Source organism: Callospermophilus lateralis, unplaced genomic scaffold (assembly GCF_048772815.1).
Source record: "Callospermophilus lateralis isolate mCalLat2 unplaced genomic scaffold, mCalLat2.hap1 Scaffold_139, whole genome shotgun sequence".
NCBI classification, from domain to species: domain Eukaryota; kingdom Metazoa; phylum Chordata; class Mammalia; order Rodentia; family Sciuridae; genus Callospermophilus; species Callospermophilus lateralis.
In genome coordinates, this window is record NW_027512543.1 from 1904259 (window position 1) to 2033526 (window position 129268).

Sequence of the window (129268 nt, forward strand, 5' to 3'; positions counted from 1 at the left end):
GAAATACAATAGGTTTTTGTTTCTTGATCTTGTATCCTGCCACATTGATAAGCTCATTTATTTATTCTAATTGTGTGTGTGTGTGTTTGGGGGGTGTATTCCTTAGGACTTTCCAAATACAGAGTCATGCAAATGGACACTGTTTTACGTCATCCTTTATGATCTTAACCGTCCTGGCTAGAACCTATGTTGACTGTAACGTGGGAAGGAACATCTGTCTTTGCTCCTGTCTCGAGAGGGAAATTTTCAGTCTTTCTCCATGAAGCATAATGGTAGCTCTGGGTCTTGTGTAGATGCCACCACTCAGACTGGACCCACATGGCCATCTGTCCTGGATTCCACACTCTCACGGCTGGGCCTGGCAGTCCTACTCCTCATCCTGCACCCAGCTCTGCCACCGCTCACACGCACCCCCCACCCCGCCATTGCTTGGTCCCTGCGGTCCCCCAGCCCCACCCCACCCCCACCCCGGCAGAGCAGCACCAGCTGGGGGAGGGCTGAGGAGAGTGCCCTGAACACACTACACATGCTCAGGTGACGCCCCACCAATCCCTTTCCACAGCTTCATTTCCTTATAGAACAATTGCAGAAAATGATACCTATTTTTTCAGAACCTTTTTGAAAATTTCGAGAACACATTTGACCTTGGCTGGCACACATCCAGTAAATGTAGGTTGGGTCTGAATCTGGGAAGGGCTCCTGGGGCCCCTTAGGAGGTGTCTAAAAATGGCTTCAGCACAGCAGAGAAACCCAAGGTCCATATTAGATATGGACCTTCTCTCCACGAGCTGACCACCAGGAATCAGTCCCCGGGGCAAAAAGAGCCGGGAATGAGGAGGTCGGGGGCTCCTGGGGTTCAGATCCCCCTGCAGACCAAGATGCCCAGTGGGGAAGGTACATCTGCGGAGGTCTAGAAGTCCAGGAAAGGGAAGGTCCATGAGCAGAGGACCAACCCTGACCTGCTAAACACAGGACTTTGGGAAGTTAGCACAGTGGGGTGGGGAGGGGAGGCTGGTGACCAAGGCCAGTAGGAGGCCAGATCAACAGACCAGAAGTGAAACAGACCCAGACTAGGGAAAGAACATAGGAGCTGGCATAGAGAGAACATGCGAGAGAGACTCACTCATTCATTTAAGTACGTGTCAAACTCGTCCCGTGCTGTCCTTGTGGAATTTATCATAAGGTAGATGTGAAATATTTGCACACATATGGATGTAAAATTGTAACAGAAGTGCCAGGAAGGAGAGGCAGCTGGTGGTGGGAGCTCCACCTCTACTTGGAGTACCACAAGGGCCTCCCATCTGGATTGAGATGTGACCCGAAGGAAGAGCAGGAAGTGTCCAGGTAAAGAGGCAGAAAAAGAGCAGCCCTGGCGGAGAGGGCAGCACGTGCAAAGGTCCAGGGGTGAGAAGAGTGTGGTGAGCACACAGCCTGGAACTTCACGGAAGGCCACGGAAGCTGGGTTGGAGCGAGCATGGATCCCGACGAGGCCAACAGGATATGCCAGGCCAGACCAGGCACGTACATTTGGGATGCATCTAGGAGTTTTGTCCTTCCGCCAAGAGTGGCAGGAAGATGTTTGAAAGACTAGAGGATGGGGGTGGGGTTACACGTACAAACTTCTGTTTTGAAATTTCCACTTTGGCTTAGTGAGTGAGGAAGACTATGAAGCCTGACCCAGAGGGAAGGGAGAAAAGGGGAGACAATCAGCAACGAAGTTCTGTCAGCCCGAGCTCTTATGAGACATGAGGCTACGTTCCTGGAGATGCCCCCAGAGGGAAATGACTTACTGCTGCCAAGGGGGGGGGTCCATTAACGGAGCAGCAGAGGTGGACAGGTGGCTTTTCCAGGGCCCAGAGCCTGGACCACCTTTAATCCCCTCACTAAAAAACTCCATGGGGTTGGAGCTGCCCAGAGAGTGAGAGAGTCATGAGATGCTCGCAAAGGTGACACATTTGACCCTGGATAAAGGGCAGGTATGGGGCAGCACGTCCTAAGAGGTGGAATAGATTCTGCTTAGTCAGACCTCCAGGAAATGCCACCAGGTGCTCAGACCCACAGCCTTGGGGTCACCCCTCCTGTCCAGATGGGGCCATCCCAACATCCTGCCATGTGCTGACTGGACAGCCCAACTCAGTGTTTTCCAAACCTAGCCACCTCCTACCCCTCCATCTGGAGTACCACAAGGGCCTCCCTTCTGGAAGCCTCCATTTCCCAAGCTCAGTCTCATCTCCACCCTGAAGCCAGACTGATTTACCTGAAACCACCCACGGCTTCTTGTCACGCTGCAACCAAGAGCCCTGCTTGGCCTGGTTGGCTCTCAAGTGCATTTCTTGTCCCCATAGCACCCTGTCACTCACCCTCCCAACAGACCCTATCTCAGCCTCTGCACCTGCTCCCTCAGGCTCAGACTCATGTGGTCTTCTGTGGAAGTCTCTTTGGGGCTACCATGAGCCCCTCCTATCTTCGTTTCCCCCTGTAATTATGTGACCTTCCCCCAATCCCCTACACTCCCTTGGCTGCTCTGTTCATGTCACTCAGCTGACAAGATGCCAGCCCTGGAGAAATGCTGCCATCAGCTTCTCCAGCTCCAGGGTTTCCCTGGGCACTGAGCACCACAGGGCAGAGCCCGGGCAGCACCGAGGCTGAACCCCAGCACCACCCTCCACAGCCACCTCCCCAGCTTGCCCTGCCTCCTTCACAGGGGATCCCCAAGGTCCCCACCTCGGTGGCCTGCAGCTCACACACCCTCCCCTCCCTCTCTCCCTCTCTCTCTCTCATCTGCTATTACAAGAAAAAAATTGGAAGCCATTGGAGAGAAATCTCCCCAAATACCCCCTCCACAGCCCAAAGCACAGACATATGTACTCATGAGCTGTCATGGGCAGCTTTTTCACTGCTGGGACTAAAAGACCCGACCAGAACCATTATAAAGGAGGAGAAGTTTATTGAGGGCTGCAGTTTCAGAGTCTCAGTCCACAGAAGGCCGGCTCCATTCCTTGGGGCTCAAGGTGAGGCAGGACATCATGGCGGGAGAGTGTGGCAGAGGGAAGCAGCTCACATGGTGGTCAGAAAGCAGAGAGACTCCACTTGCCAGAGACAAGTGTAGACCCCAAAGTCACGCCCCCAATGACTCGCTTGCCTCCAGTTACCACCTAGCTACTCCCATCAGGGGATCAAGTCACTGGATGGGTCAAGGTTCTTATAAGCCAGTCATTTCTGCTCTGAACCTTCTTGCATTTTCTCACACGTGAGCTTTTGGGGGACACCTCACACACATCCAAACCACACCATGGGCCACCCTTTCTCCAGACCCCGTGGCACTGGGGGGCTTCTCCTCCTGCTTGAGGCCAGTCCCTGTGCCTGTGCAGGTGGCCTGACCAGATCAGGAAGCCTTCCCAGTCCCCAGTGGTCTAATGCCCCAGTACACCCCCCAAAAAAAAAGTGAAAAATAAGATTAAAAAAAGCAAAATGCCGCAGTCCAGCTGGGCAAAATAACCGGGAGGTGACAAGCAACTTGAAGGTTGAAGCGGGAACTGCTTTATTGCAGGGAAACTCAGTGGGAACTGAGTGGGAACTCAAAGTAGCGGGCACCCAAGCAGGAGCCGCCTTATTGCGGAACAGCAGAGGTATATATACCTAACTGATTACACACAGCTTGACTCAATTAGCATCATCTAGCTACAGCAGTCAGCCAATAAGGAATCCCCATCATCTTAATGGCTCGGTGGCGTTGCCTCACAAACCACTCTTCCTGGCAAACTGCCAGGCACCATCTTGACTTGATTTGCTGTCCCCAACAGCAAAACATGATTTTGTTCTAATTATTTCAACCATGAACATTATCCATCAAACTTGGACTTGGTGATATAGATCAAATTTTTTTTATATTTTAAAATCTCAATCATAATTACTGATTTTTTTCCTGTCCAATGAGGGTGGGTCTTAGTTCTGTGTGTCTTTTAAGCATCGGTGTGGATCATCAAAAGTGGAGTTCTGATTTATAGAGCAGGAATCATAGATAGCACCAACTCATTTTATTTTTTATTTTTTGACAGAGTGTCCCTCTATTGCTCAGGCTGGTCTTGAATTCCTGGGCTCAAGCAATCCTCCCGCCTCATCCAACTGAGTAGCTGGGACTATAGACAGGTGTGCACCACCCCACTCAGCATAACTCATGTTCTTTCTCTTCAGAAAGAATCAGAATGACCCACTAATTTTTTTTTTAGTTGTATTGGATACAATTCCCTTATTTATTTTATGTGGTGCTGAAGATTGAACCCAGTGCTTCATATGGACTAGGCAAAAGCTCTACCACTGAGCTGCAACCCCAGGACCTAATGTTCATTTTTGCCTAACAACATGGCCTTAGAGAAATCACTTTCCTAAATATTCTTTGGATTATCTATAAATAAGCTCTAATTTGCTAATTAAATCACTAGTAGTATCTGCCTGATTTAAGGATTTTCTGAAGGTTAATGAATGAAATGTGTAATGCTCTTTAAGCCCATCAGGGATTAATTTCAGTATACATAAGCCTTCATTGATTGCACCTGCTATGCTAGGCACCATGCTTGATGCTGTGTATACAAACATTGAATAAAATATAGGTCCTTTTAAGCTCAGTCCTAGTTGAAGAGACTAAATGCAAATAGTTGTGCATCATGTTGCATACAGTGATAGAGGTGTGTTCAAAGTGCAAAGAGAAGGCAAAAGAAGGGAACAATTGATTGAGGTTCGATGTTCACTGAATTAGGAACACACATCTTTTTTTTAATATTTATTTATTTATTTTTAGTTTTCGGTGGACACAACATCTTTGTATGTGGTGCTGAGGATTGAACCTGGGCCGCAAGCATGCCAGGCGAGCGTGCTACCGCTTGAGCCACATCCCCAGCCCCAGGAACACACATCTTAAGTGTAATTAGCTTCTCAGAGCTAAAAATATGGAGCATATCTTTCCAATGCTGTTTTTACTGGCATTAGAATGAACAAAATAGGAGGTTCAGATAGGAGGATGGAGTGCTTGAGACAACCCTGAACAATGTAGCCAGATTCTGCCATAAAATTAAAAAAATAAAATAAAATAGGGGCTGAGGATTAGCTGGGGATGCGAGGGGGCAGAATATTTGACATAATGTCCGAGGCCTTGGGTTTCTTCCTCAGTAGCATACAAACACAAAAGGTGTTTGGTTATTGCTTATATTTTTAACTGCTCTATTTAGGTTTTATAAAAGACAAAATTTTAAAGCTTTTTACTTTTGTCTAATTTTTTAGATTCACTCTATGTTGCCTAGGCTGGTGCTATTATTCTGGATCAAGTGATGTGCTTCCCTCAGCCTCCTGAGAGCTGGGCCTGTGGGTGAAAGCCACCATGCCCTGCTGAAGACAATATAAGATTTTGAGTTACCTTCCCACTATTTTAAAATTACTATGTGTTTGATTATTGGGCACTAGGATGGGATGCAGGACTTTGTACATGCCAGGCAAGATCTCTACCACTCAGCTACTCCCCAGCCCCCTGAAATAATTTCTTAGGATATTTGGGCCTATGTTCTCTACAAGGCAAGAATAAGGAAGAAGTATGATATTAATTGGCTACTTGCTGCTTTATTTTCCCAGCTATTGAACACTGGTCTAAAGTAGTTAGGCCAAGTGAATTTTCTGGATAATGATAAATACATTTTCCATTGACTTATCTAGATGGCATCTTTGCTATTTGCTGAGTAATAGGATGTCAGTGCCCCTATTCTTTCCTTAATTTCTGATCCTCCTCCTCTAGCAGCTGCATGAATAGCCTAATGAGGACTGTTTCTTACCACAGTCCCTGTTTTTTGCTACTGTGTTTTAAACAAATTTATTTCTCAAATCCCCTTTCTCTTTTTTGGGGTGCTGATTGTAGAAGCCACTTCTTCTTGTCCCTTGTCTTAGATGATATCCAGGTCCAAGCTAAAGGAAAATTAAGAATACATTCAACTTTTTAAAAGGTTTTTTTTAATTGTAGATGGAAGCAATACCTTTATTTTATTTATTTATTTTACTTGGTGCTGAGGATCGAACCCAGTGCCTCACACATGTGAGGCAAGTGCTCTACTACTGACCCATAACCCCAGCCCCTACATCCAACTTATTTAGGGGACACAAATGTCAGAATTAAATGTATTACCCTGTTTGTCATCCCTTGTTCTTTGTGAACTATAGAGGAAAAGTTTTTGTTAGTTCTGTAAAACTTTTTTTTTTTTTTGCTACCCCAGTGCAGGGGATAGAACCCAGGTCCTTGAGCACACTGGACAAATGCTGTCCCACTGTGCTATGTCCTCAACCTTTTGCAAAACTCCATCGCCCCTCACCACCCGCCGTACTGGGGGATTGAACCCAGGGCCTTGTGCATGCTCTGTGTAGAGCTCTTAACTGCTCTGTTCATGATTTCAGATCAGTTAACCAAAAGCCAGGGGAGGGTTTCCTGAGAAAAATACTAGAATTAAAGAATGCCAACTTACCTCTCTGTTCTAACGTGCTAATTCTAAGCCCACAGGAATCAGTAATCACCTTGTGCCTTAGGAGGACTCTTATGATCAGTATGAACCAGACTGAAGTTAAGGACAATTTCCTGATAATGTTTTCTGCATCCCAAATTTGCTCATAGTGAGAGTAGACGCTGAAGGTCTGTACCCACCTGCAGCCTCGTGGACAACAAGGAAGCTGGGAGTGCAGATTACCCTCTGCCCCCACCTGTCTAGCACAGGCTCACTTCGTGTGTGTATCATGTGGCTTTTGTTTCTATAAATTGTAAGAGTTTCTGTGGGACCAGCAGGGGAAGCATTGAAATGGTTTCTCCTCATTTTCACTAAACTTTATAAAGTTCATTTTTGCATCCTTTGCCTATTTCTTATGGTGGAATCCAATTCACTGGGATCCAGACAGGGTCCTTGGGGTAGGCTTCGAATAGTAATAGTAATAAAATTACAGAATATTTTAGATAAAGAAATGCCACTGCTGACCTGATTCATGTATTCCCCACCCAAAGGCATCCTGATTCCTCCTCTTGCCTGTGTTTCTGTCACATCTCTCATGGGTTTGTTGTAGAAAACAATGAACCCAGTGACACATTTGAACCACAACAGCCATTAATTTTTCTCAGTCTTTGTGCTAATTCCCTCAATACTATAAAAGCAATGCCTGATCCTTGCCCTTTTCCCTAAAGGTGTGCTATGTAGACATTTGACTTTTCTCATTTTAAGAGCTGTTATAGAGAAATAAAAGGCTTTATAGGTTAAGAAACTTCATCCCTTCTCTTTCAATTTGTCTTTTCACACAACTTCACTTTCACAGAAATTGAGGTGGTAGTCATCAGCCAGAGGGCCAGAGGCCATCTGATCACTAAGAGGTTCAACTTTCAGCCCATGAATAAACCCTCACCCAACAGTATCCATGTGAAGTCTCAGCAAAACACTCCATGCCAGAACCAAGACCTGACATCACTTATAACCTCCAAACTGGGGTGCATTAGGAGGTGTGTTTTCCATATTAGAATCTCCACTTTCTAAGGAGTTAAAAAAAAGTTTAGCCGTAATTTTTGCAAATATTAGTTGAGCTTTGCAACATGTCCCCTTGTTCCAGTGCCCTCACACACTGTCACAGTTCTGATACCTATTCATACGCCTAGCTTCCCATGTTACTGATTGTGGAAACCTTATCAGAAACTGTAATTTTCCTAAAACCTTTTGTATGAAGGGCAAAGCAATAATTTGAATTACTCTGACTTAAAGTCCAGTGTTTTTTGTTTTTGTTAAAAAAAAAACACTTATGACCCTCCAAAGCAGTATTGACAGACAGTTGTACCAGTTGCTTACTGTACAAGGGCAGCTGGGGCAGGAGGCTGCAAATGTCAGAGTGCCATCTGTGCCCTGCTCACCACAGCCTTTTTCTAATTTCTGTAAGATACTGTGTAGGCTCTTCCAAGTACATAGCATATTCCACTACAGCAAAAAATGGAAGGTAATTTCCAGGGATTCTAATCGCAGCTGATCTTTGCTTTAGATGCTGAATGAGATGCCTTGTGGGTGCAGAAGAGCTGACTGTGCTGGTGACTTCTCTTGCTTTCATGGTTAATGTGTTGAGTGGTTTTGCTTGTAAGCAAGGCTAGGCATCCTGACACAGAATCATCCTCAAGTGTTAAGGGAACCAGGTGCAGGTGGCACCACGGCACATTTTTCTCTCTTTCCCTTCCCCTAGTCCTTGATCCTCTGTTCCTCCTCCCTGGCTGATGCCATAGACCTGTAGTGTGGATGTGGAGCAAGGTGGAGAATACCTGTAGGCTTTACTCCCTACATTCAGAGGTCACGACCAGGAGAACTGACCACACACATGTTGACCCATGACCTCCCAGTGAAAACCCTTCCTCTATAATCCACAACACAATGTCACATCAATTCTTGCCTTGCTAATAGAGTCTGACTCTATATCAGGGAAGAGTGAAATTCATACACTGTGTTGTAGTTACCTCCTTTATCAAGAGGACTCCATGGAGAGTCGACAACTGTCCTGTTACTAAAATATAAATACATCCCATCTTCCCTTTAGCCCCCACCTGGCTTTCTTGTTTCCTGGTCCTCCATATGTTGATGTTTATTCCACAGGACCCCAAGCAGAAAGTGGCCTCATTGTAGCTCACATGGGAGTTGTTCTCAGGGATATTTACAAGGCCTTGTCATAAGCTCACAGTAGCCACTACTGAGTCTTACCCTGCTCCCATCTTTTCTGAGGGAACCTCTTATAGTGATATTGTTAACCTCAGTGAGTGATCTCTACACCGCCAGAAGAAACAATGTTCAATTTAAACCAAGTTTTTGACATTTTAAAAAAATATTTTATAGTTATACACGGACACAATATCTTTATTTTTTTAAATTTATTTTTATGTGGTGCTGAGGATTGAACCCAGTGTGCCTGACATATGTGAGGCAAGCACTCTACCACTGAACTACAACCCCAGCACTGGTTTTTGACATTTTTACTGATTTGCTACCCCATGAAAAGGGAGTTGAAGTACATGTTCCCTGTTGAGTCTGTAATGGGTCTGCTCCTTCCTGATTTCTAGTAAGAGAATTGTACTGTGAGCTGTTGGCAAGCATCAAATGATTTTGCCTAGTCATATTTTCCCTGATGTTGTAGTCTTCTACTTTTCTCTTCAGATTAAAAGTGTCCATTAATACCTCATTTCTTTTTCTGAACTCAAGTGCACTTGACCACTAAACCACATCCCCAGCCCTATTTTTAACCTTGCTCTATACTCAAGAAAGCGTATCAGACACAGAATGAAAAAAACTGACACCAAGACCTGTGTGAGCTGTATTAAATGGTGGCCAAGGATATTAATATAAGTGAAACAGCAGAAGGTCAAGATTTTATGAATCATCAGTGTGATAGAAAATAGTCTGAAATTACTTGCTGTTCAGATTTCTTTTCCATCAGTTTAAATTTGATTATTTTTTTCAAATGGCTTCTTTTGGATGAAAATCTCTCTCCTAATGAGCCTAATTGTAATGACTGGTGCATGTATGAGTGTGTATGGAGGCATCTGTGTGATTCACCCTATTTCTACTGTGATATAAATCTTTATTTTAAAAAAAAGCCCACTCAAAATATTCAAAATAATAGTGTCACTTAAAGATTTATTTCAAATGGTGGCCTTCATACTGCAGGCAGCATCTATTGCTTTGAGTATTTGTAACCTTTTGGTCACACTGGATACCCAGCCCTGGGGTGGTGTGTGCTGAATGCTGACCAAAGTAGGAGATTTTTCTTTTCTGATGAATTCAAACTCATTTTTTTAAACACTAAGAACAGCTTTTATTGGTTGCAACGGTGAATGGGAGAGCACATGATGGCTCTTGCTCCTGAGGTATCATTCACAAACAAGATAGTTTCCAAAAGCAAATTTAAACTCTTAAGGAACAGAAAAAAATGTTTCTGGTTAAGAAGAAACTGTGTATTAGTCCCTCTGTGCTCTTGTCCATAAGTTTCCCCTAAGTAATCACATTGTTTTGTTTGTTCATTTTTTTTTGTTGTTTTTGTTTTTTTTCCAGGTTGTGGGGATTGAAGCCAGGGGTGCTGTACTACTGAGCTGCAATCTCAGTCCTATTCATCTATTTTGAGACAGGGTCTCACTAAGTCGCATAGGCTGATCTTAAACTTCTGATCCTCCTGTTTCACCCTCCAGAAGAGCTGGATTCCAGGTGTGCACCACCACATCCAGACCAAAGCATTACATTTGCAGACACAGAACTTTACTGTTGAAGGTGACACAAGTGATGTGGGTTCAACGCACATCGGCACCCTTCCAGACTGAATCCTAGACCGTGGCTTCCAGGTGTGAAAGGCCTATTCTGAACCACTGCTAACCTAAAGCTTTTCCTTCCATAAAGGAAAGGTTCTACCTGAGTGAGTTGGAGTTACCTGTATTTATTTGTACCCTGTCTCTCAGAAGGGGAAGCACTTCACCTGCATAACTGATAAATCTAACAGTGTTTGTCTTTTATGCCTAGAGGCCTGTTCTGTCCTGAGGCAGATTCCATGCTTTGATGAACTCAGTGGGGGTTTGGGCTGCAAACAATTATGATAAGGCTATTAATAGGACATCTGGCATTCCATGAGCTTCCAAATGTTACCAAAGCCTTGACTTCTTGGAAAGAGGAAAAATATATTTAGCTACTTGATTTTGGACACAGTGGTTTACATGGGCCCTCATATTGCCATGACACCTTTTAAATAATTCTCTTGACTCAAACACAAGGAAATTGGGCTGGGGTTGTGGCTCAGTAGTAGAGCGCTTGCCTAGCATGTGTCAGGCACTGAGTTCAAATTGCCACACCACATAAAAAAATAAAGATATTGTGTCCATCTACAGATAAAAATATTAAAAACAAAAACAAAACAAACAAACAAACAACAACAACAACAACAAAAAAACCCCAAATCCACAAGGAAATCAAACTAAACATCTGTGTTGAGGCCAGAGTTTGCCATCGTCTGGGAACAGCACCTTGGACCAGAACCTCTGAGCCATTTGGCCAGGATTTCACACAGATTATATTTTTTACTCTCTTGGAAACATAATGTCCCCTGCTTTTAGCAGAAATTTTAATATGTGTGGGGTATGTGCAGTTCTCCTCCTTAATAAACAGCAATTTAAAAAAATCAAAAATCACTGAGTATGTTTTCCCTTCTGCCTTACAACTTACTTTTCAATGTAATTTACAAATGGGAGCCTGTAAGCTGTTGAGATAAAGGCACAAGGTACACATGTAGGAGATGGCAAATGTGTGCAAGTTGACTTTTTCGTCCAAAATACATCAATGTAGAAATTTCTAAATGGGTCACCAGCTGAAAATATCCTGAAATCAGGGAGAAAGAGCTCTTCTTCGGGCCTCTCTTTTCTAAGATGTCTATTTACGTGGCCATGGCTCCTCTCTGGAGGCAGCTACACTGCTGTCACAACGTCAACTTTAGCCTGGTGTGCTTCTGCAGTCATCTATTCAGTCCATCTCCTAAGCAAGAAAAGAACACCAGTCAGAATAGCCAGTTTAATTCACAACCAGGATTTAGTACTTAAGACATTTACTAGTGTCTTAACAGGAGGGAAGCTGGGGTACAGAGCCTCCAGATCCTGTTAATCCTATATCCCTGCACCCTCCCTTTTGTTTCACAAGGGCAAGTACAAAACCACAGGCTTTCCAAAGGCTCAGAGGTAAATTCAAGCCTCTCCATAATCACTTCAGTTGTTAAGACATGTTAGGAGGTCAGAGGAATCACTATTCCCTTTAAGCTGTATCTATTTGGTACCCATCAGTACAAATGTTAACATTTTGCCTCTTATTACTCAAAATGGTTGTTGGTTGGGGGGAGACCTGTTCAGAGGCTTTCTCTGGCTTCTTTCAAGAGTTCAGCATGTTTTACCCCCTATTTTGTAGATGCCTTTATAACTGAATAGCATGCAGCAGAGGCATTTAAAGCCTATCAATAAGTATTCACAGGGTTAGGTGCTATTTTATTTAAAAAGTAAGCCTGAATAATGCTCTGACATATTGAAAAAATTCAGACACTGATGTTTTAAAATTTGAAATAAGAAACATCCACCTATCTTCCACTGGGGTTTATGAAACTGAAGCATCAGTCTTCAAGGATGTCTTGCTTACCCTTCTTAGGCAGTGTCATGAAGACTGACTTTTAATGTCTTGGTTATGTGACAGATATGCTCTCTGTGTATAGGAAAATGCACATCATCTCTGCCCCCAGACCCTTTTTGACTATTCCTTTTGGTATCTCTCCCCATTCTCCTCTGTAACCATATATTCTGAGAATCTGCACTTATGTTTGTGACAAGGTGAAGCTGAGGGCAGACTGAGGAAGCTCAGCCAAGGTCCCTCTGGACACTTTCTTTTATGCCCACCATGCTGCTATGATTCTATCCATGGTGTGAGGAAGGCTTCAAGTCCCTCCTGACAGCAACATGTCTTGTCACTGCTTTCCTTGCGCTTTCATTATCGGGGAGATCAGAGTGAGGAGGGCTGAGAGAGGCCCCATAGCAGAGGGCTCTGCTGGGTTCTAGGGTTCTTTGAGGAAAAAGGTATGGGAAGCAGGCAGAGACCAGGGGACTCCAGGAAATAGAAAGGAGCTGGCATCAGTGATTCTTACATTTCTGACTAAGTCCCGCACGTAGGCGAATAGGTTCTGGTTAATAAAGTTGACTGTTGAATGAAACACATCATGGAGTAAGGATGGTGTATGATTGGCCACCTTTTTGGCCAATAGCATGGTCATAATAAGCATGGTCTTCTCGTTCTCCATGTCTTTAGGATAAGTCTGCATTGCTGCTTTCAGGGTGGTGTCCAGGCAGTTGCTTCTGTCCTATACAGAGATAAAGACAGTTTACTAATAGTCTTTCCTCTTACAGTTCCTGGTGGTAAGTACAAAGGGGCATCTCAGAAGGAAGTATTGATGGAATAGCTAAGGCTACAGGACAGAGAGAAGGATAGACAATTTAGTTTTGAGGCAATGCAAAGGGAATAGGAGACTACTTCCTGCAGGGAATGCTCATTAACCTAATACACATTTACTGAACACTGTATGTTATTTAATGGAACACAAGGAGCTGAAGCCATTCCCTTTCATAACCTCAAAAGACTGATAACTATCTCCAGCAACTTAGGCCCATCTTACTATTGTGCACCCTAGCTTAATGGGACAAGCAGAACCTACTCACCAAAGGTGAGAGGCAAATACTAGACCATTGGACTTGAGAGACCTTAGGCTCAATGACTTACATGCACAATTACCCTTGTGGGAGGTGTCCCCAGGCAGTGCATAGCCAGATGCTTCTGTATTCTTAGACAGCTGCTAGAGAATAGCAGATGGGGAGAGAATGCCAGACTGAAGACCAGCTGTCATGGAAGGGGGCGCCCAACAAGGTAGTGAGGTTATCAGCCTTCTCAGTTGGTAGAAGTCAAAAGAATTAAACTTTCTCTCCTCTCACCTCCTACAGCTACAAGTATTTATTTGAAGGCTTTAGGGTGTGGCCTGCACCAATCTTTGGATGCCCCCAGAGGTTCATGTGAGCAGCAATATCTATGTAACTAAACACAGCCATGAAGTTGGGAAGAGGAGAAGGCTAAACTATCACTGTTTTTGTTATACCTGGGAAAGTAACTGAAAATTCTGTGTTGGGATCTTTACTCTCCAAATCAGAAAAAAAAAAGTTATTTTGGTAAGAGTCAGATATATTTTGCTGGGGCTGGGGATATAGCTCTATTGGTAGAGTGCTTGTCTCTCATGAACAAGGCCCTGGGTTTTATCCCCAGCACCACAAAAAAAAAAAAAAAATATATATATATATATATATATATATATATATATATATATATATATATATATATATATATACACACACACACACACACACTTTATTCATCTTTCTTGAGTCTTCTATCCCTCTCACTTATAAAGGTTCAGGTTTTCTAAATCTCCACTAAATTCTCCTGAAAGACAATCATGTTCTAACTCCATTCCCAATTCTCTTGTCAAAGTTCCAGATAGACAGTCATGGAGCTATCTCAGGGGACACTGGTCTTCTGATGAGAGACAGAACAGGCCCTGGCTCCAGTGACAATCATAAAAGCCCATCTTGGGGCTGGGGATGTGGCTCATACAGTAGCGAGCTCACCTGGCATGCGTGCGGCCCGGGTTCAATCCTCAGCACCACATACAAACAAAGATGTTGTGTCTGCCAAGAACTAAAAAAAAAATAAATAATAAAAATCTCTCTCTCTAAAAAAATAAAATAAAATAAAATCCCATCTTACTCAGAAGTAGCAATAGTGTATTCCCTCACTTACTTCCTCTGACAGTCCAGTATTCATAAAACGTGCCACCAGTTCATTCACCAGTTCTGGCTGGATGCTACGGTCCATTTCATCCCCGACTTGGGCAAGATGCCGGGCAATGTTCTGTATAACTTCTTCTTGACTTTCAGAATCTGAAAGGCAGAGGGCAATAAGGACAAAGACGATTCAGACAATGGCCCCATTAGATACTCTCATCCCCCTCCACCCCACCCAACACAGGAAAGGAGTCTGCTTTGGAAGAAGGACAGCTCCTGCCTCCACAGCACGTGCTCACAGTCCTCACTGACATTGGCTCCACTCAGCTTGAGCCCCTGTGTGACTTCTGGACTGGCTGTCAGACCAGGGAAAGGCCTGAGTGAACAGCAGACCAGCTCCAGAAGCAGGCCTCTCCCTGAACACAGACTCAAGAACTGTCCCCAAAGAGGGTCAGTCATGTTCTAGCAGTCTTCACCATGGGCCTCAAAGAAGAACCTGGCAGCAATCTTCAGGGCTATCACCTGTTAAGTGTTGATGTATAACACTTAACAGGTATTAATCTTAGAAGCTTTTAGGAAGGAAGATTTACAGTCAGACCAGGTTTGAGTCCCCCCCCCCCGCCCCCTTCCTGGCCATGAGAATTTGAAGCATATGTCCTACATCCTTACAGGGAAGAGGTGGAGCTGACTCCCCTCCCCAATCTTACCTCATTAAGTAAAACTCCAGGTTTTCTCTATCAATTTCCAGGCCCTATATAATCTGCCCCACCTGGCCAACTAAGATTCTGCTACCTGACGTTAGTCCCTCCACAGTATTCCTGGCCTCCACACATGCTGCCCCTTCTGCCTAAACGCCACTCCCCAACAGAACACAGCTCCTTCCTCACCTCCTTTATTCTGTCCCAGTCTTCTCCTCTTTCTTTTTCTTCCTTGACACGTTTACACATTACCCTAATCATAACTCTATGATTTGTTTGACACCCCTCAACCAGAATATAAACTCCCTAAAAGCTGTAATTTTTTTTTTTTGCAGGGGGAGGGGTCTAGTACTGAGGATTGAACCCAGGGCCTCATATATACTAGGCAAGTAATACGCTATATTCCCAGCCATTTTTAAATTTTATTTTGAGACAGGGTCTCACTAACTTGCCCAAGCTAGCCTCAAATTTACTATCCTCCTGCCTTAGCCTTGTGAGTTGCTGAAATTATAGGCATGTGATACCATGCCCAGCAAACCTATAATTCTGAAAATCAGTTTGGTTTACTGTTAAATATTCAGCACTTAAACTGACACAGGCGCACAGCAGGTGCTCAATACACAACTGTCTGGAAGCTGGGCATTATGGCACATGCCTATAATCCCAACAACTCAAGAGGCCGAGGCAGGAGGATCACAAGTTGGAGGGCAATCTCAGCAATTTAGCGAGGTCCTAAGCCCTGTTTCAAAATAAAAAGTAAAAAGGGGCTGAGGATGCAGCTCTATGGTAAAGCACCCCTAGGTTTAATTCCTGCAAACATAACAAAAACCAACTACATGGGGCTGGGGGTGTGGCTCAGTGGTAGAATGTATGCTTAGCTTCAATCCCCAGCACAGCAAAATAAATCAAAGCAAATAAACCAAAAACCAAATAAGTGCATAAATGAATGAACAGATCCTGTATCTAGCTTCTGATATCAATAAATGACAACTATTGTTATCTCTCTCATTAAGTCCTGCATTTCTCCTGTATTTGCAACTCCCCTCTGGCTCCTATTTATCCAGGACGGAAACCTGGCTTACCTGAGGTCTCTGCTATTCCCACTGCACCCTTTCTCAGTGCGTTGTCAGGTCTGATCTTAGAACTCCTATCTGCTGCTGCCACCCTTGTCAGGGTTTTCTCTGAGCTCTCATCTTGATAACATTGTCCTTCAGTCTATTTTCCTCAGAAACAGGAGGGCATAACAAGCACTTGGGCAGGACTGAAGGAAGCAGTAAGAAGTCTAATATGCTTACCAACCTCAGGGGTAAGAGCTTTCTTAAATTCTGCACTCTAGGGATTTCATCTGCCCCTCCTTCAGTCTTCTTTCTTTCTTTGTCCTATTAGGCCTCTAAGGATGGAATCCAGGGCCATAGACACACCAGGCAAGTATTCCGGTCCACCACTGAGTCACACCCTTAGCCTCTCACCACAACAAGATACGACACTGCTTCTCTACTCAGGACCTTCCCCATGCTCACTTCTACTTAAGTGGTTAAGTCATCTTCTAGCTTCCAATTCCCTTTAATTCTTTCTACTCTTGTAATGTTCTATGCAAATCCAAACATTTTCTGTGTTTCATAGGCTTTGGGCTTTCCCATCTTCAGGCTTTTGCTTAATCAATGGCTATTTCTTCTTTCCTATTTCCAAAGAATTACATTGTACCATCTTTCTAGACCTAGCTCAACCTCACTTGAGTCATGAATTCCTTCCTGATTCCCTTCAGAGCAAAGGGTCCCCACTTCTCCTTATAGTTCCCTCAGAAATGATGTGTGCCTCACTTACTTGCCAAAGCCTTTCCACCTTATTTTTGTGAATCATGTACACATCTCTCTTCCCTCTATCCACCAGATCAGCAACATCAGAAATTATATCTGATTTTGTTTTGAGGTTTTCAGAGTCTCTATTTTGTTCCTTGCCTCCAAAACTTGTCAGGTACTTAATTCATAGGCCAATGTTCTCTCAGAGCACTAGTAAGGTCAGTATACAGCCCCATTAATCTACTTTTCAAATGCCATTTGGGTCAAGTCAGGATTTGCTGTCTAAAGGTAAGGGACAGTGTAGAGAGCAGCAAGAGAAAAGCGCAGGAGACAGACTCTGGTTGTAGTTACTGCTGTATCACCTTCTGACAGTGAAGCCATTCGGGCCCATGCCTGTCCTCAGTCCTTCCTACAACTTTCCAAGAGATTAAATGCTTTTATTCAGTTTAGGACTGTCAGAATACATACTGGTTAGGCTCAAAGAAAGTTTCTGGCATACCTGGACTAGTGGGAAACACTAAGCCACATTTCCTTTCACCAGATTTAAGATGAGATTGGGCAAAAGGCAGAATCAATTGTTGGTCTCCCCCAGAGCCACCAGAGGGCACTGGAATCTCGGTGACAGGAAATTTCAGAGTAGACAACCAGGTTGTGCAGGACAGGTTGGAACGTCTGGGTCACTGTGGAATTTCAGGGCAGGGATTTTTTTTCTTTTGCAGTGCTAGTGGTGGAACCCAGGGCCTTGAGCAATAGGGCAAATGCTCCACCCCTGAGCTACACCCTCAGTCCCAGGGCAGTGATTCTAATCAAGGTCAGAATCACCTGGAAGTCTTCCACTCTAACAGCTGACCTGGGTTGGTGGAATAGACTCAAGGCCTGCACATTTTGAAAAAGTTCCTCATGTAAAGTCTGTGTGCACACTACTGAGAACCAACGCCCTGAGCTCCTCAGCTTGCTCTTTCTCCAGAAGCAGCACTAGTGGCTCAGTGGTAGAGTGCTTGCCTAGTGGCACTGGGTTTAATTTTCAGCACCGCATATAAATAAATGAATAAAACTGAGGTCCATCAACATCTAAAAATATATATACTAGTAAGAATAGAGGCAAGAAAGAGAGCACAGGGATTAAAGTTCAGAATGGTAAAATGTGGAAACAGGTAACAGGAGGCAGCACTGATTATGATGGGAGGCAACCCAAGAAGTTCAAGAGGGGTCTGGCTCAAGTACTGCCTTGGACATACCCATCAGTTGACTGGGTCTAGTCATTTATATGTCCCTGGGCCTGAGTTTCCTCATCTGGAAATGAGGTTCATAATACTTCAATTATTCCCTTCCCTCCCTTTGTGCCAGGGATCCAACCCAGGGCCTCATGTATGCCAGACAACCACTTGAGATCCCCTAGCTCAGTTTTCTTATATTTACAAAAAGGGAAAATGTGAAGTTCTATATGGGATACAAAAATTCCTTTAAATACATGGATTGGGACCTGCTCAAGATGGTGTGGAGCTGTGTAAGAATCACCTGTGGGGCTTTTACTCACACCAATGATGCCCCAGATCTATCAAATCAGATTGCCTAAAGATGGGACCCCAGCACCACTGTTTTAAAGCTTTCTGGTTCTTGAAACTACATAAACCCAAACTGGGGAGTCCTTCAGGTTATTTAATACAGCTCAGTGGTTTCCAGAATTACTTGGGAAAACACTTTTCATATTGGTAGATGAACATAAGAAGGTAGATGCTGCACCTAAAATAAGTTCAGCACCACTAGAGGCAATCAAACACAGATCAAACCATATAATATGAACATATATAGTAGCCTAAAACTCCATGGGTCAAGACTGAGCCCAAATGTCCCTTCTAGCCCATGGATTGTGGGAGGCCAACCTTACGGGTGACTGAGTTACACTCTCCAGCTAGGTGCTGAGGCGCTCAGTCACAGAAATGGGTGTGTCTTGCTACAGCCTCATGGGTGAAGCTATGCTCACCTGTTCCTTTGTAATATAAACCCTTGCCCTGTTTTGGATAGAATCTTCCATGGAAGTGCCTTGTGTGTGTCCCCTCCTCTTACTGTGCCCTTGGGTGTGGCCTACCCAAGTGTCAGTCAACCTGCTGACAGTGGACATCATGAAGATAGACTCAGCCCCCTGAAACCTGACCCCTTGCCTCATTTGAATAGCTTCTCCTCAATAAAAGGGGTCAGCATGTGCTCTCGCTCTCTCTCTCTCTTTCTGTGGACCCTTAAGGTCAGAGGAGCCGGTCACAGCAACCCCAAAGAAAAAGGTATTTGTGTCTCTTGTGTGGTTATTTCATGCAGCCCAGTTAGCCCAGTTTAACTAGAGTGACCCCTTAGCCTTTTAGTCGCGAGAACAGAAACCCAGCAATGGATATCCCCAGATGTTACTAGTAACAACAAAGCCCAGGATTGGCACAAAGGAGATGGGGTCAGGTGCCTACCTGCTTCTATTCTTCCCATGAAGAGACTGGCACGGTTGCCATCAGTCTGCAGCTCATCTTCACGTTCCCCCTCCAGGTAAGTTCGCACAGGTAGTTCCTGGCCCAGAGTTCTCAGCTCTTGGTGAAACTTACAGTCAGAGATGCTTTGGAGGAAGTCAAGCACCAGCAAGTTTGTGATGTATTCATCCCTGAGGCCTGAACCATTGCTGACCTAAGATAAAAGAGGAATTAGGAAGGCTCTTGGGAACCCAGGCCAGGGCCAGAAGCCCTCCCTGTACCTGAGCAGACAGTTCTATGGGGTACAGATGGTCTTGAAAGAACCTTACTGGCCTAAGAGGTGAATCTCATGTAGATTCAAGATCCCTGCAGCAATGCCTCCTGTAGATGCCAAAGAGAGAGCTTCAATTCTACAAGTGATTCATCCACCATTTGCTTTACCTGAAATCTGTGGCTGGGGTGAGTTTCCTATGCTACAGTCTGATTCAGGGAATTCAGGCAAATATCATTTAGATGCCATCCATGTATTTACATTATTTTTTTAAAAGTACCAGGGATACTTCACCAAATAAAATCCAGCTTTCCTGGCTATTCTTCTAGAAGTTAGCAGCTCTTTCTTTTCCATAATCTCTTTTGTAGGCCTAGGATGATACTGGGCCAACAGAAGACTCTCAATACATACTGGGGGTGGTACCCACAGGTCAACATTGCCTTTGGCCCAGCTTGGTCTACTTCTAGAGGCTTAATTAATGAAAACCCCAGAGTGCTCTGACCAGGAGGGGCTGGAGCACACAGTCCCCACTCACTGTCCATCTCTACTGGTAACACTTAAGCCGCATGCAGCTCCTGCAAATGCCTGCACTATGGGAGCCAGGAGGGGCCTTTCTAGCATGCTGACTGCATGTGAGGATGTTTTTTGAAAATAAAGATGAGTACCTATAGCATCAGTGGCACCATGTGCCCAGAGCAACCATAGCTCTAAAATAAAGAGGGAATAAGTAGTCTGGAAGGCTCAGGATTCCAAGACCTGTCTAGATGTATGCCAAATATTCACAGGGGCTGTAAGAACAAAGGAAGATAAAAGTGCTGGTGAAAAGATATTGTAATCCTCTAAGTCCTTAATAATTTGCATCAGAAAAACAAAACAACTTTTTATTTGTTTATTTATTTATTTATGTGGTGCTGAGGATCGACCCTAGCAACTCACATGTGCTAGGCGGCCGCTCTACCATTGAGCCACAACCCCAGCCCCACAAAAAAAGTATTTATTAGAAAAGTAAAAAAAAACTCCCAGGACAGTTTTTTTTTTTTTTTTTTTTTTTTTTTGGTGGTGCTGGGGATTGAACCCAGGGCCTTGTGCATGTGAGGTAAGCTCTCTACCAATTAAGTTATATCCCCAGCCCTGAGAAAAGTTTTTTAATAAGACAAAATAAATAAAACTGCTGATACAGCAAGTACTTAGCATGCAATGAGCCCTGGGTTCAATCCTCAACACCACCAAAAAAAAAAAAAAAAAGGTTAAATAAAATATGGTACTTGAGGGGCTGGGGTTGTGGCTCAGTAGCAGAGCACTTTCCTAGCATATGTGAGGCACTGGGTTTGAGCCTCAGCACCACATATAAATAAATAAAAAATAAGGTACATCAACAACTAAAAAAATATTTTAAAAAAATATGGTACTTGTGTATTATTGCTCTTTGGCTGTTACTTCTTCAGGATTACTTTCAAATAAAAGCAAAACTTTATGTAAAAGTTCTACTGAATCTAATTCTTACAATTCCTGTACTATGAGGCCAAGAGGGTACAAAACAGCTTAGAAACTCAAAAAACATGGCCATTTCTGTCACAAGGAGATGTCCTGATTAGAAGAGAAGAAAGGAACCCGGGGGCAGTATCATGGGTTAAGTGTGTCTCCACTAAAAAAATGTTCAAGTCCTAACCCCAAGTACCCATAAATAGGATCTTATCTGGACATAATCAAGTTAAGAAACTTCATCAGAGTGAGCCCTAAGTCCAATGACTGGTGTCTTTGTAGGAGTAAAATATATATACTATGACATGCAGGGAAATGCCACCTGAAGATAGAGGCCAGAATTGAAGTGATGCATGTCCAAGCTAAGAAACATCAAGGATCACTGGTAATTCCAGAAGCTGGGACAGAATCTCCCTCAGAAAGAGGGAGCAACCACAATGATGACCTGATTTTAGGCTGCTGGTCACTAGAATTGTGAGGGAATAAACTCCTGGGTTTTTGTGTTTGTTTTTGGTGGTACTGGGGACTGAACTTAGACACTGAGCTACATCATATCCCTTTTTGTTTTATTATTATTTTTTTTGGTACTGGGAATTGAACTCAGGGGCACTCAATCACTGAGCCACATTCCCATTCCTATTTTGTATTTTATTTAGAGAAAGGGTCCCACTGAGTTGCTTAGGGCCTTGCTAAATTGCTGAGGCTGGCTTTGAACTCGAGATCCTCCTTTCTCAGCCTTCCGAGCCTCTGGGATTATAGGCGTGAGCCACCGCAACCAGCCCTAGCCCTTTTTATTTTTTGACACAGGGCCTTGCTTTTGTGGTGGAAGCTGGCCTGGAACTGATGATCCTCTTGCCTCAACTCCCAAAGTTACTGGAATTATAGGTGTGTGCCACCACGCCCAGCTTAAACTCTTGTCCTTAAAAGCCACCCAGTTTGTTTCAGCAGCCCAAGGAAATTAATAAAGGTGGTCTTTGCCCAAGGACCACCTTTTGATCCAGAGTTGGTAAACAAGAATCTGAAGCCTGAATGTGGAGATACAGCAGCTGCCAGCCATGCTAGATCAGGTTATCCAATACATTCTATAATCTTTATTACATAAAATAAAAAGAGATGGCTGGCAAAGGAAAGGGAAGTATTTCATGTTAGAGAATGAGGGATCTGGAAATGTTTAGTTGCAGTGAGCTGAAAAGCCAAGAGGACAGGCAAGTGCCATGAAAAAGGAAGTGGTTTGGGAAACAGAATTTATTTCATTCCATGAACAAACAGAGCGTGTGACATGCCAAGTATGGAACTATACTTCTTTTAAATCTTCCAGTAATAAAAGCTGAAGAAGAAATTTAATATTTATCTTTTTAGATCATAGGAAAAAATATATTGAGAGAAATGAGGAACACTTAAGAAATTCTGCTATATATTTTACATAACTGATGCAATGAAGTAAAAATAATTCTTATGCTATAGAATCAGTTCTGATGCAGAGAAAGATGAAAACCTCCAATGCATTTGATAAATTAGAATAAATCTGGTGTTCAAACCTAGCAAAAAGAACACTAGATAAGAGTAACAAAAAGTGAAACCAGTCTCATTTGTTTTTACAAACATATATATCTCAAGCCAGATATGGTGGTGCATGCCTATAGTCCCAGTTACTCAGAAGCCTGAGGCAGGAAATTGCCAGCCTCAGCAACTTAGACTCTGTCTCAAAATAAAAGATTAAAAGAGAGATGTAGCTCAGTGGTAGAATACTTGCCTAGAATGAGTGAGGGCCTGAGTTTGATTTCTAGTACTGCAAATAAATTCAAAGAAGAATGCTGAGTGAAATAAGCCAGTCACAAAAAGATAAAAACTGTATGATTTCACTTATATGAGGTCCTTGAACATAGACAGAAAGTAGAATGGTAGCTATTGGGGGCTGCTGTTGGGGAGGAGTTAAGTTAGTGTTTGATGGGGACAGTTTCAGTTGAGCGAGATGAAAATGTTCTGGAGCTGGATGGTAGCAATGGTTGTAAAACAACAATGCATGTAATGACCCTGAACCACACACTTAAAAATAGTGAAGACAGGCCAGGCATGATGGCACACACCTGTAATCCTTGTGGCTCAGGAGGGTGAAGCAAGGGGATCGCAAGTTCAAAGCCAGCCTCAGCAAAAGCAAGGCACTAAGCGACTCAGTGAGACTTGTCTCTAAATAAAAATACAAAATAGGGTTGGAGATGTGGCTCAGTGGTCGAGTGCCCTAAGTTCGATCCCCATTGCCAAAAAAAAAAAAAAAAGAAAAAAAAAGTGAAAATGGCAAATTTTATATTATGGGATCTTACCATATTTTTTAAAATTCCAGAGTGGGGGAAAATATCTGAGAAAGTCAAAGTATCTACAATAGGATGAAAGTTCTGATAGGGACAGAAAGACCAAACCCCAAAATGTAAGAGAAAATTTTTGCTCAGTGGTTCAGTGAGAATCCCAACTCTGTAAAACACTGGGTAACCTTCAGTGTCTCAGCTTTTTCACCCTGAAGGTAAAGAAAAAAACAACAGTAGGAGTAATGACATTCACGCTTCCTATCCTGAAAGGGTGTCAGGAAAAGTGGGACCTTATGAGAGGAAAGATTGTCTAGGGTGCTATGCAAGGAGAATGTGGCAGTTGTTTTAACCTGAAGACATCTCAAGAATATGGGAGAGAAGGCAACACTTATTGGGGTCCTTTCTTGTCCCTGCCAGAGTTCTGTTTCTATTCTTTATACCTGGATAAATTCTACTCCTTGCACTCTGGGGAAGGAAAAAAAAAATATGGGAGAGGAAGTAAATGTGGTGGACTGGAAGAAACAATGGGCAAGTTCACCTGGCACCAACATAGAATACTATCCACACTGATAACTGGTCCTTATGGGGACAAGTGGGAGCTCTAAAATTTCTTCTGTCTATGCAACTAACATCTCTCCAGAGCCCACTAGGTAGTGGGCTCTCCAGTTATCAACCTGAAAAATCCCACAATTCCCATTCTTCTGAAAGGATATTCAACAAGTACATACTGAGACCTGCTATGGTTTTGATTTAGAATGCCCCCCAAAAGTTCTGTGTTGTCCTTGTGTTGAAGGCTTAGTTCCCAAAGCACAAGTATTCAGAGGTGGGGCCTATGGGAGGTGGTTGGATCATGGTGGCTCTGAGCTCATCAGTGGATTAATCCATTAATGGATTCATAACTTAATGTGCTTTTTTGAGAGATAGTAGAAACTTTAGGAGGTAGGGCCTAGTTTGGGGAAGCAGCCACTCGAAGATGTATCTTTGAAGGGTATATCCTGTCTCTGCTCCCTTCTCTCTCTCTTTCCCAGCTGCAAAGAGGTAAGCAGATTTGCTGTATCACACTCTCTCTGCCATGATGTTCTACCTCATCACAAGCCCAGAAACAACAGCGCCAAGTTACTACGGAATCAAACTTTGAAACCATGAGTCAAAATAAATCTTACTCTTAAGTTGAATTTTTCAGATATTTTGTCACAGTGACAGAAAGCCAACTAACACAAGACTTTTCAGGCACCAAGGGTAGTGTCCATAGGCTCAGGGATGTTGAAATGGTAATTCTGTTGTAGATTTGTGGTTCCTCTTAGCAGAGCTTTCAGATGGGAACTGGGAACTGGGGTCAGGCTAGATCAGCACCCACAGGCAAATGCATGAAGAACAAGCCTACACTCAACCCTCTAACGTCCCCTTTCCAAGAATTCCTCCAAAAGAATTCAGGAGTCTGACCTCAGAGTCCATGGCACAGACAGCACCTGGTAGCTCCAACTCAGTTTTGGTTCACGGAGGTCCAAGATCACCACCTAGAAAAAGGACACACATAGAGGGTGGGTGGCTGTATCCTGAAGGGATGCCCCACAGGGTAGAATGGAGAAGATGGGCCTCAGCTCTGGCTCAGGAACTTTGGCCACTGCAACCGAGCAGCTGAGGACACTGTTGCCAGCAGATGGTATTCAGTCAGGTTCCTTTCTTTCCCCTTGGCACAGAATTGTGGGCCACAACCTACTGAGCAAACTGAAGTTTTCCTGGATCTTCCCTGAGACTTGCCAGACCCCTTAGAACTCCCCAGGGCCAGTCCTCCATCCAAGAGTAAACTCTCCTATTCCATTCTCAGGAAGACCTCATGGATCAGGCCAATGGGCTGATCTGGCTTACAAACTATTTTAAAGTAAATATTTACATTAGTAAGTTTCCTATAAGAATATACTCAGTAAATAAAGTATATCTGTCGCAGTCTGTCTGGGCACAAATAACCAAGCTGCCACAAAGCCTTGTAGGTTCAAACAGCAACTCTTTATTCCCGAACTCTACACACACTTCCCAGGAATACACTCCCTCCACAGGGCTCCACGTGCCAATTCTCCCAGAACCCCTCGAGAACTCCACGGGAACTCCAAAGTAGCAGGTGCCTGAGGCAGCAAGAGCCGCCCTATTACTGGTGTAAAGGTCTAATATACAATTGAATCAATCCAGCATCATCTTAATGGCTTGCCTCTCAACCATTACTTCTGGCAAAATGCCAGGGGCCATTCAGACTCGCTGTGGCTCTCAACATATATCTAAAAATTTCCAGGAAATCTATCTCCTCAGGATGACAACTATCACAGCAATTCCTTCCAATAACAAAGATACCAACCCATATCTTTGACAAGTTTTATGATCTTGCATTCCACACAATGTTGCTGTGCAGGCAGCATTGATCCTGACTTAAAAGGGAGAAAATATAGTTTTAGGAAGAATTTTTTTTGAGGCCACAGAACTAGTAAGTGACAGGAGGGGGCAGATCAGTTCCTTCGATCAGGTCATATGGCTTCAATTGTTCATATTATGAAGAAAAAATTTCCAATAAAAATGATGAAAAAAGAGACTGCATTTGACATACAAAAGATTAAGTCTTACATTGGACACACATGACAAACTAAATGACCCACTACTAACTAGACAAATGCCAACTGGGAACTGAGGTCAAAAAATATGTCCTGGCCAGACAAGTGGTACATATTTAAAATCTCAGCTATTTGCACAGCTGAAGCAAGAGGATCACAAGTTCAAGGTCAGCCCATGCAACTAAGCAAGACTCTCAAAAGTGAAAAGGTTGGGGATTTCATGCAGTGGTAGAACAACTCCAATACCAGGAAAAACAAACAAACATAACTATTATAGACTGTTGGGGATGAACATATACTTAGAAGAACAGTATAAATATTCCTCAAAATAATAAAAATAGAATTACCATATGATCCAGCTATCCACTCCCAGGTATATATCCAGAGGAAATGAAATTGGCACACAAAAGATACATCTAGCTGGGTGTGTTGGCACACATCTGTAATCCCAGCAGCTCCGGAGGTTAAGGCAAGAGGATAGCAAATTCAAAGCTAGCCTTAGCAACTTAGTGAAACCTTGTCTCAAAATAAAAAATAAAGAGGGCTGGGGATATGGCTCAGTGGTTGAGTGCCCCTGAGTTCAATCTCCAGTACCAAAAAAAAAAAATCTACCTACCTACCTACATATTTATTGCTATACCATTCACAATAACTACTAAATGTAATCGGCCTAGGGACCCATTGATGGCTCAATGGATAAAGAAAAGTGGTGTGTGTGTGTATAAATATATATACATATACAGACACACACACACACACACATATATCATACATACATACGAACACACACACACACACACATAAATGGAATAATGTTCAGCCATAAAAATGAATGGTAGCCTATCATTTGCAGCAAAATGGATAGAACTAAAGAACATTATGTTAACTGAAATAATTCAAATGGAGAAAGATGCATGTTGTAGATCAATGGTAGAGCACCTGCCTGGAATGTATGAGGCACTGGGTTCAATCCTCAGCAACACATTTAATTAATTAGTTAGTTAGTTAATTAACGGTTAAAAAAATGCCCTATCTTAAAAAAAGAAAAGAAAAGAGTTGATGCAGGCTAGAAGTGTGGTTCAGTACAAGCACTTTACTAGCGTGAGTGAGGCCCTCTGGGTTCAACCTCCAGCACTACAAAAAAAAAAAAAGCAAATGTTGACCTGAATGTAAAACAGTGATTACTAGAGGCTGGAAAGGTGGGAAGGATAGAGGAAGATTGGATAACAAAACAAAACAAAACAAAACAAAACAAAACAAAACAAAAAAACCATAAGAAATAAGTCCCAGTGTTCCATAGATCAGTGAGGAAACTATAATTCATAAAAACCTATTATATATTTTATGAATAACTAGAAGAGAAGAATTCTAAGGCTTCAAACACAAAGCAATAAGAAAAAAATCTTAATTACCCTGATTTGATCAGTATACATTGTACACATGTATGAAAATTTCACACTGTTCCTCATACTTATATACACTATGTATTAATCAAATAATTTTTAGATGTTTATAAGAAATGTCAATGACCCTGATTTTTTTGTGTGTGTGAGAGGGGTACTGGGGATATACACAGGGCCATACACATGCTAGGTAGATGCTCTACTGCTGAGCTCTACCTCCTGTCCAACTACCCTGATTAGATCACTACCCACTGTATACATGTATTAAATTATCACACTGTACCCCATATATTTGTACAATTAAAACAAAAATAAAAATATATCTATACAATTGAATACACATAAAATCATTAAACAGAATAAGTGTTTTGTTGCGTATCAGTATTAAGATGTCCAAGAGGGCTAGGGATGTGCTCAAGTGGTAACGCGCTCGCCTGGTATGGGCAGGGTGCTGGGTTCGATCCTCAGCACCACATAAAAATAAAATAAAGATGTTATGTCCACCGAAAACTAAAAAATAAATATTAAAAAATTCTCTCTGTCTCTGTGTCTCTCTCTCTTAAAAAAAAAAAAAAAAGATGTCCAAGAGAATAAACAAAAACGTCTATGCAATAGTTGGAATAGGGTAATTCTATTTAGCAAGTAATTGTATATGTGAGTTTACACAAAATATCAGGTTAAGCCAAATAAAATTTTTATTTTGTAGGGCAAAATCAATATTGGCAATTTCATAGGGTTCCTACATGCATAGGAAATAAAAAATAAGCAGGAGAATGAATAACCAACTTGTCCTGGGGAAGAAAGGAAGAGGCCAGGAAGGAAGCTGGCTATAACAGGGATACTCAGCCTTCAAAACCAGGCATGGACTACCCCACTCTCAGCACTTGCATTTCCTGTCTCAGATGCTCACTGACCTCAGGCACCCTGCACAGCTGGAGGCTGTGCTGGCTCTCCCACTGGGATATATTTTTATTTTTGTCTTAATTGTACAAATTTATTGGGTACTGTGTGATTATTTAATATATGTATACAGTGTGTAATGATCAAATCAGGGTGGTTGGACTCGGGGTGTAGTTCAGTGGTAGAGCATCTGTCTAGCTCTAACCCTGGTGGGTGGGTATGGTACTTGTTTGACAGAAAAAGGTCCAGAAGCAAATGATAGAAGTGTATATGGACGAATGGAAGGATGGCAGCTCGAGGGCAAGGGGAAAACTCAGAATCATTACCAGCATCAAGTCAAAGATTAAACAGAACCTACTCCTCAGGAAAGAGGCCACAGAGATCAAGCCATTTTCCCAGTCACTGCCCAAGTAGTGGAACAACGGACAATAACCCAGGCCTCTACCTCAAGGTCTGAGCTCTTTGTCTTGTTCTACTACATCTTTTCGAGACATCTGTCATGGCAGGGATGTAGTTCAGTGGTGCAGAACGTGCCCAGCAAGTGTGAAGCCCTGGGTTCTATCTCCAGTGGGGTTCAATCCCTAGCACTAAAAGACAGAAGCGGGGTGGGCAGCTGGGGGAGGATTAATGCAAACATTGATCAACTTCCTTCTAGATTTTAATACTCAAGCTCCTATATCTACATGGAAACTTTCATATCTTGCTATTTTCACTCATTTTTGGTCATTTTCTCACTTAAATAGTCTTTTGGGGCTGGGGGTATAGCTCAGTAGCAGAAAGCATTCACAAAGACCTTGGTTCGATCCCCAGGACCACTAAATAAACAATCTTCAAAAATATTCTAATGCCTACAACTTAATGTACTAGTTCTCAATCAGGGATGATTTTGATCTTCAAAAGCCATCTAGCAGGGCTGGGGCTGTAGCTCAGTGGCAGAGTGCTTGCCTAGCACATGTGAGGCACTGGGTTTGATCCTTAGCACCACATAAAAATAAACAAATAAAGGCATGCTGTCCATTTATAACAACAACAACGACGAAAGCCATCTAGCAGTGTCTGGAGGTAGTTTTGATTGTCAGAATGGGGAGAAGGGGCTCCTAGCATCTAGTAGGCAGGGGTCAGGGAAGCTGTGGAATATTCTACAGTGTCATAGCAGCCCTTCACAACTTATCCAGCCCAAAAATGTCAACAGTGCCCCAAACTGAAACCCCTATTTGTGTGTGTGTGAGTGTATCACACACAACAAAATATAATACATCTCCATCTCCTGTTATTGGACATTTAAATAATTTGAGTATTTTCACCACTGAAAAATAGAGCTAAGTCAGCTGGGAGCCAGAGTACACTCCTGTGGTTCCAAGTACTTGGAGGCTGAAGTAGGAGAACTGCTTGATCCCAGGAGTTCCAGGCCACTCTGGGAAAGACCCCCCATCTCAAAAACAAACAAAATAATCATGATAAATACCCTGCTGTGGCATTTTCCTATTAAGTCCAGAATCAAATGATGCCAGATGTGAAAGTAAAATATACCTTGTGTACAGGTCTCATGGTAGTCAGGGGACTGTGACTATGGCTCAACTTGGGCTGTGAGGACATAGGCAGGCTCCTCTAGGACAAAACCTAGAAAGAATTGGGGGGTGGGGATGCTGTATTCCCTAGGTCAGCTGGGGCTTTGGAGAATGTGTAAACTTTCTGAGCAGATGCCCTGCATCTGGCTTCATTCATGATTTAGGAAGAAATTCAATGAATCAACTGTCTGCTATGACTGGGCCCAGGAGGATAGGGACAATGAAGCCCACCAAAAACCAAAGACTTCTGAGTCAACGATAATTCTATCTCAACCCCCCAACTCCTGACCTAAGTCACCAGCAAGAAGAAAAGCTCAAGTAGCCACCAGTATATCTCCTCCCTTCTGAGAACCAGTGGGAAACTGGCTAGGTGGGCAGGAAACAGGAAATAGTAACCTGCCAACTTACCATTGATAATGGATGAAAACATGCTTAGGAACCAGAAAGCCTTATATAAAGTGGCCCCATGCAACATGCAGACTGAGAACTAGGAGGCCTTTTATGCCTTATCTCTGTAGTACCAAGATAGCAAACACAGTCACCCCTCACCATCCTTGGAGATTTGTTCCAGAACCTCCTTATATACCAAAACTCAATGCCATATAAAATGATGTAGTATTTTCATGTAACTTAAACACATTCTCTTATATACTTTAACTCTCTAGATTACTTATATAATATCTAATAATGTAAGTGCTATGTAAATAGTTCTTATACTATTTTATTTAGAAAAGATAAAAAATATCTCTATGTGTTAAGTACATATATGATTAAAAAAAATAAAATAAACCCATGCTTCCATACCTTGCAGATATGGAAGGTCAACTGTATTATTACTGATAACAAGGAGCCCATGCCCAGGCTAGGTACATTTGTGAGGGCCTATAGTCCCAGCTCTCAGGAGGCTGAGGCAGGAGGAACGCCTGAGCCCAGAGGTTTGAGGCCTGGGCAAAACAGCAAGACCTTGTTTCAATCACAAAACAAAACAGGGAAACAGTACCTACCATTTAACAGTGCCTGAATGCAACAGGCCTGGTACCAGGTGGGCCTCTGCCTGTGGATGCCCAGCAAGGATACTGAACGCCTTGGCAGCTGCAAAGTCACCCAAGCTGGGGGTGTGAGCCACATGAACACTCACCTCAGAGCCAGTTTTTCAAGAAAGATAAACAGACAACAGATGTAAACCTTTTTTAGAGGCCTCAGGAACCTCACTCACATCTGGGAAGCTAAATGTCCCTGAATTCACTGAAACCCCCAAAGTTCTCAAAAGGCCTAGCCCTGTACCATCACACATGGTCAAAGCAAAAGACTGGGCCTTACTGGGGCAGGAGCAAGCGCACGTAAGGGTCAATGGAAATAAAAAGGTATTTCCTTTTGCCTTTTTGTTATACTGGGAATTGAACCCAGAGGTGCTTTATCACTGTACTACATCCCCAGCCCCGCCCCCCTTTTTTAAAAAAACATTTTTTTTTAGTTGTAGTTGACACAACACCTTTTATTTATTTATTTATATGTGATGCTGAGGATAGAATCCAGGGCCTTGCATGTGCTAGGCAAGCACTCTACTGCTGAGCCACAACCCCAGCTCTCCCAGCCCTTTTTATTTTGAGACACGGTTTTGCTAAGTTGCCGAGACTGCTCTCAAACTTGTGATCCTCCTGTCTCAGCCTCCCAAGTAGCTGGTATTACAGGTGTGCACTACTGCAGCTACCCAGTGTCCCAAACCTGGGCAGGGCAGCATCTCCTTGGCTAATATATGGTCACTCTGTCCTCATAGTCCTATTCAAAGATGATAGCTGACTCCCAGAATTTCTTACAGAACAAATGAATATTAACTGTGTGCACCTACCTCTCATATCCCCCCACCACCCACAGACCTTGAGATCACTCAAATATGGCACTGCAGAACACATGAAACAGAAGTCAGGAGAACCCAATTCTGCTCCAGGTCCATCACTTAGCTAGCTATGTGTCAATGTGTGCCACATCCACCATTAGCCAGCATGGACACATTTCCAAGGTACAGCACTATGAACAGAAGAGGCACACAAAGGCAAATATGACCTATAAAGGGTTTATGTACAAAATACATAATTATAAAAAAACTATGAAAAAAGTGTGTTCTACTTTAAGAATATAGTCATTAATTCATCCATCAACTATCCAAGTGTCCACTATATGCCAGGTGCCAGGAAAAGCTTAAACTGTATGATATAAAATAAGGCATGGAAAAAAAATGAGGCATAAAATTCCACCTACATTCGGAATCTGGAGAAGAAAAAGTGCCACCTAGATTTAGGGCTGATAAGTATGAATTAACTAGAAAAAGGAAAAGAAAAGGCACCACTAACACTTTGCTTTTCTGTTCCTTGTTGCCTTCATCAAAAAAATAATGTTCTAGGTGCAGTGGCACTGCCTATAATTCTAGCTTGAAGGCCAAGGTAGGAGGCTGGAGTTGTAGCTGAAGGTAGAGCGCTTGTCTTGTACATGTGCAAAGTCCTGGGTTCAATTCCTAGTACCACCAAAAAAGGAGAGAGGAAAAGGGGCGGCAGGGAGAATGGGCTTGGAGAAGAGAATTCCCCCTGCCCCATCGTCTTAAATGAACACCTGTTGAACATTTTATTTAGCTCATTATTTAATGGGGAAAACAATAAAATGTTAAAATTATTCAAAAGAGCCACATGTATAAGCAATGGGAAATCAGAAAAAAAATAGAGATGCAAAACTGGCCAATATCCAAAAGGTGATAATCAATTGCATTCAACTGGGCAAAGTTCATTTGCACTTTTTTTTTTTGAGAAAGAGATTTTTTTTAATATTTATTTTTTAGTTTTCGGTGGACACAACATCATTATTTTTATATGGTGTTGAGAATCAAACCCAGCATCCTACACATGCCAGGTGAGCACGTTACCGCTTGAGCCACATCCCCAGCCCATCATTTGCACTTCTATGAACAAAATCATTAGTCCGATCATTTGTATTGTCAGTTTTCTATAATCTGACAACAATAAAATAGCTCAAAGGCTGTGAAAGTATATGGAAAAGACCCAGTTGCAGGGCTAGGGATGTAGTCCAGTGGTCAAGTGGTGCTTAGCATGCTCAAGGCCTTGGGTTTAGTCCCCAACACCAAAAAAATAAAAATAAAAATTCTAAAAAAGGTCTAGACTTGTTAGATGGACATAATTCTTTCTTTCCTTCTTTCCTTTTTAGTGTGTGTGGGGTGCGAAGGCATTCTACCACTAAGCTATATCTCCAGCCATATATATAGTTTGTTTAAAGACAGAGTTTCACTAAGTTGCAGAGGCTGGTATTGAACTTTTGATCCTCTTGCCTCAGAAGTAGTTGGCATTACAGGTTTTGCCACCTGCCGGGCTTACCTGATAATTTCCATAGGTGCAGCAAGAGGGCTAACAAGCTAAACCTCCTTATATTTCTTTTGCAAATATAAAATCATAATACAGTATAGAATAAATGCTAAAGCCATAAAGGCAACTTCTGTCTGGAAATTTTCATAACGTATCTCTCAGATTGGACTTTTTTTGGGGGGGAAACTAAACTAGCTACACCCTTATCCCTTTTTATTCTGACACAGGATCTCAATAAATTGCCCAGGCTGGCCTGGAACTTGTAATCCTCCTACCTCACCCTCTAAACTAGCCAGGATTACAGCAGCCAGCACAGACTGGAATTTTAAAAGCTTCTAGTATTTGCTATTCTGAGGGAAGAATACCATATCTAAGAAACTGTACCTAGTTTCACCCACAAAATCTGTAAATGTTCTGGAATTCCTGTGTGGGATAAATGAAGGCCAACCAAATGAGAGGTACAAAGGCAATTTATTCAGAGCTTGCTATAGCAGGGAGTCAGTCCCCATCCCAAGAGGTAGAAAAAAGGAAGGCTTTGATGTACCTTGGCTAGAGGCTGCTGGCATGGGGAAGCTGGAAGTAGAAGCTGGGCATCCCACTGACTGATTAGGAGGCATGTGTGGCTTTTTCAGTTTGGTCCCAAGTTGGAGACAGGAACAAAAATTCGGAAAGCTGTCAGTTCTTTATCATATCCTGGCCAATTGAGGCTGGCAGAAGTCATTGTTTGGTTTGATGAATTGTTACTAAAGATAGCAATCAGGCTTCCCACAGGTTGCCTTATACAGCAGGCTGGCATGAGGGCAGTTTGTAGTAGATAAGGGGCTGTTTTCCCAGGCTGGCTTTTGCAGACTTTATGTCAGAATTCTGGGTGGGTTTTGTTTTGTTTGTTTGTGTTTGTTCTTTTGAGGTAGGGTCTTGCTATGTTGACCAGGCTGGTCTTGAACTCTGGAGCTCAAGTGATCTTCCTGCCTCAGCCTCCTAAGAACTACAGACATGTGGCATGACATCTGACTGCAGCTCTATTTTTATATATGGTCTGGTCCTTGTCTGTATATTCAGCCTTTTATCTTCCTTATTCAAGTCTCCCAAATATCTTAAATTTCTGGGCCTACTAGGAAGTGACCTTCCTTACTTCCCTATAAGCCAGGGACTAGGCCAATTTTCCTGGAGGGAGGCTTTGTAGGTATTTGTTTACAAAACATCAGTCTCAATTCCTTTAAAAATGGCTTGTCATCGCTGGGCATGCCAATAATCCCAGCAACACAGGAGGCTGAACATAGTAAGACCCAGTCTCAAATTAAGAAAAATAAAAAGGGCGCAGTGATAAAAACACCCATTACATTTTATACTCAATACCAAAAAACAAATAAATAAAAATGGGTCATCATTGCTGATTACTTGAGCATCATTAAAAAATATGCTATTCCAAGTAAGGTTCTGTTTACACTATCAATTCATCCAATTATATCCTAGTTTTTAAAAATATGGGCACAGATGACAGTTCCTTAAGAAAATCAGCCAGGCATGGAAGTGCACACCTGTAATCAGAACAGAAGAATGGATAGTCAAATTCTGAGAGTATGACCAGTACCTAACTATCATAACAAATTTGATCAATGCTTTCGCTAAGAATAAAAATGTATTATGGGATTGAGGGTGCAGCTTAGTGGTGGATGTTGCCCAACATGCAAAAGGCACTAGGTATGATCCTTAGCACTGCAGTAAAAGAAAGAAAAAAAAGATTAAAAACACACACACATTGGGGCTGGGATTGTGGCTCAGCAGTAGAGCGCTCACCTAGCACGAGTGGGACCCGGGTTCAATCCTCAGCACTACATAAAAATAAAGGCATTGTGTTGTGTCCATCTACAACTAAAAAATAAATATTTAAAACACACACACACACACACACACACACACACACACACATGCACACATACACAGAGCTGCACCGCGGGTACAGTTATTTTTCTTTTTCATAATACAAATGACCAAATATTTGAGATTTTCCAATGATACTAATTTAGAGTCTTTTTCTGTTTTGTTTTGTTTTTTGATACTGGAAAACCTGGGTGTTTTACCACTGGGCTCCATCCTCAGCTCTTTTTGTTTTTTATCTTGAGACAGGGTTTCACTAAATTGCTTAGGGCCTCAATAAGTTGCTAGGGCTTGTCGTCATCCTCCTGTCTCAGTGTCCCATGCTATCCTAAAAGGGTTGGGATACAGGTCAGTGGTACAGTGTAAAACAAAACCAAACAAAAATCTCACACACACACACAAAATAATTCTTCTAAATTCAGGGTATTATCTTTGGAAGGCAAGGTCAAAGTGTTGCCAGGTGTCTTGATAAGACACTATCAAGGAAGGATCATACATGCCTAAGAGAGGAGACTTGGTTATCCATTAATGAAATTCACAAACCTTGGCTCTTTCATAAGTGATGAACCTTTGTTCTTTGGTTTTCCCCTTAAAAAAAAAAATCAAGAACATAACAAAGTCAACATTCGGTCATACAGAGTCTCTGTTATCCCGGTGGATTATGGATAAAGGAAGGAATAATCTTTCATTTTGAAGTGAAGGCATTAATGAGTAAAATAAAAAAGTAAACACCAAAGCAAGCAAGTGATGACGTATTTCATAGCTTCTTTTCAGACTCAGGTGTAATAAGCTATCATGATAATCACTTTTCAGGTTCTGGCCTCTACTTTTGTCCCCCTGTATTATGGTATACACTGGGAAATCACTTTAGGAGAGGGTATCTGTGGCCCTTTTCAGAGAATCTATCAGGTCAAAAGTATTCCGTAATAAACTGAGTGCAGGGACGTCTGTAGTCCAAGCTAACGAAGAGGCTAAAGCAGGAAGATCCTTTGAGCCCAGAAGTTTGAGACTAATGTGGGCAACATACCGAGACCCCCATCTCTAAAATAAATAAATAAATAAATAAATAAATAATTCACAACAATATTAACAGTATTTCTCTCACAAAGGCATAGTAGAGTTTTCTAGAGGCTGGAAGATATGGATATTACAACAGTCTGAGAAGTTAGATGTCTTGCGTTCACCCAGATATTTAAGAAATTTGCAAAATAACATGAAACCATGTTGTTCTTCTCAATAAAAATGTTGTTTTGTAAAATACAATTACTGTTTAAAATATTTATGCTAACAAGCAATTTCATACATTTCAAATGACTTAATAAGCATTTAAAATTTTTGTTTTAATTTTAACATAGAAAATATTAATAGATAAAACCCATTTAATTAAAAGGCTTTTGGTTCCTAATTTTTATGTGTAAAGAGATCTGGAAACCAAGCAATTGGAAGAAATATACTACCCCATTTCTTTGAAAAATAAAAGCATATCCACAACTGCTTTTGTATTCCATACTAGTTATAACTAATTATTATACGTAAAAAATAGATATATTAGTTCTAACGAACTGGGAGGTGACATTTGGAGAGCTATCTGTCACATACAAACATTTTAGCAAATGTTTATAAACACAACTTTTTATAGCTACACGTCCCTTTTATGCCTTTTTTAGTACCAGGGATTGAACTTGGGGGTGTTTAACCACTGAGCCACATCCCTAACCCTTCTTGTGTTTTGTTTTGAGACAGGGTCTAAGTTACTGAGGCTGGCCTTGATCTTGTGATCCTCCTGTCTCAGCCTCCAGAGTCACTGAGTACAACACCATGATGACTTCTTTTATGCTTTCTTTCTTAAGTATTATTTTTGGACACAATACCTTTATTTATTTTTTATGTGGTGCTCAGGATCGAACCCAGGGTGTGCACATGCTAGGCAAGTGCTCTACCGCTGAGCCACAACCCCAGCTCCTTTTTTTATGTTTTCTTGAAGTGAAAAGTACATTCATTAACACCAGCCAGAGATATAACCTGTTTAGAAACTTTAAAAAGTTTAAAAGTGCGGGGTGTGGTGGCACATGCCTGTGATCTCAGTGACTCAGGAAGCTCAGACAAGAGGATCACAAGTTCAAGGCTAGCCTAAGCAACTCAGGGAGGCCCTGTCTCAAAATAAAAAATATAAAAAGGGCTGGGGATGTAGTGGTAAAGTGCCCCTGCATTCGATCCCTAGTGCCAAAAGAAACAAACAAAACCCAAAGTCTAAAAGTTATGCCTGATAATCAATGTTTTGATATTCTGTATTATAAATTATGTGGATATAAAATGACAACTCATTAATTATCTCAATTCAGTTTTTAAGTTATCTAAAGCTTTACCTTCCAATACCATTAAAATAGAAACAATTGTCAAGGTGGGGGATGCAGCCTGTGACACAGCATGGTGCTTGGCATGCATGAGTTCCAGTATTTGATTCCCAGAACCAAAATAATTAAAGTCAAAGCATGAATGATTTAATTTAACTAAATGCAAATTTACAATTTTTACAATTTTTTTATTTTTTAGTTGTAAATGGACACAATACCTTTGTTTATTTTTATGTGGTGCTGGTATCAAACCCAGTGCCTCATGCATGCTAGGCAAGCGCTCTACCACTGAGTCACAATCCCAGGCCCAATTTTACAATTTTTATAATGTTAAGCATTGAGTAATGTTAGCTGGCCATGGTGGTACATGCCCATAATCCCAGTGATTTGGAAGGCTGAGGCAGGAGGATCTTGAGTTCAAAGCCAGCCTCAGCAATTTAGCAAGGCCCTAAGCAACTTAGTAAAACCCTGTCTCAAAATAAAAAGCAAGGGCTAGGGATATGGCTCAGTTGTTAAGCATCCCTGGGTTCAATCACCAGGTCCCCAAAAAGGAGTAATGTTAGCGGATTTAAGTAAACCTGTATAAGTTTAAGGTAGAGGGAAAGCAAGTAGAATAAAATAAAATGTATACTTGTGGATTGTATCCCCACTACTGGAAAGGGAGAGAGGGAGGGGGAGGGAGAGAAAGAGGGGGAAGGAGGGGGGAAGGAGGGGGAGAGGAAGGAAGGAGGAGTGGGAGGGAGTGGGAGAGAGAGGGAGTAGAGGGAGGGGGAAGGAGGGGGAAGGAGGGGAGGAGATGCCATGTATAAACAAAAACCAAGAGGAAACACAAATTGAAGGGTGGGGCCCCAAGAGAAACTTAGTCAATAAACTTCTTAGTCAACAAAGTTCTTCTGTTGCTTGGAATTCACCTAGGACCAGGTGGATCCACTGAGTAAGCTTTTCAGTGGCTGATCTTCAAAACTGCCAAAGGGTAGTTTAAAATAAAGTGGGCTGGGGCTGTGACTCAGTGATAGAGCTCTTACCTAGCATGTATGAGGCCCTGGGTTCAATCCTCAGCGTCACATAAAAATAAATAAATAAAATAAAGGCATTGTATCTATCTACAACTAAAAAAAAAAAGGTGAAACCTTGACTTTGATACAAATATAAAATGACAAAATGATATGTGTCAGAGATTTCATCTAGCTAATTAATTAATGAAGGAATCAATAGGATGCTTCAACCATTCTAGGATTACTAGGTGCCTGCTAGTTCTAGTACACACTTCCATGGATATAAAACTAACAGTACAGAGCTTCAAGAAGACAACCTCTGCCCTTTGTGGGGGTGACACTCAAGCCTTTGGGTGCTCACAGACCTAGACTTCTCCTTCCCATGGTCTCTAGGACCACAGTTTGCCTAACTGGCTGACTTATTCCTTTGGGTATTGACACTTATCAGTTTGGTCAGGGGTTTTTGCTGACACTCTCACTCCAGAAAAACACATGAGGCAGGCCACACTTCCAATCACTCAGCCAAACTGAAATTTACAGGAAAGAAGAAGCTGGCATTTAGAGCAATGGTCCAGTCCAACTCCTTTGTTCCTAGGCTAGTCTGAGCTCCCAGGCCCTGGAGTCTTTTCTGCAGACACTAGTGACATTCCTTAGAAATGCAAATGATCTCTTTTTACTCTGTCTCACCACCCCTACTTCATTTTCAAGGGCATGGGAACTACTTATCTAATCACCCTCTGGTTTTCAACTCTGGCTGCAACTGGAACCAATGGGGAAGCTGTTAAACATACTAATTCAGCATGAGTTTATATACAGAAAAGCCCAAAGAATCCACCAAAAATTATTGGGACTAAAACATGAGTAAAGAAAAGTTGTAGGATATAAGCATTTTCAGAATCCATTGTATTTCTATACACTAACAATAAACAATCCAGAAATTAAGAAAACAATTAATTTGTGCCAGGCATAGTGAACATGCCCATAATTCCAGCAATTTGGGAGGCTGAGGCAGGAGGATTGCAAGTTCAAGACAAGCCTCAGCAATTCAGTGAAGACCTTAAGCAACTTAGAGAGACCCTGTCTCCAAAAAAAAAAAAAAGGCTGTGGATGTGGCTCAGAGGTTTAGCACCCTGGGTTCAATCCTCAGTAACAAAAGAAGTAAAAACAAAGAAAGAAAACAGAGCTGAGGGTATAGGTCACAGAGCTCATGGTAGAACGCTTGCTTAGCCATGTACAAGGCCCTCGGTTCAATCCTCAAAACTGCAATACATACATACATATAGCAGCTGAGGGAGGGTAGCATAAGGAAGGAGGGGCCTCTTTATCAGATAATTTGGAACATCCCTTCATGAGTGTCTCTGGCACCACCAGGCCCACAGAAGTCAGGCATTCTGTATGTTAAAGCCCTCCGACACCTAATCTCCTGCTTCCAGGCCCTGAGTTTTCTAAAAGGCCTGTAGACACTGAGTGGGGCAAGATAGGCCAGCAAGGAGGGAGACAGATGTCCCAGAGGCCATTCTAAAATGTCTACATGAGCTTTTGTCCTACTACCCTGTTCCTGAACTCTCTTTTTCTTCTTTTTAGAGCTTAATTATGGAGAAAAATGGGATATTGCCAGGGATAAAGCACAGCACAGAACCTAAAACAGACAGGGGGCTGCTACCCACACTGTGCTTAGTCAGAGCTGGCAAGGAACAAGGGAGTCTACTGGCTAGACAGAAGGGCCTGCATGGGTATCAGCAGTCCTCCTGCCTCCCAAGCTCTGGCAGAAAAATTTCTTTCCTCCGCTGTGAAAGGGGTCAAAGACCTACATCAGGGTGCAGGGGTGTGGGGGGTGGGGGGGCAGATTACTAGAACATAAAAAGATGCAGCTTTCACAGTCATCTCACAGATGTCTCTGGAGATGGTCACCATGGGCCCCAAACTCAGCTCCCTAGTCGACCAGGTAAGGATTTTGGAGGTAAGAGATCTCCAAGGTTCCTAACGGATACCCAGGAGAGAAAATAAGGCATTTCAGAGGTTGCACACCCTTTGGGGCCAAGTGGTCTTAGAGCCTGCTAGAATTTCTAGAGAAGTTTCGGTCAAGACTGCTCTATCTTGCCAGGTGTGGTGGTGCACACCTGTAATCCCAGTGGCTTGGGAGGCTGAGACAGGAGGACCTCGAGATTAAAGCCAGCCTCAGCAAAAGCAAGGTGCTAAGTAATTCAGTAAGACCCTGTTTTCTCTAAATAAAATACAAAATAGGGCTGGGGATGTGTTTCAATGGCCAAGTGCCCCTGAGTTCAATCCCCAGTACAAAAAAAAAAAGAAAGAAAGATTTTTCTATCTCCTCCACTATACCAGGGCTTGCCTTGATGGACTCCAGAGTCCCCAGATGGTGCTTAGCCTGGCTGTGTTCCCTCTACTTCCTACACACACATGTAGAGGCAGTTGAGTCTGGAAGAAGAGAGATAGTCCTAATGCAGTGACTTTCCTAGAACTCAAAGCTTAGGGTTCACCCACTGAACCCCACAGTGACTTCCTGTTCCTTGTCTCCAAAGAGATGAATGCCCAAGGCAGGAGCCTCTCCAGTCCCCTCTGATGCCAAATCTTATGTTAATAACACACTGGCTGAGCTGAGGCTGTGGGTGGGGAGTGACTCATTCACCCAGCTGGCTTATGTGCTGAATTGAGGTACATAGATTTTTGAGACATCTATGTTCAAAGGATCAGAGTTCCTCAGCCCTAGTTCACTCTCCCAGACTGTCTACCAGGAAGGACACATGCCTACCACCTCACCTTCATGCCACAGCCCCAAATGCCCCTGGACCCTGCTTCCCTTCCTGGCTCTGAGTCCCTAGTCTTATCCAGTACTCCTGCTGCTCTCAAATTTTAATGGATCTTCAGTCCTCCCACTCTGACCTCAGCCAGCTCCCCCTACAGAAACAGCTGAACCTCACTGAGATCATATGCATGTTAAGAGGCTCAGATCTTTCAAGCCCAGAACAGAATTTCTAAAGGTAAACAGGTCCTATTTGGTTTGAACTTGCAATGTAATCTCACTTTCCCCATGTGCAAAAAGGACCACCTCCTGCCTTGTGGGGACCAAATGGAAAAACAGAAAGGTCCCCAAATGCCACTTGAAGAAGGTCTTCCCCTTCTCTTTGGCTCTGGAGGACAGAGACTCAAGTAGGAGCTCTTGGGACATGTTCTGGGCTCAGGACTACAGTCACCTCAACGCTTATCCATGTGGGATGCACATTACCATTAATGGTCACAACTGTAGAACTTCACAGAATTAATGTAAGAATTAAAATACAGACTGTCCCAACTTTTATTTTTCCACTTTCTGATGGTTGGTGTAAAAGTGTACTCCTACAACTATTACACTTTTCACTTTCTGTATAAAGTGAAATTACATGAGAGAGTCAATACTTTTTTATAAAACAGGCTTTGTGCTAAGTGATCTTGCCCAACAGTGGGCTAACATGAGTGTTCTGAGCACATGTAAGGTTGACTAGGCTAAGCTAGGATGTTTGGTAGGTCAAGTAAATTAAATGCCTTTATAACTTAACAACCATTTTTTAATTTATGATCATATAACAATGATTTGGGGAGTCTTTTTTTTTAAGGTACTGGGGATTGAACCCAGAATTACCACTGGACTAACCCTTTTTATTTTCTACTTGGAGACTCAATAAGTTGCCCAGGCTCACCTTGAACTTGAATCCTACCTCAGCCTCCTGAATCACTGGGATTACAGGTATGCATCACCAGCCAGGCAGGCTCCAAAAGTTCCCTTGGATGTGATAAGGAGGCAACTCCAAGAATCCAAGAACCCAAGTTAAGGAGATGATGATGCTCTTGAAAGAGGGAGCCCCATGGATTTTCTGCTTTTTGTCCCACTGAACTCCCTTTTTCTTCTCATAAATGCTGTCTATGCCCTTAAGCCCTAATGAACATAGAGATTTGACACGAAAAGATTATCTTTGTCTTTCTCAATGCTAGCTTTGAAGGTTGTCTTCTTCCAGCAACTTCTGTCTCCAGAGCTTTAGTAGAGTGATGTGCAGTAGAACCTTCTACCCCAATAATAATGGGTTTAGTGGAACACAGCCCCATTGTAAGATGAGGAGTATCTGTATATATTCATGCAAATTAAATGAAATATGGATGCAGAGATGCCTAATAACAAAAATACAAGAATATTATTGTAGCCAGGTGTGCTATCACACCTGTATTGCCAGCAACTTGTGAAGCTGAGACAAGAGGATCTCAAGTTCAAAGCCAACCTCAGCAACTTAGCAAAGAACTACTCAACTTAGCAAGACCCTGTCTTAAAATAAACAATGAAAAAGGATGGGGATAGAGCTCAGTGATAAAGCCTCTCTAGGTTCAATCCCCAGTACCCCCCCTACACACAAAAGAACATTATTGCTGGCCATGTAATAAAGACTTAAGACTCTTCATTTTTGCCTGTAAATATTCAGTGGGTAACTAGTAACTAAAAATAGGATTAAAAACTTGGCAACTCTGCCTCCATTTTGCATGTGTCTTCTCTGCTCTGAGTTACCTTGGATTCTAGGAATAGGTCTGATTGGTAAATATCTTGTGATGAGTAGAACCCCTCTACCCCTTCCTAGTAAAAAACAGTAACTTTCTTTTTGCTGACAAGACCCTCACTGACCAATCCAAATGTAATGGACCAGATCATTCCTGTCCAAGATTATAAGAGGAACTTAGGCAATGATTCTTTACTTAGACCTGCAGATGCTCAACCAGTAACTAAAAGTAGGGTAAAGTTGGGCATCTCTGCATTTATTTCATATCTGTCTCCTTTATCACCTTCAATTTTGTGATCTGCTCAGCTCTTCATAATCATTTAAGGAATGTTCATATAAAAACTAGTAATAGTCCTAAATTTACCTAATCTATCTCATCCCCCTTCAAGACTGAGGTAAGATTTGTGGGGATACCCTCTTTTAGGACCCTAGAGGAGTGCCTAGAAGCTTCCAGTCATTTCCCTACACTTTCCATGTAAAGTAGATCCCTACAGGCAAGTCACCCTATAATGCAACTGCCCTCCCCCAAGCAGGAACAATTGTCTCATGGGAACCAAATTGCTTCCTTCCAGGATCACTTAATAGATAAATATCCTGAGCAGCAAATGGAGATGGCTTCCTCAAGTGACAAGGACTTAGTCGAAGCCACCTCATAGAACCAGAAATAAAATAACCAGACCATAGTTTAACTAAGGCTGCTTGAATATGTGTAACTCTTCCCCTTGCCCCAATTCTTCCTCTGTTTAAACCTAAAGTTCCTGTGAGCATCAGGAAGCATGTGACTCTGCCTTCCCAATATGGTCATTTGATTAAAGTTTCTTTCTTTCTTTTTTTTTTTATCATTACCTTTTCTGTTTGGTTTTTGGATCTTGGAATTCCTGGAGTCAGCTATCTCTCCTAGGGCTCTGGTAATAAGATGAACCTTCTTTGTCAGATGTGCGAACCCTCTAGCTATACAAATCCCACTTTCTTGCCCTTTTTTTTTCTTTTTTTGTTACTAGGGTGCCATACCACTGAGCTACACCCCCAGCACTTTTTATTTTTTGAGACAGAGTCTTACAACATTTGCCCAGGCTGGCCTAGAACTTGTGATCCTCTTGCCTTGGTCTACTGAATCATTGGGATTATAGGCATGAGCCACCACATCTGGCCTTTGTTCCCCTTTCTATAAAACCCTGAATTAACTGTCATCCCCTTAAAGGTAGGGCTAAGGATGTAGGTCCTCTTGTCTTCCCAGTGCACTTACACTGATTCAAGTTCCTCTCCACTGTTTGGTTGGTGGGGAAGGTGGCTAAACCTGATTTGCTGGGACCCTCAACCCTCTAGCCTAGGACTCCAGTAGCAGTCTCAGATAAAGGCTCATGGTCAAGGGTCCATATCAGACAAATTGGATTGTTCCAGCTCATCTACCCATACATTGCATTTGGAACCTCAAAGGCCAGCCTACCCCCACCCACCCACCCAGAGCACAGTACTGACTTCCTTCCTCTAAAGAAAGAAGACTGGTAAGCAAATAAGGAAGGAACCCAATCCTATGGTAGATGGCAACCTGCTCTGCTGGTCACCAGTATAGCCATCAGCATGGATGATTAACTGCAAGCTGGGGGATCCCATCTAGATGAACAAGTCCAGGCAGGAAGCTCTGCAGAAAGTTCCATGATGATCTGGACATCAAAGCAGATTGAGCACTAGTCCCAGACGACAGGGATCTCCCCAGCAGCAGCTGCCACACTGCTATGCTGCCCACTCCTGAGCCACAGCTGCCATGAGAACCCACACCCTTTCACTAGGGCAGAATGTCTTTCCAGTTATTCTGCATACCTAAGAGCAACCAACCCCCTCTTTAAGTCTGGTCTATGTCCAGATGTAGTATTTTACCCTTCAAAACTCCTCCTCCCTACAGGAGCCTATGATCCCAGTTACTCAGGAGAGGATTGCCAGTTCAAGAAAAGTCTGGGCAACTTGGCGAGACCCTGACTCAAAAAAAAAAAAAAACAAAACAAAAAAAAAAAAGAAAAAGAAAAAGAAAAAAAATTAAAAGAGCTAAAAAGGCTGGGATGTAGCTCAGTGATAGAACATCCCAGTTTCAATCCCCAGTACAGAACAAACAAACAACAAAAGAATAACAAAAAACTCTCTCCCTCCAAAGCTCACAAAATTCAAGGAAGTCCATTTGTAATACTGATAGTGGAGGGTTACTTAAACAAAACACTTCTTCCTTTTCTTTGGCCCCCTCCATTTCCTTCTTTCTTTATTTCTGCAGTGCTAAGGGTGGAACCCAGGGCCTCAGGCATGCCAGGCAGGCTGGTGCTCTACCACTGAGACATACCCTAGCTCTTCCTCTTTTTCTTAGTTGGTGTGTCTTTTCCAGGCACTGGGTTCAATCCTCAGCACCACATAAAAATAAAGGTATTGTGTCCACCTATAACTAAAAAATAAATATTAAAAAAAGAGCCCAACTTTATGGCTTAAATTTATGAAAGTCTTTTCCCCCCACAAACAGGGCCTCACACATGATAGACAAACGGCGCTACCACTGAGCCACATGCCTATCCCCCCCTTTTTTTTTAGAGAGAGAGAGAGAGAATTTTTTAATATTTATTTTTTAGTTTTTGGTGGACACACATCTTTATTTTATTTTTATGTGGTGCTGAGGATCGAACCCAGCACCCCGCGCATGCCAGGCGAATGTGCTACCGCTTGAGCCACATCCCCAGCCCTATCCCTTTTTATCACTTAACTTTAATGAAGCTTCTGGATTTTGTGTGCAGTTTTAATTGACTGAAGTGTCAAAGAGACAATCTAGGAATGTTGAATAAAAGCAGGTTTATTCAAATACATTCATTTCCTCCCCAGGTGCTGGTGTGAAGGGATAATACTCATTAGGATGTCTGAACTCACAGAACAAATGATTTTATTAATGATCCCAGCTCAACACTGTGTCCTCAAAAGAAGAAAGGTAGAGTGACAGTCACCTTTGTTCTGCACCTGGTATACCCGTACACATAAGCTAAAAATGACTTCTGGCCCAAGGTCTAGGCCTGTAAGTACATTACTAATACCATATGTGGACCACCCAGACTGAATTATGCTCCAGTAGTTGTCCTCGGGCCTTCACTGCATACTCTTGTTAGAAGTTTAATTTCTAACAAATGCATATAACTAGTAATTCTTGCAGTCTCAATACTATTCAACTCTCCTCTTATTCCTCTCATCACTTCCAGTTGTTGAACTTTGAATGATAAATTGCATACTCCTCTGCCCTCTAAAATAGGGCTCTGGGGCTGGAGTTGTAGCTCAGTGGTAAAGCATTTGCCTTGCATGTGTGAGGCACTGGTTTGATCCTCAGCACCACATAAAAATAAATAAAATAAAGGTATTGTGTCCATCTACAACTAAAAATATATATTTTTTTAAAATGGGGGGTTAGGCTGAGACTATAGCTCATTTAGTACAGTGCTCACCTCCTGTGCACAAGGCCCTGGGTTCAATCCCCAGTACCACACACACACACAAAAATAGGGCTCAGAATGTAATTTCTCTCTCTCTCCCCCTCTCTCCCCACCACCCTTTGGTACTGGGACTTGAACCCAGGGGTGCTTAACCACTGAGCCACATCCCCCAGCCCATTTTAATTAATTAATTAATTAAAATATTTTTAAAAATTGTTGATGGACTTTTATTTTCACTTATTTGCATGTGGTGCTGAGAATCGAACCCAGTGCCTCAAGCGCGCTACTGCTGAGCCACAACCCCAACCCCATTATTTTATTTTTTGAGACAACGTATCACTAAGTTGCTTAGGGCCTTGCTAAGTTGCTGAAGCTGGCTTTGAACTCAAGATCTTCCTACCCCAGCCTCCCCAGTTGCTGGGATTACAAGTGTACATTATGGCACCTAACAGAATTTCTTTTTTTTTTTTCATAATTTTTAATATTTATTTTTTAGGTGCAGATGGACACAACACAATGCCTTTATTTTTATGTAGTGCTGAGGATCAAACCTGGGTCCCGCCAGCGCTAGGCGAACGAACGCTTGACCGCTGAGCCACAATCCCAGCCCCCTAACATAATTTATTTTTGTTTAGAGATTGAGGGCCATCATGACAAACATGACCTCCTGTACTGTGAAATACAGCTCCAGGCTATTGTGGAAAGTCTCCATAAGAACATGCTGCTCACCAACCCTAATGTTCCCAGATATAGTTGGTATGGCTAGCACTACCGCGATCACTCTGTACAAATTCTTTTTGTGAACATAGGCTTTCACTTGTCTTGAGTAAGACACCTAGGAGTTGGAACTGCTGGGTCATAGAGCTGGGAGATATTTAATTTATTTCAGTACAGGGAATTGAACCCAGGGGTGCTCTACTGTTAGACAAGGACACAAGAAAAGACCACTGACTCCAATTAAAATCAAATTAAAGCAAGTTTATTATTTTGATGGGCCGAGCTGCCTCTCCCTCCCAAAACCGGGAACAAGGCAGCACCCACAGCTTTCCTGCAGCCCAGCTTTATAGACCAGAAAGTTATACAAAGGGGGGTTACAGATAACAGAACTCTGACTAGCGTAACACAAATGGTAGTTTGCATTTTTGCTGGCCCCAACATCAGAATTTATGAAGGTCATTAGAGCCTCAGAGAGGGTAGTTATCTGGCCAGGAAAGGCCAAGATTTGTGAGGCATCACTAAAGTTTCAGAGAGGGCTGTTATCTGGTCAGAGAGCCAGGCATGGGTGAGTTCAAGGCACTGGCAGGCATTCAAAGCAGGTTCAGAAGTTGCAGTAATTTATAGTAAAGCCAAAATTAGCTTTTCATGGCTTTGTGGCGAGATGGATCCCAATTTTAAGAAAAGATCAGGTTGGGTCTATCACTACCACTGAGTAACATCCCCAGCCCTTTTTATTTCTTATTTTGAAATAAGCTTTCACAAAATTACCCATGCTGGCCTCAAATTTCCTTTACAACTGCTTCAGCCTTCACAGCAGCTGGAGTTACAGGCATATACCATCATGCCTGACTGGGATATTTTCATTAAACAGTGCTGGTTTCCCAAAATGGTGATGCCATTTTGTGCTCCTACCAGTATATGGACCAAGTTGCTCCATAGCCTCCTTTTGGCACACCTGCTATGTTACCTCTGCCACCAAGCCACCATCCTCTCTCTCCCTCCTGGATTGTTGCAATGACTTCCTAATAGGTACCCCCACCCTCTCTCTCTCTCTCTCTCTCTCTCTCTCTCTCTCTCTCTCTCTCTTTGGTACTAGGGATTGAACTTAGTATTTTTTATTTAGAGACAGGGTCTCACTGAGTTGCTTAGTGCCTTACTTTTGTTAAGGCTGGCTTTGAACTTGTATCCTCCTGCCTCAGCCTCCCTAGCTACTAGGATTACAGCTGTGTGCCACCACGCCTGGCCAGGTCTCCTTATATTTTTGTTCCCTACATTCTTTCTCTTTTTCTTTTTTTTTAAAAATATTTATTTTTCAGTTTTCGGCGGACACAACATCTTTGTATGTGGTGCTGAGGATCGAACCCGGGCCGCACACATGCCAGGTGAGCGTGCTACTGCTTGAGCCACATCCCCAGCCCCCATTCTTTCTCTTTTTATAAGAGGTCAGATTATGTTGCTTTATGTTTTTTGTTTGTTTGGGGGTTATTGGGAATTGAACTCAGGGCATTCGACCAGTGAGCCATATCCCCAGCCCTGTTTTGTATTTTATTTAGGGACAAAGTCTCAATGAGTTGCTTAGCACCTCACTGTTGTTAAGGCTGGCTTTGAACTCGTGATCCTCCTGACTCAGCCTCCTGAGCCGCTGGGAGTACAGGTTTGTGCCACCAGCGCTTTATGTTTTTTTTTGTTTGTTTGTTTTGTTTTGCTGTTCTGAGGATCAACCCAGGGCCTTGCATATGGTAGGCAAGAGTTCTATCATTGAGTTTCACTATCACCCAGCTCCTGTCACTCCACTTTTTAACGCTTTTAAATTTTTGTTCTTGGAGTATTGGGGATTGAACCCACGACCTTGCTGTATATTCTTGTTTCATTTTTGCATATTCTGGACAAGCACTCTACCCCTGAGTTATATTTTCCTAGCCCATTTTTAATTTTTGAAATAATGTCTTGCTAATTTGTCCAGGCTGGCATCAAACTTGTGGTCCTTCTGCTCAGCCTCAGCTGGAATTGTAGGCATTCACCATGCCTGACTTGTCACTCCACTTTTTAAATTCTCTATGATAGAATAAAAGTCATTGTCTTTTCAGTAGCCTGCAAAGTCCTATGTGGTGTGCACCGTCTCTAAGGTCAAATCCTACCCCTGTGCCCTATGATGTTGTGAAATACTGTGTACATTTGGTCTTTGCCCTTTTCCTGACATTGAACTCTTAAAATCCTTGGAATCTCCAAACTGATAAGTATCTTGTATGCTAATGAGATGCCTGCCTATAGGCTGTAGTCCCTAGGTGATTTCAGGGTGGAGGTGGTCACCAGAAAGACTCAAGGCAGTATTAGAGGTTTGGGGCTTTCAGTCCCATCTCCCAAGTTTAGGGCTGAAGGTTGAATTGATTGCCAATAGTCAATGATTTAATCATACAAGCCTATGTAATGAAGTCTCCATAAAATCAAAATGAACAGGATTCAGAGAGCTTCCAATAACTGAACACATGGAGGTTCTTGCAGGGTGGTGTACCTGAAGAAGGTACAGAGACGGCTCTGTCCCTCCTCTGTACCTTGCCCTGTGTACCTCTTCATCTGGTATTAACCCCAGTTTTCTTTGCAATATCCTTACAATAAACCAGTAAATGTAAATAAGTACTTCCTTGAGTTCTGAATCACTAAAACCCAAGGAGGGGGTGTGGGAACCCCAGTCTACAGCTGTCTCCACCACTCTGAGCTTGTGATTGACATCTAAAGTGGTAGGGTGAGAGTCTCGAAGCCTGAACCCTCAACCTATGGGATCTCCAGATAGTGTTAGAGCTTGGGGAGTCCCAGCGCCACTCTCCTGCAGTTGGCTATGACCTAGGCTCAGGCCTGGAGCCTCAGGGCAGTTCTCACTACAGACCTAGCTTCTAGGAAGAAAGAACCAAGGCCTAGCCTTTCCCAGTGTGACATCTGCAACAGACACAGGTTGTGGTAAGGTGGGTAAAGCATAGGGACTTGGTGACAGCTCTGTTTGGAGTCCCTGTTTATGGTCTTTCATGTTCAAGGTTGAGTGTGGGGAGCTGAGAATATGGACATCAAGATGTCTGGTCCTTGTGTGAGGAAGATAACTCAGATGGGGCACATGTGCCTGTAATCCCAGCACTTTGGAGGTCTCAGGAAGGAGGATTGTAAGTTCAAAGCCAGCCTGGGCATTTAGCAAGACTTTATTTCAAAATAAAAAATAAAAAGAACTGAGGACGTAGTTCAGTGGTAATGTCGCTGGGTTCAATACCCAGTATCACCACCACCACCACCACAACAAACAAAAAGGCCAGGCGTGGGGGCACATGCCTGTAATCCAGCATCTTGGGAGGCTGAGGCAGGAGGATAATGAGTTCAAAGCCAGTCTCAGCAAAAAGTGAGGTGCTAAGCAACTCAGTGAGATCCTATCTCTAGAAAAAATACAAAATAGGGCTGTGAATGTGGCTCAGTAGTTAAGCGCCCCTGAGTTCAATTCCTGGTACAAAAAAGAAAGGTGGGGGGAAGGAAAGAGGAAAACTCAGGGCTGGAAACTGGTTTGAGGAAGATGCATCTAATAATATCTGGCACAATTTCATGTGGAAACAGAGAGGAAGACGAACCATCCTGCACATCACATATCGTTTATTTGTATATAACCTGGTATTTTCTCAAAGGCATCTATTAATATGTTTGATATCATTTTTTTCTTCTTTCAGCACTGTTTGTAACATTCCTCTATGTTGCTACATACATTACTTTCTAGTGCCTCAGAGTGCTTCACTGTGGGCATCTCCCACATTTAATACATCTGTTCCCCAAAGTATGGAACCCAAGATTACCTTCAACTTTCTGTTGTGACAAATAACTCTCAGATAAATATTCTCAAACATGGACAAGGAGCTTGAATGAGAATTTCTTTAGAGAGATATCTAGGAACAGACGGCCAGGAACAGAACTACTGACATGAGATGGACCTGAGCAGGTAAGACCAGCCACTCTCCCCAGCAGTTGAACTCCATCTATGTTGCCACAATAAGGCTTGATGGTCTTATTTTTCTCCATCTTCATCAGTGCTTGGCATGATCTAATTTTCTAATTTTTACTAGGCCAATTAAGAAGTAATATCAAAAAGACTGACTATTGTCATTCTGACTGTGCTTTCCTGGTATCTTCACATTCTTCTCCTGCAGCTTCAATGGAGGAAGACAGAAAATGGCCTACCCCTTCCAGTGATGGTCAGGGAATCTGGCTTTGGCAGAAAGAATGCACAAGGTATTGAAACCCACAGCCTTTCTACTGAAGAAATAAAGGACTCCAATACTTCCAAAAATTATTCTTTCTCAAAGGCTGAATACACAGAAGGCAAAAGCTCTTCCACTCTCAGCAAATTCCATGAGGGAAAACAGGGGCAGGTGCCAAATTTGTAGTCAAACAATAATTTAAAATACACACATATGGGCTGGGGTTGCGGCTCAGTGGCAAAGCATTTGCTTAGCATATGCAAGGCATTCGGATCGATTCTCAGTACCACATACAAATTAATGAAATTAAGGTCCATTAACAACTAAAAATTTTTTAAAAAAGATATATACACACATGAAATACACATTTGGGTTAACAGACATATAAATGGAAAAAAAATACTTGTATATATGAAAAGGTGAACATTTGTTCTGTGGAAATGGAATGCCTAGGCAACAACTATTAGGAGCAGAGGAAACTAAAAGGATATGGCAGATGAGCACATCCTTCAAGTAGGAAGCTGTAGGTGCCACGAGTGCTGGTAACACAAGGTGATTACCAAGGGAACAAACAGTGACACCATAGCTAGTGACACCAGGATCAGGAGAAAGGTACAGAGATTCCCAAAACCTGAGGAGTCCAGACTCACCTTGTTGGTCTCTGACACCTGTCCTGCTGAGGCTTGCCATCTGCTATATAACAGTCCTGAGCCCACATGGTCTTGCACAAATTTTAGATTCCCTGACGAGAGCAGTTGCTGGGCTCTGTGTTGCCAGTTCACGGTTCTTTCGATCATGTATCGAAGTGCATCTCCCTCAGGAAGGCGAACTCGGATTCGCTGCAGGGAGGCCAGCAAGGGAAGAATTTTCTCTAATGGAGGTTTCTCTGACCTCCGACAATGGGGACAAAGCCAGATTTGGAGCCTTTGAGAAATACTGGGTACCGCCACACAGCTAGTGTGGAAAGCATCCCTGCAGAGTTCACACTGGATCATAGGGGTAGCTGGGGCCTTCTGACATAGGCAGACTTTCATCTCCACATCTTGGGCAGGTGACAGCAACTTCCCTTCATTGGCAAGTCTAAGAGACTGCAAAGCTTCCATTTCCCTTAGGCGAGCTTCCCCAAGTGTTGCCATCTGAAAAGAGAGGATGGTATCATAAAGAAATTGACTTCCCCAGAACTCAAGGTCCTAGTAGTTAACAGAAAGGGCCCCACAGTAATTTATCTGCATTCAAAGCCTGGCTCAGCCTCACATTGTAGTGCAAGGAACTGTGGGGAACATATTCCACTCTCTATAAAATAGAGATGAAAATAGTGTGCACCTCACAGGACCGCAATGATGATTAGCTGTGATACGTGAGATATATCACTCTGCCTGGGGCATAGGAAGCACAGTATGAGCAATTACTTAACATACATCACTTCTTAAAAATCCAACATCTATGTACATTTATCTCCTAGAAAATTTACTTCTCTGTAAATAGAGACTTTTTTCTATACTCCATGTGAGCTCATTTCTGAGGCTCTCCACTTGTTTTCAGTCCCATTAGCTTTTGCATTCTTCTAGAAAGGTACATGAGATAGAGGTCTCTTAGGCCAGCCATTACATAGTACTAGTGTATGTCTAACTGCTCTTCAATGCTGAGGTCTTCCATGTGTGCTGAGTACAGCAATTACAGGCAATGAAACTAGAGTCCTCATTAAAAAAGAAAAAAAAGAAACCTTTTAACCAGATTTATTTTTTTCCTCCCTCCCTCCCTCTCTCTCCTCCTTCTTTCTTTCTTTTCCGTACCAGGGATTGAACTCAGGGGTGCTTAACCACTGAACCATGTCCCCAGCCTTTTTTTTTTGAGGCAGGGTCTCACTAAATTGCTCAGAGCCTTGCTAAATTGCTGAGGCTGGCTTTGAATTTTTAATCCTTCTGCCTCAGCTTCCAGAGTTGCTCATACAGGTGTTTACCACCACGTCCAGCTCAGATTTTATTACATGTACACATGCATACTAAACTAAGATCATTTAATGCAAACACAACAACATGTAAACTGCAAAGCTGCTGTTCTGCAGCAAGTTGAATGTATTCATAAAGCCTTTCTTCTTTATTAAAGAAAGCCAGCACCCAGCAGAGTTCAGTCACCTTGTCTTGAAAACAAACACAATCAACTTCATAGTCATTAAGCTGAAATGACCATTTAAAGCTGCCCACAAGTGAAACTTTTTATATTCAGAGAATAAAGCACTTTCTATCTATAAGGCCTCCAGTAAATAAGCAAGCCCAAGCATTACAGATTTATTCACTATCCATCATGAAGTAAAAGTAGAGTATAAAGGTGGCAAATTCAAATTTGTACCATGTCAGAGTTGGCCATAACCTCAATCAAAAGCTGGACCATTAAAGCCTTCCTCTAGCACATTACTAAAAGAAAACAGATACATGAAGGGAAACAGATTTTTTTAAAAAGCTATCAGATGCAGGACCTATTCTATTTTCTCAAGTCTTTAAAATGTTAATTTGTCAAAGGTGAAACCATTCCTAGTGATCATATCCACCCATCCTCCTTCAGTCACACCATGAATTATAAGACCAGAATGAATTATTGTCTCTTTTTGAGATTGAGGAAGAAAAATCTATGGGGGGGGCAAGAAAAAATAGTTCCAAAAGTATACTAAGTAACAAACCTGTGATATATTTCTTTAAAAAATCTTATTGAAAATGAACATGATGTTCAGCAATATATATGTTATCTAATAACAAGGTGTCCTCTTGTAACCAAAAAATGGAAATCAAGTGACTGACCTTTCAGGGTTCTGCCATGCGTGCATAGGAGGAGCTCTTAAACCAGAGTCCATGGACTAGATGGGCAGAGACTGACTACACACAAAGTTTCAGACAGACATATATGCATTTCAGGGAAAAGGGACTATGACTCAGTCTTTACAAAAATGAAGCACAGATATAATAGTGTAGTTCACTATTATATCTGAGAACTACAGTAACTACACCAAAATAGTGCTTGGGTTGCAGAAATATATACATATACCCCAAAGAAACAATGTGTCAAATATATAAATAAACCAATGCAATCCCACATCGATCATAAGAGGTCAGTGAGCTACAAAAAAGCAAACAGGAGAAAAGGTGCTCTGGCGCAAAGATGAACCCATCCAGTCACGTTCCAACATCAGGTTGCTTGCTACATAATGTTATGGTCAACAATAGACTGTATATATGACAGTGTTCCTGTAAGATTATACTGCCTACTGACACTGTAGCCCTATTAGTTGTAAGGGTACACCTCTATGATGTTCACCCTTCCCAGAACTTATCCCATCCTTTAGCAACAGGTGATGTATTCCTGCTCTGTAATGGGCCATACTTTGTGCCAATAAAAGCATCCAAATCAGGCTGGGAGTATAGTTTTATAGTAGAGTGCTTGCTTAGCATGTGGAAAGCTCTGGGTTCAATTCCCAGAGCCACACAAAAACAGCTTCCAAATCATGCAGCTATCTTCTTTTACCTAATACTGTTCATTGAACATGAGCTTGACTTGACTCATTAACTTGAAGATGATATCTTGAATCAACAGTTTTACTAAATGCAGGTCAGACTCAGATAAGCAGTGCTGGGCATCAAACCCAGAGCCTTGTGAATGCCAGACAAGCACTTTACCACTAAGCTAATTCCCCCCATCCCTGACATCTTTCTGTGTTGGTCAGGTTTTTTGGTTTTGTTTATGATGATGTTGTTTTTGTTTTGTGAGATAGTCTATGTTGCCAAATCTGGTCTTGTGACACTCTTGCCTCAGCCTCCTAAGTAGTTGAGATTATAGGCATGTGCTACCATGCCAGGTATCCTGGGAAGTATAAATCTTTTATACTTGACAATTTCTAATAAAACTGAGCACTTTATTCTACTTGCCTTCCCAGTATACCTGTATATCTGAAAGGGTTAAAAATTATCCTTCCCAAGGCTGGGGCTGTAGCTCAGCAGCAGAGCTCTCACCTAGCATGTGTGAGGCACTGGATTCGATCCTTAGCACCACATTAAAAATAAACAAATAAAATAAAGGCATTCTGTCCATCTACAACTACTATGTGTGTGTGTGTATATATATATATATATAAATAATATTCCAATAATAAAGGAGAAGAAAAAACCCTACTACGCACAGCTGAAGCAGTCTCTTTGCTTTCACTTAAAGCCCTCTCCAGGGCACTCAAACTCTCCAATTTGGCGCTTTTCTTCTTCCCACTTGGCAAGGGCTCCTTTAACTTTCTCTGCTTCCTTTTCAATCCCAAAAGGCCAATATCACATCGAGGACACAGCACCTAATGTGGGACAAAGCACAAACATCAGCAAAATGGGTTTCAGATAAAGCTAAATAAAAGACTAGTCTATTAAAAAAAGGAAAGAAGGAAGAATGGGGAAAGGAAAGGAAGACAGGATTGCTTACAAAATATTTACTTTGATTCCAGATTCAATTAAATAGGTAAAAATATGCAATATAGGGCTGGAGATGTGGCTCAAGTGGTAGCGCGCTCGCCTGGCATGTGTGCGGCCCGGGTTCGATTCTCAGCACCACGTACAAACAAGAATGTTGTGTCCGCCGATAACTAAAAAATAAATATCAAAAAATTCTCTCTCTCTCTCTCTCTCTCTCTCTCTCTCTCTCTCCTCTCTCACTCTCTCTTTAAAAAAATATGCAATATATCACAGACTCTAGTGATGGTGCATGAGCATCAGCTTAGAAAAAAATATAATAAAAAAGTACAGATAAAGCACTTTATGAAATAGGTGCTTTCTAATCTGGTAGTAATGTAAAACTAAGTTTAAAAGTACAATTTCAACAAAGATAGAGGAACTTAAATGAGAACATGGTCTTTAGACACTGAATGCCAACAGGTATCCAAAAATAATTTAAGATTGCTAAAAACAATTCAGAACACAGATTCATATGTAATGATGTGATTTTTGTATATGATAGACCACATATTTTACTAAGCTAGGAGATTTTAGTGCTTCCAAGTGAGTCCGCTGTAAACTTACCTCTAAGAGAGAATATGGAGAATTTTCAGTCAAGAATGTATTAGCAGCACATTCTTTCCAAGCCTGAACTTCAGCTACTAGTGATTCCAGTCTTGGCAAAGAATTTAGACGAACTGGGATAGATCGACCTCTTGTAACAAGTTCTATGAGCGTGTCTAACACTGGCACACGTTCTCCAGCCTAATAAATTAAGAAAAATTACAGCAATTTAGGGAAGAAAAAAAATATTCCATGTAAAACAAGGAAAGAATAATTCAGATGGTCCATGATCAATGGACCAATTCAAATTACTCTGTGACTTCAACATGTTTAATTCCCAGATGTTCCAATGGAATGTCAACATGACAAACACTGTGGTGTCTCTTTGTTCTATTTATGTCATTCTACATTGACTTGTTACATTGGTCCCTATGGACTGTCTGAAAAAACTCAACAGAAATAAAAGCTTACAGTGACCCAAGCCTTTCATATGCTGACTTATATTTTAAAAAGCAACAAAAAAGTATTTTTCTCCAATCCACTCACCAATGATGAATTAAAGTAACCCAGAATAAATTATTCAGGAAACTAAAATCTGAGTTGAGAAAGCCCAGTGGTTCTTAAACTTTAGCATGCATAAGAATCATCTGGAAAGCTTGTTTAAACACAGTTTCCTGGGTCCCATCCCCAGACATTCTGATTCAGTAGGTGAGGGAAGGGTCCATGAATTTGCATTTCTAACAAGTTCCCAGGTGATGCTGCTGCTGCTGGTGATGCTAATGTTGCTGGTCCAGGAACCACAATTTGAGAATGATAATGCCAAACTGGAAGAAGAATAAAAGCATCAGGTTATGGGGGATGAACTGCACCAGTGTTGCTCTAATACAATGGTAAAACTTAACATGGCTAATGGTCAATCTTCCAGATACATCACCACCTCACATATGGATGTATTTACTCGAGTTAAACATATTTAACTCAAATCCAGCAAGGCTTTGAAACTAACTTTGAAACTATAGAAGACAGAACACACCACAAAGAATCTCTTAACCAGACAAATCCAGAAGGTGGAGCATAACTCAGGAAAATTAGACTGGACAGTGAAACCAGGGAGGGGGGGGGGAGAAGGGATGGGGAGAACTCCATGACTTTAAGAAAAAAAATAAAAAGAGCTATAGGTGCAATGGATTAGACAACCCTAAACGACATTTCTAGGACAACAGGGTAAACTGGGCAGTTGAATATTTATGCTCTTTTATATTTATTCTTAAAGAAATGAATCTGTTAGGGCATAAATTTCTGATGGACATTTAAAATAAAAGCATTGACTCATGAGTCACATGCCATTCCTATCATTGTTATTCAGAAGAATATGGAGTGGCTGGGTACTGGCCACGGCCAGCGGAGGCAGCTAAACTAGAGATCTCTCAAGCGAATTTCCTAAGATATCAAATAAAACACAAATGCACATTTACCTTTAAATTCGGCTCCTCTGCCCTCAGCCTCAAGCTCCCTAAGCGGGGAAGCGAGGAATATCAAAAGAGGCTGGCGAGAGAGAGTGAGCATGTTTTGGAGTGGACTTTTATTGGGGGGACTCTAGATTCTTTAGAAATTTCCATCCAATGAAGGTCAAGAAGGGCAGGGTTACAAGGACAGGTAAGGTAACTCAATTCCTGGGGAAAGAGGAAGGCACGCCCATGCATGGAGAAACATTTGGCTGCATTTTTACTACCCTCAAGATTGGGGCTACCATCTTCAGCCACTTAAAAATAGCCAGATCAACAGGGATGACTGATAGTGCCTCAACCGATCAGGAGGGAAAAACGCTGGTCACATGATGTGACAGCCCTCCCACAGCTGGGCACAGCTGTGCATGCTTATAATTCCAGTGGCTCCAGAGGCTGAGGCAGGAAAAAGAATACTCCATAACCTTCTAAAATAAATAATCTAACTATCAAGTGGATTGGTTTCCTGTTGTTAATCAAATCTATGTAAGAAAAGGCAAGGCTATTTTTTTTCAAATAAGAAGCAAAACTTGCTTTTTGGTCTTAAGGACACTATTGCAAAGAAATGAATGCAATATACCTATCCAGAAGCATTTCCTTGCTTTCTGATTTAAACAAGCTAGCCTCTCCATTTGCATAACCTCACCTTCTGGTTGCTACCAATCACTGAGTGAAAAGAGGGCCATGACTACAACTAATTACTATAACATCAACAACTATTGAGAAGAGCCTGCAACTACAACTCCTTGGGCGTTTACATGCATGTAAAATACTTTTGTCTTGCTAGGATTACATTTTAATTACATAATATCCCTCAAACAATGTATCTTCTTTTAAGCCCTGTTAACCAGAACAGAGGCCCAGATATTTTGTTGCAAACATTTATCTACAAATGTCCCATTTGGTATTTCTTATTAACAAGTGGTCAATAAGCATCAATTAAAATTACACAAATATTTAGAAAACAAGAGTGTCTTATTACTAGAATCTGAAAAGAAAGCTTGAGGCTCTTTTTCCTCCCTCAAAAGGTCCATCAAATCTACAATAATTACAAAGATAAAAGAAGACACCCATTTCCCCCACCAACTGCTTTTCAAATTGTTATCCAGCTAAAAATTGGGTAAATCATAGAAGGCAGTTTTTCTGAACCTTACTAATGTTTCAAGTGAACTGGAGTTGGGGGTGGAAGGAAACACAGCAGACAGTACTGAGGATTGAACACAAGAGCTCATGTATTTTAGGCAAGGCCTCTATCACTTAGCTACATTCCTAGCCCAAATATAACTCTCTTTTTAAAACTTTATATCCAAGTCAATAACATCTAGCAAAAGGCCACATAATTACTTAATTGGTGATAATTACTTTGGATATAACTTTGAAACCCATTTTCTTTTGGTGGGGGGGGGTGAGAGGATAACCTTTTTCTCTCAACAACTTTTTCTTTTCTTTTTTTTCCCTTGATCTGCAACCAAGTACTCAAGAAAGACTCCAAAAAGTGGGTTGAATTGTCTATGCTTTAAATATTTGATCCAATTGGTCAGGATAATAACAGGTAAGTATATCCCAAAAGGCTGAAAAGAATCAGTATTTGGGTCTCAACTCTTAAAAAGAAAACAATCTGTGCAGTGAAATAAGATTCCACACACCATCCTTAATAACATGTCAATTATTAGCTGGGAGCCATGGCACACACATGTAATCTTAGTGACTCAGGAGGCTGATATGGGAGGATCCCAAGTTCAAAGCCAGCCTCAGCAACTTAGCAAGGGCCTAAACAAATGAGCAAAATCCTGTTTCAAAATAAAACATAAAAAGGGCTGGGGAATGTGGCTCAGTGACTAAGACCCTTGGGTTCAATCCCTAATACCAAAAAAATATATATCCTACTGTAATTTTATTACTCCAAAACAGGACTGCCTACCACTAACTGAAGGTTCTATTCCATTTATTTCTAGTACCAAAAAACAAAATCCAAAAACCAACATGTGTGCGTGCGCGCGCACACACACACACACACACACACACACACACAAACACACACACACACCCTCTCCCCCCAAAAAACCTGCTTGTCAATTATTGCTCTTCATAGATGCACTTACAAATCTGGGACATTTTCTTTTGTTTTTAAACCAACCTGCAGAGCCTCGACATCCTGAAGCCAGTCTCTGGCTTTTTGCACTGAATCTTTCAGGGCTGCACCATTGGGCAGATATGCGGGGATCTCCTGGATCTCCTTTACAGCTGTAGCAAGGCTGTTCAACGAATGCCGTGGTCTACATAAATTAAACAAAAAGACTTCTCAGCATTTTCTATGAAGGTTCATTTTTCTTAAAGTTAAAACAAACCCTCATTTTAAAAAATAAGAAATTAAGTATGGCAAATAAATCTGCAAATGCAAATGGCACTGGTTATTAGATATAAAATTAAACTTTAATTGCTCTATAATCACAAATAGGATTAAAAAGCAAATGATTCAGTAAAGCATTTAAGCTCTACTTGGACCTGATCTTATGATGGTATAAACTCAAACTTCCATCTGCACAAGGTAAACAACTTACTGACAGACATCTCTTCTACGTTAAACTAGATAAACTGTCAGAATTGAGAGTTTCACTAAGGACAAAGTGAAATTCTACAGGATATTAACACATTCAAAGCAGAGTACCAAAAATTGCTCTGTTCAAAGACCTCTATTTTAGGATTACAAAAGAATGTCTATAACCTAGATAATTTCAATGCTTTATGTTGTCAAGAGGACCAACAAAAATCTATCAGAAACAGCAAGAGCAGGAAGAAGCTTCATTCTCTCTTCTCCCTCAGATGGTTAGCCTGTGTATAATCTAAATCTAAACCTCAAAAACAGATAAAAGTATCCTGATTTACTAAATCAACAGCACAAATGTACAGTCCTGTTTCTATAGAAAAGTTGCATTATCTACATGTTATCTCTCAGCTCTTTCTCTTAAGACTTCCTGACACCCCTCTTATTGGTTTAAACATTTCCACCTATTTGTAAGTGTTTTCTTCTCTTGAAGACAGTCTCATTGGGATCCAGAAAAATTTCATTAAATCTTATCCCTAGAAGAGGTAGTTCATTTAAATCATTAATTTCATCATGAGTAAAATAAAATAATAATAATAATAATAATAATAATAATAATAATAATAATATTCTTCACCTAAGTTGCAAAGTAGGCCAAAATATCTAAGATATTTCCACATGTATTCTATATGCATTTTAGCAACTGAACACTTGCAAAATGCCAACAAATATGCTCTCTGTGCTTTAAAATGTAACTATCATCCAACCTTCCCCAAGATAGGGATATGGGTTTACTATTTTTACCTGACCTTGAGAAGACTCTTGGCTTTGTCATCCCAGTGCTCTGACACTGTAAGCAGTTCTTGCAGCCGGGCCATAGCTTTCTCCACTCCCGAATATGGGGCCAGCCCCACTCCCAGGTCTATGAGACGTCTCATATCATCTAAAGTAAGGGAGCTGGGATCTAGATAAGCTTGCTGAACTTCTTCTAGCCAATGGGCCTGCTCCAGGCGTATCCGCATCTCAGCAAGCTGTGGAAGTTCAACGTCAAATTCAAAGCTAACATCTAGCAAGTCCTGTAGCTCAGCAGCACTAGGCATTTCCTCAGAGAGTAGTTTCTGGCTGTGTTGTTGGAAGTCTTCTACACGGTTCAAGAGATCCTAAAAGGAAAAAAGCAAACAAAAACAAATTGCATTTGGTGCAAATGCAACAAATTACAAGCTGTCCCACCAAAGTAGTAATTTCAAAGCCAGACGTGGTGGTGTACACCTGTAACCCAGCAAATTGGGAGGCTGAGACAGGAGGATCCCAAGTTCAAGGCCAGCTTGAGCAACTCAGCAAGGTCCTAAACAACTAAGCAAGACCCTATCTGGAAAAAGATAAAATAAAATAAGGGCTTAGGATATGATTTGGTGGTTAAACACCCTTGAGTTTAATTGCTAATAAATAAACAAGTAATTTCAGGAATTGGCTCCTTTCAGACTTAGAATCTTTAATTCACATTCAATGTGATCCTCTGACATCATCCCTCCTTGATTTTACTAATAATATAAGTAAATGAGGCAACTAACATAAGCCAACTGTAGCAAGTTTCTTGCTAAAACAGAGACTATGTTTTGTTTTTGTTTTTTTTTTTTTTTACCTTACACCAACTGTAAGAACTAGCTGGTGGTCACTTTCAAAATAAAAATTTTGAATTTTCTCTCTCTTCTACAGACATATTATAATTTCTTTATGTGCGCCCAATTTTAATGTATATTAAAATTTATTTGAAATAAATGAACAAAGTAATTAGGAAAGAGAATTTAATGATTAAAGTTTATTTACAGAACACAGAATTAATAATGTACTCCCACACATCCTCTATAATTACCGTTAGCAGTGGTGTTTGACTGAGGACACATGGAAGAGCATACAACTGTGTCACAAATTGTTGGAGTTCATTCACTGTCAACTGATTTTGGGATTTTCTTCCACCAGATCGATATCTGCAAAAAAAAAAAAAAAGTCCAAGGAAGCTGTATGAGAACCTTATTCATCACTCACAGGTTCCAATGTCAAAGAAATCTGGGACAGAAGGAAAAATCAGTTAAAACAGGTTTCCAAGTTTAGGTGACAAAAATGATCAGAAGTACATACGTAGTTTGCCTTTTGCCATTAAGCAACTGCTGGGTAACAGAGGCACACTTTTCTGCATCTTGTGTGACTAAGCGAAGGTGATGCAAAAGATCATTATCTGGGAATTTCTTCATTTCCGATTCTTCAATTAAAGACTTAAAGCTGACAAGATCTAGGAATAAAGAAAAAAGTCACCTTTTTATAATTATTATATTTAGTAGTACTGTCATAGAACTGAGAGGGAGAGATTGCTTTTATCTACTCTTATCTATAAACATAACTTGAACACTATTGCAATGGTCATTAATAAATTTGTTCATTTGAAGTGGGCAAAATGGCATAAGCCTGCAATCCCAGCAACTTGAGAAAAGCTGAGGCTGGAGGGCTGCAAGTTCAAGACCAGCCTCAGCAATTTAGCGAGGCCCTAAGCAACTTAGTGAGACTATCTGAAAATAAAACATAAAAAAGGGGGTTGAAGATGTGGGTCAGTGTTTCGATGCCATTGGTATCAATCCCCAATACCAAAACGTAAAAAGAAATTGATTACTTAAATAAACTTATTCATTTGAGTGGGGGGTGGGGGTGGCAGCTGGGCAAGAAACTGACTGGCAGGGGTGCAGTGCAGGAGGTACTGGGGATTGAACCCAGTGCCTCACACATGTGAGACAAGGGTTCTACCAATAAGTTACAATCCCAGTTACAAGGGTTCTACCAATAAGTTACAATCCCTGTAACCCTTTTGATTTTGAGACACAGTCTCACTTAGGCTGGCCTCAAACTTGTGATACTCCTGTCTCAGACTCCCAAGTCACTGAAATTACAGGCATGCACCACCACGCCTGGCTGGAGAAAAAGATTTTAAACAACTGTTTAGATGTGGTCTTCAATATGAAAATATTAAGATCTACTCAAGATGGTACACACCTGTATGTATATGAGGCTGAGGCAGGAGGACTCTAAGTTCAAGATCAATGTGGACTACTTAGCAAGACCCTATCTCAAAGGAAGAAAATAAAAAGATAGGGATATAGCTCAGTGCTAAAGTGCCTCTAGCTTCAATACCACAAAATAATTAATAAATAAAAGCTTTCCCAAGATTCTATGTGAAATGTAAAATGCTTTCATCTCTGAAACAAAGAGGTGTAAAAGGTTATTGTGTTTCCTAACAATATTGTTAAATAAACTATCAAGCACAATTCATATACTAAGTCATCACTTTGATGTAAGGGCATCTGCTTTATTCACTCTTGGGTTTTAAATGTGTTGCCAATGCTCTAGAAACCTGGCTGCACAGAGGTGGTAACCAAACGATGACTTCAGCTCTTTCTAATAATCTGTTTTGTTGATAACTTTAAGTTGTCTGCATCATAATCAGCCCCAATTTGCTATTCAGCAAGCCCCACTTTCTGTGCCACATACTTTTCTTCTTATTGATTTTTTGCCTCCAAAGCTTCGTTCACATTCAAGGCCCATTCATTGTAAGATTCTGCTCGAAGCTTCAATGCATTCATCATAGGGTAGAGATCATCCAGAGTGTATTGATAACTGGAAAGAGAATACCAGACAGCTTTGAGACACATGGCTCTGGAGAAAACTTAATGTTTTATACTTACCATTTTAGCCCAAGAACAAGAAGATCACTGAGCTTTTAATAAAGATTCCATGCTATTCATAAAGGGGGGAAATCATTCCTCTTACATACCGCAGTTTATATTTATAAGGAGGACAGGAACACAATTCCTTTACATGATGCAAGCAAACAAGCAGGCCAGGTTTACAAGAGCAGGAGATGGCAGACATGAAGCATGTTGTTTTGCATTTTATACACTGTCGCTCATCATCTGGCAACAACTCAAAATCCATTCTCTCCGAATCAATTACTCCCTAAAATGAAGTAGACTTTAGAGACGTCTAAAGGACAATAATCTTCTTGCCCCCAAGACTAAACAAACAAAAAAAAAGTCTTACCAAAATACAGAAGCAGGGCAAAAATGTGTGGAATACAAAGTAACAAGGACCTCCACCTTTTTGAATAACATAAGGTCTTATGTTTGGCTTTTCTGATCTAAGTATAAAAACAGAATGTACTAACAATGAGTAGCTGCTTATCCTACTCCAAAATGGCCTTGTCCACGTCTTCAGCAAAGATGGGGATAAAAGAAATAGATAAGCTTTCTATTTATGAGAAAATGCTACATAGAGCTTCATAGTGATATTCCTGGATAATCTATAAAAAGAATAAAAATAAAAGAGCAAGTGGGAAAGATACCCAAGTAGTAACTGTTTACTAAGTGGTCTCTTAATTTTTTACAGAAAAAGTTATCTGCAGTGATATCATTATCTCATGAGGTTATAAAATGTGTGTAATAGAAGAGACTAATTTCAAAGTAAGACTCTCAAGGGAAAATAGTCTTAAGCAGTGAATTTCACCTATATCCTACACCATCCAATTTTTAGAGGGCCCTAGTGGGATGTATCTTTTGCCACTCAAAGCCTAAACTCTACCACCTATTCTAATTATCTGCTTCTAGATCCAAATCCAACTTGAAAATGCCAGTCCTGAGCCTTCTGTTTTATTTTAACCTTTTGGCTATTTCACTTCTAGCAAATATATTGACCAACAAAAACAAGGAGAGTAAGGAAAATGCTAATTAATGTTTTTTATAAAGATGTAATTTTTTGGTCTTACATCTATAATTGAGAATGTCATGAATGGAGACAGGTGAAATTTTTTGTTTAAAATAAGATTAGCTACAATTACTAATGTATGAGCTTAGTAGGTCACTTAAATCCTCTGGGCATAGCTTCTCCAACTATAAAGTATCAGGGGAAGGTAGATATCCTGCAACTAATTCATAATGGACCTCAGAGAGTCAACATTTCAGCATACACCCAAAAAAGGCACATTTTTAAAAAAATTAACTAAATTCTACTTGAAGACTTGTCCCCAAAGATATCCATTAAAAATCTATTAGAGGGGTTGGGGATGTGGCTCAAGCAGTAGCGCCCTCGCCTGACATGTGTGCGGCCCGGGTTCGATCCTCAACACCACATACAAAAAAAGATGTTGTGTCCACCGAAAACTAAAAATTAGATATTAAAATTCTCTCTCTCTCTCTCTCTCTCTCTCTCTCTCTCTCTCTCTTTAAAAAAAAATGTAAAGAATCGTTGACAGCCTATACTTGTACAGTTGTTTTTTGTTTTTTGTTTTTAAATCTACTAGAGGGCTGGGGTTGTGGCTCAGTGGTAGAATGCTTGCTTCGCACGTGTGCGGCACTGAGTTTGATCCTCAGCACCACATAAAAAGATAACAAAAAAGGTACTAAAAAAATCTACTAGAAATGGCCAGGCGCAGTGGTGCATGCCTGTAATCCTAGTGGCTTGGAAGGCTGACACAGGAGAATCGTGAGTTCAAAGCCAGCCTAGGCAACACAATGTGCTAAGCAACTCAGTTGAGACCCTGTCTCTAATATAAAATAGGGCTGGGCTCAGTGGCTGAGTGCCCCTGTGTTAAATCCTGGTACCCCACCCCACCCCCGCAAAAAAAAAATCTACTAAAAATTAAAAGTGAGTTTAGTGAGGTTGCAGAATACAATTAATCAGTTGTATTTTTACATGTTAGCAATTAGAAAATAAAAAACTTTAAAGTGCCACTTATAATAACGCCAAAAAAGAGAAAAACATAACTATACCATGTTCATGAACTAAAAAACTCAGTATTGTTAAAAGTATCAATTATCCCCAAACTATTTATAGGTTTAATAAAGTCCCAAACAAAATCCTAATGAGTCATTCTTGTAGAAATCAATCAGCTAATTAAAAGAAAATAAAAGAGACAAAACTATTTTTAAAATAAAGAACAAAGTTGTAAACCAGGCAAAGTGGTGCACACCTGTAATCCCAGAAACTTGGGAGGGTGAATAAAGAGGACTGCAAGTGAGACCTTGGCTCAGAATGCAAAATACATAGGGGCTGGTGATGTGGCTCAGTGTTAAAATGTTTGCGTTCACCCTGGGTTGAACCCCCAGCCCCCAGTAGGGGAGGCAGGGGTGGTTTTGTAAGATACAAAATTTTAAAACTTCTTAGAAAATTACAATAATGAGGAGCATATGGCATTAGCAATAGGACAGATGTACATATGTATGAAGTTATTTTCAACCAATATGCCAAGGTAACAATGAACAGAGATACTTTTTTCAAAATATGATGCTGGAACAACTAGACATCCACATGAAAAAAAAATAACTTTGACCAATACCTTATTACACAACAAAAATTACTTGAAATGGATCAAAGGCCTAAATATAGTCTTCAAACTATAAGATTCTAGCCAGGAGTGGTGGCACACGTTTATCATCCAGCCACTCAGGAGACTGACAGGAGAATCTAAAGTTCAAGACCAGTCCCAGCAACTCAACAAAAAAAACCCTGGGGGGGGAGGGTAGTGCTGGGGATGCAGCAAAGATAGGAAAGTAGGACCCATACCCCCCACCCCCCACCCCATGATCTACAAAAGGAAGAAATCTGGCTGGGGATATAGCTAAGTTGGCTGAGTGCACACCTCGAATGCACAAAACCCCGGATTCAATCCCTAGCACAGCAACAACAAAGGAAGACATAAAATGGACTTCATTAAAATGAATACATTCTATTCTGTGAAAGACAGTGCTAGGAGAACCAAAGATAAATCAGACTGGGAGAAAATATTAGCAGAACACTTATCTGATAAAGGACTGGTATACACAATATATAATGTACTCTTAGAATAATCTAATTTAATAAATAAAAAGGGCCTAATATGGGCTGGGGTTGTGGCTCACTGTGAGGCACTGGGTTTTATCCTCAGCACCACTTAAAAAAATAAAATAAAAGGTATTATGCCCATCTACAATTAAAAATATTTTAAAGGAGGGGTACAAACATTTGAATACAAAGATAGAGAAATAGGTGGCAAATAAGTCCACAATAAGTTAGGCAGTAAATAAAAACAAAAATGATATATTACTATACATCTACTAGAATGGCTTTCAAGGAAATTAAATACACTAAAAAAGACTTCTTAAAGTGTGTAAGAACTTTAATAAGTTATACCCGGATGACATGCAATTAGGTGAGGAGAAACCTTACCAATTTACGAACAGTCTCCCTTAAGGCTTTCTCATCTTCAATCATAATGGCCATGTCTTCCTGAACAGTTGAAGCCACTACAACATCTAGTACATCAGCCTTAGACACCATATTACATATCATCTCATCATGGGAAAACACACAGTAACGGTGAAGCAGGCGGTAATGCTCCACACACTGTCGGCCTAATGGCAGCTGTGTTGAAAGAAAGGAGGAGATACACTCATCTTCTATTTCCCAAAACTTCTAACTTGTACTATCAGTTAATCAAATGTCGCATTCTGGGTTAAAACATTTATCAACTCTAAAACCAGACTAAGATACCAAGACTAGACCCAGACCTTATATATCTTTGGATCTCAAAGATCTAGCATATTGGGTACCTTAGTTGAAAAGTGGTATTAAAAATATCACCAAATATCACACTATAAAATATCATACTAGCATGTATGAAGGCAATGGAATCTCAGCACCACATATTTAAAAAAAAAGGTCCATCAACAACTAAAATATACTTTTTTAAAGTATTCAACTTTATAACTAAAGGAAACCAAATGTGTCAGTAAATTGCAATACTGTGAATAATTTAAACCAGTATGGACAAAGTTTCAGACCAGAGTTGCAGAATATTAATCAATAGCCTCCTTTCATCATTAAGTCAGGATACTGAAGAGGCTAAAGAAGGTCACTTGAGCCCTGGAACTTGAGGTGAGCCTGGGCAACATAGTGAAACCCCATCTCAAAAGAACAATAATCAAAAACAAAAAACAAACAAACAAAAAGTCACAACAACAACAAAAAATAAAGTCTTGCTACAAAAGAAAGAAAAAGTTAGTGGAATTAAATATTTGTGATTCTATTACATATGCTTGATTTACAATGTGGTACAAAGAGCCTTATCTCTTTATGGACTGGAAAACAATTTGCAGACTGTCCAGCTGAACATCAATGGGTTATAGTAACAATACACAGGGCAGGTTTGAAAGCATTATATTCCATTTCCACAGTTAGAAAAAGCTCACTAATTTGTAATTACATACCCAGTCAACAGTGCAGAAGTTAACAGCCTCAGCAAAATTAAACCCTTGGTTAAAACCACTGTGGTAAGCTCTTGGAAATGTAATCACAAACTCTCCAGCACACTGATTTGTTCGATAAACCTAAAAAGACAGACAATTAGAGATTTTTGAGGTTCTCAATTACACTCTCACCAAAGATAATTTGGACATAAACTATTAGGTGATTCTCCAAAACATGAAGCTTTCTGCCAGTTAAAACTGAAGAAAAAAAGAAAAGAAAAATTATAGATAGAATGTCACCTAATTTCTGCCACAAGATGGAGCAAGTACCCCAGGCTACCATTGTTAGTTACTCTGAACAAAAAATATGGCTTCCAATACAAAACTTTGACCACATCCAGGATCGATTTTTTGATCATTTTTCTAAATACAGCTACCATAAAGAATATCCTACTGAGTATGATGGTGTAATCCCATTATCTCAGAAGGTTGAGGCAGGATGATCACAAATTCAAGGGCATACTCTGGAAGCCAAGCAAATTGGCAAGACCCTGTCTCAAAATTTTTTAAAAAATTAAAAAATTTAAAAATAAAAGGTTTGGGGATGTGGCTCAGTGGTTAAGCATCCCTGATATCATTAAAAAAAATCCTAATGTAATTTCATTAGCCCCAAACAGGATAACCTACCACCAGCTGAAGATTCTATTTCAAGAATATCATAATAGGGCTGGGGTTGTGGCTCCGTGGTAGAGCGCTTGCCTAGCTCGTGGGAGGCCCTGGGCTTGATCCTCAGCACCACATAAAAACAAATAAATAAAGACATTGTGTCCAACTACAATTAAAATATATATATATATATATATATATATATATATATATATATATATTTTTTTAAGGAATCTCATACAGAGCTCTTCCTGATTTGGATCTCAAATTTACTTCCTAACATTCCACTCTTTGGATTAACCAAACACCAAAAGCACCTGTATTATTCAAGGCACACAACTTTTACACTGAACTTACATAAGAGCACACAGCTTTTTAAGCCTCTGTATCTCGAATTTATGGTTGTTCCAACTGTGGTCAATACCCCCAAAAAATCAGAAATTCTAGTGATGGGGCCCAGACATATGCATGGTAATGACTCTATTGGGGTTCTCATAAAGACAGACTGTGTCACATGAGCAAAATCCTTTCTATCTGAACTACTTTCTTCCTCTCCTACTCTTTGCCAAACACTGATAAGCAGAAGTTCAAACTCCTACTTCAGATGGCATCTAATTTATAAGCCCTTTCTGAATCTCAATAGTCTACTTGACACTAACAAACCACACTACCCTTTCCATTTTCTACTTAAACTTTGTCCCTTTTCCCCTTAAATTGTGAATCCCTATTGCACAAGGAGCTCACAAGGAGCTCATTCATCTATTTTGTTTGTTTGGGGTACAGGGCATTAAACTCAGGAGTGCAAATTGGCAAGACCCTTTTATTTTTGAGACAGGGTGTCTCACTAAGCTGCTTGGGACCTCACTAAATTGCTGAGGCTGGCTTTGAACTTGTGATCCTCCAGCCTTAGCCTCCTGGATCACTGGGATTATAGGTGTGAGCCACTGCACCCAGCTTATTCATCTACTTCTGTAGGTCCAGAATGTAGTCTTGCATGATTTGCTCAAATATTAAAGAACTAGAGCCAAGTCTTGCATTGAGCAAGCTACTTTTGACAAATGGGGCAAGACCAATCCACATTGGGGGGGGCAGGGATAAATGAGCAAAGTACTAACAATGAAAGTATGGAAGAATTTTAGTACTTATTGGTCATTATTTTATCAGTTATAGCCCATACATAACTTATGATACCTCAATGAAATGTCTTTTCAGTCTATTCCCATTGACTAACTAACTTGTGACGCCAAAACAGATAAAATTTAGGTCACAGCAAGATCAAGAACTCACTTTAGGGCTGGGGTTGTAGCTAAGTCACAGAGCATTTGCCTAGTACATGTAAGGTACTGAATTCAATCCTCAGCACCACATATAAATAAATAAGTAAAACAAAGGTATTGTGTTCATCTACAATTAAAAAAAATAAAAATAAAAATAATTCATTTTAACACTATTAGTCTATCATTTACATTTTATTTAGCTAATTAGGATGGACTCTTCAATTCCATACATCTCAATATAGACTCCCAGGCTGGGGATATGGCTCAGTTGGTAGAGTGCTTGCCTTGTATACACAAGTGCACAAGGCCCTGGGTTATATCCCAAGCACCAAAAAAAAAAAAAAATCAATATAGACTCCCAAAATATCTTCAGAGTATTATCCAAAAGAAAGCAAGCATATGAATGTTACTTTATGTAACAGCAATCTCAGAGAAAATATCCACAGCACCTTCCAAGTCAAGACTGGGAGCCCTGAACAAGCTCAAGACCTAGAAGTAAATTTTCACTTAAAATAAAACTTGGGGATAGGGGTACAATATAAATAATTTATATTAAGAATGATAGTTTGGTTCACCATTCAAAATGAAGATCATAAAGATTCAATATAATTATTTTTCAAATAGGGACAGAATATAAAGAATTCTAACACCACTCTCTTTATAACAAAATCTAGCCATTTTCATAGTAAACTATGTATACTGACAGATCATTTAAGTTTTTGTTTTAGGGCTGGGGTTGTGGCTCAGCAGTAGAGCGTGCAAGGCCTTGGGTTTGATCCTCAGCACCACATAAAAATAATAAAATAAAGGTATTGTGTCCAACTACAACTAAAAAATATTTTTTAAAAAAAGTTTTTGTTTTATTGATTGTAAGACTGAAGTCATAAAAAAATTCAGTCTAGAACATATTAGTGGTGAGAGTTGCACAACCTATGAATATACTAAAGCCATTGAATGAACAATGAAAAAGAAAAAAAGAAAAATATCACACTTTTTTTTCTGGCAAAGCAAGGCCATTCAGTTATCCAGGTATTAGCTGCAACAAATCAGTTTCTGTGGTATTTGAGTGACTACCCCCACTGGGTAAATGCTATATATATAATACCAACTTGCATCAAGCACCTGTTTCTGCTATGAAGTATCCCATGGAAAACAGGTAACCAAATCAACTTCATTAAAAAGTAAATAATAGGGAATAAGTGGTGAATTAGTAAGTCGGAGTGATAGGAGGATTAACCAGAACATACAGGCACTTCATGAGTCATCAGGGTATTGGGGTTCATGATGGTCACAAGCTGATGGAGGAGATCTGGTTGGGACACAAAGAGCTCTGGAGCTAGTTTCTTCATTACATTTTCCAGCTGCTCAGCAGCATACCCTGGGACTCCATACAGGTTTTTGGCTCACCCCTGGAAAGAGATTATAAAAATAAATCAATCTGCAATACCAACACAAAACAAAATGTTAATCAGTTCGTATTTTTCAGACCTTGCTGTGTAAGACTTAGTTACAAAGGAATGTTCAAATTGAGGAAGTATCATTATAAATGTGATCTGAACATATGTAATGCATTTTCTACCTTCAAGTATAAGTGTAAGCATGAGACTTTCTAGCTGAGGTCCATTCCTCTCCCAGCTCCCACTTTTAACTAACTAACCCTTTAAAAAATGCAGATATTCAGAATTTTTAATAATAAGGGATCTACAGGATATGAAGTTCCACGGTTTCCTACAGCAACTGACAAGAGATGGCAACTCTCCATCTTCCTCTTCCCTTGCCCATTCTGACAGATGAGGTTACATCAAAAATGATAAGGCAATTAGCACTTCTAAAAAGCTGTTATTCTTCAAAGCATTTTCAATTGTCAACCAATTAATCTGTAACATCCCTGTGAGATATGATAAATATCATCTTCACTTTACAACTGGGAGTAACTGCCCAGGGAGGAAGAACTGATGCCATACATATATATACCATCTCTTCTTTCTTGTGGTACATTCTTGAATTCCTTATATAAGGATTTAAGTGAATTATGAATCTTCAAATATTTTTATATTTAGAAGCAAGATGAATAAAGGGGGAAAAACAGATGTGAAGAAATGGCTTTGAGAATAGAGGTCCAAGTATCTGCATCCACAAAATTCACAGACACAAGGATGAGGTTCCCTCAAAGTGTTGTGGTGACAGAATTCCACCCAACAAAAAGGAAGCTGGCATCCCAAGGACCTGGAAGATACTATGTACCTATAGCCTGCCTCTATTCCCAAATTGCCATTGAATACAATTTTCTATAGGAAAGTACAGTCCAAAGCTTTTTAACCATTCTATGAGTAAAAACTTACTCCACAAAAACAGGCTACACTTCTCAGGCTACAGTGTACAATTTAGAGGATCCATGTACTTTCTAGGAAGCTTTATAAACTACTACTGCCTTAATAGGATGCCTATTATAATAGCAGTGAAAAAAACTAGCTCAACAATCTTCAAACATAGCTGAGACATATTTGAGAGGAACAGAAAGTTTTTCTACCCGGTTTACATACTGCTTATAATTTCTATGTGGGATTTCTCACCAGTGCAGGTAGTTGATGAAATAGCTCCAATGGTCTTCAATATGCCAACAGAATGAAGAAAAGCACATTCCCACATACAACTAAGGGAGTTTCATGCCACATATATCAGCAGTAATATGGGCAAGGACAGACTGCTCCATCACTGGCATATTGTTCAAATTCCAGCCACTATCAAGATATTCCTAAAAATAAGAAAAATGAGGGTAAAGTTTTAGCTGTACCATGTTAATACTTTAGAATTCTATTTCCAAAGGCTGTCTGGAAAATAATTTACTTCCAAATAAAAGGGAGTGGGAAATAGAGGGGTCAACATGCTCAATTTTAGGATGCCCGTAGATTAGTTCTGCCTCATTTAAAGCTTTATATAAATGGACTTGTTCCAGGATTGGTGGAAAAGGCTGTAATCCCAGTGACTCAAGAGGCTGCTGCAGGAAGACTGCAATTTCAAAGCCAGTCTGGGTAATCTAACAAGACCCTGGATACAGAGATACTAAAGTTCAAAAATAGGCAAAGTAATCTTAGGTATTGGAAGTCAGAATAGTGGTTATCCTGAAAGAGGTAAAGTAATGAAGGAGAGAGGGCAAAGGGGGAGTTGGGCACGGATTCTTAATTCTTATTCGACTGCTGGTTACATTGGTGTGCTTAGTTTGTGAAAATTCATCAAGCTATAGATATAGGATTACCCATTTCCTGTGTGTGTTAGAATATATTTATATATTTATTTTTTTGTTTACTTCCTAACAGGATAGAATTTTTTTAAAGAAACCTGATGGTGTAGAAAACAATAGACTCATAGACATAATTTTAAGATAAATAAATAAATAAAACTCTTAGATTTTCTTCAGAAGGAGAAATTAAGTTATACAATCTGAAGGCAAAGTTATTTTCCCTTATCACCATGATATAAAATGTAGTGGTACAATTAGGACTAGAATTGTTCTATTGTCTTCCAACTTTTCTTGAAATCACTAAAAATCTGATAATTAAGGATCTGCTGAAATTAATAATAAATTACTTCAAGGACCAAACAGAATTTCAATAAGTACTTAAACTTTCAAGCCACATACATGGACTTTCATTTTTTATAATAAGGATGCTGGGGTTGGGGGTGCTGGCTGGGGTTGTGGCTCAGCAGTAGAGCCCTTGCCTCACATGTGCAAGACCCTGGGTTTGATCCTCAGCACCACATAAAAATAAGTGAAATAAAGGTTTAAAAAAATGATCCCATTAAAAAATAATAATTATAATAATAATAAGGATGCTATTAATCCAGTAGCAGGCTCTTTAGATCAAGGATATGCTGAATCATAGCTTTAAATGCACAAGTCTCCCTCAAACTAAAAGTTCCTTACTACTTGGGCCTACCTCGTCCTCAGGTGAAAGTTTGATTTTTCCATCTCGAACAGGAAAACCACTTCCAAATTCCTTTGAAGCAATATCAGCTCCATATTCCACTGTGACATCCTCTTCGATAGTGCCTACCAATCGAAAGAATTCTTTCTCCACCAGTTCTGTGGGAACCATCTAAAAATATAATAGGAGGAAAAGGTGAGTTTTCTTACTCATTTACAAACTGCCTATGACTGATGTAACTAGGTAAATTAATGACAGGAATCATGGACCAGACTTCTAAGGGAAGATTCTCTCCATATCATTCCATAATTGATCCCAGGCAATTCAGGAAACATCTTTATTTTCTAAAAGGAATTTTATAATTAAGGAGCATTAAGAGTTGGGTACAATGGTGCAATGCTTATAATCCCAGAGACTCAGTCTAAAGCAAAGATTGTAAGTTCCAGGCCAACCTGAGCACCTTTGTGAGACCCTGTCTTAAAATATAAAATACAAAGGGGCCAAGGATGAAGCTCAGTGGTAATACATGCTGTGTTCCATCCTGGTTACCAAAAAAAGAAAAGAAACGGCAACATAAAAATTAAGAATTCAGGGGCTGGGGATGTGGCTCAAGCAATAGCGCGCTCGCCTGGCATGCGTGTGGCCTGGGTTTGATCGTCAGCACCACATACAAAGAAAGGTGTTGTGTCCGCTGAAAACTAAAAAAAAAAAAAAATATATATATATTTTTTTAAATTCTAAAAAAAAAAAAAATTAAGAATTCATGTTCCTCTATCATGAACCTGGCTATGATTATAAAAAGTAGCTAAAGAATGTAAAATGCTGATATTCAAAAATTGGGAATGTTTGTCTTATCAGAAATGTAGTACACAACTTGGTTGAGGACAGTATAAAAATAATGGTCATCTGTGTTTAGAATGATGCTTTATACTTCAAGAGGCTTTTGAACACATTGTCTTTGAGTCCATCCATTTTTTTTACTAGATATGAAAAGAAGAGTAAAGTAGGCAATGATGATTAAAAAAAGAGACAAGGGTGCAGAGTATGAACAAAAAGAACAATTAATTTGGGCAGAATGCCCTATAAAAAGGCACCAGACTGTCAAGGATCTGTTGATATCTGACTTGAGTACACAGTCAAGTAAGTAACTTAAACATCTTTCATCTTTTAATTAAAATAAAAAGCCAACCATAGATAGGTTGCAAGTCACTAGAATTGGCTGAGCAAAAACTGGCAAATACTATAATATACAAGGAAACGAAAGACCTAAAAATTCAAATGGAGAATAAACATAAGCCAATTAAATAAACAAACATTTTAGCTAATGTTGGTGATAATAAAGAAAAACAGGCTCATTAATATATACTGCTGGATGTTGGGACTGGGAATATAGCTCAGTTGGTAGAGTGCATGCCTTGCATGTACAAGGTTCTGGGTTCAAATCCCAGCACCACACACACACACACACACACACACACACAAGTAAAGATGGAGTGCCATAAATTGATGGACCTGTGGGGGTAGGGTAAGGAATAAATATTCTTATTTATGAGAACATTAGATCTCAGCAATCATTCAAAGAACATAATTCAATTACAGAGATCAACATGGATGAAGTGTTTGCTATAGCATTTATTTAGAACTGAGGAAGACCCCAGCTTTAAATACCCAGAATTACTAAAGGAAACCATTTAGTTTTGTCATATTCATTTGATAGACTATTAAATGCTGAATGAAGCATGCTTATAGTGCTAGGTGAACCAGGGAGAATTAAAACCAGAATCCTATGAAGTTCATAATACTAACTTACATGCAACTAGTTAATATACAACAAATGCATTCCCAAGGCAAAGCACACAGCTTGGCACATAGTAAGTTGTCAATAAATTTTTGCTGTATTCTTTAAATTACATGCATTGGGCTAAAGGGACTGTAGGTGATTTTCTTTATTGCTATTTTTACTACTGCTACTGTATAATCTCTGTGAAAAAGGTATCTCTAGTGAAATTCTTAGATGAATCAGAATGCATTTTATTGTGGAATTTTAATATCATTAAAAATTAAAAGTGTCATTTCTGTCTCCAAAGTTATTAAAATCCTCTATCAAAGCAGTAAATGTGTACATACATGGACTGGCATGTTGAAGTAATCAGATTTGAATGCATCTGCCATTTCCCCAAAAGTACGAAGGGTGTAGTCCCTGGCTGTTTGTTCAAAGCCAAATTCTTCTTGTGGTTTACTACATTCCTGCAAATAAAAAAGAAAGTTTGTGTTCTAGGTGGCACCTGAAAATGTCAAGTCTACAAGTCTATCTGGTCAATCATCAAAAGGACAGATTTTCTTTAAAAAAAAAAAAAGTTTTATTTTTTTTTTTTTACTTCTATGCAATGTCTCCGTTTAAAAAAAAATCAATCTGCCTGAAATTTGAAGGGTGTTCTAGCAAGCAAATAAATTTACTTAAATAATCACATCTTTGAATAATTTAAATCTCTATAAAGAAGCATCCTAGGCTGGGCATGGGGAAGCTGAAACAGAAGGATAACAACTACCAGGCCAGCCTGGGCAAATAAGTGAGATCCTATCTCAAAATAATAAATTTAAATAGGGGGATATAAAGCAGTGACTAGGAATATAGCTCAGTGGTACAGTTACCTGAGTTCAATCACCAATTATTAACTCTTTGTCCCCAAACCCACATACACACACAGAAAAGAGGCAGCCTAAAACCTTGCTTCTTTCAGAACCAAAAAAAATGTTTTCAATAATGAGAGGAATAATGTCCTTCAGAGAGTTAAAACTAAGAAAAAAATCAACACGTAATATATAATCAAAATAGAGATAAAACACTTGATGGAAGTAGAATGGCTCTCTGAACAGCATTAGTTAATTATATCCTAACTATGCCATCAAAAACAAACACTGAGCCAGGCACAGTGGTGCATGCCTATAACCCCAGCAACTTGGGAGACTGAGATAGGAGAATCCCAAGTTCAAGGGCAGCCTCACCAACTTAGCAAGGCCCTAAGCATCTTAGCAAAATCCTGTCTCAAAATAAAAAATAGAAAGGATCAGCAATGTAGTTAATTGGTAAAGCAGCCCTAGGTTCAATCCCCAGTACTAAAAAAATAAAACTAAACATTGAGAAGTTAGCAGGCAGTTACAGGTGGCCCTAGATTATAGAAAATTAATGAATTTGAATATTCCAGACCATCTTGCAAGTTCAACCCTATTTTTTTCAAAATATTTTTTAGTTGTTGATGGACCTTTATTTTATTTATTTGTATGTAGTGCTGAGAATCAAACCCAGTGCTACCACTGAGCCACAACCCCAGCCAAGTTCATCCCTATTATCCACCTTATTATATAATCTAATCCTAACGCAAACATAGTATTCAAGTGACTGCTTCATTATAAATAGTATAAAATAATCTTCATAAAAAGTGATGGCAAGTATCAGTAAATTCACAAAAATACTTTAAGAAGTAGATCACTAAAGTTGCTTATGTAATGTAATTTCATTTGTTTAAAATAGAAGAGAGTCTGGATGAATATACACTGATATGATGGTTATCTATTCACTGTGAACTATCTCTATTTTCAGTTGTTCAGTGTTTCAAGAATTCTTGCTAAGAATATGCAGTGCTTTTTACAATGAGATTTTTTTTAAAGCAATGTAATTATATCTTACATTTTTTTACTTCCCCCCCACTTTCTCAGCCACACTGTGGAATTTACTTCTAAGACTTCTATCCTATTCATGGTCAATCCAATTTTCTTCCTGAACTTCACTATTATCCATTGCCAAATCTAAACCACCAGGCAAAGAAAAAGTACTCCAGAAGACATTTTCTAATGTTACCACTGTCTTTAATTTTTACCTGAGCCAAACACTTAGGACACCTCCAGTCTCCCTTGGGAACATCATGGAGTGGTGGAATCAAGCAAAAGGTATGGTAACTGTCATCACAGCCATCACATAAGAGAAGCCGGTCCTCATCATTGCCACTGCCACACAAGAGGCAGACATACAGGTCCACCTGCATCAATGAAAAAGAGGGTAGAACAAAGCAGAATGAGCTATTACTTGATTTAGTGAAACTGTAAGAATGAAATGGATCTAAGACATGTATGTAGTCTTTCCAGCCTGCTTCCAGTTGTACAACTTCTATAAGGGATATTTAAAAAAAAAAAAAAACCCTTCGTTTTCTATAAAAGGTATTTCATAATACTTCATGCAACCTCAGTTCCAAAATGTGATCTCCCAAGTTTCTGAATATTTTTTCTCAATTGTCCTATATTTACATTGCTACCTTTTGGTAGTTTAAAAATAAGTCTTTCAGGGGTGAGGTTGTGGCTCAGTGGTAGAGTGCTTGCCTAGCCCCTGTGCGGCACTGGGTTCTATCCTCAGCACTGTGTTTATATACAATTAAAACAAGTATTTTTTAAAAAGCTTATGACCCAATCTTAAAAGAAAAAAAAATGTCTTCTAGAAGAATAAGGTGCTAGGTAATAATTACCCGCTAACCAAAAGTAGAATTTATGAAGGAAAAATTCAATTTTGCCATATTTAAAAGGAGAGAAGTTTTAAAGTTAATTAACTACATTAAACTACCACTTCAAATTCTAATTAAGTAAGGGTCAGTGTTTAAAAGTTCCCCCAAAATACCCAGTGGTGAGGTATATTTACCAGTTTGGGAGCAGGAAAAGAGGGCAATCAGAGCCTAACACTCTAGTTTCACTTTAAACAAAAGTGTCTAACAGAGTAAACAGCTCCCCATCTCTGCCATGTCCTACCCACTAATCCCTAGGCTTCTTTCTTCTTCTTTCCTTCCTTTCTCTGTTTTATATTTCATTTCTTTTTTCTGTTCCTTTCCCTTGCTAGATGGAAAGTTGGAAAACACCAAACTGATTTTTGACATAGCCTTCAGCTCATTTGAAGGTAGGTTCGTTGATTCAATATATGATACAGCTCATTTACTATTAAGTGCTCAACAGAATGTACTCTAGAAAAACAGCTGCCCCTACCACCTCCCCATATTACTACACTGTCTTTATAAGGTTCTCGTGTATTTCTTCATTTACAAACTGATAGTATAAACTGACTCAAAAAGATCTTTTCATTGTCAGGCAGTAAGTTAACCTAACCTAAGTACGGCACAAAAGTATAAGCTTCAGGGTAAAAAGACTCAAAAGGAAGAAATGAAAGGAGAAAAGAAGAAATGGGGGAAAAGAGAAAGGAAGAAATCAACTCACAGCATTGGTGGATTTTTTAGATCGACTCTTGGGCTTTTCCTTCTCACTTTCTACAATATAATCTTTCTTCTCAGTGAGTTCTTGCTTGACGTTACTTTTCATTTCTTTGTCTGTGGGAGGCAATCCAAAGTTAGATCTTTCTGTATTATGCTGTTCTCTGCTTCCTTCTTCACCCCATCACCTCCTTCATCCTTCTTTTTTTATATTGGGGATTGAACCCAGAGCTTCCCAAATCTAGGTAAGCACTGAGCTACATCTCAGGAAATTTTATTTTATTTTGAGACAGGTCTCACTATGTTGCATAGGCTGGTCTCAAACTTGTGATCCTCCTGCCTCAACATCCTAAGTAGCTGGGAATACACCGTACTCAGCTATGTTTTCTTTCTTATTCATGAATAAACTTTCTTACCATTTTCACATTTTAGAGTTGGACAACCCATTCGACATCTCAGATTATGAGTTCTGGCTTCTGTTGTCTCTTCTGGCTCTACTTTAATATTCATGGCCTAAAAGAAATTATCACATACATGAATACTTTCTTTAAAAAGAAAGAAATCTTTAAAGAATATAAACTGTACAGGTTTATATAATCTTACAAACTATATCTGTTAATCAGGAATTTAAAACACACTTCTCTCTTCCCTTGGAGACCACCTCATCTTTGAAACAACTCTTTTTTTTAATGTTTTTTAGTTGTAGATGGACACAATAATTTTATTTATCTTTATGTGGTGCTGAGGATTGAACTCAGTGCCTCACTCATGCTAGGTGAGGGCTCTACCACTAAGCCACAACACCAGTCCTGACACAACTCTTACTTAAGGTATAAAGGAGAAACTTAGAAGTTAACAGAGTATTCTCCACTATTTTATGTTTTAAAAAATAAAAATAAAATAAAATAGGCCCTTTCCCCACCAAAAAATAACAATGAAAAATCAGGAACAAATTATGGGAAATATTACTACTCAAATTGGAAACAACTCTTATTTTCCTCCTGGAAGCTTATTTATTTTTGTTGACTTCTTTTCAAGGTCTACCAGTATTCACAGAAAATTCAGCTTCTAAAATTTTCTTCAATTCTTTTTGCAAACCATCATTATAAACTATACTTTTAACATCAATAAACTATTAAGGACTTCCTTCTCATTGAGGGTATATAAGCCAGTCTTGGTTTCTATTGTTTCTCAAAGTACTAATATTTATTGGGTTTTGTTGTTGTTGTTGTTGTTGTTTGTTTCTTTTTGTGGTGCTGGGGATTAGAACCGAGGGCCTTATGCATGCAAAGCAAGCACTCTTACCAATAGAACTATATCCCCAGCCCAGTACTGATATTTTTTGGGGAAAAAAAAAACAAAATTATTTTTGTGATCTGTTAACCAAGTAGTGTTTCTGAAACTATATATCACTTTGCCCTTGTTCATTCAGGTATATTAAGGATGTCCATAAGTAAGAGATTTTCTTCTAAAGGTGTCACTGAGGTAAGATGTAGGCATCCATATCCCAGGACATGTGTCTCAGTTATTTCATTATTTCTTTTATCTTTTTTTCCCCCTTTGGAGGGGGGTGTCCAGGGATTGAACTGAAGGGCACGTGACCACTAAACCACATCCCCAGCCCTATTTATATTTTATTTGCAGACAGTGTCCCACTTAGAGTCTCACTAAGTTGGTGAGGCTATCTTTGAACTTGTGATCCTCCTACCTCAGCCTCTCTAGCTGCTAGGATTACAGGCATGTGTCTCCACACCTGACTATTATTTATTTTTTTTTTGAAGTAATGAGAATTGAACCAAGGGGCCTTGCTCATGCTAAGCAAACATTCTGCTACTGAGCTATATCCCTAACCCTTATTTATTTTGAGAAAGGGTCTCACCTATGCCAGATTGGAGTGAAACCTGTGGTTCTCCTACCTTAGGCCTCCTAAATAGCTAGAATTGCAAGGGTGTGCCACCATGACCAGCTTATCTACACAATTATTTTTATTAGAGCATTATAGTTACACATAGTACTTAGGTTTATTAAAGATCAAGGATATGCTCAAAAAAACTGATTTTTCAATTAACAAACTTAATATGTTTATGGCTTTTGAATAACTATTTTCCTATTCTAGATAGTTTCCCTCATTCAAAAAATGGGGTTACTAAAGTTTTTCATATTTCCAACTTATCAAAGTAAAAAAACACTTCTCTTATTTATTCATTTTCTCAGAAAGCAAAATGGCTGAGTCTTTTTTTTCCATCTTTGTCAATGATTATTAAATAGTCAAGAGATTGAGAAGTGTGGTTACTGCAATATGAAGCTTCTCATTTCTAAATGTTCCCTATATATTCTGAATCCTAAAACATACATGCTATCAGACAGACTATACAGGAATCCAAAAAGTTTACACCTCTGTATGGAACAAGATAACTGAAAAAATATTCTTTCTTTTCCAGGGAAACTTCTTATCAGTCTTTTTACTATTCTCCTGATTTTCCTTTTATTTCACCTCATATATTTAATGCTACTTTAAGCTTCCCAATTCTCTCTCAGCTAAGTATTTGACATTGGCTCCATGCTACTTTTCAGTAAGTCTAAGAATTATGGCTTTCACTCTCTAACCTGTTTTAAAAAACAAACAACTCCCCATCTTCACATCTCCCACCCTTAATCTCCAATGTATATCACCTTTGAAAGTACAGTGGGCAGGCTGGGGTTGTAGCTCAGTGACAGAACACTTGCCTAGCACATGTAAGGCACTGGGTTTGATCGTCAGCACCACATAAAAATAAATAAATGAATGTATTGTGTCCATATACAACTAAAAATTGAAAAAAAAGAAAGAAAGAAAGGGCAATGGGCAATCCAAATAGAAGCACAAGAACACCCATTCTTCCTAAGTATTGACTAGTTACAACTCAGCAGCTATCCAGGCAACATAAGCCCAGAAAAAGCTCTTCAATTTCTTATCCCTTTGCTGGCACAGTTCCCACCACCCCCACCCCACAAGTGTAAATGCTGGAATACACAAAGCCTCCTTGTGTGAGATGAATAAGGTTCAAAACTATAAAAAGCATAGGTACAGTTGTTGGACAGCCGTAGCACCACAATACCACAATGCCTGCTAATGGACCTGGAGAAGCTCTCACCTCAGCTCTCATGCGTTTTGCTCTTCGGGCTGGGGGACAGGTTTCTGAGGGCTGCACAGACTGCCTCTGGGGAATATCATGGGGTTTGTACTCCTTGTCCTTTGTGTCTGTGGTCAGGTTGGGCTTCTGTAGACACTAAACATAAAATAAATTGCATTAATGAATCTCCCTTCTTTTTTTTTAATCTGGTTTTGATGTATTTTTACATGGTACAATTATTTATGTAGATAACATACAGGTCTATTTTTTAAAATCTAAATACAAAGACAAGTTTGCATCTGTTTTAAAAAACTAACAACTAATAATATACACACATATAATAAGTACAACAGCTTAAATTTTTTTAAACAACTAAATTTGGTTTCTTCAATTTATTTCATTGATCTCATTAAGTCACAGGAAACCACAGCAGGTTCCAGACACTCCCAAAGAGCCATTTGCAATTCCCCTTGCTTGCAACTGTCAATTAATTGAAGACAAGTTGTTAAAAAGACCCCTAATATGTTCCAAAAATAATTTCCTACATTAAGACTATCTTATTTTTCAAAAAGTGTTTGGAGTAATAAAAAGGGGAATCCAATAGGTTTTTTACAATTTTACCATCTTGTAGTTTTAGAAATAACTAAGCAATGCTGTCACCAAAATATACCACCTGAATTGAGAAAACAGGACATGTGACAAGCATTGCAAGGTTTGCATATCTCCAACAAAGTCTAACTCACAAATCAAAGATTAATCAGTAGCTCAAAGCAATAACTGGCTCATCATACAAGTCTCTATTTATTCACTTTCTCTTTTAGTTTAATTCTAAGCTGGCTAAAACATGGTATTTAATGCCAATACAGCATAACACAACAAAGTATCACCACTGAAGCTAATATGAATTTTAAGTTAGCACTTCCATTTCATAAGAGAACCCACAAACATCTTAAGCTTTCGGGAGGTGGAGATAGAGGAGATTAAACCCAGGATACCTTATCATTAAGCTACATCCACAGTTCTTTTATTTTATTTTGAGACAGGGTCTCACTAGGTTGCTTAGGGCCTTACTGTTTTAAGTTGCTGAGGGTAGCCTGCAACTTTAGATCCTCCTGCCAGAGGCCCAGAGTTGCTGGGATTATAGGTGTGCACCATCCTACCTTGCATGCAAAGCATTTTTTTCCCGCCAGAAAGGTAATATGCCATGTCGTAACAAGGTTGAGAGGGAGGCACATCTCACACAGGAGCATGAACACCCAATCGTCACGCTTATGAACCGAAGGATCATGGCAAGCATTTTTTTAAAGTGAGTTCCAGCTAGGCAAAGTATGCACATTTATAATCCCAGCAACTCAGAAGGATCAAAAGTTTCAGGACAGCCTCAGTACCTTAGTGAGACCCATCTCAAAATATAAAATAAAAAGGGATTAGATAGTAGCTCAGTGGTAAAGTTCCCCTGGTTTCAATCCCCTATACCAGCTGTGCAACATCCCCTGCAAAATGTTCCAAAATGTAACCATCTAGAGGTTTTATATCATTTGTATTTGGTATGATAGGTACCAAAATAACAAAATTCCAGAATTATTGGCATTATGGATACCACTATTACCATATAGTCTTATTTACACGTTTAGCTCCTTTTCCTTTACATTTGCAGAGAAAATAGAGACGCTGTGGGGAGAATAAACAAAAGAAACCATAGAGAAACAAATTATCAGTCTATTTTCTAATGTTTAAGAAATATAATATATAAAACAGAACATCAAGTGATTACTTAATATCAAGTGAGGAATATACCAAAGACACAACAACATAGCAATACTAAATATTTTGTTCTTTCTAAGTGATTTTATTTGGAAGTCAATTATTATATCATTAATATTATAATTAAACAGTCTGAAAAACTTATGAATAAAATACCAGTAATAAGTGAGAGAACCTGAGTTTTTAAAAAAATTGTTATGAAATAATATCTACCATTCTATAACAAGTCTTCTATTGAGCATCTGGAGCACATTTAAAGAAAGCAAACAGAGAAGAATAAACTTGCCCATCACATAAATTAACCCATTTATGTGTTCTATGAACTCTCTATTTGAGACACCAAAGTTGGGAAATACTAATTACTGTAAGGATGGTCAGAAATTCAGATACTAAATATTGGGACCATATTTATTTCCCACTAGTTTCAATGATTTCCATTATCTATGATCAGTTCAGTTCTATAGGGACTCTATATATTAAGACCTACGAGCTTAGCAGCTTTTTAGAATATACATGAAGAGGGCTGGGGATGTGGCTCAAGCGGTAGCACGCTCGCCTGGCATGCTTGCAGCCCGGGTTCTATCTTCAGCACCACATACAAACAAAGATGTTGTGTCCGCCAAAAACTAAAAAATAAATATTAAAATTCTCTCTCTCTCTCTATATATATATATAAAAGAAATATGCATGAAGAGCTTCATTATTTTGTTCTGAACCTAATTCAAAACACACACCTGAAGCCTTGGTTTTATATCTAATGCTACCACAAACACTAATTTTAACCTTTACTTGAGAAACAGAAATTTACAAATGATTAATAGCATCACACCATAAGCACATCATCCCACAGAGTAATCCCTTAAGACATTTAAAAAACATGATGATGCAAGATGGAGACCTGTGTTCTATAATGCCCATATATCATTGCTCAACTTTACTCAAGTTTCTCCAAATTTAGGCAATAAATTTGCAATAAATCCTTCATTATGTGCACTTCTTTTTTAAAACTCTATATTTTCTAATTCTCCTTTACCATAAAAACAAATTTTGACAATGAGAAATGAGCATAGGGGCTAGAGGTGTAGCTCAGTGGTATGGCTCCTGCTCATCATGTGTGAGACCCTAGGTTCAATCCCAGAACCCCCATTCCCTGTCCACGCCCCCCCGTCAAAAAAAGGGGGACCAATATAAACCAATATAAACTTTCAATAGTAGGAGAAATTAAATCAAGACCTGGATATAAAATGGAAAGCCACCATCATTCAAAACTGTGTTTTTAAAAACATTTAATGACATAGCAGATGCTCATGTCGAAAAGACAGGATAACAATATTGTATAGGAAGAACCCATTGCCAATTTGTATATACATGCATAAAAAACAGCCAAGAGAAGTAACAAGCAGGAGGATTAGGGGAAATTTATTTTCATGATACTTCCCTGTGTTTTTAAATGCTTTTTAAACAACAAAACTCCACTGCCTAAGTATACAGATGTCATATTTCTAAAATGTTGGAACTTTAAAGCAGGAACTTTCTCTCCCCTGAGTCACTGCAACCTCCACACTTCAGATTCAAAAAGAGAAAATCTATATGGACAACTCTATCTAGGTCTGATTATAAAACAGAACCATAAAAGTTCCAAAATCAATATTGTTTTTAATTTCATCCATGGACTCACTAACCACTCATGTAATATACATTAAAACAGCTGGGCATGGTGGCACATGCCTGTAATTCCAGCTACACAGAAGGCTGAGGCAGGAGGATCAAGTTTGAAGTCAGCCTCAGCAACTTAACAAAAAGACTCTGCCTCAAAATTGGGGGGAAAAAAAGTAAAGGAAAAAAAGGTGGGGGGCGGGTGGTAGGGTAAGGATGTAGCTTAGTAATAAAAGCACCCTTGGGTTCAGTTCCCAGTAACAAAAATAGACACATAGCTTTCTGAATATCAGATTGTTCACTTTCTTCTAGGCTAAAATGAAAATTTACTTGAAATCAAGAAAGGAGAAAGGGAAGAAAATCTATAGGATTTAAGCATTACAAATGGTACTAGATTATAATATTAGAACAGGGTTTTGATTACTGGTTTGCCCTCAGAAACCATGTTATTATCTACCTTTCTATAACATAGAAGCAACTTTTAAAATTATAGGGCTCACTGCTCTAGTCTTAGAATAACTCAAAGGATTTAAATAAATTATGACTCTCTTTTTTGCCAGAATCTTGAAATAGGTGGGAAGTTTCTACAATATTGTTTTACCTTAATTAATGAGAACAAAAGTGTTTATCTGAGTAAATTCACAAGTACCATTTCTATATGGAAACAAACATGGCTAGGTAAGAACTACTGAAAAAGGAACGCATTAGCTTCAAAGCTTTTGGGGTTTTTTGGTTTTGTTTTGAATTGTGGTACAGAGGATGGAACCAGGAATGGCATATGCTAGGCGAATCTTCTACCACTGAGCTACATTCTCAGCCTTTTTTTTAAATTTGATTTTGAGATAGGACATCATTAAATTGCCCAGGTGGTCCTAAATTTTGTATTCTTTCTCCTTCAGCCTCCCATTAACTGGATTACAATTTTAAATCCCACCACACACCCTGAAGCTATGCAGTATTTTTAAGTTCCTTCTCCTTTACAAATATAAGCATTCTACATGACCCTTTCCTTGGGAATCTCTGCTGGCAAAAAAGAACAAATACATTATTTTCCAAGTTATACTTTCATAATATGGGAACCAGGGATGCTTTAAATAGCAAGCAAATGCAAAAGTATAAGCCTAACAGTATACAATAATTAACTTCTTGCTGTAAATAAACACCTGTTGTGGAGTAAATACAGATTTCAGGTTTTGACAGTAAAATAACATGTCCTCTATAATCTCACTCATTCTAAAAACAAATGTCTAAGTATGGTTGCTCTCAAAACAGAATAACAACGCTGGAGAAAACAGCCAAAAACCAAGGTCTTCTGAATAGTGTAATTCAAACACAACTAAGGCTTTTTTATTCCCCCTAAAAGATAATATACCAACAAGCAGTGAATGAAACAGGTATGTGGCGAGCCCCAAAACTCACCCTCAGACTGTCTCCAGACAGGAATAAATTGTAAGGGTTGAGAATTCGTTCATAATGCCCTCTGATATGTGAACCCACAGCTTTGCCAGGAGCAAAACCCATCTTGGTGGCAATTTTGGTCCATTATCTATCCTTGCAAACAACTGCAAATCCACCTTCTCCTGCAACTAACTGTTAAAATAGCAAAAGTTAGAAACACTTATGTGGAAATCATGCCTAGGTAGACTCCAAGAACAAAATGTTCTTGGCTAATGTTATATTTTAAAAATACTTTTCCCAAGTAAAAGAAAAAATGCATGTGCTGTTAATATCAAGCTAGACAATTAAAACATTTCTTTTAACAATATGTTCATAAACATTTTGTCCCTCCCAAAATGACTTCTTGCTTCCCCAAAGCAGTCATCTTAAAAGAATCATAATCAAATCTCTACTAAAGCAAAGGCCCTAGGTACTTGGTCCTACTCCGTGACCCTTAAAATCTCCACAAACTAAGGGACAGAAAGCCTGAAATAATGTTTGGTGGAAAGAATGCAGGCTTTAGATTAAAGTGGGACCTGGGGGGCTGGGGTTGTGGCTCAAGTGGTAGTGTGCTCGCCTGGCATGGGTGCGTCCTGGGTTTGATCCTCAGCACCACATACAAAGATGTTGTGTCTGCCGAAAAATAAAATGTAAATAAAATATTAAAAAAAAAAGTGGGACCTGGAATTTAACTATGAGCTCAGCCATTTTAGCTGGGTCGTTTTTTTTTTTGTTTGTTGGTTTGTTTAAATCCCCATGAGCTTCAGTTTGTCTGTCTATACTAAAATGGAAAGAAATAGTTTACAGAATTATTGGTGAGTTTAAAAATGACAAAAACGGGTGGCAGCAAAATACACAAGACTTCCAGACCAGACAGGTGGAACCTGATTCTTATCACTCAACTGAACTAAAAATCTCACTTTACTTTGATTTTGGTACCAGGGATTGAACTCAGGGGTGTTTTACCACTGAGGCACATCCCTTTTTATTATATTCAATTATTTAGAGACAGGGCCTTGCTGAGTTGCTTAGGGCCTTGCTAAGTTGCTAAGGTTGGCTTTGAACTAACGATTCTCCTGCCTCAGCCTCCCCAGTTGCTGGGATTACAGGAGTGTGCCATTTCACCCAGCTTCACTTTATATATTTTAAACAAGTTTCTTCACAAGGCAAAGAAAACCAAATGCACTGTTCACAATTATATAAATGAGTAAGATGGTCATTAGCCCTTTACCTTATTTAGCTGAAACAAGTCCAAGATCTTCCTCTCCACGCGTGGAATTTTTAGAGTACTTCCCTGTAACTCCCAGTACTTTGCAATCTGGTCCAGGAAATTCAATTTTACACGAGTTTGAGCCTAAATGACAAAAAACTGAGCATTAACCTCAGATATTTTGTTTATGTCTTTGTTTACTAATTTTTGGACATGTCTCACTATGTTGCCCAAGATGAGCTTGAATCCCTGGGATCAAGGGATCCTCCCACCTTAGCTTCCTGAATAGCTCAGACCACAGGCACATATGCCTGCTTATAAAATAAACTTACCTAGTTTTATTTTAAAGCTCATGTCTATTACCTGCCTGTGCCACATTTTCATTCTTAGAATATTTAAATGCAAAACTATTTCTGAATTCAAGAGAAATAATCAAAGGATACAAGATAAAGCTGATTAAACAATCATACTTTAATAGAGAAATAGCTGAAAGTAAATAAATGAAGTTGGCTAAAAACTTATATACTAACTCAACAAAACCTTAATTTAGCCCTTATCATGCATGTGTCAGGCAAGGAGTTCTACACTCAATAAACAGTCTTATAACATAAGTTCTTACCCTAAAAGGTGCTTCATTTAAGAGGTACCAGAGTAAACACAATTTCATTTTACAGCTTAAGTTACGTGACAAGTTTTTATATGCCCACCTTGGTCTTTTTACAACAAGATTTCAAAGGCTTGTTGCAAGTAGAAATTTTCTTACTTGCTCAAACACAAATCTAAAACCAGATTTATAATAGTGCTTCTATAGCAAATTTTTTTCAATGGTCCTGGGGATTGGATTCTGGGCCTTGTGCATGCTAGATAAACACTGTATGGCTGAGCTACATACATCCCCAGCTCTGATCCTCCTAGCTCAGCCACCCAAGTATCTGGGATTATAAACATGCAACACCAGATGCGGTCTATATCAGTTTTTAAAAAATATATATATTTTTGGTTGTTAGAAGATCTTTATTTTTATTCATTTATTTATACACGGTGCTGACAATCAAACCCAGTACCTCTCACATGCCAGGCAAATGCTCTACCATTGAGCCACAACCCCAGCCCCCATATCAATTTTTAAAAGTACCTATAATTTAAAGATAAAAAAGGAAACTTTTTGAACATATTATTACTATACAGTCATTTTTATTTTTACTCTCCTTGCCAAATATAAGCTGGACAGTTTGGGGAGATTTAACTTGAAGCCAGACCAAAATTTGGATCAATATTCAGATATTCTCAATCATACCAAGATTTCAAGTTAATAATTATCTTCTGTTTTCAGGTTTAATTTGAATTTGAAAATACACTGAAATTATTTACAATATACACATTTTAATCCTATTATCAATGTCTATAAAATTCTGTTGGATATGTGCTCTGTTTCAGTTAAGGATGTTTAGTTCAATATTAAAATCAGATTTTAAAACTAACAAAAAACACAAGTCTTATCTACCCTGCTCTTGGTGGCTAGAAACTGAAAAAAACATCTGTTCTCTAGAGAATGTTCTGTGTTCCTCACTCTTCCTTAGGAAACTAAAGTGTTATTAAATCTATGTGACAAAGTTATGCATTTTGAAGAAATTAGGACTATAGAATCTGTTCTACTGTGTAATTCTTTTCAAAACCTAAATTCTAATGATTATCACCTTAATATAGGATTTACTAACAGACCAAAAAGTATCTGACAAGTATCATTGCTTTTAATAAAATTTGTCTGTTTCAATGGCCTTACTGCAAATTGTTTTACCATGATCATCAACTATTGGACATAATTTATTTCCCTACCAGATTGGTGACAAAGCCTATTCAAAGTGGACCCCTCAGGAATACAGGAAACAGGAACAATAGTAAAGACATTACCTCCAATTCATTCAGCCTCTGGATCCGTGGAGTAAAATGAAGTTTATCAACATCACATGCAAAAGGTGGCTGCCAATCCTAGGAGAGAGCAAAAGCTCTTATTAGAAGAATTTATAATTATTTGACATTTAGTAGCAGAGTATATACACGAATGAATGATATATCACATATACTCCCCCCCTTCCCTGCCAGCAACATCACTAAGCCCCAGCCTGTGTTGAAAAAACAGGTTTAGGTAAAGAGACTCTAACTTCTTATTTACTACAGAAGTATCTTACTACAAAACAGCTATATCAACACCACAATATATATTTTTATATATTTAAACTTCTAGTCACATTAGCTTTTATTAAAAAGTTGAAGATAAGTTCTTCAATAGGGGGAAGGAGAAACTGACATCCAAAACCAATTTTCACTATCCTTAATATGTCTATTCATATAGATACCTGATCTCTAGAGAATCCTTCTATACTGGGAGAACTGAGATCATGAGGAAAGAATCAAGCAAGAAGAAAAACATACAAATTTACCTATGTGGAGCTAAATACAAACAAAAATCTACAATAAGGTAAGAGCTAAAATATTTTAAAAATGCTTTTTAATGAATTTCATTTGAAATAATAATGAAAAAGTCCAGAGATGGATAGCAGTGATAGTTACACAACAATGTAAATGTATTCAACCAAAACAATCATAATCATAATTATAGGAACAGGGAAATCAATAAAGTAGATCAAGGAGATCAGGCAAAAAAGAAAAAGAGGCTTTGAAATAGAAAAATAAAATATTGAAAAGATATAATTCAAGGAAGTTCATATCCTTTAACCGAATTTCATACACAGAAATTTATCCTAAGAGAATAATTCAACCAGAGTGAACAAATTTCATGTGTGAAATTAACTGCAGTATTATGTTAGGAAGAAATATTAGGATATTAAAATAACAATGAATAACATACAGCATTTGCAAGTGCCAGATTTATAAAGAATCTCTGATCAATAAGAAAAAATTGGGGGGGAAACTAGGGTGTAGCTCAGTAGTGAGAGAGCATGCTTAGCATGCACAAGGCCCTAGGTTTAATCCCCTGAACCAAATTTTTAAAAAGAAATGGAAAATGACCAATCATCCCAAGATTAGTGTCCAAATTAATTCCAAATAAGAAATAATCAAAGCTTATATTGTTTCTACCTATCTTACTTAGCAAAGACTAAAAATACACATACCATCGATATTATAAATTTGTGACAAACTGTGCACTCTTAATGGTAAGATATTTAGGAAGCTTATTAAGGCATATGCCCTCTGACCCAGAAATTCCCTGACAGCAATTTACAAATATGCATTAGTATTCACAATAACAAGATGTAGACACAGGAAATTCACTGTAGAATTGTTTCAACTTAAAACCAAATACATGGGCCGGGATTGTAACTCAGTGGTAGCATACTTAACTAGCATGTGTGAGGTACTGGGTTCAATTTGCAGTACCACATATAAATGAGTAAAATAAAGGTCCATCAACAACTAAAAATAAACATATAAATTAAAAATTATTTAAAAAAAAACCACACCCAAATACACTAAGATGGGCTTGGTGATACACACACATGTGATCCCAGCTAATTGGGAGGGTGAGATAGAGGAATAACTAGTTCAAAGCCAGCTTGAGCAAAATAAACAGAAAGCACTGGGGACATAGTTCAGCAGTAGACAGCCTCTACGTTCAGTCCTAAGTAAACAAAACAAAAATAAATGACAACAAAGCCCTAATATGTATCAGTGAGGAGTAAGTTAAACAAATGTTGGTACATCTGTAAATAATAAAACTAATCAGCGGCAATAAATAAAATATCTAGACATTCAAGATTGAAAATAGCTAAGATTCAATGAGTAAACAAAAACAAAACATGAAAAATTGTGTTCACAGTTTTATGTACTTTAAAGACTACCATAACAGGAAGAAGGAAGAAAGGCTTTTTCACCTTTCGAACCTATATTGCAGGAATTTATCACTATAGTTTTTTGTTTAAAAATAAAACAAGCCAGGCATGACAGAGCAACTCAGGAGGCTGAGGCAGGAGGATTAAGTTCCAGGATAACAACAGGGCAATTTAATGAGACTGTCAAGAAACTGGGGATGAAGCTCAGTGGTAGAGCACACTGGCATTCAATCCCCAGTGGTACTAGGGATGGGGGTGGGGGGTAACAAAAAATAGAAGTTTAGTTTTGTTTTAGTGATATAAAAGACTTCAGTTGAAATGCCCACCTGCAAGTTCTAACACGTGAGGGTTAGTTGTTTAAGAATACAATGTTTAATGTCATTTCAGTCACACTGCCTTCTGAATAAAGACTATGACATCCCAGCAGCTCAGGAGGCTGAGACAGGAGGATCACAAGTTCAAAGACAGCCCCAGCAACAGCGAGGCGCTAAGCAACAGTTGAGACTCTGCCTCTAAATAGAATACAAAATAGGGCTGGGAATATGATTAAGTGGCCGAGTGCCCCTGTTTTCAATCCCCGGTACCAAATAAATAAATAAATAAAGACTATGGCTAATATTTGAATGGTAGTTATGTTCAAGTTAAAAATACTCCATACTAGGTCTGGGGATGTGGTTCAAGCGGTAGCGCGGTCGCCTGGCATGCATGCGGCCCGGGTTTGATCTTCAGCACCACATATAAAGATGTTGTGTCCGCCAAAAACTAAAAAATAAATATTAAAAATTCTCTCTCTCTTTTTAAAATAATAAAAAAATAAAAATACTCCATTACTAGTCAAAAATATGAAAGTCTAGGGGCTGGAATTCTAGCTTAGTGGTAGAGTGCTTGCCTAGCATGTGTGAGACCCTGGGATGAATCCCAGGCACCACTTAAAACTAAATAAAATAAAGGTGTTGTGTCCATCTTTTTAAAGATGAAAGTTAAAAATACTCCATACTAGTCAAAAAGATGAAAGTCTAGGGGCTGGGGTTCTAGCTTAGTGGTAGAGCACTTTCCTAGCATGTGTGAGACCCTGGGATGAATCTCAGGCACCACTTAAAACTAAATAAACAAAATAAAGGTGCTGTGTCCATCTTTTTAAAGATGAAAGTCTGCCAGGTGCAGTGGCACACACCTATAATCCCAACAGCTCAGTAGGCTGAGGCAGAAGGATGGCAAGATTGAGGACAGACTCAGCAACTCAGTGAGACCTTGTCTCTAAATAAATACAAAATAGGGCTGGGGAGGTGGCTCAATGGTTGAACGTCCCTGGTTTCTATCCCTGTATCACATATACGAACAAGTGATCAAATATTTAGTTTTATCATACCATCCAAAAGGATTTGAAGGTGATATAAATTATTCCCTGACTGATCAGATAGATAATAAGCCTTCTAATCCCTAAACATAAACACATGATATAGAAATTTCATGTCCTGATAAGCCTGAAAAATTTGAAAAATTAAAGTATATCTTTATATTTCTATAAGTAATTTATGCTTATTTTAGCCTGTAGCCTCAAATAAAATGAATACTAAAAGTGACACATCAAGAGTCCCTTCAATTATATTTTATAATGACACATCAATTAAAATTTATAATTAAAGGTTTCAAAAATCATTTTTTTCATTTTAAAATATCTACTGAAATGTTTGCCTCCTCTTTCAGTTGCAAATTAGAGGAAAAAAGATAAATGCCATTCCTTTTGGGACTTTCATTTTCAGTAACAAAGGTGTACTCCAATAAAAAAAAAAAAAAGAACTGCATGGTGCGGTGGCATGTGCCTGTAATCCCAGAGGCTCAGGAGGCTAAGGCAGGAGGACCACAAAGCCAGCCTCATCAACTAGAGGTCCTAAGCAACTTAGTGAGACTGTCTCTAAATAAGATACAAACTAGGGCTGGGGATGTAGCTCAGTGGATGAGTGCCAGAGTTCAATCCCCAGTGTTAAAAAAACAACAATACAAGAACTGCACATTATTTGAATGCTCACTATCATGGGGAACCCAAGAGAGCCTTGGAAAAGTCTGGCCTCATTGGGTCATGTGTTTTAAATAAGGATGGGAAAGCCATTAAGAAAGAAAGATAAGAAACCATAATAAAAAGGCTCTAATAAGTAAAAATTAGGGGAAATGATTTTCAAATTAAGAAGTCAAATAATAAGATCTCCACTTACAAACATTTTGAAATTTTCTAACTCAACACTTAATCTAAAAGGAATATATCATGTAACCTAATCAATAAAGTGATTAAAGGCTGGGAATGCGGCTCAGCAGTAGTGGGCTTCCCTAGCATGAATGAAGCTGTGGGATTCATCCATGGCAATACAGAAAAAAGATTTTTTAAAAATTTTAGCCAGGCATGGTGATGAAATATGCCTGTAATCACAGCAACTGGGGAGGCTGAGACAGGAGGATCACAAGTTCAAGGACAGCCTCAGCAACTCAGTGAGGCCATAAGCAATTTAGCAAGAATTCAATCTCAAAAAATAATAATGGTTGGGGGGGTATATCATTGGTGAAGTGCCCCTGGGTTCAATTCCCTGTACACCCAAAAACAAAAAGTGTCATTTTTAATTTTTTAATAGTTGTACACAATACTTTAATTTTGTTTATTTTTATGTGGTGTTGAGGATTGAACCCAGAGCCTCAAACATGCTAGGCAAGCCTGCAACCCCAGCCCAAAAATAAACCATTTTTCTTACAGAAAAACAATATTTTCAGTCCATAAAGTAATAAGAAATCATAGATTACAAGTGGTTCTAAATAAATTCCCTGCTGAGATTTAATTTCCTTCATTTTTAAAACTTTAAAATATAGTTTTAACTTTCAAAATAAAAACTACAAGAACTATATTATTTAACACTTTCCTGTTTTCATATATGTATACACGACCAATGTAACTCCAAATCATGTACAACCACAAGAATGGAAAGGTAGGCCAGGCACAGTGGCGCACAGCTATAATCCCAGCTGCTTGGGAGCTGAGACAGGACAATTTCAAGTTCAAAGCCAGCCTCAGCGACAGCAAGGCACTAATTAATCAGTGAGACAGACCCTGTCTCTAAATAAAATACAAAAATACTTCTGGGAATGGACACAGTGGTTGACTGCCCCTGAGTTCAATCCCCAGTACAAAAAAAGAAAAGGAATGGTACATAATGGTAGGATTCATTGCTAACACATATGTTCATATATCATTCCCCAGGATCTCCTCTTAACCTTCTCCTCCCTCTCACTGGTCCCTTTATTTTACTCTACTGATCTCCCTTCCATTTTCATGAGACCCCTTCACCCAACCTTTCTTTTCCTTTCTCCTCTCTAGCTTCCACATGAGTGAAAACATACTGACCCTCTAACATTCTGAGTTTGGCTTACTTTGCTTAATATAGTGTTCTCAAGTTCCATCCATCTTCCCGCAAATGACACAATTTCATCCCGCTTTTTCACTGAATAAAACCTCAATAAAACTCCCATTATGTTTACACCGCATTTTCTGTATCTATTCATCCACTGAGAGACACCTAGGCTAAGGTTCCATAGTTTGGTTATTGTGAATGGTGCTTCTATAAACATGAGCATGCGTGTATCAGTACAGTTTTCGAACTTTAATTCTTTAAGATAAATAGGAGTGGTCTAGCAGGGTCATATGATGGTTTCTCCATGCTGATTTCCATAGTGGTTTTGCTAATTTACAATCCCACCAAAAGTTTAAAAGTGTTACTTTTTCCTCCCATCCTCTCCAGCTTGTATTATTACTTGTATTTTCTTTCCTTTTTTTTTTTTTGGTGTGTGTGCGGGGGGGGGGGGGGGGGTAATTAAACCCAGGTGGGCTCCAAGACTGAGCTACCTCACCAATCCTTTTTGTTTTTTTGAGACAGGATCTCTCTAAGTTGATTAGAGCTTCACTAAATTGCTGAGGTGGCCTTGCACTTGATCCTCCTACTTCAACCTCCCAAATCACAGCTGTATTGTTGTGTTTTGATTTGCATTTCCCTAATTGCTAAAGATGCTAAGCATTTTTTTCCATATATTTTTTGGTCATTTGTATGCTTCTTTTGAGAAGTATCTGGTTTAATTCTTTTGAGAAGTATCTGCTTAACTCATTTATTAATTGGATTAATTTTGGGGCCTGGGGTGTTAATTTTAAATTGAGTTGTTTAAATTCCCTTTTCACCACTTTTAACAAAACTTGGTAATTGGGCTGGGTTTGTAGCCAGTTAGGCCCTGGGTTCAATCTTCAGAACAATAAAAAGTACATATATATGCATATATATATATAAACTTGGCAATTACATGTCCTCAAAACCAGAAGAAAATATAAAATGGCCCTCAGAGATCTTTTTTCATCAAACCTCAAAGAAATAGTTTCCTGTCAGGTCACTTTATAGGAACTAGCCAAGTATCATGTTGTTCATAAACAGTAGAGTAAGGGAGCTAACTAGACCACATAGATACCTTACCATTCTCAAATGTACTCATCAGAAGTCTCCCAAAATCACCTACTGAAATGATTCATAGAGATTTTGGCATATCCTCGAAAGTCTTTTTTTTTTTTTTAGAGAATTTTAATATTTATTTATTAGCTTTTGGCAGACACAACATCTTTGTTTGTATGTGGTGCTGAAGATAGAACCCGGGCTGCAAGCATGCCAGTCGAGCGTGCTACCGCTTGAGCCACATCCCCAGCCCCTCCTTGAAAGTCTTAACAGGCCTATAATGAAAACATCTTTTTTAAAATTAATGAAGAAGGATTCTAAAAAAGCTAACTGAATCCCTAGAACAAATCACCTTCTACCCAAATGGACTGATAATCATGATGTGGGCTAATCATGACAAGTTAACAGAAAACTAATATTTCTTTTTGGTCACTCATAGTTATGATATGTAAATCACTGGATGGGACCATAAGAAACTTTAGATTCTTCTTCCCTACTGTTACCATTACAGGCACACATTATTTATTTTGGAATGCTAACACCAAGTCAGATTGTGACCAAATAGTCAGATTGTGACCAAATGGCTGTAACACCACAGCTTTTCTCTCAAGGAAGTTATTATTTATTTATTTATTTATTTATTTTTTTAAAGACCAGCCAAGACCTTGTCTTTCTTTCTTTTTTTTAATATTTATTTTTTAGTTATCGGCGGACACAACATCTTTGTGTGTACATGGTGCTGAGAATCCAACCCGGGCCGCTCGCATGCCAGGCGAGCGCGCTACCACTTGAACCACATCCCCAGCCCCAGAAGTTATTATTTAATAAGTAGTTTTGGTTCAGTTTTCTTCCATACTTAAGATCCCAGTAAGGAAAAAACAATGTCTGGCAGAAAATTGAAGTTATCAAGGTTTAGAAAAGACCTGTTAATTTACCATCTTAAGTGGATGTGCATCATCTTAAATGTTTGTGTCTCAATACATCCTTTATTCTTTCAAACGGGCATCTATCCTTGAAGCCTGGTCACTGTCTTAATGTGTTTATGCTGCTAAAACAAAATCCTGGAGACTGGGTAACTTGTAAATAATAGAACTTTATTTTTCACAGTTCTTGGTAGGTTTTGATATTTGGTGAGGGTTAGGTCTATGTTTCCAAGATGGTGTTTTGAATGCTGTGTTCTACTTGGGTGGAAGGGTAAAAGGATCTGGGCTAGTTCCTCCAACCCTTTTATAAGATTTCTAATCCTATTATAAGTACTCTGCCCTTGTGATTTAATCACTTCCCAAAGGGCCCTACCCCTTAATACTATCACTTTGGTGATTAAATTTTAACAAATGAGTTTTGGGAGGGGCACAGACAATGAAACCATAGCAATCAGAATCTATTAATATTTTGAATGGACTAGCAGTTTGCCTTGTTAAACATTTAACAGTAGTGGGGTGAGCTAAGCAATTTCCAAGCTAATTTCAGTTCAGGTTTAAGTTTAGCCTTTGACTTTAAATATGACTATTAGGGATCATATGTGGGGTTTAAGAATGTTTCCACTTTGAATGTTAGGCTTAAAGTTAATGAATCTTAATTGTAGGAGGGCTAAGTATTTGCTGTTAAATATTTGCATCTATTAAAATAGATTACCATTTAACTTCCTTTTTTGAATACAATTACAAATGTATGTTTAGTTGAGACATCAACACAACAACAAAGTTTTGTGTTCTTTTTCTATCTTTTCTGAGGCTCAAGATGACTTTTAGTCTTTCTACTATCCCTTTCCTGACCCTGGCTTTGAATCTCTTTAAAAGTGATTAGTTCATAAAAGACCAAAGGTAGAGCTTGTGTTTACAGTCTAATGAGACCTTAAAAATAGGGTGTGGGATGTTTGACTTTTCCTGCCTTTGGTGTCCAGGTAGTTTTGGGTGTTGCTTCGGGAAGGATGTTGGGGCAGAGTTCAACCTGAACCCCATTCCTCATGAGAACGAATCATTTTTAGCTTGTAGGTGAATTCTAAAAAAGCAAACACAGCCAGGAGTTTATGAAGGAAGGGTTATGAATTGTTGCCTGATAAGAACTATCACAAAAGGCTCTGCTAGAACCATTAACTTGCACAGAGGCCACCAAAAAACTCATGCAAAAAGTACTTCCACAAGGTCATCTGCCCAGCAACCGTCTGTTCAAACTTGGATTGGTGCCACACTTGTTATTAACCCTTGTGACTAAGGATTATTGTTTTGAAATATATGAGGTAATCCTCTTCATTTTTGTCTTTAAAAACTTCCCCTGGCATCAGTGTCTTTGAATAGGCCCATTATTTCCTACAACAGGCATAGTCCCCTTGCAATACTCTGCCATTTCCAAATAAATATTAGTATTTTAGAGTCACCTCTGTTTTATTTAGGTAGATAGTTCCATAAATAGGGGGCAAATTCTGGTTGCAAAGTGAAAGACATTAAAATGGTTCAGATGCATTTGGGAAGAAGATATAATAATCTCTGCCATTCCATTATCTCATACTGCTTTGAAATCTATTTTTCCCTCCATTTGAATCTAGGCTTACTGTCTTTGGCTGATAGAATGTGATGGGAATGACACCTTGTAATTCTTTTTTTTTCCTTTTTTTTAAAGAGAGAGTGAGAGAGGGAGAGAGAGAGAGAGAGAGAGAGAATTTTAATATTTATTTTTTAGTATTTGGTGGACACAACATCTCTGTTTGTATGTGGTGCTGAGGATCGAATCCGGGCCGCACGCATGGCAGGCGAGCGCGCTACTGCTTGAGCCACATCCCCAGCCCCACCTTGTAATTCTAGACACAGGTCTTATATTCAGCTTTTAACTTCTCTGAGTCCTCACCTATCCTACTGGATAAAGAACATGGAGATGGGTAGAGGTCCAGCCAGCCATCCCCCTGCTGTTCCAGCCATTCAAGCTGAGACACCACATACTTGAATGAATTCCATTCATCAGCTAGCTGTGCACTCCAACTGACCCTGATCACTAGCTGATAACCCAGATGAATACAGCCAAATGCTCAATCCCAGAAAATACCACAAGGAACAGAGGAAATACCCAGTCAAGCACACCTACCCCTTATTTCCTGACCTATAAAATCTTAGGCAAATAAAACTGTTCTGGATTTAAGCCATTAAATATTGGGATAGATAGTTGAGTAACAAAAGATAACAAAAACAAACCTGACACTAATTAAATTTCATAATGACCAATTATAGAATGCCTACACTTGAGGTGATCTATGACCTGTTTACCTTCAATAAGTTACTTTATGGAAAACCATGCTGAAGTCTGGAATATTCAAGTGATATGCTTCTAATTTTAAACATTGTTCTTTTGATAATTTATAGTTTGATATTAATTTAAAGCAAATCTAATACAGTTAATACAAAGTAGCATATGTAAAGTTCACAATTATCTACAAGTTTATCATGAATTCAGGTTTATAATTATTAAAATTAGCCATTTGATCATCACATAAAAAAAGCAATTACATTGTTCTGTGGAATGTAGTATTCATGTCTCTAAAACATATTTTCCAAATAACAGGAAAATATATTTAACACATAGCCAATTGAATTGAAAGAATTGTTGCCAAGGTGGGTATAAAATTATGCCATATGAAACTATTTATAAGTGTGTGATATAGCTGATTTTTAATTTAATCATAGCTTATTTGAGGTTGGTCTAAGGTTTTCTTGATGTTTTCTCTTCAAGTCAGGAAAAAATGAAACTAACTACTTAAATGGTAACACAAATTGATGTTAATAAATTAGTACATTCATAAAAGGACTCCCAGTTTTACTGCTAAAAGCACTCCATTATTTGCAGCATTATGTAGTTTAAAAGGCACACTGATAAGTGCCTGTATTCAAATCCTTTCCTGTGCCCTTTGTGTTCTTATCTTCCCTGGGCCAGCAGACAATCCTGCTTTTCACTAACCTTTGGCACTCCACCATCAGCAATAAACTGAGAGCTCCTTCCTAGTCCCTGAACTTCCTTAATTAGCATCACCTGTGTACTTTCCATTTGGAGCAACCCCATCAGCAGTGCACACCTGCTTTAGAGCCTGCAGGTAGAACAAGACTCAGTGTCTCTGGGCTCTGGGGAGTCCATCTGCTTGCCCTAAAGCCATAACTGAATACCTATCATCCTCAACAAGCTTACAGTAGCCTCTAATCTGGGTAATTGTGCCACCATAATGTCAAAGTGAAATGATAAACAAGAAACTAAACAGACCCACATAGAGTGGCCCAACAAAGAAAGTAAAACGATTCCTTCTTTTTCAAAATAAAAGATATTTATCTTTACAAAAAAAGTAAAGTATTTTTCTGCCCATTTCAAGATGAAACATTTTTATATTTAGATTTGCTCTAAACCTCTCACAAGACAGATGAATTGCAAACATTTTAATCTTTTCTGTCACAGTATATTTTTAAGCACAAATTTTGAAGTATGTCTTTAAAAAATTCAAGATCATGTTTTTCCTTAAAATATTTTAATGGTATAAAGCACTTTGCATTTATGTTAAACGGTACAATTGACACATCTTTAAAATAAAAAAGCTAGCAATGAATCATAAGAAAAAAAAAACGTAAAGAATGTCTTTTACTGAACAATGGATAAAACATAGGCATTTAAACCAAAGGAATTTTAAAAGGCTTAATTTGTGTTCTTCTCATGAACTCGCACTTTTCTTTTTTGTACCTTTTTTCTTTGCCAAGAAGAATTTAGCTGTGACAATTAATGGGTATATTTTGTTGAAGCTAAGTTCTTTTAATGTCAAGCTATTATATCTTCTACATACAGAGGAGGGAAGGTGCCAAGATTTCTAACAAGTAGGTACACATTCTTCTTTAAACAAAAACGCACTAAAAAGCATTGTGCTCCTAGATTGATGTGTTGAAAGATATGCAACTGAATTCCGAATCTATTAATCTAAAGACTATTTTGATAGAGAAAAATTTCTATAGATGAACACACACTAAAAACAAGATTCTCTGGTCTCCTTGCCCAATTTGTATTTAAAAATAATATTTTAACCAGAAATAATTTGAGTCTGAAGGTAGGGAAGAAATGTTTTCTTATTATATGAAGTCTCACTTAATAAACATCTAGTCTATTTCAAATGTTAATATTTATGTTTTAGATAAATGTTGAGAAAATATAGAAATGCTAATTTTTTGTTTCATGATTTTTATTTGCAATAAGAATGGCTCATATATGTATAAAGAAATACTTATTCTTAATCCTTATTAAGTTTTGATTTCACATCTTACACTCAGAATATATAAATCATACAGTCTTCATCTTTTATATAAGAAACTGAGGCCCATAAAATGAACTGCCAAAAGTTGTACTGCCAATATTATTTAAACTCTCATTCCTTAAACCTCAGTCTAATGCTATTTCCATTGTAATATGCCATCTTCCTTCACTGAACTTGAGTTCCTGAATGTCAAATGAAAAAAGTATATTTTAAAAACAACCAGTATAAATAAGAGCACCAGATTACATGTGATTTTGCATGGGTATGGGATGTTTTCTAACCACTTACATAGTGGTTAAAAAACAATATAGTGTTCTAGTTTCCAAAGCACAGCCAATGCTTCAGCATGTCAAAAATGGTCATCAACCTATTTGGAAGTTTTTTCAATAAAGCAAGAGATAACTCACATAATATTCTAACTCTACAAAGCAGCAGAAGATAAAGAAAGTAGAATGCACAAAGAGAAATTTGCATGTATTATAGCAATCCACTTTATCAAAATACTGGCAATGATAAATAAAATTTAAGATCAACGATTCTTGCTTATTCATGCAACATTTAGGTAGACTTTTTCAAAATATAGTTTGCACAAGGCATGTTTCTCAGGATATGAATAGGCTGTAAAAGTGAAAACAAAAATTTCCAACTTAAATATACTTGAGTGAAACTTATGAAATATCTCTTCATGATGTGCACACTTCGTATGCCCATAAGAAACATTCTGCTAAGTTATATAGTAAAACTATCCAATTAACTTTGTTTCACTGTTTCTCCAAATTCTTTTTCCATAGAACCCCTTATGAAATAAGAACATTGCATAAAGTGCAATGAGTGATGCAAAATTAATGCATATTGTGTGTACAGAGAAACTACAGTAAAGTCCTATCTACATTTCCAAGCCGAAGTATAATTTCCAATCACTTCCCTGAAAAATAAAAACTGCACAAAATATTATTTCATGATAATCATCCCTTTTTTAGTTTCTCCTTTCCTTTCCTGAGCCAAAAAATTAAAAACCCACAAAAGATAAAAATAGTCAAAAACATTGAATGAAACTGCTTCAATATGAAAAAGATGGAACTCACATCTTGGTTTCATTCATTTTTTACTGAATGAATGAATACAGGTCACTGCATCTGTCCGGAGAGTCAATCTTAAGATTATGGTTCCCCCCTCCCCATCCCAAACACGTACAGACAGGCAACAGTCTATTTCTTGTCTATATGAATTAAATCTGACAGAACTGTATACGGGTGGGTAATATTAGGGTACTTCTTAAGATTTTTTTACTTTATTTTTCTACTCTATTTATTTTTACTTGAGAGTTTTTACTTTATTTTTCTACTCTATTTACTTTATTTTTCAACTCTACTCTGTTGGTATGATAGGAAAATAGCACATTTCTTTCCTACAAAAAAACCAAAAATAAAAATTAAAAAAATTCAAAACAGATAAACTATACACACCCAAAAAATAGGACCCCTGTGAAACAGAAGTTTTTATTTGAGAAAGAACATAAAGACATATCTGGCAAAATGGATCTGTAAATTGTTCCTAAGAACTGGCCAAGGAGTGGATCTGGCCAGATAATAGTAACTCAAAGTAATTGCAAATGAGCACTCTAATTCACTGCTGATTCAAGGTCTAAACTACTAAGGTCCTGTTAGGATTATAAGCGTTTAGTCTTCAGTATAGGGTCTATATCTATTAGATTACATGAGACAGTGTAAAGTATGGTTATTTAGAATTTTTCTTCCCTATACAATTTGCACAAGACAGGTGTAGGAATAAGTATGTCTGCCTTGTAATCCAAGGCTCCTTTTGTTAATGGATGGCAGAATGAGCAGAAGAGATCAAATATGCAGGGTATTGTTGCACTTGCTAATTGAGTCAGTCCAAATTTAATATTGACTTATAGAGAGATTCAGGGTAATCTTTAAATATGATTTTAATCAAGTATTACCAACAATTTAGTATTACCTTAGTACTGAATTACAAGCTTCAGAGTAAACCAAATTTCATTGATGAAACTATAAATGGTTTCCCTCTGTGTTTAAATACATATATTTACATCCTCAACAATTCACTGGGCATTGAGTTAGAGCTCTGTTTAATGCAAAATCTGGTCATGTGAAAAATATGGGCACTGAAGTGAAAAATATTTTGCATTATCCTATGCCAGTGTTGCCCCTTTCTGTCAAGTTACACATTCTAGTGTCCACAATGGGAGCAATATTTACAAGCCACATTTTACATAATTCTGGGGACTGACTATCTACTCTTCCACTGAGGAGAATTCCCTTGGCACGCCCGCTTGCCATTTCGTCCTGCTGGTTCGTTTGTTCTATTGTACATCCTGCAGCATCTTTGCCCGATGTAGCTGAAGCAGAGTCATCCATCATTGCAATCAAAGGAACTGAGGGCCTTAAGGACTGGGAGTAAATTATGAAGCTATGAGGAAGATGATCATTTTTGCAGAAACAGCTATTTTATGTTTCTGTTCTCCACACCATCTTTCCTTTCTTGTTTGGGATAATGAAAGAGTAAAAGCCACAGGGCCAGTTTTTGTCCTTTGGATTCACGCTGAAGAAAGAAAATACAATCAATAAAAATGCACTTAACGAGCCTAAGATTGACTAGTTTTTTTTATTGTTTATTTTGAATTTCAGATGTGATTCTCTGTTGACCTGCTGTTAATATTCTGTAGCTGCAGATTTCCCAGATTTTAATACATTATAAATGGATAAACTTCACCATGTGGGATGATTTAAAGTAACTGATTTACCACCCAGGCTGGGCACTACAAAGGGAAAGTTGTCAATTATCTTTGTGAATTTCAGTCATGTTCAGTCAAACTAGATAGCATTCCCTTTCTCCCTCTTATCCCTCCCCTTCTCCTACAGTGGAAGCATCAATTAATGGCTGGAAACATAATCTAAATTCATAAGTTACTTGGAAACTTACCATTTTGCTTCTTATAATTTACATAAGCCTTTATTTTAAACTAGCAAATTTAGAATCAGTTTAACATTCATAATATGGGGAAGATATGCCTAGGTAATCTCAAAAAAAGTGATTTACTTCCCAAATATTCTTAAAGAAAATTGAAATTGAGGATTTAATCATAAAATTTAAATAGTTTTAGTGCATGTTCAATGGGACTAAAATTTATTTGTTCTATCTTCAGTTATTCTACAGTTCTACAGTTTGATATTATAAAATATACCTATATTGATTTGCTGAGTTTCTCACAGATCATTGGCTATTTCTTTTTCTTTCTCTATTGGTGCATCATAATTCTACACAATAGTGGGTTTTGTTCTTACATATTCACACACTAACATGATAAAATAATATAATTTGGCTAAAATTATTCCCCAGTATTTCTCCTTTCCCTCACCTTCTTTCTGACCCTGGTCCCTTTGCTCTACTGATCTCTGATTTTCCTAAGATTCCTCTACACAACTTTATATTTTTCCTCTCTAGCTTCCACATATTAGAGAGAACATGAGACCTTGACTTTCTGAGTTTGTTTTATTTTGTTTAACATAATATTCTAAGTTCAATCCATTTTCCTGAAAAAATGGCATTATTTCCTGTGCTTTCGGGCCTCCTAATGAAAAAGTGTGACCTATGTATGTAAGTTGGAATATTTACCATCTATTTTTTCTAGAGTTTGCTTAATTTCTGATCTCATTCCTAAGGCTTTGATCTGTTTTGAGTTTATTTTTGTGACGGCTAAGATACAAGAATGTAGTCTCAATATTTTACACACAGGTAACCAGTTTTCCCAGCATCATTTTGTTAAAAAGTCTCTTTTCTCCAGTGTATGTTTCTAGTACCTTTTTTAAGGATCAGACCCTATCTGTGGATTTCTCTGTGTTCTGTTCTGTACCATTGGTCTATGTGTCTGACTTTATGTCAGTATGATGCAGTTTTTGTTAATACAGCTCTGTTGTATTATTTGAAGTCAGATATCATGATGCCTCCAGCACAACTTTTTGGCTTAGAATTGCTTTGGCTATTCTGAGTCATTTATTCTTCCAAATTAATTTTATGACTTTTTTTTTTTTTTAGTTCTGTAAAGAATGCCATTTGTATTTTGAACATTGACTCTGTACATTGAATTTGTACATTGCTTTAAGTAGACTGGCCCTGTAAAAAAATACTAACTCTGCCTATCCATAAACATGGAGGTCTTGGAAGTCTTTTCATTTTCTTGTGTCTTCTTCAATTTCTTTCTTTAGTGTTCTACAGCTTTCATTGTGGAGGTCTTTCACCTATTTGATCAGGTACTTTTTCTTTGAGTGTATTGTGAAAGGGATTTTTTTTTACTACTTTCTTAGCAGATTCGTTATTTGTTTATAGGAAAGCTACTGATTTTTGTATATTAATTGTGTAAACTTCTCCTTTGCTAAATTTGTTTATTAGTTCAAGTAATCTTCTGTGGATATTTATGGATCTTTTAAGTATAGAATCACATCAGCTGTAAACATTGATATTTGATTTCTTCTTTTCCTATGTTAATCCCTTTTATTTCCTTCTCTTGCCTAATCACTCTGACTAGAATTTCAAGTACTATATTGAACAGGTGACAGTAGACATAATTGTATTGTTCTGGATATTAAAGGAAATACTTTCATCTTTCCCCCATTCACTATGGCTTTGCTTTGGGTTTGTCATATACAATTTTTATGATTTTAGATAATTTTTTCTCTCCCTACTTTCTTCAGTGTTTTTGTTATAAATGGGTAGTGATTTTTTTGCTTTCTCTGCATTTTTGAGATGACTACGGGATTTTTTCCCTTCATTCTATTTATATGGTGAATTACATTTATTAATTTGCATATTTTAAACCATTGTTGCATTCCTGGGATAAAACTATCTGGGTTACAATGTGCAATCATCTTACCATATGTGTTGAATATGATTTGCTAATAGCCTATTAGGGACTTTCTAAGTTGATCAGAAATATTGTTCTATAGTTTTCTTTCCTTGATGTGTCCTTATCTGGTTTCAGTTTGAGGGCAACACTGGTTTCATGGAATGGATTGGAAAGTGTTTCATCACTTTCTATTTCATGTAATAATTTGAGGAGCATTTGCATGAGTCTTTCTTTAAATATCTAGTAGAGGCTATTTTCTTATTGAAGAGTTAGTACTTTTATCACAAATATTATTTTCTTAATAATTATTTTTCAAATTAAGAAGTGATTATTTTTTATTAGAGAAGCTAAATAGTCTCACTTTGAAGACTTATTTTTTCTTTAATATAAATAATATGCTGACTCCTCATTATAGTTGCTGTGAAATATTCTAAACCATAACAGTATGCTATATGTAAGTCAACAATGCAAACAATAAAATATAATACAAGAAATAAAAATAAAATGTTTTAAATTTGGAAGCTATGTTGTTGTATGGACAATAAAACATTAAAGGAAACATTTTAATTGAATGTTAAATACTGGGAAGAGACTCTATCAATGTTACATCTGGTTGTTGTATATGAGAGATAAATATTTAACACAAATTAAGCTAGCATTTTTGAAACAAATATTTACCTTTTATTTTAGGTGACCACACTCCACATACATTTTGTACTATAGTTACTGACTGTTTATGCAAAATGCAACAAACACAGTAGTAATAAAGCATGAATGTTGGAAAGAAAGTAAGCTTTCTTTGTATAGAAAAAAGTGTGTGTGTGTGTGTATATACACACACACACATATATATGACATTAAAGTAAATACATATATGATTTGTAGCAGAGCAAGATAATCTTACTATATATGAATGAAAATTTTACCAAGACAAACAAAAGGCACGAAAAGGTAGGCATGGTAACTTTATTTTAAACTATTTATTGGCTTCAGCTGCTATGTTTTTGATGCAACCAGTTTGTTTCTTCTACTCTATTGGCCACAGACTATGCTCAATTTTCCACTAAGAAACAGAATGTTCACTATCCCCAAAGAATATGCACATGCATTACCTGTCTTACAAAGTTAGTAAAATTATTAAAGGGTTAGTCTATGTAAAAAAAAATAATTAAATTCGTACATTTTAAGCTAAAGTTTGAAAGCTTAGGCATTTAGAAATATAGGAATTATAGAAACATTAACTAAATATAGATGATTCCTGAAACTCTCTTAAATATTGTATCCATCATTTTCAGTTTTGTGGAGAAGGGTATTCATCCAAGGGTATACTTTAAAATTTTTTCTACAATGAGCAATAGACAAATTCTGCCCTCAATAGACCAAGGTTCTAGGATTTCACATGTCTTTGCAATGCAATACTCTGACTCCCATTTCAAAGACAGATTTATAGGCATGTATGTAACCTAAGTTGTTCAAATTTCACATGAACATCCTAAACTTGATTAAATTCACATGGTTTTCTGTGTGAGATATAAAACAGCTTTAGAAGTTCCACCTCCTTGTGTCTGTTTTTTCCTAAAATATAAGTAGCACAATCCAGTTAGTGGCCTCTGATTTCAATTACCCATAACCACCACCTCTCAGGATAAACATGAGTCTCCATAAAGGTTGACATGGTTAAGAAAACTCATTCAAACTATAGATGACCCAGAACTGGCCTAAATTTACCTGACCCATCCCCACTTTGAGCAAACCTGAATGGAATTTCCTTTGACATTGATAAAATTAATCTACTTTTCAGACTGTTTTCCCCTGTCTTTTACCAAATTCATATATGATTAATGTAAACATGTTAAGATATATTTTATGGAGAATATCCAAAGAATGAAAAGATTATATACTTTATCCCCTCTGCCCACTTAGGACCACTACTTTATTCTAAAGTTAATTTAGTTAGAGTCAAAAAGTCTTACAATGTTTTAAATTAATTATAATAAATGTTTATGAGAATTATTTTAAAATAAGGTAAATCTATATATATAATTATATTTTGATGCAAAGATAATAAGACTGCACAAATTAGAATTTCAAAGCTATAATTCTAAATGCTTATGGGAAAAAAGTATTACTTTTATTTTCACAAGTAGTATTACATAACACATTATATATTGTATAGCAAGATTAATGATAAAATTTCCAGACTTACCAAAAGATATTGAATGTACTCAGTCAAAGTCTCAGCAACTTTTCTGGTGTTTTTAACTGCTCTGTTGTAAATAAAAGTTGTAGCACCATGGTTCCAGTCTACTACAATTACATTAATATCTTCTTTATGCAATAAACTCCTTACAAAATTTGAAAGCCATGATGGGGTGGAGCCCATTGGTCTGTATCCAAGAATCAGCCAGACTGTTTTCTTTTGTGTGTTGAAATTAACATTGAGTGAGTTATTGAGCCCTAAAAGTGGCTCAGCACAGTTCAGCTTGTTCCTTGTATACATCATCAGAACTATCTTTAATCTGGGAATAAACAAATCTTTTCAGGAATCCTTTACACTTAGATGAGAGAATTCAATGCATGGTCTTTTATTCTCTGAAATTAAAATTTAAAAAGTCAATCAAGCTGAGAACTTAGATATTATTGGATTCTTGATGCTGTTATAAAGAACAGAATTGAATATGAGGGTTGGGGGATTTCAAAATTTTCTTAGCAATCAAATATAATTCACTAATCAACTGCACTGTTCAAAGTAATGCACTGATCAGGCAAAAAAATATAATTTCTAAACTAGAAATAATAAAAAAGTTACAATAGAAAATATAAATAAATATGATTGGTTAAAAATCATGAGTTGTTTATCTGTATAAAATAGGAAATTATAGCAATGTTTGTGACTAAAGTCATGAATATTGCTAATAAAGAAGTGATGAGCCCACCACCAATAAGATAGATAAATTGATTTTGAATTATGAACTTTAACAATAGCTTTATAGAATAGTACTTATATATGAATAATAAGCTTTAGGTAAAAAGACATTTTACTTGACCAGTTCTCTAATGAATATGAATAAAAACAAGATAACATTTTCTATCAAATAAAAATAGAAAAATCTTCCTATACCATTGATAAGGGTAAATACCAAATGACTGATAAACACAGTGAGAACATATAAAATGACACACTCTTTGAAAAATTTATATTTATGTGTGTATCTCCATATGTGTGCATGACACACTAATTCTTGGCACAAAATTATAAATCACTTTAAATGTCATTATGAAACTATATGTGTTCTCTCTCCCTCTCTCTCTCCCTCTCTCTTTCTCTTTCTTTTTCTCTCCCTTTATAATTCCCAGAAGAAACCAAGGCAGAAAATAAAATAACTAAGAAAGATTAAAAATGCTCATTGCCACATAGTAAAACAACAGCCGCTTTTTATTTTCTCTTTCATTGATTTTCAGAATTGTAACTCTTTTCATAATAACAACATAATCCCAAAAGTTTTTTTCCAAATAAACTTTTAATGAGAATGTGTGCTTATATTCCTTCTTGAACATTAACTCTATAATATTTGGAAGAGAATTTGTCAACATATATGAAATATTCACAAATGTGTTAGTATATTTTATCTCAGCAAATCTACTTCTAAGAATCTATCAGAAAAAAAAAACAAAAGGAAATGAACTAACAAATATTATTTTATTACTGGACATATATATTTTATAATAATCTTAATTGTGAATATATATTTGCAATATTGTCATAATCACTGAGGTACAGTAAAAGGAGAAAGACATTGAAGGAGAAGCAAGTTATACATTCAATTCCCAGGCAAAAAATCTAAGGTATCCTTGGAAAGTTAAAACCTTGATTCTTTATATGTTTTAAGTACTAGAGAATGAGGAAGTAAGAGAAGGAATAGATTGAATCATAGTGCCTATGAAGGCTTGCTACACTGTTCAAGTTTTGTAAGAAATTCTGTACCTCCACCTTATCTTATCAGCAGAACTTGGACAAGGGCCAAATGCAATCAATGAATCCAAACTGCTGACCCACTCCAAATCTAGGTAGCTGTTACATGGCCCTAGAATGAATAATGGGGAGTTATTCAGTAGGATTACTGTGAAAAAAATAAAGGAAAGAAATTATCATCCAAAACCACCAGCAGAGAAATATGTTATTTATTACCAGATGTACAAATAATTGCAGAAATAATTTCTATAGAGATAGCATCCCCATTGGAATGAGAAGAAAAATCTCATTTCAGAAACACAAAGCAGGAAGCCATTAAGAGAAAATTAACTGAGATTAAAAAAGAAAAAAAACACAGCATCACATGGAGAACAGAATAATGAAATATTCTAGTTTATGAAAGTAAAAAGAAGCAATTGCAGAATTAAAATTCACATTATAAATGTTATAACAAACATGGAACTCTCTTATAGCAAGAAATAAAACAAGAAAAAATTAAAATTATGAAGGGAAACATACATACAAGAGAAAGAAAGATGATTCAAATTTTAAAATGTTGTTGTTCCATGGGCTGGGGCATTGGGGAGGGGGTGGGTAGAAACTACAAAAATTAAGGGAATTGCATACCAGGAGTTGCAAACTGAGAAGGTTCACTACAATGCAGAGAAAGTCAGTTAATCAGATGCACCAAGAGGTTTCCTAGAAATTCGTTTGGAGTTCCATGAAAGAGAGAAATATCCTAAAAATAGTAAGGCAGAAAATATAGGTTACAAACAGAGGAATGAAGTAATGATGACTTCATGTTTTCCTTTAAATGAATACATCAGACAGACAAAAGTTATAAGTGGAAAGTTTGGGGCCTAAGAAGTCTATGTCTTTCTAGAGGACTCTACTAAGAATAATACAGCACACTTTCTGAATCATCATTGTTACTTAAAAATGTTAGATTTATTGGAGATAGATAAGATCGACAGAATTTCATAGTATGAAAAAGATTGAAACTGAATGTGCAAATAAGGTGAACACTGATTTAGGTTGAATGTTACAAAATTGGATAAAACAGAAAAGCAATAACAAAAGTTAGTTCTGTATGTCCAAATTAAACTAATAAGACAGAAGCATATATTAAAAGGAGTATAGAGGAAGTGGGCTTGGTGCAAAAAGTTCTTAATAGAGGAGGAATTTGTAAAAATTCAAAATTTTTAACTGTAGAAATAGAAAAATAGGGTATTAATAAATATTGAAAACCCAAATGTCAACTGCTATGCTATGCAAAACATAACACATAAATTTCTAAATATAAAAATATTTAGAATGTAAATTAAATATTTACTCATATAACAAAAATAAAAGAAAATTTGAAAATTGAAGTAATGAAACTAGAAAGCATAAGACAATGATAAAGTTATACTAGAGAAAAATATATGATATGTAAATAGACATGTAACTGTAAAGTTGGCCTATTAAAAATTAATCAATTTCAGCTTTTGTAAAAATAAATAAATAAATAAGAATAACACATCTAGAATAAGAACACAGGGCTGGGGTCGTGGCTTAGTGGTAAGAGTGCTTGCCTAGCATACATGGCATTGCATGCATGAGGTGCTAGGTTTGTTCCCCAGCACCACATAAAAAAATCAAAGAAACAAAATAAAGATATTGTATCCATCTACACCTAAAAATATTTTAAAAATAAATAAGAATATAAATGGACAGATAAGTATATTCCTCACAAAAGGGGCATAGGTAGCTTTGTTAGAGCTCAATGATGGCTCCAATTCATCACCCTTTCCCAAGTCTGGGCCATTTACTGTGTCACTTTGAGGTATTCTCTCATTTAAGTGGGGTGATTTGCCCCAAACCCACAATGAAGAAACAAAAATAGGACTTTCTTTGACAAATAGTACCTTATGAGACTTGAAGGAAGCAGAGGCTTGAAATGGACTTGTACCAGGCGACTGGTCTGTCCAGCTAGAAGATGAGACATGTGTGGAAAAGTTTATTTCCTCAGTTGTGCTAGGCACTAGTCAGTCCAGATGATAGCCACTCAACAGTCAGACATGCTGGTGATCACAAACAAAAGCAGGAATAATAATTGTTCCTTATCATGTTCACTGAGTCCACAGGTGAGAATAATGGATTCACATCAAGTGCCACTAAGGATGTTAGCATTTACTTTGTTTTGGCTTTATTTTTGCCTGATTATAATATTGTAGGAAAGAGAGTGAAAACAAGAGATACCAAATAATACAAAAGAGTTAACATAGTGTATTGTTAGACTTAAAGAACATTAAATTGATTTAATTCTAGATCTTTGGAGTAGAAAGAAGAATAAAATTCTAGGCATCAAAAATATATCAGAATCCTCATAAAATTATCCTTAACAATTAGGTATAAATTGAAATATTCCCAAACAAGCTGGAAGCTCCTTTACTTACTAGACTTGCCCTATAAGAAATGCTGATGCATCTTTCAAATTGAAATAAAAATCCACTAGACAGTAATTTGAAGTCATGAAAATATAAAGTTCTCCAGTAAAGACAAAACACACGACAAATACAGAAAACAATACTATCATAATTTTGGTTTATAACTTTACTTTTCTGTAAAAGCATGTCAGTATGAAAATCAACTAAACATAAGAAAAGGTAATAATGTAGAAAATGAGGGACAAAAAAGGATTTAAAAGACAAATGAATAGAAATAACTGTAACTGCATGTTCAAGGGTAGACAATGTATAAAGACAAAAGTTTTGTCATCAGTAACATTAAGTAGGGTAGTGTGGAACTTTAGAGAGGTAGTATTTTTATGGGATTGAATTTAAGTTAGTATCAGTTTAAGTTGGATTGGTATAATTTTAGTATGTTATTTTTGGTCTCCATGGTAACCTCATAAAAACTATCTATAGGATTTATAAGAAAGGGAATGAGACTAAAAGCATGTCAGTATGAAAGCCAACTAAACCCAACAAAAGGCACTGATGTAGGAAATGAGGAACAAAAAATACTTGAAGACATGTAGAAAACTAATGTCAAAAGAGTAGATCACCACAGGTGAATGTAGATGTATTGAAACCCCTAATCTAAAGGTTTACATTGGCAGAATGGGAAACAAACAAACAAAACAAAACAAAACAAAGAATCCAGCCTCCAACTATATTCTATCTATAACAGACTCATTTTGTCAAAATATGAAAAAAAATATTCAATTCAAAAGAGAGTAGAAATGCTACACTTATACCAGACAAAATTGCTTTAAATTAAAAATTGTTAAAAGATTAGGAAAAACACTATAAAGCTTAAACAAAAAAAACCTCCAAAAAAAAAAGAAATAGAAAACTTTATTAGATTGGATTTAGCACTGATTCCCTGATTTCTCAAAGAATACCAAAAAGATTTGAAAAAGCACAAGCAATGAGAGCAAAAATAGATAAGTTTAGTTTTATTAAAATTAAAAGCTTTTGTGCATTAAAGGACAGAATCAACAAAGTGAAAAGACAACCCACAGAATGGGAAAATATATTCATCAAAAAGCAGATAATTTTCAGATGAATACCACAATGTAACAAATAAAAATCAAACACTCAATTTAAAAAAATAAATGGGCAGAGGAGTAGGATAGACATATCAATGAAGAAAAGTAAATGGTCAATAAACTGATTTAAAAAATACTAAATTTAAGAAAATTAAATTAAAACTATAATTGAATATCACTTCCAACTCTTTAGAACCTCTACTGTTTTTTAAAACATCAAAAAATACAACTATTGATGAAGATACGGAAAAATGGAATTCTTGTGCATTGATGGTGGGAATGCAAAATGGTACCACTGCTGTGGAAACAATATGATGTCTTCTCAAAAAAAAAATTAAATAGAATTACCACAATGTGTTCCCTGAAAGAAGAGAAACAAATCCAGTAATTCCATTCTTAGGTAAATAACCAAATAATTGAAGGCTGAGGCTTATGGCAGTATTATTTACAATAGCTAAAGAGTGGAAACAACCTACATACCCATCAATAAATTAATGGATTAGCGAAATCTCTAATATACAATGGAATGTTATTCAACCTTAAAAAGGAAGAAAATTTTACACATGTTGCAATATGGGAAAACCTTGACTAGATATGATACAGTGAAAATACAAAAGTCAAAAATAGATCAAATATTCTATGGTTCCACTTACATGATCAACCTAGTTTCAATGACCAAAATAGTTGATTTCAGAGAGAAAGTAGAATGGTGGTTTCCAGAGGCTGAACAGAAAGCGGTAAAGGGGAGTTAATGTTTCAAAGGAACATTGTTTCAGTTTGGGAAGGAGAAAAAGTTCTGGAGATGGTTAGTGATGATGGTTACATGACAATATTTTTATACTTAATGCCACAGAATTATACAGTTGAAATGGCTAAAATGTAAATTTTTTATGTGTTTTACCTCAATTAAGAACAAAAATAAATGGATAAGTAAATGCTTTACAGAATCCAATTCCTGTCATGATGGATATCCATTGCAGATATTTCTCTAAAAACAGAACACTGGATAAGAATTGGAACAAATAAGTTTAAATTTTGACAACAACAATCACAGGAATGTGTTCCCTGAAAGATGAGAAACAAATTATTTGAATACTATAATCTAATATCTTTCTGCTAGGAGGTCCTTTCTTGACTGCAGTGTAGGAAGGGTGAATCCAGTTAGAGCATGGCGATCTTGCTAACATAGGAGAGAGCTGGAGTTTGGCCATTGAAGTTTGAACAGCAGAATGCTAGAGAGGAAGAAGCCATGAAGAAGAAGAGCTTTGAAATTTATAGGGCAGTTTCTTTGTGTCTGGTGCTGTATACAAACCTACACATGCATAGAATAAAGCCCAAGGAGCTACAAGCTGAACAACTCCAGAGGTCATGCAGGGAAAGAAGACACTAATGTCTCAACTAGATAGAGTAGAAGGACATTAGTGAAAAGCATATCCATCCTCTAGAGACCCCAGAAAGTCAGACATTAGTTGCCATGCTGCTAAACCACATATAAAGTAAAAGATAACTTTGACAAGCCCTTTCGCCCTCTCATGTTTTCAACTCTACTTGCTTTGATTCAGTCTCATTTAATGGCAGAAAGCAGAATATGTGTATGAATTGAGAGAAAACATTAACGATCTTGAGTGAAGCCAGGATTTCTCAAATAAGAAACTGCAAGAATGAAACAAAAAAGAAACAAGTGATATATTGGACCTTCTCATAATGAAACCGATTTGCTCCTCAAATAACAGTGTCAAGGATACAAACATGCAGACCTGCAATATGTATATCTGACAAGTACTTGGGCTCAAACGATTTGTGTGTGTGAGTGTGTGTAGAATATACATATAATAATAAAACACACCAATATTTTAATAGACAAAAGAACTGAAGACATTTAACAGAAGATTGTAATAATGGCCAAGAATCTCAAGAAATGGTGCTCAATGTCTTTAGTCATTCAAAAAATGCAAATTAAAAACAAAATAATACACCACTACTCAACCACTAGAATTTTAAAAAACTGGCAAAAGCAAGCTGAAACCATTCTACATTAATGAAGAAAAAGGACAAAATAATACAATACTTTGGGGAAAAAGGTTGATAGCTTTTTTATAATGCTAAATATGTAATTTACATAACCACAAAAAGCTCACATCTAGGTATTAACCCTTGAGAACTGAAAATATGTCCTCACCACAACATGTACATTTTCATAGTAGCACTTTTTCTTTTCTTTTTCGGTACTAGGGATGGAACTCAAAAATTTTCAACTACTGAGCAACACCCCAGCCCTTTTTATTTTTAATTTGGAGACAGGACTCAAAATAAGTTGCTGAGGTGGCTTTGAACATGCAATTCACCCACCTCAGCCTCCTGAGTTGTTGGGATCACAGGCATGTACCACTCAGTAGTATTTTTTCATATAAACTCTAAATTGGAAAGAACCCATATGCTAATCAAGAAGTGCATGAATAAACAAAGTGTGATTATCTATATAATGTAAGGCCACCAGCAATATAAAGGAATAGAGTATTTATTCATGAACAACTTTGATGAATCACAAAAAATATATTCTAAGCAAAACTATAGGTATAAAACCTATAGAAAAGAAGATTTCATTTATATGAAATTCTAGAAAAGGATCTTGAATCTAGAATGTCAGAAAATATGTCCAGTTTATAAGGAATCAGAGAAGGAAAGGGAATTAATTGCAAAGAGCTAACTTTTAGGGTAAAATAAATGTTTAAATCTTAATATGTTTTTACTAAGACTTATAAAACCATACACATATATATTCATGGTTCATCAAAATATAATTAAAGTATATATTTTACTGTATTTAAATTATACCTCAATAACCTTAATTTTATAAAAATGTCATAGTAAGTACCCAATATTTAGCAGCAAATAGAAAAAAAAACTTTTAAAATCACTTTAAACAGTTCAATAACCTTAATACCAAACATGAAAATAAGACAAAGACACACATGCACAAAGCGCATGCACGCACACACACACACAAACACACACACACACACACACACACACACAGACACACAGAGATACATGAATTAGAAATTATTCTAAGTCATGCAACACCTCAAAAGCAAAATGCCTAAATAACATATTGACAAAAATACACAGCATTAGACAAAATTAAAAAAAAACATTTTAATGGATCAACAATGATGCTTGTTAGTTTATACTCAAAGGGCTTAAAAATCAGCATACTACAGTGATGCAGCCACATCAATGTTTATAGCAGCACAATCACAATAACTAAACTGTGGAACCAACCTAGATGCCCTTCAACAGTTGAATGGTTAAATAAACAGTGATTTATATACACAATGGAATATTACTCAGCATTAAAAGAGAATAAAATCATGGCATTTACAGGTAAATGGATGGAGTTGGAGAATATATTGCTAAGTGAATTATGCCCATCCCAAAAAAGCAAAGACCAAATGTTCTCTCTAATAAGTAGACGCTGATCCTAAATGGGGGTTGGGAGAGGCATGGGAGGAATAGAGAAACTTTAGATAGGGCAAAGGCAAAGAAGGGAAAGGGAGAAGGCATAGGGATAGGAAAGATGGTGAATGAGACAGACATCATTACCCTACATACATGTATGGTGACATAAATGGTTTGACTCTACATTTTGTACAACCAGAAAAATGAAAATTTGTGCACCACTTGTGTACTATGAACTGAAATGCATTCTGTTGTGTGCATAACTAATTAGAACAAATAAATTTTGCAAAGTATTCTACATAAGTTAAAACAGATATATTTATTAAAATGAGAAAATCCTGTGAATTTCATGCTAAGAGTCATAATCCTATTAATGAGGAAATAATAATAGCATATATCCATTAAAATAATATAAAAAATATAAAAATAAATACTATTATATTATGCATTTTTAATATTTTTAAATTAGCAATAAGAAAAAGAAATATGATGTAATCAAAAGAATGCAGATATTATTCTTTATTATTGCATATGACATGATATTTTACCAAAAATAAGAAGATGGCAACTGAAAAAGTAATCCAGTGAGAAACTTTAGTGTTAATATATAAAAGTCAATAACTTGGCTCACAGCAACAGTAGTCAATATAAAATATAATTTTAAAAATATTCAGAACCACAAAAAATATTAATTAATATTACTATCTGTATAATTTGTTTTTCAGCTCTCCTGCCTTACATTTTTGGAAACTTCTCCCAATCCTAATTGATTTTTTTAAGCTAATTTGCAAAGGTGCATTCTCTCTCCATCTCAGTGAACTCTGAATACTCAAACAGAGTATTGGATTGGATCCACACGAGTGTGTGAAATCTAAGCAGACCCACTTAGGAACCTTGTGAGAGAGACATTGAAATAAAAAGTGCCTTTATTCTTTTGAGAGCTCAAGCTAGAAGGAAATACATCCTGAAGCTATTATTTCCTGAGTACTTGTATTCAGTGGTATTTCATGCAAAACTCTTTAAGTTATAGAAGAAAATAAACTCCTGTTTTTGTTTAACCTAGTTTGAACAAGGTTCTATGATTTGCAAGTCAACTAGTTCTTTCAAAAAAAGAAGAGGAAGCAGAGTGTAAGGAGAAAGGAGAAAGAATAAGAGGTATTAGGAGAAAACAACAACAAAACATTATAGACAGATAGATAGATTGATTGATTGATTTTAGGTGATTTTTTTGCTTCATGAGGTATTAATATCAGAGGGCCATCTTGATAGAAGAACAGTTGAAAAAAGCAATAAGGCATAAAGGCAGGTGTGCAGTAAGTATAAGAAGTAAGGAACAGGAAAATAGAAATCATGATGAAAAGAAGAACAAAGCAAGTCATTTTCCACAATAAGATTACCATTTTTTTAAAAATCAGTAGATAATGTTATGGCAGTAGATATTGTTATGGTTTCAAATTTTATGATGATGAATAACAATGTATATTTTTTGCAATGAAAAAATACTTCAAAACCTTTAAAAAAAGAATAAGAGGAAGAAAAGGAGGAAGAAAGGAAAAAAAACAAAGACAAAAATATATACAATTAACATTTTTTTAAATGAAAACAAAGCTACGAAGCCAAAGAAACTGTACATAGAAATAGAATGGATTCAAATATCACTAAGATATACCACAATCCAGAATGGAAGATTTAATATGAAATAATTTTTATTCAAGTTAATTTTACAATTCTAAAATTAAGATGTTAATAAGATGTCACAGGAAGGGGAAAATGTATTTAAAAAAGAATGACCTTTTGAAGATAATAAGGGGCATGGTTAAAATTATCCCAATATTATAAATAAAGAGGCCTGTGAAATTGAATCAAGAACTAATAGATGAAACAAAATGAGGACACCAATAAGTATATCATGTTAGCTATGAAAACGAGGGCAATTAAAACAGTCAAAGGCAGTAGATTTTTAAATAAACAATGCTAAGATGATTATTTGAGTCTAGCTATACTAAATCATTCCATGTAAAAGCCAAGTTGTGTGAACTAGAAGGATACAATTAATACAATTACAGACTGAGAAATGATCTTAAGCATAAAAACAAAGGTGGAAATATAAATACAAGCCAACATATTCCACAGTACATAAACTTAAAATGTCTGTATATAGAAACTATAAACTAGCTAAAATATAAAAAATAAATTAGAAAAATATTTTCAATATAAGGTAGAAAAGAAAAATATATATGCATTTTTTTAAAAAACCATAAATGAGTAAAGGAAAATGATACATGCAAGCAAAGGAAAAACAGATACTATCCAAAGTAAAGGGCTCACAAAATTATTAAAATATGATCAAAGAAATAAAATTTAACTAAAATATTACCATATTATTTTTACTATCATACCAATTGACCTTATTAGTATCAATACATCAAAATGTACTATAATTTTAATGGTCAGTATTTAGGAATCAACTAAATTATAGCAATGAGAGACTAATAAAATAAATTATAGTGGATCCTTAAGATGAAGGCTATGAAACAAATTAAAAATCATTTATAAAAACTAGTGATAAATTATAAAACTTTTTATATAAAATAAAATAAAAAGCAAGATTACAAAAACATATAAATAAATCACATAAATATATTTCTATGTGTAGTCCATAGGTATAGTCCTAATTTCATCTGTAATACTTAATGTATGTGTATGCACAATACAAATATACACATGTACATGTTCACATACACAACCATACATATTTATTGTAATAGAACCAGGATACAGATCCATAAAGTATAGTTTATGGCGATGCTACTATTACAGCGATTTTTTTCTCCTTATTTGTACTTTTGTCTTTTCTATTTCCTGTATTTCTATATTTTCTTAGATTTTTGAATCTAAAATATTCACGTTTTGGTGTTATCGTGAAGAAAAATGGTTTAAAAAGACCCCACTAAATTAAAATTGAAAACGCCAAAAAGTAATGTTATTGGGAAAAAAAAGTCAAAGAAATCAAAGCAGAAAAAGAAATATTAATTTTTGAATAACAAACTGAGGGTCTGAGGATTAGATTATGTAACATTATTGTGATTAAAAATTGAGAATTGGGAAACAATATAGGAGTTTATTGCTAGTTCTTAGGAAGATAATGATTCTGGAAATTGTCAAAAGAGAAGTACACTGATAAAGAATGCTGAAAATCATTTTAGGTTTCAAATTTTAAATAAAGTAGCAGAAAAATGTTTAAAAAATGTCAGATACATGGTGAAGTTAGGGAAAATTGTTCTACACTGTGCAACTGTATCTTCACAATGCATTCTCATTACAGTTACAATGGCTGTAATAATGAGAACAGAATGATCACAACATTCCAAAGAATGAACAGTGCCCTTGGCATGAGCAGCTAAAACCCAAGGGCCTCTAGTCCCTCTCATACTTCCCTTACAGCTCTGAACAAATTCTTATGCCTCTCAACCCTGAGCCTGGGTTTCTTCACTTTTTGAAATATTTTATTGCCTTACTTTATGTAATCAACCATAAAATAATTGCATGTTTATGGAGTACATTTCAACACATATATACACTGAATAACTGGCACATGCATGTAAAGAGGCTGAAGCAGAAGGATTACAAATTCAAGGTCAGTCTGAACAACTTAGTGAGAACTTGTCTCAAAATAAAAAATAAAAAGGCTATTGATATACATCAGTCATAGTGTGCCCCTGGTTTCAATGCCTAAACCTTTAAAAAAAAACTGAATCAGATTGGCATATATAGTACCTCAATCGTTAGTACCTCTTTCTGGTGATAAGTCTAGATCCTTTTTTCTAGCTATCTTGAAATATACAATATATTATTAGATATTGTCACCCTAACAGGTGATAAAACACCAGTGCTTATTCTTATCCAATTGTAACTTTGGATGTGTTGACCTACTTTTCCCGGATCTTCCCTTCCCACTTCCCCTCCCAATTCTCTGGTAACCATTATCCAACTCTCAACCTCTACAAGATAACTTTTTAAAGATTCTACATATGAATAAGATCATGCCATGAGACATTTATCTTTCTGACTTACTCACTTAATATAATAATGCCCTCATCTTTAAATGGAAGGAGTTGAGACAAATGTCCTCTACTACTATAATATTATTTGACTCCAAACACATTTTCCTGGTTGGTAAACTACTAAGACAAATGATTTTATCTTGTGACTTTCAGTGTTGACCAACACTTGCATAAAAAGTTACAAATCCTCACACATATCCTGAATTTAATCCATTTTTCTATGATAATCCCCTTAAACCACAATCTCATCCCAAAAAGTGTACCCAAAAATCTCCTTCCTTCTCTTTCCCTATTTCTGAAAACAAAATGGATTTGTTATCAACAGCATTCATATCAACAATAATCATATGGCATATGATTATTTAGCACTCACTCCATGCCAAGTCCTGTGTTGTTTTATATTTCCTTACTCTTCACATATTCTACATATGAATAAAGTGATGATTAAACAGATTAAATGACCTAAGGTCATAAAATAAGAAACAACAGAACATTTTCAGGTGAAATCCAAAAAGCCATAGCAACATATTTATGGTATAAGCTATTTTGTACTCATTTGAGCAACACAAATAAGACCCCCATCAGAAGTTCACTAGTCCATTTGCCTATTTGTGTGTATCAAGAATAAAGAGCCTTTGGGGACAGCAGAATCCCAAACCTGAAACAATTGACCCACTGATGTCACCAAGACAGGTGTTTATGTGGTTATAGCAGCAGTTAAAATAAAATTGTATAGGTGAAACTCTAAGATCCCTCAAGGATAGAGGCCAAAAGCAAAAGTAAAGGCAAAAATGTATTTTAAATTTTAGTTCTGAGCCACCAATGCAAATTCAGAAAATAAATATTGATTCAATGTGTTATACAAAATCAAGATATTCAATCACTTATTTATAAAAATATGTGGACAATGACTGACAAGAAATCTGACTACACAAGCAAAACAAACTAGGATTTCCCAAGCATAGGTTTAAAAAACTGTGTGAAAAAATACTGGGTACGTTTGTTCAGAATGTGGTTTCCTGGGGCAATTTCCAGAGATTCTGATTGGTAGGTAGATTTGCATTTTTAAATGTATAACCTAGGAGATTCAAGTAGTCCATGAAACTGCATGGAGAAGATCTACAGTTGGAAATTATTCGACAGAATTAAAAGAAAATGCATTTAAAGGGAAAACAGTGGATTATTGCTTTACAATCTATCATATCACACATTTACATTATCTCATTTGAGCTTCACAATTCTATGAGGTAGTATTGTAACTATTCTTTTCAATTAAAAATGAGCAAACTGAAGTTCATGGAGGCTGAGTCACTTAGCCCTGATATCTAGCCACCAGGACATGAATTTAAAATTACACTTTGCATGTTCTTTCACAACACCCTTGTGATAAAGTGACTTTAGTACAGTAAATTAGTCATTTGTATGCACTTGATTTTCATAAGTCAACAGTAATAAATTACTGGACACATCAGAAGTGTATTGGTACAATTTAGACAAATATAATAATTTTGTTTGAGACAATGAGCTCAGAATCCCATGGGTCTTGGAAAAGTCACTGTCCTACATACTGGCTATTAAGGTTGCATGACTTGCTATGCTATTCCCTTGCTACTTGAAGTGTGCTTCAGTACCCATGCATCACCTAACAGCTTAATAGCAATGCAGAAACTGGGGCTTCCTCTCCAGCCCATGAATGAGAATTTGCATTTTACCAAGTTTGCTAAGCGTACTTTACCATAAATGCAAGTTTCATGATTTTTAGGAAAATGACTCAATTTCCTATATTTCACTTTTCACATCTATGAAATGAGAAAGCTGAATTGATCTATCTTTTACATCTTTGCCAGAATATTAGAACACAGGATTTGGAAAACTATATCCTATGAGACAAATACTGTCAGAAATCTAAGAATAGTTTTCATATTGTTAAATGACAGAAATAATAGCAACAATAAAAACTGCCATTTTTACAGGTAGTATGAGTCAGCAACTATACTACAAATATATATGCATATAATTAGAATATACATAGAGAGACATATAAATTATATATTGTTTTTATTGTTACCTCTCCACTTCCATTATATTCATTTTTCTTAAAATACCTGACTAGTTTCACTTATCAGATTTTTTTTTTCCTTTTAAAAAGACAGATGTAATCAATGATTTCTCATGTCAACAAGAGCAAAGCATGCCATCCTAGAGGTAAATATCCAGGGGTTTAGGAAGAGCAGGTATGATTTGAATAAAACAATCATGTGAAATAATCTACTGAAAATTCAACACAATTCCCTTATCAAGTATAGATTCAAGGAAGATGAGAGAAATCTTAAGAGTTTGCATGGGTTAAAAATGATTTCAAGACACACCAAAATTTTTGATTACCTTATTTTCTTTTTGCTATTGTTAATAGATAAAGGTTCTATTATATTTTAATCATTATCATACATGAATGAAACTGTCAACAGAGAAACATATTGAGTAATATACTTTGAGTTTTCCTAATTAAAAAACTCAGGCAACTGACTAAAGCTTTAATCAAAACAATCTCAGGAAGTCTGCCCAACAGTTCATAGTGAAACTACAATATGAAAATGATCACAAACTATGACATTAAAATGACACATAAGTTTAGGAGCCCAGAGTTCAAATTTCCCTAACTTTTAAAGTGCCCAAGTTAAGTACTACATAAACAAACACTTATTAAGAGACTTATGCAACAGAATATAAATATAAATGATAAAATAAATATGATAAACTGTACACTACTATTCTTTATATTATAACTGTTAGGCATGATCAGGAGTAGGTATCCATCTCTCTTGTGTGTTATAAGATCTAAATCATTCACTATCCATTAGTATATATTATGAATTCTATCTTGGCTTCCTAGGTTTCTTGCTTATTTTATCCCTCACAGTTCTGTTGCTATTAATAAACTGCTAATTTACTTACAATCTACACTAAGCATTTTTAAGAATTTTGTTCATCCTGTTTGTTTTCTTGTTGTCTTTGACAGAACTGAATATTTTCAAATAAACTAATAATAACCAAACATCCTATCCCTTGTTAACTGTATCAGCCCCCTAAGGCATGGGAGAGTGACCTTTTGGGACTGGCAAATACCCAGAATTATCTTTGGCAGAAGTACTAAACCCCAAATAAGTGTGCTCCATATTTTTATTCTCCCCAGAATTTCTATATTGGGGAGAATAAAGAGAACTTAATAAAGTAGGTAATAAAATCAGATTGCCTGGATTTGAATTCTGCCAGTGCCACTTTATTAATGCTGTGACTCTGAGGAGGTTATTTTACCTTTCTGTTTCCTTATCTCTAAAATTAAAATAATACTTAAAAAGTTTTTATGAAAATAAAATTTTATAATAAATACAAGGTACTTAAAATACTGAATATATTGTAAGTATTCAACAAAAGGAAAATTACTACTAAGATAGGGAAATCATTATAGACTTATGGATTGAGCCATATATGTGATGTAATAACTTCCCCTCTTCTTTAATACCAAGAGCAAAAAACTACTTCATTTTCTTTGGGTTTGGGAAAAGAACAAAATATTTGTAGGATTTGAAGTTTAAAAGAATAGATAGGCAATAGAAGATTGCAGTATAACTATCTTATGTTTGATACATGGTTTGTAAATCATCTCAGAGTCTAGACTATAATGTCAAAAAAGTCATATGTATATCCCATGACACTACATTTCATTGGTAGTACTTTTTTCTAGTATTTGGTATTTCATAAAGGAAGTATGAGAATGAGTTATCATGTCCTGGTTGTGATGTGCAAATGTAATCTAGTCTTCATTAGTCTTCCTTGTAAATGGTTTTTTTGACTTCTTATTGCCTCTTATGCCTTGCTCTTTATTGAACTAATTTTCAATTTGCTAGAGCCATTGTAACAACGTACTATAGAGTGCCTAAACAACAGAAATTAATTGTCTTAAAATTTCAGAGGCTAGACATCCAGGATCAAAATATTAGAACCACTGGTTTCTTCTAAGCTACGAAGAAGAATCTATCCCATGCCTCTCCCCTATTCTTCTGTTGTTTTGATAGCATTGCTTGGTATTCCTTGAATGACAGAAGCTTTACCCACATTTCTGCCTTTATTTTCACATGTTGTTCTTCTGTTTTTATCTCCAAATATTCCTTTTTTATATGAATACCAGTCATAAAGGGTTATGGATCCATCCTATTCCAGTATTAACATGTCTTAACCAATGACATGTGCAATGATCCTGTTATCAAATACGGCCACATTCTAAGGTACTGAGGGTTTCATTAACTGAAAATGAAGAGAATGTATCAATCCATAACAGTTTTTAATTTACATGAGATTCCTCCATGCAGACAACTATGTGTCCAAAGATTCACGTGGGAAAAATACTGGTTTTAGACAATTGACACTTGTTTTCATAATGCAGCTTATCTCACCTCTGCTGTGGAGTCTTCCCTACTCTGTAATTTCCCTTCACCTTTCACCTTGTCTCCTTACTGGGCTCCCATATTTTTCTTCTTCCTCTCACTAATAAATATTTTTATCTTTCACATCCTTTCTTCCTGTTCATTTTTTAACCCCACTGTTATATGAGAGCTACTCTTTTTAAGGTGATGAGAACTTTCTGATCAGCCATTCAGCAGCCTCAATGTTTATTCAGTTTACCCCTATGGAACAACTTATATTTTTCTAATTTCTTTCTTAATGAAGTATGGACTTCTGACTTCTACTGACTTCTGGGATAATACTCTCAGTATTTATAAATGGAGTCTCCCCGATCCATCTGACTACATTCTGTCATTTCTTCCCATCTGCCAGTGCTGATTTCAGCCTCCCTTAGAGTATGCTTCCTACCCTAAGGATTAGTGGTTAGCATTAAAATTAAGGTATACTATAGAGCTAGTAGACTATTGAAGAGTAGCTGCAGAACCTAGCCAGGATTTATAACATCTCCATAAGAGCAACGATCACATGTATAAATGAAATTTGGGGAACACCACAGTTTTTTAATTAGAGATGTTTTGATTATCTTAATGCCTGGAAGATATCAGTCAACATGTTTATGTTAACATTAGTAGTCCATTTAGGAAGGAGTACAGTTTATATATTTACATAGTAAAGATACTTTAAAAATAAATTGATGATAATTTCTTCCTCTTTGTTTTTATATCTGTAGAAGATTGAACTGTATGTCCAGTGATGATTAATGACTTGCTATTGTTCTGTTACTATCTAAATGTTGTATGTCTTTATATAAATACAAGCACTGGTCTAACATTTTCATATCAGAAAACCAAATGTGACTCTGAATGTTGAAATTTCAATATTTAGTAATGAAATAATTAATTAATGTATTGTTTTGACACTACATTATCAATATAATAACATTATTTGCATGTGTTTGTTAAAGATATTTAATTCTAACTGCTACCAGAGAAGATCTTTCTGTCTCTGTTTCTGATTATGAACAACCCTCGTTAAGTTGTTAAGAGAAAAGAGTATTTGTACATAAGATTTTTAAGGAGTTTTTTTGCTTTCCATTTTATTTCTCAAAAGGAATGAAGAAATCTTGGGCAGATCTTCCTTTCCCATGCAGTTTTTTTCCCATTAATAATACTGCTTTACCTTAAGAATATTTTTTTCTTTCATAAATTGGTAAGTTTGATACCCATTTAGTTTAGCATATATATGACACAAATTTATGAAGAACATGAAAAACATTCATAGTATTTGGTGCTCATATAGTTAATATTAATGAACAACCACTCATTACCTGAAACTATGAAAGTATTTTTCCCAACATATTCCATTCTATTCTCTCTCTCTCTCTCTCTCTCTCTCTCTCTCTCTCTCTCTCTCTCCCCCCCCTCTCTGGTAGAGATGGAAGTGAGTTGAAAGACAAGTTCAAGGTATCACTGTTTATTTCTAATCTGCTGTGAGTAGTTAGAAATTTTAGTTATCATGTCTTTATCATATATTGAGATTAAGACATTTGTAAAAATTTTTATCTGTTTCATTTTATTCTTATATTGTGGCTCCTAGAAGAGTTAAAACTACATATGTGGTTTGCATTATATTTCTTTGATAATCTATATTGTAGTAAACTAATAAACCTTTAAATGTTTATGTTAAGGATTTAAGGAAGCTCCCACATTCCTACTATGAAGTAACTGCCTTTCTTATACCAAAATACAATTTGATTTACTCATGACTATTTGCATAATTCATGTTACTTTTAACATGCATTAGACTTTTTAATGTGCATTTAACTTAGCATTTTGGATTTGTTTTGGTATATAAGTTGACTTTTTTTTCCCCCACAGCAGCGGCATGCACATAATCCAGTTCTGCAGCTTCCTTACTATGAGATGACAGCCCAACTTCCCAGTAGCACGTCTGGGTCTTCCTCACTGAGTCATGTTCCAGATCTAGATGCTGGACCTAGCTCCTATGAATGGACTATTCAACAACCAAGTGACTCTGACCTTTATTAGATGAATACCCAAAAGAGGCAAAAGCAAACCAGTGACAGTGATAGTAGCACAAGAAACAATAGAGGAAATGAATTCAGCCAAAAATTCCGAAATTGTAAGAAAAAGAAAAGATATTGGTATTACCTTCAGATAATACGTATCTTCATTGATCTCAATTCTGTTTAAAGAAAACTGACCAATTTCTTGAGTGTCTTGTCGTTTTTGAAATATATGAAAACATGACTTATCTG

The 129268-nt window shown here is 37.8% G+C and overlaps 1 protein-coding gene, 1 non-coding gene and 2 pseudogenes across 2 annotated transcripts; 1 reads left to right on the forward strand and 3 right to left on the reverse strand.

The window, feature by feature from the left end:
• Nucleotides 1–9852: 9852 nt before the first annotated feature.
• Nucleotides 9853–24835, reverse strand: LOC143388246 (BH3-interacting domain death agonist-like). The gene is made up of 5 exons (XM_077108114.1): nucleotides 24824–24835; nucleotides 19328–19538; nucleotides 14394–14533; nucleotides 12697–12909; nucleotides 9853–9948 (listed from the first exon to the last, which is right to left on the reverse strand). The coding sequence occupies exons 1-5, from the start codon at nucleotides 24833–24835 to the stop codon at nucleotides 9853–9855; spliced, it is 672 nt and encodes a 223-aa protein (XP_076964229.1).
• Nucleotides 24836–51888: 27053 nt separating this feature from the next.
• Nucleotides 51889–105009, reverse strand: LOC143640236 (lysine-specific demethylase 5B-like; annotated as a pseudogene).
• On the reverse strand, nucleotides 84130–84230 carry LOC143387618 (small nucleolar RNA U13). The gene has a single exon (XR_013089864.1). It is a non-coding gene; the product is annotated as a small nucleolar RNA U13 (small nucleolar RNA).
• A 21762-nt stretch (nucleotides 105010–126771) lies between the features above and the next one.
• LOC143640237 (splicing regulator RBM11-like) lies at nucleotides 126772–129203 on the forward strand (annotated as a pseudogene).
• Nucleotides 129204–129268: the final 65 nt, after the last annotated feature.

Coding starts and splice junctions, on each gene's coding strand:
- LOC143388246 (XM_077108114.1), bottom strand. Junction 14,534..19,327: donor CATGGGAAGAATAGAAGCAG/GTAGGCACCTGA, acceptor TCTGCCTTTCAG/ATTCTGAAAGTCAAGAAGAA. Junction 9,949..12,696: donor TGCGGGACTTAGTCAGAAAT/GTAAGAATCACT, acceptor CTGTTCCTTAAG/AGTTTAAATTTGCTTTTGGA.